Here is a 143,000-nt window from a genome sequence, read left to right as displayed (position 1 = left end):
TTTTTTTTCAGTGACTTTTCCTTTGGTTAAATTGTAACTGCAGCTTTTCCAACTTTTATTTTGACTAAGCCTTTGTCAAAAGTTTGTGCTTATTCATGAAAAAATCAGTCACAACAAATATAAATGGATATGAGTTTAATGGCAATTTGTGTGATATATTTGAAGGGCAGAATTATTAAAACTCACTTGACATACTACAATGTGATACAACGATGTATTATATGATGAATTTTCATTAAGAAAATGACATAAATATGTATAAATACTTTTAGCACTTTATGAAGGATCTTTATACACTGAAGTATCGAACATTTAGCACATGGAGATGGCATAAATAAAGAAAGGGCATAAGGAACTCCTTCTGGCTTTTAAATTGTCTAGCAGATATGAGGATAGAGTTGCTTCTTGAAATGTCTTAGTACATAAGCAATTCCTCTTAAAAATAAATAATTTTTTTTTTGTTCCTGTGTAGAGTGGACAAAGACAGCAAAGCAGCAGCAGTACTTATGTTCAGGTAAGTGAACTTAAAAAGGACTAGAAATATTCCTGTAGACTTCACTAAAACAGGGTCAGCACAACATGGAATTCAATTATTTCCTACATCTTTAAATGTATTTCACAGGATGCAGATATTTCTATTTCTCTGATTTTTTTTGTTCATAAAATTGTCATCTGGTATTGGTGTTCAATTATTTTTGTTTGAAATGCTTATAAATTTATTTCCATGTATGATTGCTTGAAGTGGTATTCCACTCAATGTGTCCTCTAAAAGGTGCGTAAAAGTCACGACACTGAGAGGAAGTGATTCTAGGCTTGGTATCACACCATAAATACCATACTGGTAGATTCAGACCCTGTGTATATTAAACCTCAAATTGCCAAAGTTGTGAAGGATAGTTGCTTATCCACATCAAGAACAATGCAAAAGCATAACTGCAGACCTATGTGCAGGATCTTTCAGCCTTTCTTAAAGCCATGTAGATAAAGCTACTTGTGCGTGAATTTAGCAAATACTAACATAATGATAACATAAAATTTTGGCGATTAACACATGAAAATAGTCATAGTATTAACTCAAGTGTGAAAGCTCTTCAGAATTCCTCCTCGTTGGGGAGCGGGGTGGGGGACAGGCAAATGTCCATCAATGTTCTCTGTACGTGCAACCAGGAAACTGTTTCCCAAGGGTAGGTATGACTTCTAGGAATCAAGGCCACAGGGAGGGCAGTATTCAACATCACAAATATTCAACATGCACAAGTTTGGAAGTCTGCTTCTGGCTTTGATTCATAGATTTTGCTGAGAGTAGGACAATCTGCTGCGCAGATGCTAGCATACTGCTCTGTCTCCTTTGGCTCAAGAAGAGCCTTTTTGGGAAACCCTTGTGCAGCTGTATTTCCATAAATATTATGCCCTTTTTAGAAGCTTCTTTGTCAAGGTGGTAATTACCTTCCCTTTTTTAAAGGGTGTCCGAGGCAGCCAGTCCTATGGCCAGGTGAGATTTTCTTGCTGAAATGTGTTGAGTTTTCTGTAGGAGCCTGCCTTGTAAATGGACTTTGGGGTTTGGTTGGGTGTTTTTCCTTCTTGGTGTTGCTGAGCAGTCCTTGATTTTGGTTCGTACCACTGAATTACTGTGAAGGAAAAAGAACATAACAGAGAGGAACTTCTAGTGGAAATGTTTTGGGTTTTTTTCTGTTGCAGCTGTGCTAGGACTATGGCTTTGTTTACAAATGAGTTCTCTCCTTTCTTACAGGGCTACCAGCCTCAAGGTAGCAGTTCCTATAGCCAGGTAAGCATCAGTCAGTCACCAGTCAGAATACAGCATTTGGAAAGTGGAGTGCCATGGCACTGCAAAAGCACTTAGCTGTCACTCAGAATTTAAAGGACGTTTTCCCTAAAAGTGTGTGTTCTCACACTCAAAATTTATCCATGTGCTACTTGCTGATCTGGAATCCCAGCATGTGAAACCATCGCACTCAGCATCATTGTGAGAGCCAGGAGGAAGTCTGGGCTCTTTGTGCTACCTGTATAGCTTTAGGATGCAGTTGCTTGCTTTTGTTAACGCAGGCTGGATCCCTTACAAAAGGGAAGTAACCCAATGGTGTCCTTGTCTTAGGGTCGGCCGAGCTACTCGGGCAGCATTAGTTCCTACGGCCAGGTAAGCAAACGGGATATTCTGTAGGAAGCTCCTCGCTGTTCTGTCTGTGACCAGCATGACTGGCAGATTTTGGAGAGTGATATTTCCTTTGGAGGTCTGCTTCTGGCTTTGATTCATGGCTTTTGCTGAGAGTAGGACAATCTGCTGCACAGATGTTAGCATACTGCTCTGCCTCCTTTGGCTCAAGAAGAGCCTTTTTGGGAAACCCTTGTGCAGCTGTATTTCCATAAACATTATGCCCTTTTTAGAAGCTTCTTTGTCAAGGTGGTAATTACCTTCCCTTTTTTAAAGGGTGCCCGAGGCAGCCAGTCCTATGGCCAGGTGAGATTTTCTTGCTGAAATGTGTTGAGTTTTCTGTAGGAGCCTGCCTTGTAAATGGACTTTGGGGTTTGGTTGGGTGTTTTTCCTTCTTGGTGTTGCTGAGCAGTCCTTGATTTTGGTTCGTACCACTGAATTACTGTGAAGGAAAAAGAACATAACAGAGAGGAACTTCTAGTGGAAATGTTTTGGGTTTTTTTCTGTTGCAGCTGTGCTAGGACTATGGCTTTGTTTACAAATGAGTTCTCTCCTTTCTTACAGGGCTACCAGCCTCAAGGTAGCAGTTCCTATAGCCAGGTCAGCATCAGTCTGTATGCATTATTTGAGACAGTGGAGTGCCATGGCACTGCAAAATGTAACAGATTTTAAAATTACTTTCTTTTTTTCAATTTATATTGAGTTTTTTAAAAAAATACAAACCAAAAAACCCCAAATCACACACCAAAAAAGCCACCAACCTCCTGAATTAATTTCAAAACTTCTGTTGTGAAAATGACAGTTGTTTTTAATGGTTTTCTGCAGGAAGCAGGGGTTCCTGTTGCTATCTGATCTTTTCCATGGGTATGGAACTTTAAAATTTATGTTAGGAAAGTCTGTTTTGTGCTGTTCCTGTTATTGTGGATTTACACGGTATAGGCAAATTTATAGTCAGTTCTTTGCTGTCTCATTTGGTCTCGGTACAGAGAAACAGTGATGAGGAGCTACGGAACATTGGGTCGGTTCCTCAGCTGCCGGAAGATTTGGTCTTAGAGTCTGCAGCTGATGAATGTTTACCTCCCTTTACAGTTTTTAGGTGAATTAAAGCAGCCCTAAGATAGCTATGAATTGTGTCAGGATCTTTATGTTGGATAGCCAAATAGCCAAGTTAGTTCAAATCCTTTTTGGTAATCCATGTCTTTGTAACTCTGACAGCTGTGGCGCAAGTCTGCATGCACATGAAACATCTGCTCTTTTTTGACATATATCAAAGGCAGATTGCATCAGCAGCTTATAGTTACCCATAGTAACTTTATATCACTGAAAGTTTTTCAAAAGACACTGGCATCCTTGACTAATTCATTTGACCCGCTACTTTCAATTGCGTTATTTTGTTTCCATTGTATGAATCTATATTTTTCCTAGGATTCTTTTTCTTAATTTTTTAAAATTATGTTTCACTTTTTCCCCTCAGAAGCGAATTATGCAACTGGGGCCCATCAAAAATACAAATATAGGAAATTAGTATTCATCTACCATTAGCCATCTAAGTCCAGTGTCTGAGAAACAGCAGGCAAAAGAACCATAGTAAGAAAATGTTGTATCCTCATAAGACTAGAGTCCTGTTTGAGACAGATTTAAAACTACTCTGTGATTGTTGTTTGATAAATACAGTGTGATCAGATATTCATCCAGAGTAAGAAATATCAAAATAATTCTAGTTAAACATCAGAGTCTGTATATTCTCTGTCTCATTCCGGGTTTTTTTCCCTACAAAGAGACAAATGTGAGAGAGGCATCTGCTTCACAAATACAATAATTGTGAATCAATAATTCCTTTCTTACAGGGCTACCAGCCTCAAGGTGGCAGTTCCTATAGCCAGGTAAGCATCAGTCAGTCACCAGTCAGAATACAGCATTTGGAAAGTGGAGTGCCATGGCACTGCAAAAGCACTTAGCTGTCACTCAGAATTTAAAGGACGTTTTCCCTAAAAGTGTGTGTTCTCACACTCAAAATTTATCCATGTGCTACTTGCTGATCTGGAATCCCAGCATGTGAAACCATCGCACTCAGCATCATTGTGAGAGCCAGGAGGAAGTCTGGGCTCTTTGTGCTACCTGCATAGCTTTAGGATGCAGTTGCTTGCTTTTGTTAACGCAGGCTGGATCCCTTACAAAAGGGAAGTAACCCAATGGTGTCCTTGTCTTAGGGTCGGCCGAGCTACTCGGGCAGCATTAGTTCCTACGGCCAGGTAAGCAAACGGGATATTCTGTAGGAAGCTCCTCGCTGTTCTGTCTGTGACCAGCATGACTGGCAGATTTTGGAGAGTGATATTTCCTTTGGAGGTCTGCTTCTGGCTTTGATTCATGGCTTTTGCTGAGAGTAGGACAATCTGCTGCACAGATGTTAGCGTACTGCTCTGCCTCCTTTGGCTCAAGAAGAGCCTTTTTGGGAAACCCTTGTGCAGCTGTATTTCCATAAACATTATGCCCTTTTTAGAAGCTTCTTTGTCAAGGTGGTAATTACCTTCCCTTTTTTAAAGGGTGCCCGAGGCAGCCAGTCCTATGGCCAGGTGAGATTTTCTTGCTGAAATGCATTGAGTTTTTTGTAGGAGCCTGCCTTGTAAATGGACTTTGGGGTTTGGTTGGGTGTTTTTCCTTCTTGGTGTTGCTGAGCGGTCCTTGATTTTGGTTCGTACCACTGAATTACTGTGAAGGAAAAAGAACATAACAGAGAGGAACTTCTAGTGGAAATGTTTTGGGTTTTTTTCTGTTGCAGCTGTGCTAGGACTATGGCTTTGTTTACAAATGAGTTCTCTCCTTTCTTACAGGGCTACCAGCCTCAAGGTGGCAGTTCCTATAGCCAGGTCAGCATCAGTCTGTATGCATTATTTGAGACAGTGGAGTGCCATGGCACTGCAAAATGTAACAGATTTTAAAATTACTTTCTTTTTTTCAATTTATATTGAGTTTTTTAAAAAAATACAAACCAAAAAACCCCAAATCACACACCAAAAAAGCCACCAACCTCCTGAATTAATTTCAAAACTTCTGTTGTGAAAATGACAGTTGTTTTTAACGGTTTTCTGCAGGAAGCAGGGGTTCCTGTTGCTATCTGATCTTTTCCATGGGTATGGAACTTTAAAATTTATGTTAGGAAAGTCTGTTTTGTGCTGTTCCTGTTATTGTGGATTTACACGGTATAGGCAAATTTATAGTCAGTTCTTTGCTGTCTCATTTGGTCTCGGTACAGAGAAACAGTGATGAGGAGCTACGGAACATTGGGTCGGTTCCTCAGCTGCCGGAAGATTTGGTCTTAGAGTCTGCAGCTGATGAATGTTTACCTCCCTTTACAGTTTTTAGGTGAATTAAAGCAGCCCTAAGATAGCTATGAATTGTGTCAGGATCTTTATGTCGGATAGCCAAATAGCCAAGTTAGTTCAAATCCTTTTTGGTAATCCATGTCTTTGTAACTCTGACAGCTGTGGCGCAAGTCTGCATGCACATGAAACATCTGCTCTTTTTTGACATATATCAAAGGCAGATTGCATCAGCAGCTTATAGTTACCCATAGTAACTTTATATCACTGAAAGTTTTTCAAAAGACACTGGCATCCTTGACTAATTCATTTGACCCGCTACTTTCAATTGCGTTATTTTGTTTCCATTGTATGAATCTATATTTTTCCTAGGATTCTTTTTCTTAATTTTTTAAAATTATGTTTCACTTTTTCCCCTCAGAAGCGAATTATGCAACTGGGGCCCATCAAAAATACAAATATAGGAAATTAGTATTCATCTACCATTAGCCATCTAAGTCCAGTGTCTGAGAAACAGCAGGCAAAAGAACCATAGTAAGAAAATGTTGTATCCTCATAAGACTAGAGTCCTGTTTGAGACAGATTTAAAACTACTCTGTGATTGTTGTTTGATAAATACAGTGTGATCAGATATTCATCCAGAGTAAGAAATATCAAAATAATTCTAGTTAAACATCAGAGTCTGTATATTCTCTGTCTCATTCCGGGTTTTTTTCCCTACAAAGAGACAAATGTGAGAGAGGCATCTGCTTCACAAATACAATAATTGTGAATCAATAATTCCTTTCTTACAGGGCTACCAGCCTCAAGGTGGCAGTTCCTATAGCCAGGTAAGCATCAGTCAGTCACCAGTCAGAATACAGCATTTGGAAAGTGGAGTGCCATGGCACTGCAAAAGCACTTAGCTGTCACTCAGAATTTAAAGGACGTTTTCCCTAAAAGTGTGTGTTCTCACACTCAAAATTTATCCATGTGCTACTTGCTGATCTGGAATCCCAGCATGTGAAACCATCGCACTCAGCATCATTGTGAGAGCCAGGAGGAAGTCTGGGCTCTTTGTGCTACCTGCATAGCTTTAGGATGCAGTTGCTTGCTTTTGTTAACGCAGGCTGGATCCCTTACAAAAGGGAAGTAACCCAATGGTGTCCTTGTCTTAGGGTCGGCCGAGCTACTCGGGCAGCATTAGTTCCTACGGCCAGGTAAGCAAACGGGATATTCTGTAGGAAGCTCCTCGCTGTTCTGTCTGTGACCAGCATGACTGGCAGATTTTGGAGAGTGATATTTCCTTTGGAGGTCTGCTTCTGGCTTTGATTCATGGCTTTTGCTGAGAGTAGGACAATCTGCTGCACAGATGTTAGCGTACTGCTCTGCCTCCTTTGGCTCAAGAAGAGCCTTTTTGGGAAACCCTTGTGCAGCTGTATTTCCATAAACATTATGCCCTTTTTAGAAGCTTCTTTGTCAAGGTGGTAATTACCTTCCCTTTTTTAAAGGGTGCCCGAGGCAGCCAGTCCTATGGCCAGGTGAGATTTTCTTGCTGAAATGCATTGAGTTTTTTGTAGGAGCCTGCCTTGTAAATGGACTTTGGGGTTTGGTTGGGTATTTTTCCTTCTTGGTGTTGCTGAGCAGTCCTTGATTTTGGTTCGTACCACTGAATTACTGTGAAGGAAAAAGAACATAACAGAGAGGAACTTCTAGTGGAAATGTTTTGGGTTTTTTTTCTGTTGCAGCTGTGCTAGGACTATGGCTTTGTTTACAAATGAGTTCTCTCCTTTCTTACAGGACTACCAGCCTCAAGGTAGCAGTTCCTATAGCCAGGTAAGCATCATTCTGTATACAACATGTATTTGATGTTCCCATATATGTATGGAGAATTCTGTGGTTTGGTTTTTGAAATAATATAGTAAGTTGTTATTAGAAGTAAAAGTTGCGAACTTTTTTCATATGGGTCCTGGAACAATAGGCTCCTTGAAGCAACTCTTTCCCACGTGGAAATGAGTTCATGTAGCTATCAGCTCTTTGATGCACTATAACATTCAATATATACAATACTTTATAAGAAAATTCAGAGTAGGATGTAACTGGTGTCTACCTTTTAAACAGTCTGGCAGCTAAAGCCCTTTAAAATTTATTTCTGTATTTGAAATGGAGAAAAAGAATATTTGGATTACTGAGCTGCTGTATCTTTTCCCCAGCAGGGTGGATCTGCTTCAGGTAGCAGCAGTGGTTGTGGACAAGTAAGTCCTCTTTGTTCAAACTATTTGAAAACTAGACCCAGCTTTCTTTGTAGTAGTAACATATTTTTCAAGAAGTTATGTAATGTTCATTAGTTGGAATCTTTTGTTTTCATTGTTACATGGAATTATCTAGCAAAGAGATCAAGAAAGGCTAATATTGTTAGTCATTGTAACCAAAATGAAGTGGCTTCTCCTATGTAGCATTACATGCAGAAGACAGACAAGTAGTGATTCATCTGTCTACTCAGTAAACATAAAATCTTTGCTTGGCAATGATTTTTGGGTGTTACTCCGTTTAGTTCCTATAGAAAGCAATAGGATCAGAGAGTGGGTCCTGTGGAATAAGAATTGGATTAGTAGTTTTCATGCTGGTTTGATTTCAACTTGTGTATGCCTACAATGGTGTTAAGATGCTGTCCTCCATGCTGAGATCCTACGTGAAAGGATCTGTGGATGAGGCCATGACAGCAAACCTATGCTCAAATAAATATATTAGGGAAAGCAACAAGAATGAAAGTGAACTATAAATACACAATTTTTAGCAGAAGTATTTAGCAGAAATATTAGGATTGGTATGAGTGAAGTATGAGTGGAAAAGCATGTGAAAACATCATCAGAAGCAGCACAAGGACACTGTTAACAGCAGTGAAAGTGATAAACACTGAAGAATGTGTTACTTCCACCAAAGCGGTGTCACAGGTTGACTTAGCAGCAGAAGACCTGTGCTTTAATTACGGGAGTGTGACAGCCAGGGTAGAATTCATTGTGTGTGCTGTTTCTCATCCTGTTATCCCAACAGGAAGACTGGTTGTAGCCAAAATATACCCAAAACAGGGAAATAAAAGACACTGGGCAGCAGCCTTCACTAAGATCTATGATGGGTGAATCTAGCAAGATTCTGAGGTAGATGATCACACAACAGTAACTGTTGATTCCTAAAAGGACTGTCCAAAAAAAAAAAAAAGGCATTTCATTTTTACCAGTTCATCTTTACCAGTCAAGAGGAGCTAGGATGAGACAGAGAGATATCAATTGCCAGCCTACCTTGCTTTCCATGTGGCACACAAGTAGTCCTGCTTTGATCATCTGTGTGCATGTGTCTTGGTGCTTGTGAGTTTGTGGGTATGGGAGTGACAGAAGGTAAAGCCACAGACTTAAAGGGTTAAATAAAATTAAACTCACCCTCTGTAAAGTTTTATCTTGAGTTTTGTTACGTTAATTCTCACGTAAGAAATTTTAAGAAAGCTAATTACTTTGCAAGAGAATGAAAATTTCAGCATTTACCTTTTGGTTTGTTTGTTTTAACAGGGTGTTTCATATGACAGCAATCCCTGCCACCAGGTAAATGACCTTCCTCCTCTGATTTTAAGATGCATCCAAAATTAGTTTTGCCACTAACTCAATTAGTACCAACTTCAGATTCACGTAATGCAAATCCATTTAATCTTACCAATTATGAGATTAGAACTCGCTTTTTTCCTATACACAGGAGCATCACAGGGGCTTGGGGTCTTTTTTTCCCCCTTTTTCCTAGTATCATGTCTGTGAAATGTCTAGCTCTATAGGATCTTAAGGCCAGAGTCTGGAACGAGCAAGTCAGCTGCAGAGCTGCTCAACTGGCTCTACTTAAATCAGGGCTGGAGGTGGATTTTCCCATCAGAAGTTAGAAAATATTTTAGGACTGCCACTTGGGGTTCCAGAAAGAGACTGCCTTAACAATCATTTGATTTATGCAGTGACGTATAAATAGCTACATGTGTATTTGTTACAAGTTTCAGTGTTGGAACTCTAATAACCACTATCCTGAAAGATGCCTGTGGATGTTTAAAGAAACAATCTCTGTAAATGTTAAAAATGAGTAAGAAAACAGCAATAGATTATCTCTTTTTATTTGTCATACTTCTCTTGATTCTTACTGATTTTTCACAAGAAATTGAAAAATTGTATAGATTCATTGTATTAACAAATACCATGTTTTAGCAATATAAATATTTATTAGATTTATAAATATACAAACAGCATAGATGTTGATACATCATTATAATGGGGTATAGTATATGCAATATGCTGTAGGTAATATATTATTGTAACTTTGAAAGAATAATATATTATATCGGTATACAATTGTTTTATAATAGCTTTTCAAGTTTGGTTTGGGGTTTTTTTTTAATAAAGAGGAGCTATTTCTTTCTAAGACTAAAGAAAACACTTAAAATTTGTTCTAAAAGGTGCTAGAACATTGAAAGATAATACTTTTAATTTAATTTTCCTTTGTCACTCCTGAATGAAGTCTCAGCCCTATTTTAGTGAATGGCAAATATCCCACTTCAATAGCTCAGGATTTCACTGTTGTTGTTATGCACTTTTGACGCTAATACTTCTACAAATGTCTCTTCCGATTTCACCTGGAGGAGTTACATTCCTCTTCTAAGGAGGGCATGTTGAAACATACTGAGTGTTCTATTTCTTTTCCTCAAGACCACACTGTACCTCACAGCTGTCTCTGTAATAATACTATCAGAGGAATTTTTCATTTGATTTATATAAATTAGGTTTTCTACTGGAGAAAATAAAAATACATTCTCAAGAGACTGTTCAGAGTGAAACTCATCTGTGTACTAGGCATTACTTAAAGATAAATGGTTGTGGTTCCTTGACTTGTCTCATCTATTATTTACCTTTGCACTGTTGGCAATCTATATTACTATGTTAGAAATCATATCTATATCATATATCTGCCTCTGCTCCTTACTCTTTATTATTATCCATTGGTAAAAACTTTTAAAGCAGTTCTAATCCAGAGTATAGTTTTCTTGCTCGTGAGGGTATAGGCTCTTGCAGAGTCTCCCCAGCTCCAGGCTGTAACGCATTTTCTTCAGACATACTTTTTATCAGTGCTGAAATTCTGCTTACATAGAAAGAACTCAGCAACCTAATAAAACTAGCTTTGTGGATTCTGATCAAATTCAGCTCTCCAGCATTTTAACTGTTGCTGGTTTGTTTTCACAGGGTGGATCATACTCCTCACAAAACTATGGTGGTAGCCGAGTAAGTACTAGATTATTATTTCCTCCTACTGAGGTTTTACTTCACACCGGTTCCATGATGGTTGATCAATATCTGATCTGCAATATTGTAATATTAATTCTAATATTTTGTTGTTAGCAGGGTGGATCATCATCCTCACAATATTATGGTGGCAACCAGGTAGGTAGACCTTGATTTTCTCCTAGTAAGAATTTTTATCATATCTGATAAGTTATCTAGATATCTGGAAAGTTGTATTTCTTCAAAGCAATCCCAGGCAGTTGTTTATTCCAGCTTTACAGCCCCCGAACAAAATCGCAGTTTCCTCTGAAGTAGGGTTTATGTTTTTTTGGTTTATAGGATGGATCCTTCTCACAAAACTATGGTGGTGGCCAAGTAAGTAATGCTCTATTTCCCTACTTGTAGATAACTTCATACAAGCTTTGGCCTCTGCTCAAAACAGGGTTTTCTATATCCTAATTTTCTCTGATTTTGGTTTGTTTGTTTTAAAGGGTGGATCATCATCCTCCTCAGATGGCTATTATGATAGTCAGGTAACTAGTTCTTTCTTTATCCTAGTTATATATTATTTCATGCTAATCTTTGTAGTTCCTGAATCATCTTTCTCAAAGATGTAATAAAACATAATCATTTGTGTAGTCTTTTTGTTTTGAATTGGTTTTGGGTTTTTTTCTTTACTGAAGAATAGGACATTCCCTGTAAGTAACTATTGCAGCCATGTATTTGGATTCTTATTTTCCTTAAAAAGATCTTTCTTTAATTCAGCTTTTTCTTTGCACGAGCCTCAATTCTGTCTTGCAGAGTACAACATCAAAGTGTATTTTTAACAATCCATTTTGTGAGGAAATAACTAGTATCTGATGTCCTTCTAGGATTCACAAGCTTCCTCAGATGATAATCCCAATGCTTGCGACGATGTGAGTATGCTTTCTCTAATATATTTTAATCACAACATTTTTCATATAGATGGGAAAATACTGCACTGCTAGATGCAGTCTTGTGAGCAGAGTGATCCAGAAAGAATGTTGAGTTCCCACACTAATAGCTGTTTCAGCAACTGCATGTTTCCTTAAGAAAATTGTCATGTCAGTGTTTACAGACAAGTTCTGTGATTTTTAAATGCATTTAACTTGATGAAATGAAATATGGACAAAAAGATTTCAGTGGCTTTGCAGTAACAGAAGATTTTTGCCTAAAATCTAAGGATACATTTTGCAGTATTTAAAAAAAAAAAAAAAAAAAAAAAAGAAAATCCCATAGACAAGCTTTAAATATGTACAATGAAAGAAAGGAGAGATACAGTAGCAGATATTCCACTGTTTTTCATATTACATTTCTACCAATCTAAAGTTGCTATTAAAATGTTTTTAAGACTGGAATGGTAGGATTTCAAACTAATTTAGGCAAGACTGTAGAGGATGTGAGCAAGAAATTATTTTTATTATATCTGTATGCAGTATCAGAAACAATCAGGTTTCTGTGTAAGTTTACTGTATTTAAATAATTCTTAAAGAAGGAAATAATTTATTCTTTTCCAGAATGACACTACCTATAGTGCCAATGGTCAGGTAAGTGTGGTTTTTTTCTTTTGCAGTATTCAAATTTTTATGAGTAATGATAGTGTTAGTAACTGAACACTTCTACATTAGACCTATGGGCCACTAATTGTAGTGTCTGATTGCTTTATAATACCCTTCAAAAGGTTAATTAAAGAATGAGGTATTAGATGTTCTATTTCTCTGTACTCAGTCCCTTCTAGCCTCCGTTCTCAAGGCTGCTGCACAATGATTTAAAACTGCACAATACTTCTAAGAATATACACTAACACAGTCTTTTTTTGTAGTATATGCACTTTGACTGTATAGTTATTTGGGAATTAACTATCTGTGTACATGAGGCATGTAGCCACCTCAAACTTTTTCCACTTGGTCTAATCTAAACTCTCATCTATGCTAGTATTGTAAAGTAACATTTATCCCTGGTAATACTCTCTCTGCAAAGAATTTCCATCTGTCCTATAAGCAGAAACTGTGATTAACATGGACAGATCATGACCAAGCAAATATACTGTTGTGTAAATTAATGACATTTTTCCGTACTTCTTTCTGTTCATGGAAAAGCTTTTTCCATTTTTTACAGTCTCCTTTTGTTTTACTGCCATCTAGAGTAACCTTCTGTCATCAGCTACTTGCCTTTTCTTTAGTTGTCAGCCATAATACTTTACTGCTTCATTATTTTCCATATTTTTTTCCTCTCCAGTACTTTAGTACTGCACCAAACATGTATACTAGGAAGTAAGGAGGCCTTCTGAAAACAACTTTAGGTTTTGCTTGTATTTATCTTGAATGCATTGCATTAGGTTTAATGCAAAAGGTCCTGCAAAAAATAAATTAAAAAAAAAAAAAAATCCTTCAGCAGCAAGCCCTCATCGCTTTAAGAGTCTCATTAATTCCTCTGTTGTTCATAAAAGATGCTATTATTACTTTGTTTATCCCAATCCAGTGTGTATTGCTGGACTTCATTGTAAAAGAGTTTGCTTCTAAACATTCTCACAAGGAAGCATGGGGTATGTTAAAAAAAATAATAAAATTAACTATACAGATTGTTCTCTAAACCCCAGTGATTGAGCTGAAGGAGAATCCACTAGGTAGGAACCTCTGATAAAGGATTGATAAAGTGAAAACAGACAAAGAATATTCTTTTAAGGCTCTTACTGATAATAAAATGATAGCTCTGGATATTTTCCTGTCCTGAAATATGCCACCATAGACAAGTTTAGGCAGTTTTTTGCTGAAGGTGTTCTGTGTGGAGGCCTGCGTCTATAAAGTAATACCTGGCTTCTGGTTCCTTTACAGAGTTCTGGTTGTGCAAACAAGAAAGTTGTCGTTGCCAGAGTAAGTAACCTTTTTGCTTTTCTTTTTTTTTTTTTTTTAACTGCTTCTAGGATTTTTGCCCTAACCATTTCTAATTTGCCCCAATTACGCCTATTGTTTCCCTAATTATGTTTTTTCTAATTAATATTCTCCTATTTAAGGAAAATGTAAAATAAAATAACTTGGCTATTTGCTCTTTGGGTGAATTTACTTTAAAGGAAACATATATATATGAAAAAATAAATGAAAATCCTGCTACGAGGTATAGGGCAGCTCAAATTCCTGTTTCAGGAAGCACATACAGAGTTGGTACAAGCTAACATTAAAATGAAATGAGTATCATACAAACAGAGGATGGGTAAAATTTTAACTGAAGTAAGATAGAATGATGAAGTAAGAAAGAATAATGTTTGATAATTTATTGTGCTCAGCATATTGTGGAGATATGGGTATGTGTATTGTGTAGCTTCAAGTCAGACTCAACAGTAGCCTATAGAAATGATGTGCAAATAACCTTTTATTTTATAATAAGGCATTCCTACTCAATGTAGGCACTAAGGGGTCTGGAGTTGTTATAAATAAATAATATGGGAAAAAAAGGCCTGTCACTGATCATGGAGTTTTCATCTCCTAATAGTAAATGTTTTGATTTTTACAGGATACATCACATGTTTTGAGCAGAAGAGACTATGATGTACAGGTAAACCATTCTTGTAACTTTTTCTGAACTACTGCTGGTGTTACAGCTCCTTGGTGTATTACCTACAAGAAGAAGAAGAAGGGTCTAGTTTCCACAACAGACTATTCTGTTTACAGTTAGGTAGTTCTTTCCCAACAGAACAATGTATTTTATTTTTTTTATCCTTATGGAAAAATGAGTTATTTCTTGTTTCCTCACAGAATGAGTCTTCTACTTCAAATAGCAGCCACACTAACCTCCAGGTAATAATATAACGTCTACTGCATGATCTCACTGCAAGGAGCTTTCTGATAAATTATATTTCATTTCTGAAAATCGGGTTCCACTAATGTATTTGTATGGAAGGATGTTATTTTGATTTGACATTATTTTCCCTATAATGTCATAATTTTGCACAGTTGTAAATAATGATAATGAGACCAGGATATATACTGTCTCCTCTGCTCTTTCACTCCACTAAGCAGGTAAGCATTGCAGGTGTTTCTTTACATAACATTTTGTAAAAGTTGTTTGCAAAACACAGAAGAAACAGTTTTGGAATCTTTTTTTTAGAAACAGTCCTGCTCTAGTGATGGTAATGGCCAGATATATAGTTCTGTTTCATTTAGAATTTGGTAACAAAGCACATCTTAGTGATTATGTACATCTGTTACAAAAGCAGGTCCAACTTTCGTAGTCTGTAGACTTATGTACTGCTGCAGCAGTGTGTATGTCATAGAATCATGTGAAATTTAACTGATCCAGGGTGGCACCTGATTCTATTTTTCTCAATATTTTGTACTCTATTGGTACTCATCAGCTTCCCAGACGTCTAGAATCCTGCTATGCCCAGCATAATGTAGATGTTAACACTAGCATAGTCTCTGTCTCGGAGAGCTTGAAGTCTAATTCAATAGTACAGTCAGACCTCTGAGCTCCAGAGAGTAGCAGTGTTCTTAGTTAGTTTTTCTGATACCCATTCCCTGTGTATTGTATCCAGTCACTAATTAAGTTTCATCTACATTTATGTTTTCACAATGATTCGTACAGAGTTCTGAACAGATAAGGTTTGTTGGTGCCGGGAAGTAGTACAAAGAGTTTGTCACCTTGCTTGTCACTACATAATTTTATACCTGTTAGATTCTGATAAAATTCTTCTATAAAAAATAATTGTTTTCTTCACAGGGTGGATCATTTATCGCAACTGGTAGCGGATCAAGTAGCCAGGTCAGGATTTTCTCTAATTTTATCCAATCTTGTCCGTATAGCTTCCTGGCTATTAAACTAATTAAATTCAGGACTTGGAGTTTAAGTCCAGTGGTTTTGTGTGCGGGATTGGTGATGTTATATATTAAATTGTAAATGAAGTGACCCTGTTCAGATAAATTTAATCTGAAATGGCTCTCTGAAATCACTTCTTAAGATTGTTTCAATTTCACACACAGTTTATTGGTGAGAGCACAATGGTGATTCTCTGTACTCTTGACTACCCAGATAATTCTCTCTTGATGAGGCATCTGTCATTGAGACATAGCATTGAGAGATGTAGTATCAGTCTAACTTCCAAAGTAAACATTAAATGTATAGAGCTATGCTGTCCCCTCATTTGTTCTAGGTCACAGCAACTCTGTAGTCCCACAGTCTTTCTTCCCCTAAACAGTTTCACATCTGAAATAAGATTTTACTTTAAACTTCCACAAAGCAATAATTGTTTCTTCTTCCTCTTTTTAATTTATAGGGTGGTTGCATTTGTCCTGATGGAAGCAGTGGTACTAGACAGGTAATTGTTCTTCTGAGTTTATACTGCCATCTACATAATGGAGCATTTTGAATTAATCACCTAGTGTTACCAGAGTGTCCATGCTTACTAAACTTTATTGATAATTTCCTTAGTATGGATAGAATTACATGCAATGAAATGGAAGAATGAGTCCCACTTTAACTGTATAATTGCCATTTGACCACTAACTTTCTATAACTGTGCTTGGTAATCCAGATGCTCTGTCAGTTGACTGTTATGTGCTAATTATTCATTACTTTCAAAAACCAGAGTCAATATGCATGCCCTGTAGTAAGCACAGAATTTAATTGCATCCAGCTTAGGTTCCTTGTCCTTCCTACTGGTGCAATAAAATATTGTGACTGAAATGTCAAAATCTGATAAATATTTCAAAATATAATCTCGTAAATTAATATTTAAACTATTCTTTCCCATAAATAGAATCGCTGCAATTTCATGATCATTGGCACCGGATAAACTTTTCTCTTAGGCAATGCCTCTGTGTCAGGAAACAAACCAAGGAATGTGGTTACATGACTAATTTTACTAGGCTTCTGGCTTGGTAAACTTGGATTTTAAAGTCACCTATCTTCTACCTGAGAACTTATTTTTGAAGCTTTTACTGAAGCTGTATTTACACAAACCCGCTTGAGTGGTGTAATATTTTTCTAGTTTTAAATTTCAGCAGGAATCACATTGTGGAATATTATTTCTATTAAAAAGCATGCTATGTAAACAAACTAATTGTATGAAGAAATTACTGCTTTCTGAACTTAACTGTCATTAACTTTAACATATAGCAATAGTCATTTTGGTCAGGTAAAATACCACCTCTTTCATATAATTGAGGCCAAGCAGTAATAATGACCTACATGTTTTAAAATACAGACTAGTCTATTAAAATAACTAATATTGAAATTTCATTGAGGAAAAACTTTGTCATGTGATTGTAATGCTATATAAGCAAATCCATTTACAAGGAAAAAGGTGGACGTCTTTATGCATTTTTTCATTCTAATAGGGCCTTTTTCTTTGTATGCTTAAATTGGTGCAAAAAGAGGCTTAGCTCTCAATGGCAAGCCACCACAGCTTGGCTGGGCACAGGAGAGTGTATTTAGTTACTATCAAACAATAATTGTGAACATGAAAAAAATAAGACATCTAAACTGGACACATTGGAAAACCAGCTCTCAGTGCAGATGTGTCCACTTTGATACACAAGAGATTTGTATTTCAGTTTGTGATAGTATCAGCTGATAGAATTAATTTATGATAAACTAGGTAGTGATAGTCTTTCTTGATCTTTGTCTTCACCCAACAGTAAAGTTCAGTGATTTTGCAAAGGAATAGACTGAATTAAAAAACAGAAATATTTTCATTTTCTGTCCAGGGTCAATCTCTATATATGGCAGTAGCAGTGCCTAAGATTAGTGTGTAAACATTGGCCATCATAGGCAGGTTCGTTCATTCTTATTAAAAAAGCAAGGTATAGGTAGATGTATATGTATAAATAAAACAGCATTCATAAATCTTACATAAAAGAGACAGTCATCTACTTCTTTGAAGATTCTTCAGCCTAGGAGGAAAAGTCCTGCAAAAAGCCTTCTTCTAAACTTAAAAGCTATGAGTTACTTGAAGGTCTTTTCAAACCTGGAAAAGATTATAAATTGAGTCAAAACTACACATATTTAAACCATCTTGTTTCAAAGCAAATAATGGGTTTCCTGATGCAGATCCCCAAATTCCTCACACTGTAATTATTCCACTTTTTCTCTAAGCTTCATCTAAAGACAAGAGGTCAGTCTACAAATAGTATCTGAGGAAGCAGTGGCAGTAATAATGGATGTTATGTACTGGTAAATAGTATTCTCCTTTAAGTAGTGACCTGAAAAATCTGCTCTCCTAAACCCTATTAACACTTTGGAAATTCAGTATTCTGGCAATTTTTAAAAACACGACCAGGGTCATGATCATCTATAACAATATAAAGTCTGCCAGGTATGGCATAGGATTCTGTGATTAGAAATAGTAAAATGAAAAATTATTATTTCTTTCAGGTCTTTTAACCTGAAATGTACCTGCTAAAGGTTTCCCTATCTCTAACAAAAGTAACCAGTGTTGTCTTTTAATGGTTGAATTAATATCCTTTTTGAAAGCTCTATTTTGAAAGAATAGAAATTCAGAAATGGAATCCCTTAAATGTCTGTTTGCAAGACAATAGCTAGTCTGTGTTTTCATTTCAGGGAGCCCCAGGTTCTTCACACAGCACATATTCTGGTAACCAGGTAAACGTTCAGCTAAAATGCCCTATTCAGAAGTTCCATCTAAAACTTTCCCTGAAGGAGTAGCCAAATATAAACCAGTAACACATTCTGTCTTCTGCACAGGGAGGGCCTTCCTTCTATCCCGGAGGATCCTATGGACAGGTAGTTGTTCTTCATCCCGTACCAGGATGACATAGACTCCCATCATCCTGGTTCCTAGACTCCTGATACTGTGGATGCTATGACATGCTATAGTTACAGACCTGACAGTTGTCTCTTAGAGTAGAAAACTGAAATTAACCCTGATGTAACCTAGTGGTGTGAGGTTTGACAGAGAACAATACTGAATGGTACCTGCAGTTTCCTTGCAGAATTCAAATTTCAGCAGGCTAAGAAAATTGCCACCAGAAGACTTCTTCCACTTTAACAACATTAGTCTTGATTTTAATTTAGGTACATAAAAGTTAACTCAAAACTGGAAGAAAGGGTGTAAAGTGAGAACTTTAAAGAGTTGTCTTGTGTGTAAGGAAATAGCTGGTCTCTGTTTTCCTTTCAGGACGGCCCAGGTTCTTCCCACAGCTCTTACTCCGGCAACCAGGTAAGAATTCCAGTCAATGTGCCTACACAGCAGCAGTCTAAAAGTCTTTCTTGAGATAGCATTTTAACTACAAAACAGTAAATTGTTGTGTTTTCTGTACAGGGAGGGTCTTCTTTCTATCCTGGTGGATCTAACGGACAGGTAAGTGTTCTTACTTGTTTGTAAAGATAGGAGAGACTTCTGTTATCTTCATTCCTCTACTGCACTTGAAAGAAGGAAAGCTTTTTCTTGAGGGAACCAAAATAATAAACTTTTTATGTTTTCTGTACAGGGAGGCTCTTCTGTTTATGACAGCAGCAATGAATCCTATGGTCAGGTAAATACTCATTTCTTTTTTCTTTTTTTTTCTATTTTTTCTTTGTATAAAGGGTACTGAGGGCTGATACCCTGGCTTATATATACAGCAATGTTGTGTATTTTGGCTCTCGCTATGTTTTAATGAAGGTGTTTTTTGTGGAATGAATTTGCATATGCTTTTAAATAAGTAGCCTGAAAATTTATAGGGGAGTAAAAGGTGCGGTGCCTCCAACCATTAAAGCTTATTCTCCTCAACCATGCTAGCTTTGAATTATCTGCAAGATGAAGGTCTCTTCAAAAGTGGAAATAGAATTTGAGTTAAAATACGTTAAATTCATGTTTTACAGGGACATAACTATGAGTTGCTCAGTAGCCATTCTGATAACTAAGTAAATATTCAATTTTTTTATATCTCCCTAGAAGGGAATCCCTACAGTAAGTGTCAAATTAAAAAAAAAAATAAATCTGTTTGCAATGTGAAAATTACTTGTTTTCTGAACAGGGTGGATCTTCCACATATAGTGGTGCTGGATCTTATGGTCAGGTAATTATTGTTTGTCTCGTACATCAAAAGCTTAAGCTTGCTGTGTTTGTTCTTATGTTTACTGGGTTCTATATTTCAGTTATTTTTAAGCAATGACCATGAAAATGCCATTTTACCTTTTGTTTCTCTTTTATTTACCCCCTTACAACTCCAAATGTTTCCATAACAGAGGGAAGGTGATGCACTATATACACTATCCTCCTAACTGTGCAATTGTGACTATTCAATGCTTTAACTACTTTGTTGTTTATGCATTAGCTCATTCAAAACAAAAATATTTTGTGCATTTACTTTACACGCCTTGCTTATGCAGAAGCTGTTGAAAGTCTAGGGGAATGCACATGCTATGCTTGAAGTCTGTATTTATTGATGTGAATCTCATTCTGAGATCATTCTGTAGGGACCATCTTATGTTTTCTTTAGCAAGACATTTTAACCAGCCAAAGTCATATAAAATTATTTATTAAAAATAGTAAGACATATAATCCAGATAGAGCTTTCATAGAAAATTTTGTTGTGTTGCTACTTCTAGTGCAGGATCTAGAAAGAAAGCATAGATAATGGGAATTATGAATTTAAAGAATGGTTAATTTTGCAAATCATCTTTATAAAAATGCATGTTTACAAGGAAGGGTTTTTTAACCTCTTGTGCTTAAGCAACACGTAAAGTTATGTATTTTTTCATTTCTTGCACGTTCCCTGGTTTAGGTAAAATTGGAGATTCTAAGTGGCTCATTATTTTTGTTCTTCTATTTTATATTCTCCACAAGTAAGATCACATCAGAATCAATTTTATAGGAAAATAAATGATTTTCCATTATTTTACAGGATTCACCTTCCATAGGAGGTGATGAAACTGATGACAGTGTAAGCATTTTTTCTGAAGTATATCAATATCAGAATTTACTACCTTTTAAAGTATCTAGGTGCTTACAAGCACCTCTACCTTATCTCATCATCTTGTCTTTAAGAGCTCCTTCACAGTACATTCTAATCATCTATGTTGTTTAGTAATTTTCTGCAATAGGTTCTTTGAAATGATATTGTTTCTATAGATAAAGGAAAATGTAGATTTAAATTATGTCACATTATTGTGCTGTGGTATAAGGACTTGGCAAATTAAAATTGTAGTTACAACAGTTCTGACTTGTAACAATCATACATTTTTTTAAATTGGTTATTGGAAGTAGCATTTACAAAGGAAGCTCTTTTCCTTTATTTCACAATTTGCTTCAAAACTCAATATTTGTATACACTCGTGGTATACAAAACAACCAGACACATCTTACTTCCAGCAATTTAATTTGGCTATTTTTTCACTGAATTAATTTAGCTAATTTAACTACAAGAACATTACTATCAATATTGTCAGATCAGCCATTCTTGTTCTTGAGGGTTATTTTTTCTGATTTATTTCCTTAAGAGTATATTCCATATATGTTTCCTATTCTGGTCACTAATAACAATTCCCACAAAAACTTAATTGCTCTTAAAATACAGATTTATTTTAAAATTCAACTCTTCCTTGGTTTTTTTTTGAGAAAACACATTGTATTTGACCCTTAATCATTATCTCATTCTTTTTCTACAAACTTCCCTTATCGACACTGCACAGGCTAGTTCCCTCTCTTTCCATCTCCAATTCACGCTACACTTCATTTATGTTTTTTACAATGCCAGGCATATAAGATTCAAGTTCCTTCATCTATATATTGCATAGGAATGGTCTGTTTTCATGTAGTGTTGTAAGAACTGCTTGCTTTTCTGTTTAAGAACATGCCTTTACTCCTGACTAAAGTACATTTCCTATTAATTTTGGCGAAGCTGTTTATAAAACTTTCCAAATATAATGTCTCGTTTTCTTGGCGTCTTGAGTAATTGATTGTACTTTAACTGGATTTCTAATAAGTCTGTTTTCCAGTGTCCTGGTTAGTAGGAAATTGTTCCCCACAATTTTTTATAAATTCAGCTGTGTGCTTCAGCCACAAGTATAGTGTGTCATTAGTTTCCTTGCAGTTTCTGTATCAAAATCTTCTTGTGGATATTCAGCAAAGTTAAAATATGATTTTAGCCCCCAGGACCTCTGAAAGAAACTAAGGTATAACAACATTGGTGTGTACCACTGAGGTCTTACAAGAACCAAGACAGATTTTAAAGTGCTGATATTTTCCCCTATTGCATTCTAAGAGGAAATAACATAGATTGAGATGTGAACTCATTCCTTTATTACACTATATCAGGATTCAGCTTCCCAGATAAAGAAATGCAGAGAAAGAATTTGAAAGAACACTGCTTATCCTACAGCTTAATCTTCCCAACAAGTCACACAAACAAGCAGTAGGTTTTTTTGCCTTCCACCCTTGCTTAGAAAAAAAAAAAAAAATTGCCATGCAATAACTAGATTCTAATATTTTTTAGGATTCCACCTCGCCATCTGGCAGCCAGCAGAGTGAACGGGTAAGCGCTGCTTCCTTACGTGTTGCCAGGGTGTCTGCCCCAGTGCTTGGCAACTGCTAGCCACCTGAATTACATCTTGTGTGGTGTGGCAGCTTCCGGTGTAGGATAGAAAATCCTTGAGCACAGAGGGAATGCGGATATGGCTAAAGTGTTAAAGTACTGATAGAAATCCCAACTGTTGCTGAGGTGTGTTCTTGAACCTCAAACTCACATTACAAACATGGTACCACAGTTTACTTGTTCAGGTTCCTGCCCGTTTTCCCTCATTGCCCGACTGCAAGAGGCTTCAATACCATGATTTGTTTAGCATTTATTCTAAGTGAAACCCTTTGCTTTGTTGCGCTGCATGAATTTCTTATGAGGGCTTCTATTTTCCTGTCATTTTTACATGGCACCTATTTTATTTATTCTAATGAGGATTAAATGACAGAGAAATTATTTTGTTGGAAAAATAAGAACTATTTAATCGTTGTATCCAAAAGAATCTCTTTCACCAAAAGAGCAATAATCAACAGGCATAAAGGGGCATGTGCTGTTTTATACAGAAAGACCTTTTTTTTGTTGTTCTTGAGCAATCCATGAGAGAAAATTAAGGAATGAGGAGAAGCAAGAAGGGAGTGATCAGCTTCCATCCTGATCTTTCCATACTACAAAAGAAAGGAAGTTTTTGGTTTTTTCATGTAATTTTAATACATTTTCCAGGATTTTTATTCCCCAGGAGGCAGCCAGTCAGGTGGACATGTAAGCATCTATTTTATTCATTATTTGCAGTTACCTTCCAAAATAGCTATTCTATTTAAAAATTATCCTGATGAGTAAATTATACCAAACTATTTATCTCCTAGAATTTCTCATATCTGGCATCATATCTTATGAAACTAAATGGCAAAAGTTTTTAAAAAAAAAAAAAATTAAAAAAATTAAAAATGTGTGTATGACTATTCAACAACATAAGTCTTGTTTTGCAGAAGATATTTTAAACAAAAATAAATTGGATCTACTTTTTGCAGGGATCATCTTCTCAAGGTGGTGGCTACTCCAGTGGACAGGTAAATACTAACTCTCTGTATTTTTGACCTGAAGTATATGTTATACAAAAGCTTGAGTCCTCATATTGTATTACAGCAATTTTTTTATCTGGGAGCAAGTTTCATTTGGTACTCAAACACCTTTTTCTTATATATCTCTATGTAAAAGTCCAAGTGTAAGCAGAGTGGTCAAAATACAATTTGTGTATTAACTGATGTTCTAACACTAGGAAACAAATGAAGTAATAAATATTTGGTATTAATTTATATTTTAAAAATATAAATCAAGTTATTTTTATTTTTTCAGGACTCATCTTCATCTGGAAGCAGCCAGTATGGTGGGCAGGTGGGAAATTTTTCTTCAGTGTTGGTATTTTGTTGTTTTTTTCCCCCTAACGTACATATTTCAACAAAATATTACCAGATTGGTAATACCTAAGTTTCCAGACTACTGGGGGTCTGTGTGTGTGTTTATCCTCATTAATCTTTCTATAGATAAAATTTTAACCAGCTAGATCTTTTCAAACATAGTTTAGAGAGTAAAAGACAATATTTTGTAATCAAATATACTGTCGAACTTAAAGAAAATATTTTAAATGAAAATTTAACTTTTACAGGGTTCAGCTTCTTCAGGAGGCAGCCAGTCTGGTGGACAGGTATGCTCTTCTTTCTCCACACCATTCAGTTGTGCTAGTGTCAGGCAGTCAGGGTTTACTTTGTGTATCTTCCCTTCACAAGAACTGTTATCCTTCACCTGTGTCCTTTTTGCCCAAAGCCTCAGCAACATGTTATTTTCTGTGCCATTCAGACATCCCGCAGGCCAGAGTAGCCAGTAGTAACTGTCTGAATGGCAGCTGTATTTGAGCTTCTGTGCCTACTTTGGTGCCAAACATTTTTTTTTTCTTCTTACACATTTTGTGCAGATTGAATGTGGAAAGTGGCACACTGAATGGTGAACCCCTGGCCACATCTCAGTTTGTTTTATCAGAGTAGAAAACACCTGTTTTCTGTAACATTTGTAGTATGAAAGAGTACTGCATGTATTCCAGGTGCTCTGGCTTATCTAGAAAAAAAATTTGCTTTCTGTAGTACTACTCAGAATTTTTTACTTTTCCTTTTGGTGAGTAAGGTTTTTTTAAGGTAAAGATCGTAGATAACAAATTTGAAGATAACAAAATTAGAAGTTTTTTGCCCCATCAGAGCAATAAGTGTAGGAACAGTTGCATAGGATGAAGAGAACAAAAAATAGATTAATTTCTATAAATTGGGCACTTGGACCATTATGAATGTAACTTTATGGCTTGCATACCCAGGATGGTAGAAGAAGTAAACTGAGTTGTGACTAGAGTCCCTTTCAGTCCTGTGCTCTTGATATCTTAAATATTTTCTGCATTCTTTACAGGGTGGATGTGATTGTTCTGGGGGAAGTTCTGTAAGTGTTATTTGTTCATTATACCTTTTCTTTTACTAAATTATGTAACTGGAAAATTATCTGTGGTCCTTTTTATTTCTAACTTATTTATTTGAATGTACTCTTAATTTTATATTCATTGTTCCTTTGGTGACTTACATATTACTGACGTGGTAGGAGTTATTTCTCATTATGCCAAGATGAAGAATTCGGAATCATAGAATCATTTAGGTTGGAAAAGACCTTTAAGACCATCAAGTCCAACTGTTAACCTAGCACTGCCAAGTCCACCACTAAACCATGTCCCTAAGCACCCCACCTACACATCTTTTAAATACCTCCAGGGATGGTGACTCCACCACTTCCCTGGGCAGCCTGTTCCAATGTTTGACAACCCTTTCAGTGAAGAAGTTTTTCTTCATATCCAATCTAAACCTCTCCTGGTGCAACTTCTTGTCCTATCACTTGTTACTTGGGAGAAGACACTGACCCCCAACCTTGCTGCAACCTCCTTTCAGGTACTTGTAGACAGCAATAAGATCTCCCCTCAGCCTCCTTTTCTCCAGGCTAAACAACCAGAGTTCCCTCAGCCATTCCTCATGAGACTTGTGCTCTAGACCTTTCACCAGCTTTATTGCTCTTTGGACACGCTCCAGCACCTCAATGTCTTTCTTGTAGTGAGGGGCCCAAAACTGAAGACATTATTTGATGTGCGGCCTCACCAGAGGCATGTACGGGGGGGACAATCACTTCCCTAGTCCTGCTGGCCACACTGTTTCTGATACAAGCCAGGAGCCGCCAAAGTTTGCAGCAAGTTGTATTCTCTGAGCAGTGACTTTCAGTTACCATATAGTATTTACAGAGATGTGTATCTCAAAAAATATTTTTAAAAAATTGATTCCATTAATTAGCAGAAATAATTGACAAAAGATCTATTATGAAGGGAAGCTAAAATAATATCAAGTCTACAGAATTACCAACCATGAAAATTTGTCTCAGAAACCGATGTCTACCAAATTAAAGAGAAAAAAAAACAAAAACCCTACACCACAAACAAACTTACCCACTTCTCACTTGTGCTTTTAAGTCCATATGAAAATATTTAAAGACTGTGAAACAGAGTAATACATGCTTTCTGAAGCAAATCATATATGGTAAATCAACATGTAGTATATGCAGGACATTCCTGCACCTTGGGTAGCGTTCTTATTTTCTAGGCAATGAGTCATGGGTAGATACAAAATTATACTTTGTGATTTATAGACTTCTAGGCCAAAAAAGACTGTTTGCTATCTTGGCAAATTATGAAAAGTGAAATGCAAGTGTAATTTAATTTCAGACTGTGATGTTCTTCCTTTAAAATACCATAGAACAGGCATTTTAAGGTTTTGTTTCATTTTTAATTTATGATCAAAGACAAAGGCTTTTTTATTTTTTTTTTCTTCCCCCCCCCCCCCCCCAGGGTGGAGCCCCTACCTTAGTCAGAAGCGATTCCTCTGCAAATGTAAGCATGTTCATCAGCTTTTAAGTGTGCCCTGTTTGTTTTGTCAATATAATGGCTAGAGAGGTTAAAAGGAGTTAGTACCTAACAGAAGTCACACACTCGTTAAAATAACCTACCTTATTTACAATTAAAAATACACACAGGACACTCACGCAGCACTCACAGTTTCTCTTTCCATTTGAAATAGTACTCATTCAAAGAGAAGTCTTCGAATGAAAAATGTTGTTTGGCACAAATGTAGGTACCTAACAATATAAATATTTACTTCAGGAGTCAGTTCCATTGGCTTCCTTGGAATTATGTCAAAATATCCCCTAAGGACATGGATTTATTAATTTGTATACCTCTTAAATCATTTACTGCAAGAAAGGTTAGTATTCATAGATCAGTAATTTAATGATGCTAGCCCTCTCATATGGATAAAAACACTTTTGCAGGAGAGACCTGTTTACAGCATTCCCAAGTCCCATTCTGTTCATCACGTGTTAGAAAGTCATGACATGTATGTCACTGGAGCTCTGTATGTGCTGCACTGAAGGTAGAAAAAACATTTGTATCTTTTTGTATCTAGCACAGAACTCTGTGGCATTGTTACCAGACTGCTAACTCATATGAAGCTGGCGTGAATACAGCTACATAAATGTACAATACAAAAATTAATATTACATAATAAATAGGGCCGGTCTTGTGCTCCCTTGTAAGAAGGAGGAATGTGTATATATCTACAGTCAGGAAAATATTCTTACCCACCTGTGTTCTACATCCTTCATATCATTGATGTTGTAATCTGTTTCCTCTGAAACTTCCAATTTGGACTAATTTGTTTTTTACTGACTTGGCTGTCTCTGGACAGCAGTTTGGAATCTGGGATTGTGTATAAAGATTGATGGAACGTAGTGGTGGTGTCTACATCAACAAGTACTGCAAACTGCTAGAGTGAAACAATCGGTGCTGATGAACTGATGGCCACACTATACACGTTTCAGGAAGAGTTTGCTCTGGTCTGGTCCCATGGACCAAAAGTCCATTTACTACCTGAATGTATTACATGTGCCCATAGAGAGCATTCTACAGTTTGAAAGGCATCCAATTAATTCACTCCTAGACCACTCCATGATGCAAAACAAACTCCAGACAGCAAGTACTATCAGGAGTTTTGTCTCAAAGGCACACTCCTGATCTGTACTTTAATGCGTAGATGCACCCAGTACCTCAGCATGAGAATGGCTTTTGCATACTGAATGTAGATCTTGGTTCTCCTACACCTATATGTTGCAGTCTACCTCAGAACAATATCTTCTTTACAGGGCAATTCAAAGTCATTTTACACAGTTAAGATTCCTTATGAAGGACATAAGGAGACACCCATTCCGGTGGACAGATGCACACTAAACTTTAGATGTATTAACGAAGTAGGGAAGGCTAGATTTTACATTTTGAGTAGATTTTAAACCCAAGCAAAAAACTGTAAAATAGAAATTTACATCATGCTGTCCTTCAAGATGTTTTGCTTTCATATAGTTCTGTTAGAGAAAAATAACTGGTTCTGTTTTTCCTTTTTCCATTTTTTCTTTTTCCCCAGGGCTCATCATCTTCTGGAGGCAGCCAATACAGCAGCCAGGTAAGCATTCACTCCAAAAGGACAGCCAGCTTGCCAGTTCTGAAAGTGACCGTTATTCGCAAACTCAATTAAATTCTGTTTTGATATTGGAACTATGTTTAAAGAGCAAAAACTCGTTAAATGAAATTCAAGTTTGATATGTCCTAAAATTTCTACACGTGGCTTTTCTAGCAAATAGTGCCCTTGTTTTTGTGAAACTAATGTAATGAACCTCACATAAAAAAATAGGTATTCCCCCAAGTTAGCTTGTAAGGCTCGAACTCTAGTTATTAAAGCATACCGAATGTCCTGCTCGCTGGCCTTTATTCTTACCTTGCTCTCTTGCTCCTATTGTCATGTTTTGATTTAAGGAACTCCTACAGTAAGTAATTCACTTATTTGGTATTCTTTACAGGATTCATATTCCTCTGGAGCTAACCAGTATGGTGGATATGTAAGTTCTTACTTTTAAGTATTTTATATGATATATTTGTTTTACCATTATTTGACTCTTATCAAGTAAAGGGTTATCCAGATACCTATCTCAGTATTTCAAGAAACTTTATAGTGATCTATTCTCTGTAGTAATATTCTGAATTCAAGGAAGACAAAAATATAGAGTTTATTCTGGGAAGATTAAAGAGTCAAATAACAAAATATAGATGTCTGCTGCTCATGTCTATGAATTAGATATTCAGAAATAACTGATTTTCAATATTTTTCCAGGGGCCATCTTCTTATGGAGGCAGCCATTATGGTGGACAAGTAAGCACTAATAGTCCCCACTTTTGTAGTTTTGACCTATGTAATCTTGTAGTTTATTCATTGTGTACCCGGCTGTCTACCTTAGCTTTATTTATCTTAGTCTAAAATCTCAGTAAATCTTTCTCTGTAGCAATCTGGTGCTACTGTGATTAAACAAAACATTTTCAGATTAAGACCATTATTTAAAACTAAGAAGAAATAGAATGTGAAATACATGGTTGATTCAACTGGCTCCTGAAATTTGCAGGACTATAGGTCATGTCTTTCTGAAATAAATTAGGATTTCCTGAAGCTGACCCAAATTTTTAAAAGCCTCATGAAATGATTCTATGAAATGAGTGTAAAGAAGTTTCGTTTTCCTTTTTTGTTGATATTCAGGGTTCATCTTCCTCAGGAGGCAGCCAGTATGGTGGACAGGTGAGAATTCTTCTACTTTATCGAAGAGACTTGGTAGTTCTCTGTGTAAAAGAACATTTTAAGGAGATTGATATATTTCCCCCCCCCCCCCCCCCCCCGTTTTATTTAATTTGTTGCTAGGTATATAGTAGTTATAAATGTATGTGGTACAAAGCCACAGGAGAGTTTTTAGGAGATGTAATTTCTGATGCATCATGGTAAATGCAAATGAGCCTCACTCCTTTTTGCACAGTCTGGTTCAGTACTCTCACAGTTTTGCACTGAAAGAAATTAGGTATCTCTCCTTCATATGCAGTATGGTTTAAAGGAGTACTATGACATGGATATGGAGGATCACAGAATGGTAGGGGCTGGAAGGGACTTCTGGAGATCATCTAGGCCAACCCCCCTGGCTAAAGCAGGATCACCTAGAGCTGGTTGCACAGGATCATGTCCAGGAGGGTTTTGAATATCTCCAGAGAAAGGAGACTCTACATCTTCTCTGGGCAGCCTGTTCCAGTGCTCGTTCACCCTCAAAATAAAGTTTTTCCTTATATTGAGATGGAATTCCCTGTGTTCCAGTTTGTGTCCAAATTTAATTTTTTTTTTTTTCCAGGGTTCACCTTCTTCAGGAGGCAGTCAGTATGGAGGACAGGTGAGAATCTCTTCCTGTGTAGTCCTATCACCCAACTTCTACATCAAAACTTGGTACTTTTATATTGACTGAAAAAAAAATATTTCAAGTAAACTCTGTTAATCTGGTAACAGATGATCAGGTATCTAAATACATATCATCTGAAACAATACAAAAGTTATGAAGTGCCAGTACTTCTGTTGTATCACAGTAAATACAGTTCTGGCCTTGTTCTACCCTCTGACCTGCCCTCCTTATTCTGAATCCATTTCCCTTCTGTTGCTGTCGTGGTTTCTTAGCTCTAACAGTAAGGAGTGGCTGGAAGCAGATTGCATTCCTCCTCTACCTATGGAATACCTCACTTCTTTCAGCAAAATGCAATATCAGAGTTGATACTAGAGAAGCAGTATGCCTCAGGAGGGGAACAGGGGAGAAGTTCTGGAGTTGTTAAGAGGTGTTCTGTGCTGTTGTGAAATGCAAGATGATGGATAGAGTTTAGTGCTGTCTAGTGGTATAGCCTTTAATATGGAGTGAAATCCCCAACAAACTCATCCTTGACATCTGAAAACATTTATTGTCAGATTTATTGCAGAGGGAATTAGAGGAGAAAGAGATTTTCAGTCCAAATAGTGTCTCCCAAAAGTAGGTATATAACCTTAATAGCTCATGATCAGTATTATGGAAGATTTTTATGTTACAGACTGACCCTAATTTGCATAGAACACATAAAGGGATAGGTCGAGTGTTTATCTTTCTGTAATCTTTCATTGTACAATAGAGAAAATAGTCTTTCTTTCAAAAACCCTTAAAGAAGATTTTTGATAGAGAAATAATTGGAACCTTTGCTTCAGGGTCCATCTTTCTCAGGTGGCAGCCATTATGGAGGACAGGTGAGAATTGTTTTTCTATGTATGGGTTGTTTTTTTCCATTGTTCACCTTTTTCACAAAACAGAAAAAGAGAGAAGCAGAATATAAAGGGGTGGCTTACAGCAAGAACAGTGTTTAGGTAGAACAGATGAATATATGACCTTCTGCTGCGTCAGCCCACTCAGGAAAGTAAAAAATAGGAGGCTGCCCTAGGCACACAATCCAGTACAGCAGCACTACTCACACTTGCCTGAAGCTGACTTTGATTGAAACTTTACTGTTCTGTTTAAACAGTAACCACTGTAAAGGGCAATAGATTTCAGTATGGTTATAAAGAAGTGTTCGCATTCCTGTGACACTTGAATCCATGGAAGAAAAATAAAAGTGTGTCTTTCTGTGACAGGTCATAAATTAAAGAATGTGCAACAAATATAAATGCTTTCTCATTTCTTTAGGGTATAGCTTCTTCAGGAAGCAGCCAGTATAGTGGACAGGTAAAACTTCTGCTTTTATAGTATTTGCAGTTTTGGTACAGAGTTCATTAGGAAAACTGACCGTATATTTTGCAAAAAAGGAACATTCTAAGAAAGAATAGCTTTAAGCCAAACTAAGCGAGGATTGCAAAGTATGGGTCAGTGATATGTCAGATCATGATATGAGTGAATGGTATGGGGGCCAGTGTGACTGCATGGAAATGCTTCTTTAAACAGATTGTTCTAAGCCGCCCATTTTTGTTATGTTTAAACAAGTGAGTCTGTTACTCCATAACACAGAAATAATTAGTTATTCATTTTTTTCCAGGGCTTTTCAGGAGGCAGCCAGTCTGGTGGACAGGTATGCTCTTCTTTCTCCACACCATTCAGTTGTGCTAGTGTCAGGCAGTCAGGGTTTACTTTGTGTATCTTCCCTTCACAAGAACTGTTATCCTTCACCTGTGTCCTTTTTGCCCAAAGCCTCAGCAACATGTTATTTTCTGTGTCATTCAGACATCCCGCAGGCCAGAGTAGCCAGTAGTAACTGTCTGAATGGCAGCTGTATTTGAGCTTCTGTGCCTACTTTGGTGCCAAACATTTTTTTTTTTCTTCTTACACATTTTGTGCAGATTGAATGTGGAAAGTGGCACACTGAATGGTGAACCCCTGGCCACATCTCGGTTTGTTTTATCAGAGCAGACAACACCTAGTAGGCCTCCACTGGAAGTCATATTTAGTTTTTTCTGTAATATCTGTAGCAATAAAGAGTACTGCATGTATTCCTGGTTCTCTGGCCTCCTTAGGAGAAAAAAAAAATTCTGTACTACTACTCAGAATTTTTTTTACTCATCCTATCAGTGAGTAAGGCTTTTACTGTAAGTTTTAAATGAGAAATTAGAAGACTGTATTTAAAATGTTGTCTGTAAGTGCACAGCTAGCCTGAAAGGACAGTGGAGGGAGAAATAAACTACTTTTAGATGGATCTTGGTGAGTCTATAAGCAGGATTTTATAGCCTGTTTTCTTGCAGTAGCAGAGTGTGAGTTTGATTTACTAACTTAGAGACCTCTTCCAGTCATAGACTCAGGAAAATAAGTTTGGTTGTGTTTTATACAGGGTGGATGTGTGTGCCCCGGTGGAAGTTCAGTAAGTATTTGTCTTTGTATATTTTTTCATAGTATGTACATACTGGAAAGTTCCCAAGAAACTACATTTCTTGAAATAATCCTATCTGTGAATTTATATGTATGATGAAAGGGTTTTTTTCACATTGTGCTAAAATGAGAAACTTTGAACCTGTTAAAGACAAAAATATTAAGTGACTTGCAACTGTAGTATCGTATTCAAAACAGCTACCCCAATGCATTTCTATTTTCAAACAAATATATGGGAAATAAATTGCACTTTCCCCATTCTGGATTAAACAAGTAGTAATGTCCTTCAGTAACTGTATTAAAGGAAGACTAGTCCTAACTCTGTAAAATACCCAGATGTGAAAAACTGCTTCAAAGCATTTGATTTCTTTCTTTTGCTTCGTAAGAGAGGGCTGGGACTTTTCTAAGAATATATTTCTCAAATATTTCATAGTATATCTGCTGAGTTTTGGACGTGTGTGTAACAATGTTGCTCTTATCACGGTTATTAACAGTATAATTGAACTAATGAAACCTAAATCTAAAATCTTGGCCCCAAATGCTTCTAAGTGGGAGCAGACCAATGCATTTAAAAAACTTAAAGCTATCTCCATTTTCCTAATTAGTATATTCCCTATACTTTTGTAAATACTTAAAAAAAAATCAGAAACCCCACTGTTTTGCTGAAATTACGGTAATTTTACTTTTGAGGGAGGATTCAGTTATCTGTTGTCTCAGTATAGTCAAAACTGTTTAGATAACTACTTCTCTTTTTGAGATTATGCAATCAAGCAAAACCAAATGGCCTTAAGTATACCACTCATGCTATATATGCCACTTCTGAGAATCAGAAGTGCTGAAAACAATATATAAATTATCAGTTTACTTCTTTTTGCAAGCACATAATCTGAAGGAATAAGGATGAATCAAAACTAAATCCTTTACTTGTTTAATCCACCAAATAGAAAGGTATCCTAGTAATAGTGTAAATGACTTGATCATTGCAATAGGTCAATATGTTCTCTTATTTTTCCTCTATATGACATTGAATTTAATACAGAGTAAACATTGCTATTTTGGTTTAATACAGGGCTCTTTTGGAGGAAACGGCTACTATGGTGGACAGGTAGGCAATTTTCTTTAACATTTACACAAATTAGTTCCTCAGGAATAAACATAGCTCAGTTGCCATATTTGCCCAGAAGCCATTAAATATTGGGTTCAGTTTAGTCATAGAGATAGGGACAATAATTCCAGAGAGTGCATGTGGCTTTTATGGAATCACTCTTGAAATTTCAGTTATATCTTTCTATATACTAGAGCCAAGATTTTACTTTGTACATTACCTCAAAAAAATACTGAAGAATAATTCACGAGGTTCATCTGATTGTAGAAACTGTATAAACTGCTAATATGATGTGTGGATACTGCATTAATAACTGTGTGAAGTTTTTCAAGTTAATCAGTGTCACAACTATTGTTTAGATTAGGTCCAGGTTTTTTGATGCCAGGTGGTATTTAAAAAAATTATTTACAGAAGTTTCACATTCTTTTTACAGGGTTCTTCGTATTCTGGAAGCAGTCAGTATGGTGGACAGGCAAGCAACTTTTCTTTCTTTTCAAAATCTTCTTCCTACTTGCTATTTATTAAATGAAAAATATAATGCAGTGCACGTACTGCCGGTCAGTTTTTCAGTCATTTTACTCTCAATAAATACCTGAAAACAGGGACCGTTTCTCAGTAACTGAAATGGAGTAGCATGAATAAACTTCAATTTAAAGAAACTGCATAGATCATAATTTCAATTGTTTTACCTCCAAATGCCTCTTATCTCAAGTGATAATTTTAATTAACCATTTTTGTTTCAGTTTCACATTGCTATGACACCAGTTCAAAATCTATTTTCTGTGTTACTTCTCAATTATATTGAAATTACTTTTTTTAGCATTTGTTTAATTACCTGAAAATTTGATACAAAATATACCAATATTTTTATATTTAAAAATATAAATTCTGGCATGTTACCCATAATACTACTACTTTCCTCATCTTCAGCTGCAATTCAAGTCTCTTACCATAAGCAGCTCCCTATGTATCTTTTGTAGATGCAGTAGTTTGTCACTGATCAAGAAATCTTACTCGCCTAAATAATTAACAGATGTAATGGATGACTGTCTAATGAGAATTTGGAACATATTTTTCATTAGTATTACTCTGTTTGCAATGTTTCACTCTTCATTTGAGTTCAGTATGACTCTATTAAGAAGATCATTTCTTGTAGTATGGAGAGGATTTTTAAAAGCTGCAAAACAAATTTTTCCAAATTACTTATTTGGAATAATAAGGATGCTCTTACAATAATACACATCATGCTCTCTGAACACAGTTGACCTAACAGAAAATCACAAATAAGTAGGTTGGGTTTTTGTTTTGTTTGTTTGTTTTGTTGTTTTTTTAACTTGAACAGAGGCATACTTAAAGACACTTTCTCTGACATAAATACACAGAAATAATAGTCTTAGCAGGTGGTTTGTGACTGTTTGCCAAATTTACTACTTTCAACTGTTAAGGAACTTAGCAGAATGGAGTCAGGAGTCTATCACTGTATCTTTCTAGATTAATCTACTTTCCAGATTCCTACTGAGATAATCTGTCAAAAGGTCCTTCTGTGATGTTTCATTCTGCCCAGGGGAAAAAAAAAAAAAAAAGTAACTGCTGTTATTTTGCCAATGCTTAAGCTCTTACGTTTCCTATGATTTTTTTTTTTTTAATAGGGATCTTCTCCCTCAGGAAGCAGCCAGTACGGTGGGCAGGTGAGTATATTCTCTTCCCATCCCATCACTCCTAACTCTTTCCCTGTACTGTTTGGATCAGGTCAGTTATTTGATGCTGAAAGATACATTCATTTGGCCATTTTACTAAGCTTAAATAGATGAGGAAATATAAATTAAATCTGTTTCAGCAAGCTGAATAAAAAAACCGGTTACAATGAATTACTGCTTTGTGTAAAACTATAATCACTATGCTGTATTTTGTAACACTGCTTTCTTGATTCAGAATAACAAATTGCCCTTGTTTTGGTGTACAGTAGATAGCTTACGTTTTAGGTACCCCAGGTTCTTTTTGTTTAAACAACATCCAAATAAGTTCATTTGAAGTACTGCACAAATTGTCTCGAGACAGCAATAGAAGATTTTTTTCATTCAATTAATAGATGTTTGACTTCTTACAGGGCTCATATCCTTCTGGAGGCAGACAACATGGTAAACCAGTAAGTAAAAGAATTCAAATTTATCTTTTTTCTTATAAACCCGTTAAGAAAAATTATATCCAGTCAGTTATGGACTAAACATTTTTCTGAGAATTACTTAAATATGCAAAGTGTCACATGATTTACTTATCTGGGATAATCTCAATAAATGCAAACGCAATATTTATTTTCACGCAGTTCAATAGTTTTGAGCCAGCATTTTACGCTGTAACTGAATTTCTAGTCATCTGATTCTAGTAATCACAGAATGAGATTACAGAATCCCTTTTGGGTTTTGGTTGTTTTGTGAGTTGGGTTTTTTGTGGTTTGGTTGTTGTTGTTGGTTTTGTTTGTAAGGGACTTCTGAACAGTTATTTCTGTTTAAATTCCCAGTAATCATACACTTTGTGCTCAGGGCTCACATTTTCATTTATTTTATATGCATTTGTCTGAAGTATTTCTGTCTTGCTTTGAAGAAAATTCTTTTTCTTTTTGAAGGAAATAATAGTTGATGTTTGACTATGCATATATTCATCTTCTCCCATTTCAGATCACTTTTTTTTTTTTGCTATGTAATTTAGACCTTGCTTTTGTTGTCATTCAATGGCAGGAGATATAAATAAGCACACACAATGTTTTAGCTTTTCTCTTATAGAAAACAAGATGCATCCACCTGCTATTAAAAAGTGGGCACAAATGTTACATGTTCTTATACCTGACTCATAAAAGTGAGACATTTTGTGTGCCATATTTGATGGCGTTTCTTAGTCAATGCTTGTAAGATATCCTCTTGGCAATGCCATTCAAATAAGCAGAGCAACTTTGCCAGAAAACTGAATAAGACTCTTGTAGAACATCTTCATTTTTCAGTATCCACGGGTATTTTCAGTTACTTTCTTTAATAGAGCCTTCTTCAAGTAGGGCTGTAAAGGACTCTAACATTTGCTTTCCCCTTCCCCCCCCTAAATCTAACTGTAGTCTGATCTATGTGAATTAATGTTTAGTTGGACCTTATTTTTTTCCTTTCTATATATTAAACACATCATAACTACAAAACGGCTCTTTTTTCTTGAGAACTTTGAATTAAATACTCTAGTACATCATTCAAAAGAATACTTGTAACAGAAAGATGTTAAATATTTGTATTTCAGATAAGCTTTTCTCCAGGATTTTTGGATGACTGGACACAAGACAGTGTTCATTCTCCTCTGGTCCTTTATTCCAAATAGCAAGAATGTAGTGAAGTACAAATAGGCTTAGAGTTGAAAACGGGTATCTTTTTTCAGGGTTCATCTTCCTCAGGAGGCAGTCATCAAGGAAAACCAGTAAGGATATTATTCTTTCAGTATACCACAACTAAGGTAGAAATGTGAATATTGGTATTTAAAATAGGTAACAATAATGATGCTGAAATTTAAAATTGTTATAACAGTAAGTGTCTGAGAAAACTGACCAATAAAAATAGGAATATTCTGTTGAAACTTGAGCCTTAGGATGAGGCAGCATTCATTCCTCTTATAGCAAAGTTTTTCATATATTCTGTTACTTATAGGAACATGCTTGGAACATTCTATTAAGAATTATGTATTTAAATAAGGATAAATGTTTCAGTTTCAAACTTTGTAGTTCAGTCAATAATATATTGCTTTGAAAATCCTCTGAAACTTGTCATGGAATAAAGAGGACATAGCTATGCTTACTTGAGACCATCCAGTTAAAATAGGGAAAAAAAGAGCAAGGAAAATGGTAAAATCAAAGTCAGTATCAAAACTACTACTATCTAGGGCATTTTCAAGACTGCTATGTGCTCTTTGGACACAATTCACGAGGAGTCTCATACATCAGAAATAAATGATTTATAATTATTTCACAGGGCTTCTCTTCCTCAGGAAGCACTTATTCTGGGAAACCGGTAAGGATACTTTCATCACAGCATTTTCATCTTCTTTTCTTAGTAAACAAAGAACCTGGGTGGTGGATAGGATAGAGCAATTTCGGGATAATTTGGTCTGAAGAGAACATTCTGTATTAATTACATTTACATTAGAGCATATTTAAAGAAACTGCTGTGGAAAATACTGCCTCAGCCTGGGAAAGCTATTTCAATACCAGTTACATTTTAAATCTGAATCTGTTTTGCTTCACATTCCAGTTGTGGCCTTGTTACTTTTTGCTGCCCTCTATTTTTAAATGCCTGTTCTCCTGTGTAGATGGTTATAGACTCTGGGTAGTTAATCCTTCACTTTTTTTTTTTTTTTTAAGCTAGATTGAGTTTTTCACTGGTTTTGGACTTTCTCTCCCCTTCCCCCTCAATACTCATCAATTTTTAATATCCCCTTTCAATTATAGGGATGGAAAACTCTGTATGGAATAGGATAATGAAATGAGACAAAAATAGGCTTTTTGGCTTTTCACCAATTTTAGCTGAAATTTTCATATGTAAGATGAGATAAGAGTGTGTAACTAAAACTATTTACGCAAAGCTGTTTTCCTCTTGAACAACTTAAAACTATGCTGTGGTAGGTTAAGCTATTAAAATTTTGTCGATCACAGGCAAAACTGTGTTCTAAACCATTGAGTGGGAACACTTCTAGACTTGTTTGTTTGTTTGTTTTCAGAATTCATCTTCCTCAGGTGGCAGTCAAGTGGTAAGCACTTTTACTCTTTGTAGTTTCTACTGGTTTCTTCCTATATGTATTGTAGAAATCTGAGAGTGTTGTTTATACTGTGAGGTATCTGTCAGATTTCCTGTATCAATAAATGTTTGAGAATACATGTGCAACATAATAAATGGCAGTATTATCAACAAAAATGAGTAAAAGTGGAACCACGTAAATGCTTTATACTTTTGATCCTGCCTATCACTTGAAAACTGAACACGTGTTGATTTATGTGTACTATAGATGTGCGCATGATCTCTTAACATCAGAGGTGTCTACATAATAGAAGGGGGCTAATAGGAAAAGATTTCTCTGAAACTTTCTATGCTTTTATAATAGTAATAAATAGAATTATTTTGAATTGGGTTTATCAAATTGCTTTTTTTTTTTTTTTTTTTATAGAGCTCTGCTGGGAAACACTCCACTCCCCCAATCCTGCTGCTATTCAGTGTTTTGAGTGCCTTTGCTCTCTCTGCTGCTACATCAAAATGGTCTATATGAACTTCTGAAGAGTCGCTTGGCACCCTAGACATGGAGTATATTCAGTAACATTAGATTAATTACTTGATGTAAGAAAAAAAATACCCTTAAGTCAAATTGGCAGATGCTGCTTGGCTGTTACGTTGTATGTCTAGCTAGTATGTCATGCCTCTTATTAGTTTACCTTTGGGTTTAGTCATTAGTAGATATCATTAGTTTTGTCAGTGTTTTAGGCATCATTTTAAGAGAGCATATTGTACCCTACCTACATGAGTTATTCTTATTTCCAGTGGGGAATGCAGTGAACACCTCCCTGAAATCTGATAGGTGCGATTAAATACTTAGAAAAGATTTGGTTATTAGCCAAAGCAAAGGAGGTCAAACAAATCGCTGTATATGCAAACTGAGCACCGTGCCTGGTCATCATCACATACAATAATGCTAACGTAAATATCTGATAGGCAGTCCTCCATAGGACAGTAGAAAAGATGCTAAAATAACTTCAGAGTATTGTTTTTAGCCTATTGTAATCAAATGCAAGTTAAATGTGCAGGTTGCAAAGCAAGCGAAATCCTCCATGGGACTGAAATTTTTGGAGGTTAATTAGAGTTTATGCATCAGCAAAGCCATACAGCTCAGATCAAAGAAATAGTGAACTCTGTTCAAACTGATCACAAATACCTAGAGTTCAGTAGAGAAGTGTATTGAGGCAATGCACCCCAGATTAGGCTGATAGTCTAAAAGCTACTGGAAAACAATGCATTTTCCCTTGGGAAGGAATGGAAATTTAATTAAGTTCATAAAACTGATATTATCTTGGCTCCTTTTCTCAAGTATTTAGTCTAACCTGTGATACCTGATATATCTGCAAATTTAATTTCAAGAATGATGCTGACATCTGCAAGCAGGTACAGTAAATGCGGTCACAGAAAGACCACGGCCCATTTTTGAGCTCAGGAGCGGTTCCTCATCTCGCAGCAAACTTTTGGAGCTGCCAGAGCCACTGTCTGTGTAGTGACCATTGCTCTGGCGCCACGTTAGTAGTGCTGTGTCTGTTGTACTGTACTGCTGCTCCCACAGCTCCTGCCTCAGTGGTAGCCGTGGGCTAAGCTCGTTTGGTGTTAACAAAGTGCATTCTCCTAACGCATACTTCTAATTAATGTCTTATTGAACTCGTGCCTAGTATTAAAATTACATTTATTTAGTAGTATGCTTGTCTCCCTATGGTTTACAACTGTAATTAATGAAATTACTTCCATTCAAGTTCTGCTACCAACTTCAGTGGGGCCAGGATTTCACCCAGTTTTGTCTCTCGTGTGATATGCTGCACAGGACACGCTATCCTTTGCCAACCATCACTATATCAACCTAAGTATCTGAAGCTGTGATTGAAGCATAAAGGAGTTTTACCTAAATATGATCTTCAAAATTTGGTGGACAATTTGTTTTTGGAATATGCAGTAAGGTTCTCTTTGAGAGGTCCGTATCTTAATTTTAACCTGCCTTGCACGTCTTTAATAAATTTATCATGGATTTCATACAAACCGCTCGTGTCGTGCCCTGCAGCACTACCCCTACTGAACGACTCCTTTCAGTCCCGTGACGGCAGAGCCTTCGCTGGGCGGCGGCTGCGTCTGGTGGCGCCGGCCCCGCGCACCGCCCCCCAATGGCCGCTGAGGCGGCCCCAGGGCGGGAGGCGGCGGCACGGGCTTGAAACGGGACCCCGCCTCAGCCGCAAGTATTCGCCTCACAGCCCTCTGGGCCCCTCCTGCCCTGCGCCGCTGCTCCTCATGCAGCGGCTCCGGCACCATAGCCGCTGCTAACCCCTGCCCGTTTCCGCCAGACAAGAACCCGTTCCGGCCGCTCCCAGACCTGCGGGCTATCGCTTCGCTGCCCACGGCGGCGGCTCCCGGGCCCGTGACGGGCGGGTCGCGCTGCTTGCCGCGGCCCTGGGAACGGAGCGGGCGGGGCTACGGCTGCAGCCGGAGCTTTTGCGGGACGGGACCGCGGCACCCGGAAACACCGGGTGGCTGGTGAGAGCTGAGCCGGCAGTGAGGGGCGAGCTGGGCCGTCAGCCGGGTGCTGCAGGTGGGAGGCCTGGGCTGGAACCGGGGGGAGCAAAGCCCGGGTGAGGCTGCCCTGGAGGGAGCGGTGCAAGGGTTTTGGATGAGGGAAGAAGCCTGAGGAGGCCTTTGGTGTGGGAGGGGGAGACGTTTGGGGTTGGTGGATGGGGTGGGAAGCAGGTCTGTGGGAGCAGGCAGGGGAGGGAAAGAGCTGAGAGAAATGTCTGTAAATGGAACGGTCTGGGGAAGAGAGAGGGAGGGGAGGGGTGAAGGTGAAGTTACTGTGAAGCAGCTATCTGTGAAGTTGGGAAGGGATACAGATCTGGTCAGCAGCTGTGCCTTTGCTAAGGTTGTGGCTCACTTGCTGGGTTTCTTCTCGGTGTAGGTGCAGCTGGTGCTCTGCTGAGAAGGTGCTCACTATGCTTCATGTGGTGCTGTATGCGAAGTTCACAGAAACACACCCTTTATAAATATGTTCATGGCATCACAATTTCATACTGGGTTTTTGAGATGAGAAATGTTCTAGCAGTACAAAGCTTATGGGTTAAGTCAGAAAGCTAGAAGATGTAGAGATAACAAACATAATAAGAAAATACATATTATGGAATAGACTGGAAGGTAAAAGATAAACACCAAAAGGACTCCACGTTGTTTCATTTTATTGAATCCTGTAAACAGTATTTTAAATGAGAGTGAGGATACCAGAGAAAGTATTTTTAAGGAATGATTGGGTGGAGAAGACTGAGACTGCTTTCTGCACTGGAGAGTTGTGTTATCTGGGATATAAAGAACATATACAACTAACCATTCTAAAACCGAGTACCGTAGTGGCAAGCTAATCTGCCACAGTGGCCTCTGCATAGGAGGATTGTGATCTAAGGCAATCCATGCTTTTCAAACAATGTACGTGCAGTCTGACAAAATGGGGTTTAGAATGAACATTAGGTGATGGACTGCTTCTCCCAGAATCTGTAGGGCTGCCTTTCTCTGTAGGCACTAGACTTGACTCATCTGAACTGTTTGTGGACTGAGTTGAGCCTGACCTGTTCACCTCTTCTCTGTTAAGTTAGTACACAGGACCTGCTCCACAAAAACTGTCTCCGTATAGACAGTTTGGTAGAGTAGACTCTAGCTCTGTGATGCATGCTTTTTTTCTATAAAAGAGTAAGCAACGTCGAATTTCTTTTGAGGCTGCAGACTGAGTTTGAGGGAGGTGATAGTTGTGGCAAAACTGATTTACAATAACCTTTCTTTAGAAACCATAGCTCATGTTTCCCTTGTACATTGTTAGGCATTGTGAGAACTTGTGATTGAAAATTACAGTTCTGGGAGATAAATATCCATTGGTTTGGGATGTGTGATGTCCTGGTTTGTAGAAGTAGGATGCGTAGCAAAAGTACTGGTTTTGGGAAAGACTATGGTGGTAGTAAGTACAAAATTGTTTTATTTAGAGTAACGTATTGTTAGAGTGACTCTATGTCTTTAACAGTTGTACAGGCTGCCTGCACAGCCAAATTCCTTATGCTAGTTATGCTGCTGTTCTCAATAACAAGAAAAAGGCAGGGATCATCTGGACCAGGTACCTAGTGAAATAAAATCACATATGTTTGTTTAAAAGAGTTCTAGATTTGGCAGCATTAACTGAGGGTAATACATTCTTGATCTTTGGGACAGGCTTACTAGATAATCCTCCCTTATTATTCTTGAATTGCTATCTGGGCTTATTCGTCACTAGTTACTTTAGTTCATACTCAGATGCATGCTGCTTGCACAGGCTCAGTGCCTTCATTGGAACTTGGGAGGCCTGGATCACATCAATAGAGGGTATCTCTAGAGCAGAGGAGAGATTCTTAAGATTTGTACCTCTTAGGGTCTAGCATAATAATGTAACGTGGTTAGGAGTTCAGGATTTTCCCATTGCCTTTTGAACCTTCTCGTCTTATATTCATGCCCCTTCAGTACACTGTTCAGCTGTCTAATTTTATTTGTAAATACTAGCTTTCTGTAATAAGTGTCTACAGATACATTTTCACTGTCATATCTGGTTTGTGTTACTCTACTCAAACTAGGTCACTTTGGCTGAGGGTGGGTGCATTGCCTTGAGCACCCGGACTTGATTAGTAATTCAGAAATAGCATAAGTGTAAGCTGTAGCTGAATCCTGTCTGTATTCAGTGTTCAGTCTTTCAGAACCTTAAATCAAGCTCTTTTATTGGCTTGATACATCTGCAGGAGTTGCATTCGGGCAGTGCTTCAGTTCATGGCGTTGCATTCCTGTATGCTTGAGAGGGGATGGGCATTTCAACTAGAACTGAGTGTGACTGCTAGGATCTCTCTATACTGTGATCTATACAATGAACACAGTGTATGTACAGTTGGAAAAAGAGAGGCAGTTAAGGCAGGTCGTATCAAATTTCTATGCTGGCAGGCAGAGTTTGGCTTAATGACTGTTATGTCAATATAAAACTATTGCACTACTGTGCACATAGTTGAAGTCTTCATCTCACAAGAAATGTAACTGGTGTTAGATTTAGCTCAATGAGGGCCTGAATTTTCTGAACACTGAATATTTATACTTGATATGTGATTTTTTTTTTTTAATATACATCAATGAAAGAAATCTTATCTTTGGATTCTTAGGTTTGGTGTAAAGGATAAAGGAGGCAGACTTAAAAGAGTATTTAGCTACAAATTTCACATTTAAGATTCACAATGGCCAATTTTTCCTGTCTGATACATAGATTAGAATGGTGATATTTTTTCCCCCACAAAAGAAAAAAAAACCCAAACAACAAAATACCTTTGTGACATCATCAAAAAACTCGGCTATGTTAAGTTCCCTTTCTGCTGGGTTTTCTGTCCACCTGTAAGAAAACCTTACCTGAGTCCTAAGCAATTTATAGCATTGTCTGAAATTAGACATTAGTTAATATGCAATTGCATTCCATTTGTTAGACTTAGCAATGAAGGAATTTCTTGATTGATAGGCCAGTGAATCACTGATATGGCCTCTGCTATCCTTGGGAAAAGCCTAGATTTTGGGAGCAAAGTTGAGAAGAAATCATTGATTGATCTTTAGCAGTTACAATTCAACATGTAACTGGGCTGCACATAAATGTACTTGCCAGTGCTAAAAAGTATCTGCATGATTTTAAAAAAGCTAGTTGTGGGTAGGGAACTAGATGACGTTGCAGGAGCAAGATCCATCGGTGTTCTACTGTGTCATGCTTGATAATCCAGTCACGAATGCAGTGATGTTTTAATTTTTTTTCACCATTTAAGATTTATCTTTTTTTTTTTTTAATGTATATGGAGAAATTGGAAATACTGCCTGGAGGAAACCTTCATGTGAAAAAAAAAAAAAATTGTTTCTCAGTTTCTGCTAGAAAAGTAAGGAAAAAACTTGCTAGAGGATTTGCTTTTAATAACACTTCTGAAGAAGAATACAAGCTCTAAGAAAAACATAGCTTATTTTTTCCATAGTGTACTTAATATGCATTATAATGTATTCATCAAGAAGAATAACAAACTGAAAAACAAAAGAAAAAGCAAGGGAAGTTTTAAAATAATGAAGTGATTTGCAGTGATTTAGTTGAAAAGTGCTGTGTATTTGGGAAGGAACATCTGACAAGTATAGATAGCTTTTGTGAAGGAACAGAAAAGAAACCTGTGTCAAGTATGAGGAAGATGGAAAATAGTGATATCTTAAAGTGAGAAATACAAGGTTTAAGATTATTAGAAATGTTTATAACGTTATGGTTTATTAAAAAAATTACAGACATGGAAGATTACCTATTTGGGAGGGTGGGGGGAGAAAGAAATGCGTTATTGAATGACAGTGGTCCAAATTTGTCAGTTAAAGTATTTATATGTATGTAAAATCTTGTTCATAACCCAGTTCAGCAGCACTTAGTAGATTTGGAAAGTCTATACACCCTCAGTGCCATCTGGGATATTTGTCATAGAAGCATAGAATGGTTTGGGTTAGAAGGGACCTTTAAAGATCATCTAGTTCCAACCCCCCTGCCATGGGCAGGGACACCCTCCACTAGACCACGTTGCCCAAAGCCCCATCCAACCTGGCCTTGAACACTTCCAGGGAGGGGGCATCCACAACCTCTCTGGGAAACTTGTTCCAGTGTCTTGCTAACCTCATCATGAAAAATTTCTTCCTTATATCCAATTGAAATCTACCCTCTTTCAATTTAAAACTGTTGCTCCTTGTCCTGACACTATAGGCCCTGGTAAAAAGTCTCTGTCTTTCTTAAAAGTCCCCTTTATATATTGGAAGGTTGCAGTAAGGTCTCCCTGGAGCCTTTTCTTCTTCAGTTTGAACAACCCCAACTCTCTCAGTCTTTTTTCACAGATGAGGTGCTCTGTTGCCCTCTGATCATTTTTGTGGCCCTCCTCGGGACCTGCTTTAACAGGGTCTTTAACAGTCTTCCTTGTGCTGGGGGCCCCAGGTCTGCATGTGGTACTTCAGGTGGGGTCTCACGAGAGGACGGCGTGGGGGGGCGGGGAGAATCACCTCCCTCAACCTGCTAGACACATTTCTTTTGATGCAGCCCAGGATACAGTTGGCTTTCGGGGCTGCAAGCACACATTGCCGATTCCTGCCCAATGTTTCATCCACGAGTACCCCCAAGTCCGCCTCTGCAGGGCTGCTCTCAATCCATTCATCCCCCCAGTCTGCATTGATGTTAGGGATTGTCCCAGCCCACATCCAGGACTTTGCACTTGGCCTTGTTGATCTTCATGAGGTTCCTTCCCTCCATTTATTTCTATGCTATTTGTTGTATTAGATAATACTTTTGGTAAAAAGAAGGCTACACCGAGTCCCATAGAAAGAAAATTTACGGAGTAGAATTTTCCTCTAAGGAATGTAGTTGTTTGATGGAAAGTAGCATGTTAGTTGTGTGTTATCCAACACAGGGTTCAAGAGCAACGCACCTGCAAAAGTGTAGAAGGAAGTCTTATAAAAATAGGTTCTTCAGGTTCTGAGAGCTAGCTCTTGCTCCACCTTCCAATTGTGCTTTTCCTCGCTGTTGCCAGCTTGTTATGTTTGTATAGGTGTAGCACCAGCACTGGGCTCGCCTTTCATTTGAGAAATATGAGAACACAATCCTGTTTCTTTAATCTGCTATCTTGATTTCAAAGCAAATGCTCAGGAAGTGTGTCCATACCTGTTTCACTGGAATGAAAGTGTGTACTTTACTTTCCATTCTGTTTTTCCTTCTGTAAGGCAGACTCAATCAGTGTTTATTTTCTGGCAGATCCCAGACACAGAACTTGGTGTACTGGAACACAAAACTTAAACTTTGCCCTTTGCAGTTTTAGGAGACTGATTGTCTGCATCTTTTTGGCTTTGTATTTTAACTAATGTGTAAGTGCCTTTTGGTTATGCAGTCTTAAACTCATTGATTGTAAAATGGAATAAGAACTACCAATAGCAATAACTCCTGTAACTTGCCTTTTTACTCTAAAAGACAGTCTGCAGTGAAAACATTTCACAACTAGTCTGGAAGGAATGTAATTCATGTAATGCCATCACTGTGAAGATTGGAAGCATAATAGTAGTTAGTAATTTATTTTTCTTAAAATTTAACTTTCCTAGTGACAAAGTAGGGAGGAGTGAAATAGTTACCAGTAGAAGTTATTTTCATGTCAAATCTTTTGGAAAATGGGTAGAAAATAATACAAACATCAACTCTCTAGCCTGTTGAAAAGGCTTCATTTCAGCATTTTCTGTTACTCTGTATATGGTTGTTTTCGATACAGTGCATCCCTAGGCTATCACCTAGGAAGGCCTTTGCTTTTGTGCCTACATAGAATCCTGTGCTCTGCTAGTGAGGTGCAAATTGCAGGATGGAGCCTAAACCAGAGGTACATTTTACCTGTTCTCTGTCATGAATTCGTCTCATTTTGTCTGTATGGACTTGTTCTAAAGATGTGTCAGTGGTAAGTGGTAAATGGATCTTGATTTATAGACATCATGACCATAGGTACCTTGAAACTATTTTAAGTGACTTTTTAATTGTGTCTTACGGTGAGAGATGCTAAGTACCTGCAAGTCATTGCCTGTAATATAGCCTGTCACATCTGTTACCTGGTAGTTAAAATACAAAGTAATTGCATGCATGGCTTTTACTGTGGATTGCTTGGTCATGTGACAGAGAGCAAGTTGTTATTTTAATCTGTGAATTTAACCTGCTTTTTTGTTACGTTACTTATTGGAATTCATCGTTAATTGCTTTTTTTTGTTAGCTACTTCTTGAGATGGTGTTGGGTGCTTGGGGGTTTTTTTGATGCTGATTTTTTTTTTCAAATTTTCTCTAATATCCTCTTGAAGTTTTGGAAATTTTAAGGAAAATAAAATTTAATGCATATAATAAAAAGTGAGCCAGCAGCAGTGACTAGAAGAAAAACATTCTTAGTAATTCAGGCTGAGTTAATGAAATATAATGCAGAATACTGGATAGTTTGGGATACTGAAAAATCTTTCAATGCAATTGACGTGGAAGAAATGCACAGTCAACTGAATGAAACCTGGATCATTTGTGCATTTTTTATTTATAAAATAATATGTGAAAATGTAGGGCACCCCAACCTTAAAATTTCAATGAGTCTGAAACATGCTAATCAACTAGATTCCTGATGTTAGGCAAAGTTGAGTCTTAACAGTTCTGTGCTCACTTAATATATTCGTATCAGCATGGTGTGAAGTTTTGGGAGTGCCTGGATCTGTGGAGTTGTCCCTGCTCTTTTGTTCTTGCACTGGAATATGTATCAAGACAGTCTCTAATCTCTGAGTTTAACTAAAGAGTCTTTAAAATAAATTAATCACATTTCCTTCTAGACTTCTCTTTTTTTAGTGTTTTAGATACCTCAAACTAAGTAATTTTGTCAGATTTTGAAACCTCCTACAAACTCAAGAAAAGGATAAATTCATAAACTAATCCTTAATTTTGCACAAGATTCTGTTACTGTAGATATTCAGCAGCTGAGAAGCTGAAAAGTTTATACCATCAGATCTTTAAAAGACAAAATATTAACATTAAGAAAAGTCCTGTAATCTTCTTGTTGCTCATGTAATAAAACCTGATTGATATTAGTGAGTTTTGTTCAGAATGAATAGAGAAAAAAAAAGTAATATGTTTACTGTTCATTGAGTCAAATTGATTATGTTTCTTTTGGCCTAATGTATTTCATCTGCAAATATTAGAATTTAGCAGTATTTTAGGAGGGAAGGTATAGGGACAATATAACAATAAAATGTAAAATATGAAATTCTAGTCTGTGGTGGAGAAATTATTAAAGGACATGAAAATCTGCAAGTCAGGGATTTATTCATTTTGTTTGAATGAATATTATGAAATGGAAATATGGAATTTTCCACTTCAAAAAAAATCTGCTTCCTTTGCACAGGTATTTTTCAGACTTTGCACAGTATGATACTTTGAGCTGAAGCTATTACTTCCTGCATAGATTATTTGGTTTTCTGAGTCTATAAAATCTTTCCTGGATCGTCTTCCTTTATACTTTTAAGGAGAACAACTCTTCACATAGTATCCATCTGCATTTTATCCATTTGTGTACTGAAGTCAAATGTTACATGGCTGTAAATATCAGCTTAGCTTACTGCACATGGACTTCCCATATAGACCTGCCTTTAACCTCTTCCCCTGCCTTCCGTATATCTGACTGTAGGGTGTGTGTACATGGTATACTGAATAAACTACACAGAAGTGCTTTACTTTTTTTTTTTTTTTACCAAGACAAATAAAAGAAAAGAATAATGACCCTAATCACTGAGTTAACAGATGTGACAGGCTACGTTACAGTCAATGAGTTGCAGGTACGTAGCACCTCTCACTGTAAGATACAGTTCAAAAGTCACTGAGTTAATGTCCAGTCTGTCAAGTAGCAAACCCAAATCTGATTTTTGGAACAGATGCATCCTACAGAGTACTGAGTAGTCCAAAACCCAGTGAGAAATCTAAGCCTGGTTGTAACACTGTACAGGAAATGCATTAGGGACTTCATTTCCTTATAGGTTTAAGACAATCAAAGTGTGTGCTGTTACTGAAGGCAATAGTTCATTACTGAAGACAATAATTCACTGCAACAATCTGTTGCAGTGAGGGTAGTAGGAGCTCACGGCTAGAAGAGATCAATTACACCTTTGGAAGTCTGCTGTGAAACTGCAGTTAAAGGCAGTTCAACTGTTTGAAGTTCAGTATTTGGCTTCTTTTCTGGATCCAGTCCCCAGTTTGCACAGAGTTCTATGAACTGATATGCAGCTCTTTTAAAAGAAAAGAAGAGGGATCAAGAGAGCTGATAAGATACTATGTATGCTCAATAGAGGGTGGATATTTTATTAGTATACGTCAGTTTCAGGACTCTGTAGTTCCTGCACTGTGAACCGATTATTTGTAAGTAGAGCATGAAACCTCACACTTCTCTACAAGCCTGTCTTGCTTACCACTGATGGGGCAACTTTTAGCAAATATCTGTATTTCAGCTATCACACTAGACACTTAAAGTTCATTTTGTGTGAGTTTTGGAAACTGAAACTGCTTTAGTGAATTATGGTCAAGAAATGTTTTCTGCTACTGGCTCCTTTTTGAGACACGTTGTCTGGGGAAAGTTATCTTTTTTATCATGATTACTAATGAAGACAAGACTGTAGTTCAAGATAATATTGTGGTATGTATTCCTTATGGCTTTGCTGATGGGCTTATTAACCGTTTTGCTTGTTGGTATGTTTTCATGCTGAATGCTTTGATATTTGCTCATAAACAAGGTATTAGTGATTTAAAATTACATTTTAAGCTACTTAGTAAATAGATGGCTGTATTTCAGCAAGAAAATCAGGTGAACATTATTTTTTTGATATTGTGATCTATTTTGAAGGTTAAGGAATTGATCTCTGAGAATTTTGAACGTTTGTAAAACCCTTTATCATTTCACAGGCTCACAGAATGCAGAAATTTCGGTCCAAGTTCAGGAGAGATGTGTGTTTCCCATTATCTGTATTTTGTTCAGAAGCATTTTGAAAACTGAAAACCAAAAAGTTTAAAAACTTATTTATCTGTAAGTGTGCTTTCATGAAATTTAGTGCGGTTCATCTTAACCATATATTGCTCTTCATGTTTCCAGATTGTCAGGTGTCAATACTAAAACATGAGGTAGATAGAAAAGGTGGAAGAAATTGTTTGTGCAAGTTGTCTCACATAAATGCACATTTTGCAATGTTAGTTTTCTCTAGTAGCATAGGTAGACCTTTTGATGAAGTTCAGTTCTGTATTTTCTCTCAGTGGATTTTTTTGGGTTTTTTTGTTTTTCCTTTTTCACCCCCTGTCTTCTCCATACTGCTGGTGTTTCTCCAGAGAGTATGATCTCTGCCCTTGCATGTCCCCTCTTCATCCCTTCATGGGAACTCTTCTGTTTCTCCTCCTTGTTCTCAGCTATAGCAAATCTATTCTGTCATGGTTTAGCCCCAGCCAGCAGCTGAGCACCACATGGCTGCTCGCTCACCCCCCCAGGTGGGATGGGGAGGAGAATCAGAAGAAAAAGGTAAAACTCGTGAGTTGAGATAAGGACAGTTTACTAGGACAGCAAAGGAAGAGGAAAACAACAACAGTACTTAGAAAAGAATATAGAAAGCAGGTGATACACAATGCAATTTCCTTACCGCACCAAAACCTGATGCCCAGCTTGTCCCTGAGCAGCGACCCCTCCTCCCCAGCCAGCCCCCTTTATATATTGAGCATGACATCATACGGTAAGGAATACCACTTTGGGAAGTTTGGGTCAGCTGTCCTGGCTGTGTCCCCTCCCAGCTTCTTGTGAAAATTAAGTATATCCCAGCCAAAAACCAGGACATTATCCACCTCTTATTCTATACCATCTACATCATGTCCAGATCCTACACTTTCCCTGTCTTTGAGATATATATAGATACAGATATAGATATATATACACACATGCAGTTATCATTTCCTTAGTCTATGGGCCATCCCTCTAAAATGTCCATTGAATTCATTTAGTCCTTGACTTTGGGCTCCATCTGTCATAACAGCCTTTCAGGGCGGGAGAGATGGTGTGTGCTGTTGGATTGTTACACGCTGCATTCGGAGCTCACGGCTGGTGTGTCTGGCACAGTCCATGCTCATGGTCTGCCAGTTGAAGATATCAATTTTGAGGAAGTTGCTGGGTGCCGGTAGCTGAAGCCAGTTCTAGTTCCATCATTGCTGCACTTTGCTCAGTTTCATCAAAGTTCATCTTCATTAATTTGAGCAATTCTTACTGTGATACCACTAATACGGCATATAGCAATTGTAGTAGTTATGACATACAATGGCAGGGTTATTTAGCAATTATCATCATACAATTTAATTTATTTACTATTCTCAGACAAAATCAAATCCCCTTGAGTTATACATTAGACTTCTGCATCCTTCTGCATCGCCCACTGAGTGCACCTAGGTCCTTGAGCAAAAGCAATCCCACGGATGGGTTTTCCTTTGCCTGAAGCAAGGGTAACCCCAACAGTCTTCCCCAACATATTCTTCATGTGCACTACAGGGACTTTATCCCTTTCTATAGTATGTGGAAGTTTTGACTGGGCAGGGCCAGCTCAGCTGGTAGCCTCCCTAGTGTTAACTAACCAGGTGGCCTTTGCTACATGTGTATCCTAATATTTGAGGGTCCCACCACCCATTGCTCTCAGAGGAGTCTTTAACAGTCCATTGTATCATTCGATTTTCCCAGAGGCTGGTGCATGGCAGGGGATGTGATACACCCACTCAATGCCATGCTCTTTGGCCCAGGTGTCCATGCGGTTGTTTTGGAAAGGAGTCCCATTGTCTGACTCAGTTCTTTCTGGGGTGCCATGTCATCACAAGACTTGTTTTTCAAGGCCCAGGATAGTGTTCCAGGTGGTGGCATAGAGCATGGGATATATTTCCAGCCATCTGGTGTTTGCTTCTACCATTGTAAGTACATGTTGCTTGCCTTGGCGGATTTGTGGGACTGTGGTATAATCAATCTGCCAGGCCTCCTCATATTTATATTTCAGCCATTGTTCTCCATACCACTGAGGCTTTTACTGCTTGGCTTGCTTGATTGCAACACATTTCACGTTCATGGATAACCTGCACAATAATGTCTGTGGTCATGAGCCCATCTATATGTTGCATCTCTTCCTTGATGGCCTGAGGTGTCATGGGCCCACCAAGCAGTCCATGACCACTTCCAGAACTCCTGGGTGACTGGGGTTTCCTATTCAAGCCCACTGTATGATCAGTGCTGCCCACTTACTCCACTTAGCATCAGTTGTATGATGTGTAGAGGGGACTGTCCCTATGAACATCCAGCCCACCAGCAGTCAGGGCACCAGGAGGAGCTATGCTTTAGTACCAACCACCTCTGAAGCAGCTAAAACACCTTCATATGCTGCCAATATCTCTTATTCAGTTGGAGTGTAACGGGCCTCGGATCCTCTGTATCCCCGACTCCAAAACCCCAGAGGTCAACCTCGAGTCTGGTGCTTTCTGCCAGAAACTCCAGGCAGGGCCATTCTCCCTGGCTGCAGCATAGAGCATATTTTTTACATCTTGTCCTGCCTGGGCTGGCCCAAAGGCCAGCACATGGACTGTTTCCTGTTTAATTTGTTCAAAGGCTTGCATTGCTCAGGGCCTCCAGGTCACCTGATAGGATTTACAATTTGGAATAATGTAATTTGGAATATGTATCCTCCAAAAACCCACAACACCTAAGAAAGGTCGTGTTTCCCTTTGGCTAGTCAGCAGAGACATATCTGCTCTTTTGTTGATCACATCCTTTGGGATCTGATGCCACCCATTGTGCCATTTTATTTCTACAGACTGGATCTCCTGTGGAGGTCCCTTGACCTTACTTCGTTTTATGGTGAAACCGGCTTTCAGAAAGATTTGAACAGAAGCAACAGCTTCAGTTTCAGCTAGAAATATTCAGAGGTACCAGCACATCCTTCAGCAGTGTGTACAAAACTAGATAGTTAATGAGTCAAAACTTGTGTGCCTGTAGGCGTAAAACATGCATAGGGACAGCTCTGACATGTGCTTCCAGTAAGTACTGGTTATGCTGTCTCTGGACTTCTAAAAGTGAGAACTGCATTCGTTGTCTTGACTTGTTACTGTTTTTCTTTTACTTGAAAACAGATTTGTTAACTTTTAATTACTGATTTGGTTTTACTTTGGCATCATAAAGCACTGCTCTGTTTTTTGAATATGTGGACAGTGAAGGCAGTAGTAGTTATTTTTTTATAGAAAGCATTAATTTCTGTACATTTGGAAATTCTTCATACTTAATATGAAGAATAGCAGAAAATTATATAATATTCTGAATAGCAGTGATGCATTGTTAAGTTTCCCTGTAACTTATTGTGCTTGCAAAATGATAATTGCTTTCTGTTAGTCTCCTGTAGTACATTAATGCTTTATTTGGTGACAAAGGGTAAAGAAAACCACATCAGCTTGGTGAAAGTTCATGGCAGAGGTGAGGATGATACAGCTTTACTAATTTAAGGTTTGTGGTAGTCAGTGCAGTATGAGAAAGTAGGTGCACCTAGTCATCTATATTCAACTAATTTTTTCTGAGCAGGATAATCAGCAGGTCAGGTTTAGTGCTGTCTCCCCTGCAGCTCCTCCATCCCACGTCTTCCTATCCAACCCTGCTGTCCCACAACTCTCCTTTTCCTTCAGTGCCAGGCATACCTCTCATTTTCATTTAAAGTAGCCCAACCCTTGACCTGTCTTATGCTGGCACTGTGTCATCTGGCGAGGCAGAGACTGCAACCTGAAAAACTTTTGAGGTGGAAGAATGAGAAGATCTTTTCGTTCTGGGAATAGCTCATTGCAGCAGAGGTACTGGGCATCCTGCAGTGCCACAGCGTGGGGCTTTTTCACTTTGAAAATACCTTCTGAGCCTTCACCTACATAAAGAAATCCATGATTGATTTAACTTGGGAGATCTCTTTTGTGAAAACAGTTATTGGAAAGCTAATTGTCAGTTAGTAGTCCTTCTTTTGCTTTATTATTATTACAGATAAGAAATATTTCCTTTATTAGTTATCACTTCTCCTAATATTCTCATATACTTCCCCTTTGGTAATCATGTGTTTGAAAAACATTTTTAAAGTGTCAATCTCCTTTATCTTTTTAAATATCAGATTAGGTTTGTTGTTTTTCTTTGGCTGAACTCTCTGGATAACTTTTTTAATATGCTGATTCCTAAGGGAAACATCTATCTGCAATATTACCTTTTAAGCCTGGGTTTGTTTGTGTTTTTTTCTGTTTCAGGAAGAAAAAAGTGAAAAAATGTCTACCAATTTAAAATATCTTTCCTTGGGCATCCTAGTTTTTCAGACCACAAGTTTAGTCTTGACGATGCGTTATTCTCGGACGCTGAAAGAAGAAGGACCTCGTTACTTATCCTCTACTGCAGTAGTTATTGCTGAACTTCTGAAGATTTTGGCCTGTGTTCTATTGGTCTACAAAGACAGCAGTATGTGTCAAATTTTGCACCAAGTAATTTTCCTAATCAATATGCTGTATTGCAGTGGCAACTGCAAAGCAGCCATGTGAGTACAGGCATACAACAAAGCATTTCCCTTCTCGCGTAAGAAATAGTCTTGGAAGGATACTAATCATACTTCACTCCTTGACACGCGATACAAGATATTATATATATTTGCTGAAGAGCATTCTCTCTAAAGCATGTGAATACTGAGGAGTGCAAGAATAAATTTTCTACTAACAGCTTGAAACTGGTGTTTGCTCAGACATTTTAAGAAATTAATATGTAAAAGTAGGAAAAAAATTAAAAGTTTTAGGTGTGTCCAAAATGTGAATGATAATTTAGAAGCCTATAATAAACAGCAGAGCAGAAGGAAGGAAGCAATTTCATTACTACAGGAAGAAGCACAGTTTTAAGCTCAAAAAAAGTATATCCAGATTTACTCTAGTTCTTATTTTGGACATTTTATATTGAATTCATTTGGTTCCTATTTGATCTCCAGCAGCTTAAAAATATCATTGTATATGCATAAATATTGATGACTCTGTAGGCTCCTAAATGTGCACCTTTTAGGTGACACTCTTTAATGTATCATCTTCAAATATTGATATGGTTTCACTAAGTTTTACTTAAAGTATTTTGAATAATTGTTCTAGTTCTGATATTCCAGGCTGTATGAAGACATTTTGCAACCTTTTTTTCTTACATATATGAGGCTTATGAAAGTTAAACATACATAGTATTTTGAAGTCTTAATACCTATAAAAAAGGGGCAACAATCTTTAAGAAGAGAATATTGCTATCTCTTTTTTTTCTTTTTTTTTTCTTTTCTTTCTCTCTCCTTTTAGTGAATGTCTATTTCTTTTATTGTTTTTTCGGTAGAGTGCAATTTACGGACTCTCAACAGAGTGCTACATGATGAAATCCTTAACAAACCCATGGAAACTCTTAAACTTGCTATTCCTGCAGGAATTTATACTCTTCAGAATAACTTGCTGTATGTAGCATTGTCAAACCTAGATGCAGCCACGTACCAGGTATTGCACATTTGGATTTCTCTGTAAGTTTCAAAAAAACCCCATGAATTATGTGGTAATAACTGTTTCTGGGTCCTTCTAGGTTACATATCAACTGAAAATTCTTACCACAGCATTGTTTTCTGTGTCCATGTTGAGCAAGAAATTGGGTCTATACCAGTGGCTTTCATTAGTAATATTGATGACAGGAGTGGCATTTGTGCAGGTAAATATTAACAGGTAGTTTGTGTTTATTTAATGTGTTTATTCAAGGAACATGGATTTCTGTACTGATTATACAGATTTCCGATTCTACCAGCTGCACATGAGCACCAGAGCATGGTCAGGAGCTACAAATCACAACTGGCTAGGGCTAGAGGACACCCGCAATGGTTCAAAGACAGAAGATAACATCTCTTTTGTGTCCCAGTGCTCTACTGTAGAATCTGACAGGGCCTTTGGAGCAACTTACAAATAACAGTGATAGCAGTATTTATTAGCACACTTCTTCAGACATTAGGGATTCACAGATCATCTGTGCCAGCACATCCTGCTGCTCACCTTGTGATACAGTTTCAGGATGGCAAATTTACTTGAACTTTTTCAAGAGGCAAACTTGGCCTCTGTTCTACATACTGCAGGTACAGTGTGTAGTTTTCAAAGGGCAGGATCATGGGATAAAAGACTATTCTAAGAATTTCTAGCAGATTTTAGCATATCCTAGAAATTTTTATTTTAAAACCTAAGGATTTGAAAAAAAAAATCTGAAGATTAAATTTAATGGAATTTTCAAATTTAATAATTAAAAGTGATAACAAAACATTCTGATAGTAAGTAACAGACTCTTCAGTATGGTTTTGTCTATAACATTGTATTTTATTCTGTAAGCGTTAGATTTATTGCAGGTTTTAGCTTCATAAATTTCAGCTTGTTTTAATCGTCTGCGTAATCACTGAAGGCGGCACATGCAAAAGACAACTCATCCCATCCTAAAGAGTGCTGGTGTAAGTGGTTTTGTAATTGTGCTGATATCTGTAAGGTAACTGTCAGGTGGCAAAAGTTGCTGACTCTGAATGACCATGATAAGTCATGCTGGGATTCAGGAACAGTTCCGGTTTATAAATCATAAATCCTGGACCTGTTTAAATTGACGGATATTCTCCCAGTTCAGGCACAATTTTACTCCTTACAAATATGTAGAAAGAAAAATTATGGCTTTGCAGCCCTTTAAAATTATTTATGCTGCAAAATATGAAACTTTGCAAGCATGTGAATGTATTTAGTAACTGCTACTGTTGCTAGAAAACAAATTTGCATTTTATAGATGCTCATGACTTGATTTTATCAGTGAATTTTGTGTAACTGTTTTTACATCCAGTGGCCTTCAGACTCTCAAGCAACAGCTGCTAAGGAACATTCAACAGGATCTCAGCTTGTAGGCCTGATCGCAGTTCTTATAGCATGCTTTTCTAGTGGATTTGCTGGGGTTTATTTTGAGAAAATTTTAAAGGAAACTAAACAGTCTGTGTGGATCAGAAACATTCAGCTTGGTAAGTTTACTTTTAGTCATCTCTTAGAGATACCACATTCTGAAGAATTAAGATAAATGTGCAAAATATATATATAAAAATAAAAAATATCACTAACATTTTAGTATTCTGCATAAATGTACTTTTAAAACCAAGAGTATAAACCCTGCTAGATAGAATTCTAGCAGTTGCTTTCTGATCTCAACCTAGTTCTTGATTTAACTTGCTCATAGAATGTCTGTAAGTTTGTACAGAATCTGTCGGTTGAATTTGTATTTAAAATTTTCTAAAGAATGTTATCTTATGCAGGATTCTGTATATCCTCTGTGTTTAAAATTTATTGTCTTTTGGACTAATTCATAAGACTTTTACTTTTTTTTAGAGAATATAGGAACATTAAAACAAAATATGTTTCTAAATCAACATTTTGAGATGTTTTAAAATTAACATTTTCTTTCTCTTGTGTCTGAGTAGACAGTTTTTCTAGGTTGGCATTTTTAATACCAAAAACTGCTTTGTGAATAAAGTTGAAGTAATGAATTATTATTTCAGTACAAAGGTCAGTTTGTTTTAGTTGTTTGTACAATCACTGGAGAGAGGCATATGCAAAGGACAGTTCATCTTAACTATTTTAATGCCTTTACCTATTGTGCCCCAATCAGTAAGAGAATACCTTCTATTTCCAAAGTAGTTCAGGGTCTTCTAGACCCTAGATATTAATGGCAGCAGAGTTGATCCATTTTCTTAAATGAGTTTTCCCTCTCCTCAAAGCAATCTTGTCCAGTTTATAGGGTTAGAAATATGACATCAGCAATATCTTCCATTTGCAATAGGAACAAGACTTGTTGTTGGAGTTGCCTGCCTTTCTCTAATGGAATCCCTCTAGTCTTCACCTGTAGGCAATAATTACTTATTGGATATTTGAATAAATGCTTTCAGCAGAATTTGAACTTTCCAGCGCCTTAGTGCGGACTCGTGATGAAATCCACCGTAGTGTAGAATTAAGTCATGAGGATGATTTAGTGGATCAGGGCTGTGTACCGAGTCTGGTAGAATGTAATGAAGTACCATAAAAGCAGGAAATGGTGTGTTTTGGGTTTTTTTGTGATGATGGTTTTCCTACAGGAAAGATGGGGAGGGACTGTTTATCAGAGTGTAGTAACAGGACAAGGGGTAATGGGTTTAAGCTGAAAGAGGGTCGATTTAGATTAGATGTTAGAAAGAAATTCTTTACCATTAGAGTGGTGAGGCACTGGAACAGGTTGCCCAGAGAGGTTGTGGATGCCCCCTCCCTGGAAGTGTTCAAGGCCAGGTTGGATGAGGCTTTGGGCAACGTGGTCTAGTGGAGGGTGTCCCTGCCCACAGCAGGGGGGTTGGAACTAGATGATCTTTAAGGTCCCTTCCAACCCAAACCATTCTATGATTCTGTGGTTTTTTTCTAATTAGAGAGTTGGTCAAAAACTGGTATGGTCAAACATGTTTGAATACAAGCAATATGTTTTCCTTTATTTTCCTGTTGCTGTGTTTTAATTATAAATGGTTTCAGTGAAAAATGCAGAACTGCATTTTCATTATATTTTAGTGTTTTTACATGCCCATAATGCTTTGAAACTTGAGGATAGAGAAGGCAATCAAAACTTTTACTTACTATCTGCTAGTATTTATTGAAATTGTGTATATTAAAACTAAGTTTTCTTGAACAGGGTGTAGGGGATACCTCATGAAAGGTTATGTTAGGGAATTTTGGAGGCAGAGAAGGGTGGGTAGCTGGGGCATCATCCAGGATTTAAGGTAAGATTGGTGCTCTGAATGGAACTACAATGTAAAATCCATCGCCAGGAAAAGCTGATTATTATTACTCTCCATTTCCATGCTAAAAGCACTTTGCTGGGCAGCAATACAGATAACTGAAACACTTTCCAATTCAACATTCATAATTGTTGAAAAATCAATGATCTCTTTTAACACGTTCTTCAGATTTTTCTACAGCGCACAAAAGTATGTATGAAAACTAATGAGTTCACTAGTTTGATAGTCGGCCTGGTCATATACTGAATGTTCCAATAATTGCTTTGTGAAAACAATGAGATCAGAATAGACTGCATCTAAACACAAACTGTTCAAGGTAATAAATAACTAGGACTGTGATATATGAAGACATAAACATCTGTGATAATAGTGAGAATCAAATCATCTGCATTTTTTATTTGTTTTTTCATCAGTGAGCTTAATTTGCCTCAATACAAAAATCAGCAGAATATGTTTACTGTTAAAGTTTTCTTCAGTTCAAAAATTAAATTAATTTCATCATATTTCATAGAGGATTTCCTGATACAGCTTTTAGAAAATATTTAAAACATGAAATCACAATTTCAAAAATACATTAGTGTATCCTTTCTGCAAGTGCAATATAATTACCTGCTTAAGACATGGTATCATTCAGGAGGAAGTTGGTCATAAGCAAGAGCTTTGAAATAGAACTTTTCTTAAAGCACAAACAACAAAACCCGTATTTCCAACTTGGTTTTCATTTTCATATCCATAGATAACTATTAGAACTGTAGAAAATATTGGAAAATATATTTGAATCATTTTTGAAAAATTGTCCTTATTCCATTTTTAATGCACACCAGTATCATATTAGGGATGTATGAATAGTTGATTTTATTTTTTTTAGCAGATCAATTGGAAAATAGAAGTAATTGGTTTAATCTGAATGAAACTTAAATTTTTTATTATGTCTACAAAAAGAATTATTTCTTGTCTAACAGAAGGTTTTATTTTGTTCAAAACAATGCTACCTTTTTCAGATACAAAGAAATGCGATGAAAATAGAGGTCAGCTTTTCACAGAAATGAAATGGAAAAAAAATTCCCCCTTTCCTGCTCAGGACTAGAGCCTGCATTAGGCACAGAGGAGGTGCTTGCATTACTTCCATGCCTGAGAGGATTAGGAAAAGTTTCCCATCTGATAGAACAACACTATACTCACCAAATTACAAACTTTTTAATCTCATCTCAATTTCTTCTTTTGACATTAAGTCTCTATTAGTAAACGTTAATTGTGCTTTGAGGCTGATTCAGGAGAATCCCACTTCCAAGATCCTTGTCTGAATTGGCAAACTGCTAAGTCCTGCTCTTGCTATGTCAGTGACCATCTCCTCCACTGAAAGTTTTCCCTGTTTTTCTCTCCAGGTTATAGTGTGACTTCAGCCTTCAGTCACGACTAGTTTCAGGAAAACTGAAATTGTGTTTAAATGAATTTTGCTATATGCCATAAACAAAAATCACCCCATTCCAGTAGAAAGCAATGGAAGATAAGTATATAAGAATGTCCTAATGGAAACAATCAAAACTTATTAGAAGTGTGGAAAATAACTTTTAAAAGACAATATCTGTCTGAACACTGATTGCATTTGAATGTGGTGGTATTGCAAGTGGCAGTCGTATTTTAAAATCAGATAGGTTCTTTAAGGTCCCTTCCAACCCAAACTATTCAATGATTCTGTGGTATGTGAGCAGTCCTTGAGGACAAGGAACCTATTTCCATGTTTTACACTTGATTTTAAATCAATCTTGTACTTTCAGGATTTTTTGGTAGCATATTTGGACTGATGGGTGTATACATTTATGATGGAGAACAACTATCAAAGAATGGATTTTTTCAAGGATACAATAAACTTACTTGGATAGTTGTTGTTCTACAGGTGAGATATCGCATGTTTCTGCAAAGGCACTTGGGATTTACTCTTCCATAAAAGACTGTGGAAGCTAGCGGGTGTTGTTGTGGCTACTGAGAATTCTATAGTTAAAAGTCTAATCTATCACTATTAGAATAAACCTCTAAATAAAAAACTGGAAAATATATAGCAAGTATATGAACAACATATTGTGCAATATGAAAGCATGCAAGCACTAATTATCTTGCAGTGTTTTAAATGTGTGTGTATATATATGCCCTTCCTCCTGTGGCTAAAAATGTATAGTACAAGCATTTCCACTAATGTAGTGATGGTAATACGATCAACAATTTCTTTAATGGGAAAAGCAGAACTCCAATATTTATCTTCAACAGTGCCTATCCATAACATAAAATAAACGTAATGCTCCTAAACATAGACAAAAGCTTTTCCTAAAGCGAGCACACATTAAAATAGAGGCTCTCAGTGGAATTATCACGTTGCAAATCTAAACTTCAATATATTTTTCAGGCACTTGGAGGGCTGGTGATTGCTGCTGTTATAAAATATGCAGACAATATTTTAAAGGGATTTGCAACTTCTCTCTCTATTATACTGTCAACATTGATCTCTTATTTCTGGCTGCAAGATTTTGTCCCTACAAGGTAAGAATTAGTTTCCATGTATGCTGAAAAAAAAATACGGTTGAAAACTTAATGCTTACCAGATATAACTGCAAAAACAAATAAAAACACTTCAAGCTACACTTTGAGAATGTTTAGATACAACTTGCACATAAAAGTTTCATTTTATAACATACTATAACTAATACTTAATTTTTTCAGTGTAGTTGGCAAGTTTACTGTAAGATACAGCTACCCACAGGTCAGGAATAATTGAATCTCAAATCTTGGCTTTTGACAAACCACTCTCTTGCAGGCTGTATGTTTTAGTTCTCTATCCCTTTCTCTTCTTTTCCTCCCTACTTGTTCTCCCTCAGTGTTTGACTCCTACTTTGCATTTATGCTGAAGCCAGTCAGTCCCCTCTAGTTTCAGCACTTGCCTTGCACTGCCTTTGGCGCTTCTCTTTGAACCAGGCTCCCCCCCTGCCGGCTGTATCCAGTAAGATCTCACAAAGAGGTTGCCTGGCTATTGTTTCCTCTTAGTCCTCTAAGTGGACATATCTTCCACAAGTCATCTTATTGCAAGATGAGTTATGGCTGAGCAACAATAATGAGGATAAACTTTTTATACTGGTTTTCACCTAATCTCAAAACAGTCTCTGAAAGAGATAATTGCAATCATACACGTGGAAGTTACACTACAGCAATTAGTTGCCCAAGGACACCTAGAAGCCCAAAAGCAGAGTTTTTTTCTAAAGACAATACCATATTCATTAGTGAAAACACTTCACCAAGAAAGAAAAATGCTTGCTTCTAGGCCAAATACATTGTGTCCTGACATTTTGTGAATCGGATCTCAGTAGCTCTCTGCACTGCAGGTTTTGTACGTGGGTGGGTTCTGGAATAGTGCTTGTCTTGGCAGTGCATGTTAATATATGGAGTGTAGAAGTAATATTGCAACTTTCAGATGTATTAATAGGATCTTGCTTTTAATTGACCTACACTCCTCCATATGTTACGCATACTCATAGTGTAAAAATATTTTGAATAATATTTACAACTTCTATATCTGATATAAAGAAACGTCTTTTTATCTAAAAGTAGTATTTACAATATCAGCAGGAGTTTGCTTAACCAGTCAAAAAAGGAAGTAGAACAACTATTTAGGCTTAAAAAGTGGAAGACATTGAACTTAAATTATAAGTAGCCTGTATTGGTCCTATTAAAATAAATGTAGAAGGTGGTTTAAGAATTTATGTCTGCTCAAATGGAAAATTAATAAGTAACTTACTAGCTTCTGCAAACATGGTGAAAATGGAAACAGCGGTAAATAATTAAATAAGATGACGCCAACTAGCAGCATGTAGAGAACTTGAAGCCATCTCATTTATTAAAACTTGATTAACCTGAGTTAATCAAACTTAATCTTGCTTATGCCAACTGAATTTATTTGAACTGCAACTGAGTAACTCTTTCTCTCTCTTCAGCAAACATTTTTTTGGGGGTAATAGATGTAAAGTACTTAAGTGCTTGAATGTGTTGCAATGGATCGTGTCCAGAAATAGGCTGTATTCTCTAAAGGATTATCACATCATGCACCACAGAGTTTTTTTTAGCATTTGGTTCAGAAGATCAAGTTGTCAACATTGTCGTGTCTTTATGACTAGGTTCTTTTCTAAAATTTGTACTGATTGTCTGTTGGCTTTGGATATTTTGTTTCAGACTTATAACTATCAAAACAACTTGAAAGGCCCATGTGTCACAGTACAAAAGATGCCTTTATTATCTTTTTCTTACATAAATCTTTAAGTATCTGCCAAAAATTAGATTATATTGACTTGCAAACTGGTTTTTGGGCAGCAGTAATTTGTTTTGACATAAGCTTTGGACTTCAAAGCAAACAACATGATTCAACTCCAACAACACGATGTATGTAAGATGTTAAAAATGTCTGGGTAACCACGGTAGTTGCACTTCTTTAGCTTCTGCTTGCATTTTGCACAGAGCTTTAGGCAAAAGAAAAAAAGAGAACATTAGTCTGATAACTTTTGACAATTGTTCCATGAAACTATAATTTTAATTTTCAGAATGTGTCAGTATAATAACACATTGTGGGTGTAAGTTTCTTATTTCAACTTCTTCCTGCATCCTTCTATAATAAATGTATGCAAATATTTTGTTCCTTATAAATTGGAAAAATATATCTTTCTGCGTTCCTACAGGAAAAATGTCCTTTTTTTGATTGTATTACATAAAATTGCATCAACTAAAATGAGCTAACTTTTTTTTTTCATCCCTGTTCTATTCAGTGTCTTTTTCTTCGGAGCCGTCCTTGTAATAGCAGCTACTTTCCTATATGGTTATGATCCCAAACCTGCAGGAAATCCCATTAAGGCATAGCAGACTTCCTCACCAACCTGCTTCTCGAGATCATGCACTGGGGGCCTTGCTAACAATGGCATGCGGAAAGTGTCATTGTGCATTGCAAGGAAAGGATTACTACCCTGAATGTATTGAAGAAATATGAATAGTTTTGAACAGCCAGAGGGGTTAAAGGTGGATAATGATACTGTCTGTAACTGATGGGGAAAAAAAAAAATGGCAGGGGAATGCCCAGTGCAACTTGCTAATAAAAACTTGAAAGGAACAGGTTTCCAAGAAACTGCAATTAAGAATGTTTACAGCCTTGACTGGGATTGCATCAAAAGAATTTACTGTATTGACTGCTGCAGAAATATGTCCTATGCACTCTTTGAAAGAGCACACAACAACATTGTCAGATTCTATGTTTTTGCAATTTGACTATATTTAATCTTAATAGATATGTTTTTAAATTTGTCTATTTACATGAAATCAGCTGAATACACATCGTAGTTCTAAATTGATGATTTTAATTAGGTATTCCTTATTAAAACTGTGAAGATTGAAGAAAGATGCTTTCACAATATCAAATATTTTTATATTTTTAGAAGGCAGATTTAATAACAGGAATCTGTTATTAAATTATAATATTATAATTCTGTTGCTTATATAAAACTCTTTTAAGAATATTAACATTCTCATCTAAGTACACAAAGGGAGAAATTCAGAATGAAAGATGGAAGTCTGCGTTGATACTCTAGCCTTCATCAGGATAGCCTGTAGTGTTCCAACAGATGCCATAACTCTGTGAACACAGGCCAGAGGTTACTGCACTAGCCTGCTACTAAGAGTAGGGTTATGATGGGGCACTTGCTCAGATGTAATGTTCATTCTTTTTTTTATTGATTATAAATCAACTTTTTGGTAAATCTTTAAAGTAGTTTTTATGCTTTAAATATCCTCTGGGGGTTTTTTTAACCTCAAATTAAAAAACAAAAGCCCATAATATACATTTTAAATGCGTTATTGTTGTCTGTAACAGCTGCAGCTGGAGCTATTATGGTGTATCATCTGTATACTGTACTGTATTTTATTACAGACGTGTTTTTTAAACAAGTGTTGTTTACTCATGAACTCTCCAAGACTTTTTCAGTACATTTCTCTGTAATGGCTTAATTAGAGATTTTTATTTTTATTATTATTAATATTGTTTTGTTTGGGGAGTCCTTGAGCCAGCGGACCAAAATGGGTTCTCTGGAGCTATTCAGTCTAGTAGTGGAATTACTTTAATAGGAAACAAAATGAAAAAGTAATTAATTGTGCAATAGGTAAATATAAAAGCATGCTTTTCTTCTGTTTTAAACCAAAAAAACTTCACAGAGAAACCTAGATGCAATTAGAACTTAGATCAATTAGACCGTTATCAATGCTTCACTTGTTGAAGTGTTTGCATGTAGCCAGAAACACACACACACACACAAAATAAATGCCAGAACTAATAAACAAAAAAGCTGTCTTAAAAATCACTTGTTTTCAGGATTCACAATGGATATTAATGTAGAGTGACTTCTTATCCACATTACACTTGTTGAAGGTATATATTATATAAAAACATATCAGTAGTCCCTTACCTGTAGAATGGCAAGGGGTAAAAATTTATGGTTTCCATTTTTTCCCCCCTTCATGCTCTTTCTCACTTCTGTCTTCTGCTAATGAAGACGTTGTGAAGGGAGAGGTGTTTTAAAATGTTTACCAAAGTACCTCATTCTCTTTTCCACATTTTAGTGGTGGATTGACAAGGAGATTCTGTCAGAGTGCTCTGAGATTTTTTTTTATGAAGTATTGTAAATGGGAAAGGAAAAATTCCACTTACATCAGCCAAGTAAAAATAGTGTTTTCCTTCTGTTGGCAATGACGTGGATTATCAACTTCTTGTTTGTTTATCGTATCAGAGCAAGACGTTAAAGAAATGTCAGAGTTATGCCAAGGGCTTCTAGGCTTTGTGAATGGTGAATCTGTCCTAGCATGCTGTAATTGCAGGAGATCTGCTACTCAGTAGTTAAAGTGTATCTCATATTACCCTAAACTGGCATTTATGTCAATATTAAACCTTTTACCTATAACACGCAATGTGGCAAAATCTTTGAAAAATTACATTTAGTCATTCCACCACTGAAATACAACATGAGGTGAGATGTGTGTGTGGAACAGTGGCTCACAGCATTGCTTAGTGTAGAGTGGGAAGTTCATGACTCTGAAATGATCTGCGAAGTGCTGGTAGTAATATCTGAATTGGAGTTTGGCCTACACAACAATACTTTTAATTTCATGAATCACAGTAGTGGAAATGTTCAGGTAATATAATTGATTACTTCCTTGAGCAATTTCTCCAAGAAATATAAGCAGCAGGTTGAGAACACAATAGCCAGTTTCACAGGAAGGGACCAAACAGGCCAAATAACCACCACATTGCTGGAATTCCGTTGCATATAACCCAGTTTTAATAGTTCAGGTACATCTGTCAATATTTGTCAGTAAGCATCAGTTGAAAGGAAAGAACAGGAACATGTGCTCTTTGCTTTTGAACAGGATGGCATACAGCTTTGGAAAACAATATATCTGCTGTACTAAGGAACAGTAACTCCTGTCCATAGATCAGTGACTCTTCCATGCTTTCAACTGACAGCTCCATTAAATTTTCCAGTGGAGGGATAGATCTCTTCATACACTTGCTGCTGTAAAGGAAATGGGAGTTTGCATTTGTAGCTGCCTTCCCTTAGCATGCTGAGGAAGGATTCTTGTCTGAGGCCCTCCAAGTTGAAAAGCATTATTCTAGGCAGAGGGAAGACAGCATATGTTTCTTGAGAACAGAAGGGATGTGAGGAGGGTTTACTGATTTCTGTAACCTTTGCAATCGGAGAGCATATGCACATTTTTGCATTGGGATACTTTTGTGTCTGGATTTTAAAATTTGACAAAAGGAAAAAAAAAAAAGAGGCAGTTTTAAGTCTATAACTCATTAACTAACCAAAGAAGCATAGCTAGCACAGAGCATTGGGAAGCAGGGGTAGCGTGCTTTGAGTTTGCCCTAAAAGCAGTCTGTAGGAGTCTAACTTTCCAAAAATAAACATGTCTTTCTGAAATATTTTTCTGACTTTTAGACAACAGATTTGTTAGTTGTATATTTAGGAGGCTAACCTATACTTAGCAAATTTTATTTAAATATTTATAAAATTATAGCTAGGTATTTATTTGCAATAACTTGAATTGTGTGATTTATTTTTTTTAAGACTTGCATAATGGGAGTGCTAGTATTTATTGAATACTTGGATATTTGGTAGTTTTATTTGAGAATCTCTGGGATACATGATAAATGGTAAAATAACAATAAACTTAGAACTATCTTTAAAATAGATCAGCATTTCAGTGGTGAAAAATCTTGAGTGTAATAAAGCAAGATGAACTTTTTGTTAAACTTCGTATTTCTGTGCTATCCGCAAGTGCCCAATAATCTTTTTTCTCAAAGAATTCAGATAATTTTATAGTTCTATTCAACTTCTTTGTTTTAAACAAACTATAAGAAAACTTCCATTTTTCTTTGCTTTAATAATGGGTAGATGAATGTTCTAGATCCGGCTTCTAGAAGGTAACACCTTGGGGGCTTTACTGTAACTTTTTAGAAACTATTGTTTTATTTTTCTTCAAAAAAAAAAATCTTGTTTTGGTAGCATATGTTTGCGTTTCAGTTAATGATACAGTCCTCAGATTTTTAGGAGTACATAATTGTTTTGTGTCCCTAACTTATTTTTATGGCTGTAATTCAAAAGACTGTAATGGATTTTATCAAGTTGTTTTACAATTGATAAATGAAGCATTGCAGTTCTTCTGGTTTTTGTTGTCAGTAACTTTCGTATTTTAATATATTTCCTTATCGTCCGTGCATGTACTGTTGTATTTAAGCAATCAACATTTTCCAAATTTGAAGTTGTTGCTCATTTTCTTCCTGGTGTGACAGTGTTTCTTGCTGGATATTGTGAATGAGGAAAATTATTCATTGTTTTCTTCTCTGAAATCCATGTTTTGTAACAATGAGATATTAAAAAACATTAAGGGGGTTTTTTGTGTGTGTTAGGTAATGTTTATCTATAACATGGTATTATACCACGATAGTGTATCATTACCTATGGTGTTCAGATATTGTAAGAAAGTCCAAGAAGTGTTTCATTGCCTTTGCTTTCATTGTTCTGTTCATTTTTAATGCTGATTATTTTCCACAGGAAGTTACTAAAGAGTTCTGCTCTTTCCAGGTAAGCTGATTATACGGTTTTATATATCTAGAATGAAGATATTTTTCTCAAAAAATTGCAGGGGAAAATGCAACAAAATAAGTGGGATTAATTAGATGATATCTTCTGCTCTAGTTACTGTTAATCCAAATTTCTGTTTAGTTGAATTTATAACTTTTTCTAATTATTTCCCACGAGGCAAATTTATAACTCTTTGTAGAAGCAAAAAAAAAAAAAAAAAAAAATCTATCCTGAGGTGCCGTTCAGTGCTCATTCTTGAATGTCTGCTGCACATTTGCATCCAAGAGTAGACATGACGTTTTTAACTCTTACCTTCAACCTTCCATTATCGTTCTGACTGTAATTAGCCATATTCATTTCATTAGCAATTTATAGCTCAGTAAGAATTGCTTATATGCTAAGCATATGTTTATATTTGCTGCCATGAGTAACACTTTTTTAGATTTTTAAAAGTTTATTGTCAATATATTTTAAAATATAAGAGCCCAAATATAAATCATATATTCAAACATTGTAGCAAAATTTTTAAGGTAGTCTTAGGATTTTTTTATATGTTGATGTTGATATTTGGGTGTGATTACACTGAATACAGTTCTAATATATGGTGTTTCCAGGCAGTTTGGAAACAGGTTGTTTTTTTGGTATAACACTGCTGAACCATGGAATGCATCTTACATGACCTAATACAGTCTTTTTTAATCCATATCGAGGTAAAATACTGTACTGTTTTTCTCCTATGTGTGTAGATAATGTCACTATAGTAATAAACTGGTTAAAATTAAGCACTGGCTTTATTAAGAATATGATATAAAATGGTTTGAGAGCTTTGTAAATGGAGAGGCTTGCATTATGCATATTTTAGCAGAAATAAAACAATGTTTTAATTAACATTTATTATTTCAGAATATAATTTTTGGCATAACTTTCTATAAACTCTAGAAGGCTATTGTAAGATGTTTGTTAATGGTATCTTTTAACATGTAGCTTACTGAATTTTGCCAGAAATTTAATTTTGACTGGGATGCTTCTTTCTGACTACTGTATCATGACTTCTTGTGAATCGCATTCGAGCAGTGTTCTTGTGACTGTCTCTGCGCTTTCTGGTCTGAAAACCCTGATCTCCTTGTTCAGGACTGTGGTTCCTGAAGCTGGTGGTGGTAGGGAATGTCTGGGTATCAAGTACCAAGTTATAGTACCAAGGTTTAAGGATTGTAAAGGTTTTAAAAGATTGCAAAACACTGTAATCCTTTGTCGAAGAGTTTTGCCACAAGTTACCAGGAGACAGCTGGTGATTCAGTAGCTATTTTTTTTCTTCCCTGTTTTAAATATTTAGTGGAAAGTACTATACAATATACCCTCTAGTATACAACGCAATGCATTGATTCGTGTTACGATTTAGAAGCTGAGGTTTTGTATAGCTATAATTTACAATATATCAAAGACCTGAACAGTGTTCACAAATACATTGCAATAGATGCTGAACAACATGTTTCCTTGTCCTTTCCATAGATAGATATAATAAAACAAGGTCATTTCACCAGCTATGCACCAGTGATTTCCAGGACTCTTCATTTCTGTCAGTTCCTTTTGGCAATTCCTCTCTGATCTTAGTGATCATATGCAGTATAATTTAAACTCAGATTTTTAGGCCATTAGGTGACAGAAATGAATTCCTGATCAACTAACCAAAGGAGCATAGCTGGTACAGGGTACTGGAATGCAGGGGACAGTTCTTCACGTTTGGCCTACAAGCAGTCTGTAGGAACCTTAACTGAAACCATCGAAACCGTCATCCATCTGTGCTTTAGAATCAGAGATGACAAGTACTCTGTACATTTTCATTCCGCTTAGAAAAAGATGGTAATATCTTCTACAGCTAGTGGGTGCTATTATGCATTTACTTTGTATAGTAGGTTGAGCACTACAGGTGTTTAGATATAACAGACAATTTTTGTTACTCTTCTTCAGGAGATTGTTTGTCAGGAATTTGTCTCAGTTAAATAATGACAGAGCGGATTATGTCAGGACTTATGTAGGTAAGTGGAGTTTAATACTTAAAAACGTGTAGCTGGCTGAAATTCATGACAGCAAAAGCAAGTTATATTTATCTAAAGTTTATTCTAAATTTAGAAATTCTTACTTGAATCTTCTACTCAGCCTACGTGAGCAAACTTGATATTTAAGATGCATTTATTTTGGGATAATGGCATCAATAAGAGGAGTGGTTCTAATATAAAGGTGTGGATGGAAAAATAGCTGTTTTATCAGCCTGGTTACAAAATGTCTTTGCTGAGATGCAATTGTAACTTTTTTACCCGAGATTCTTACATGTTATGTATGTGTCTGTGTGACTTTCCCACCAACAGCACTCTCTCCAAGGAGCAGACTTGAAACAATGTCAAAATTTTAAGACACTCCCCCCCCCCCTTTTCAAATGAAAGCTATGAGAACAGAATTGTCACAAACTTGGCATAACTTATTAAGACTTGTAACAAATGACTAATAATAGCAATGGCTGCAAACATCCTTTTTCCCCTGTGGGTTGCCCCGTAGTTCCTACTTGCCTTTGTCTCACTGTGAGACCAGAGTAGATCCATTGGCCTGAGTAGGGCTGTGCCTCAATTCTAAATTCCTTAAAAGCTGCATTATGATGAGATAAAAGGGTGCTTGGTCTTAAGGCTAATAGTTAACTTAAGCCCAGATGATCTGCAGTGGTGCATGATTGTTAACATAGTGGTGTCTGTACTGCAAGGGAGCTAGAGTACAGCTCTGTATGTTAGGTGGAGGTGCAGCATAGCAGCCGCTGTTGGTATGGACAGACATGATGTTAATGTGCGGCTGAGGTTTTGGGGTAAAGAGGGATGTTACAGGAGCTGGGGAGATAGGGATATGCAGCAAGAGGGCTGGAGGATGGAGGACTGAGTGAAGAGGAATATAGAGAAAAGACTGGTATGTGGCTATGGCCATGGAGAGTTGTGTCTGAGACTGTGAATGTAACAGTACTGGATGTGGTCAGATGTTCTGTTTAGTGCTGCCAAACATCAGCAGTGAAGGAATTTAAACTATAAGCCACATAATAATTAATAGTGCACGTTTCTAAAAGATTTTCTCCACCAACGGGCATCGTGCCTTGGGAAAGCTGATCCCTGTTACAATATTACATGCAGACAGTGGTAAGTCAGAACCTGAAATGGCCTGCCCATTTAAAGTTGTTAAAGCTTTCATAAGCTAGATTTAAAACTCGAGAGTAAGAAAGCAGGATGTCTCCAAGTTGGATTTTTAAGATGGATTATATCTGTGGTTATGTACTTTGGCTCTGGAAATGTATTTTGACGTCCAACAGGTATATCCGGTAAGAACTGACTTGTTTTGCTCCTTTTTTGCTGGCCCCTCAGCCAGCGCGGGGAGGGAGGAAAGGGCGGGAAACAGTGCTTTGGGTTCGGTCGGGAGAGGGCGGCCACAGGCTCGGAGGATTGGTGCTCGCCGAGGTATATGAGAAGCTGGGGCTTCTGAGGCCGCGATAATGTATTTTAAAATGCCAGTGTTGTCTGGATAGGGGAAAAAAGTCAAGCGTCTCCAGCAGTACGGGTGGGGGATCGGTGTTTCGAAAAATGGAGACTGCTGAGGGAGAGAGGTAGCACAGAACCACGGAGCACTCCGTCTTCCTTCGGCGCTCCGCTCGGACAGGCCCGCCGGGCCAGGTACCGCCGCCCCGAGCCCTCTGCCAGGCTCTACCTCCGCACGGCTTCTGGCAGCGGTCTCGTTTGTTTTTTGTTTTTGTTTTTGTTTTTTTTTAAATGTGTTTATTTTTTCCGACCATTAATTTTTTGAACGGCACCAGGGAGAGACCCCGCCTGGGCTGGGCGGGGCCCGAGGCACAGGCCTCGGGGGGAAGGGCGGGCGGCTGGGGGCGTCCCGCGCGGCGCGTCCTGTGCACGTGATCGGCGGCCGGCCAATGGAGCGATCGCGTGATCCGCGGCGGCGGCTGCGCCTGGGGGTGGCTGCCCAAGATGGCGCCGGGTGCGTGAGGGGTGGCGGCGGCCGCGCGGGGAGGGGAGGCGAAGCGAAGGCCCGGCTGCTGGGGAGGCTCCGCTGCTGCCCCCGCTCCCCCCCCGGGGCTGTAGGATGGTAAAATGACCCAGGGGGGGAAGAAGAAGAAACGCGCCGTGAACCGCAGTATCATGCTGGCCAAGAAAATCATCATTAAGGATGGCGGGACGGTGAGGCCGGGCGCGGCGGCTGTGGGAGGGGCGGCTGTGGGGCGAGCTGGCGGCGGAGCCCCAGGCCCCGCGGCGATGTGGAGGGCCGGCAGCGGTGGGGCAGGGGGCCGAGGCAGGTGCGGCCGGGCCCGGTCCGGCGCGGGGGACGGGGAGGGGAGCGGTGGGCTCGCGGGCCTCGGGCAGCCGTGGCTGGCGGCGTGCGAGCGGGCCGTGCTCCGGCGGCGGCGCCGGGCTGAGCTCTGTGGCGAGGTTTCGGTTTCTTTTATGCTGCGGGTCGCTGCAGCCCCGATAGCTTCGTCCCGGCATCCCGGGCTGGTTTCCATGAGGCAGCTGCCCGAGAAACACCTGTAAGGGTGTCACGCTAGTCCAGGTCTTCGTAAATGCTCGTTCTCGGTTTGTGCCGATTTTTAGGGCTCAGGATGCAAAACAGTGTCGTGTCAGGAGTTAGACATAGGTAACTGCAGATCGCTTACGTTTGTCTGAGATCATGCGGTATGTGTCTAAACGTAACTTGACATTGAAAATTATTTAAATGACTCCTCGCGGAAGGAAGAGCTGCTAGGAAGCCAGCTGTATGCTCGGGAGCAGCAGTTGGCTGCATAATAGGCAGGGATGGTGCGGGCTGGCAGTTGCTATTGCAAAGGAAAGCAGGAAGCACCGAGGGTGGTTAGGATGCAGTGTGGTGGGCTTTGGGATCACCGTCTGGGATGGGCTATGCCCGCACGGTGAATGGATCGCCACCACAGCAGCCTTCTGTCCTCTCTGTTTCTATCGTCGGAGAAAGAATCGGCCAGCGAGCGGCACAGACACTCATATCAGAGAAGTCACTTAAAGGGTGCCTGGAAGAAGGGTTTTGCAGTTCCCTCCCACTGTCTTGTTTCCTCTTAAATATATGAATTTTAAAAAGAAAGGAAGCTGTTAAGTGTTTTGGCTGCTGGAGCTTGGGTTTGGGGTTTTTTTAATTGATGAGTAGCATTACTTCCAATGTATCATTGCCGCTGGACTTTTTCCACTGTGTAACATTGTGTAGCTTTGATGTGCACTCTTCTAAATACAGTATCATTCTTTCAAATAAAGAGACATCTTGACAGACTAAATTGCTGGTGGTCCTTAAGGTTTTTTTTGAGCAATAATGGAGAAGAGGGAGGTGTCAGTCACTATAGTTGTTTATCACACTGGTGACCAACTGTCTGGATTACTTAGTGGTAAGAAGCAAAACTAATTCCACTGATGGATGTTGATGTTTTCCAGGATGTGTTTTCCTGCTCTTTGTAGCGATAGAAATGTGTGAGATTACCTTGTACAAATAGAAGCATAAATAGTGTAGAATGAATAACAGAAGCAGAGTGAATGTTATTGCTCATGGGACATAGTGCTTCAGAATTTCTCTCTGGAGTAATCATTGGTTAAAATAAAGTATACTTCCAAGTGTCTCCTCTCTTGGCAAAATAAAGTTACAGTTGCAAGATAAAGGAAAAGACAGTGTAATAACTGTATTCAGTGGTACTTACAGTGCTGCAGTCAGTGTCTCCCACTAGTTTCAAAAGCAGAGTGCAAACTTGCATGAGTTCTGTATGATTTTCAGTTGTTTTTAAAACAGTGGGAAAATGGACTATAAACATTAGTTGAAGGTATGTAGATTGTTGCTAGATAACAAAAACACTAGTTTGTGATATTTTCTGCCTTCAAATAAATATTTTGAGAATTTATTTGTTTTAAATACATTTTTAAAGCTAGACAGTCTGGTATAGTAGAGTATTCTTTATAATAGCAAAAATTTTATGCTTGGATTATTTTTTTTAATGTTTGCTGGAACGTTTAATTAGCCTTCTGCGCTCAGTCGCTTTAGTTTCTTTGCTTACCCAGCATGCTATGTGACATTATGAGAAACAGGTAAATGAAAATGGCTCACATCTTGAATGTCTCCAACTGGCAAACCAGTAATTAATCAAGCATCTAAGTGTACAGTTTCCAGCCTGATTGGTTTATTTTGAAACTATTTGACATCAAAGATGACTGTGACTTTTGTGACAGCAAGAATATACAGCTGTTTAATGAGGCAGTGTCACAGGCAAAAAGAGTTTATTGATGGGGAGCTTCGGTCAATTTAATTTATTGTCACTTCTAATCACTGATTCTGATGCAGAAAGAAAAGAACAAGCAAAAGGGAGAAACCACCCATTGCCTCTGCAAAGCCTCTCCTCCCATTGTGGGTTACGCTGGGTCCCCTTGTCCAGGCAACAGGTGGTGCAGGAAGTTGGGTTGGTGCATGGTGGTATTTTTGTGGTGTTCGCTTTGTAGCTTAGTAGCTGTATCACAGAAAAAAATGTGTAATGGTGTGTGTACTTAAGTGTATGTTATCAGATTCACTGAAGGAGAGGCAGTAGCACCAGCAAAGTGGTTTCAACGCTATTCTTCATTTTGCCTTCCTTTACAATCAATTGGAATTAATCTTATGTAAGATTATGTATTTTTGAAGTACTCATGAAATTAATTAGGAGGTGCACACCTGAGCAATGCCGGAGAGAATTAGACCTTAGTACCTTATTTGGTGTCTCTTCCTTTCCAGCAGAGGAGCAGCAGCTATGATCTTGTATCTGATGCCTTTGTTGCTTTGACAGTTATTCTGTTGTCATCAGATGCATGTTCTTAGGGTTGCCAGGGATATACAGTTTTTATCACTGGCACAACTGATGGTACAAAGTGTTTGGTTAAAGACATTTCCTCTCTAACTAGAGAAAGGGGCATTCTTAGAGCACTGTTTTGTGCCAAACATAAATACGCTCTGCTCTGGCTACATGGTTGCAGAGAAGGGTTGCTGTTACTCTGGAACATCTCAGTTCCAGGTTGTTCATACAAAGGCTCTATATTTTATCTCCAGGTGCAAGGACTTCTGATTTGATTGCACTTAGGTTATTACATTACACTATGCTAGGTTAGTGAGTTTGTAAAGCACAGTGGGGACAGGTTTTTAGAGTAAGACAGGGCTGAATGCCCAACACCTGTGCTGTACGTGTTGGGGTGGGGAGGGTATGTCAGACCAGCATTTAAGTCTTGTGGACTGAATGCACATAATATATCTTAATGCACTGCAATGTAACCACTTATTAATTTCCTCCCCTCTTTCTTCTACCTCGGGAGTATATTTGCTACTTCATGGTTGCAACCATCTTTAAAAATAGCTATGGAGGTGATGATCTAAATGTGACTAAATTACTTCTTTTTTATAGATAAGAACAAATAACAGTACCTACGATAAGTGAGCATTAGCAACAAGAAAGCAAGGAAGCTTAACCCTAGCGATCTAAATGTCACTTCTGTTTGTTTCTGCCAATGTAATGGAAGCATCTGATCACGTTGCTTACAGCTGGATGACATGGCTGGATGACATGGCAGAGGGCAGCAGTCACCTGCTTGTGTGCCTCTCAAATTGCCAACAGTTTAGCTGTGCAGGACGGCCACTGGCTTCATTCTGCTGTTCTGGTTTGTGCGTGTGATCTCTGAGTAGCTGCCCAGAACTGGACAAGGGCAGCACAGACGCAGATGGCTGTTGAGCTTGCGTTTGCTGTTGTGAACAGAACGGAGGCACTTTTGACCCCTGGTGCTTGGAGGGACTGGGATGGTTCATGACTCCTACCTCACTGTCTGTAATACCTTGGGGGGTCACGAGCCAGTAACTTGACAGGAATTTGGGGACTAAGAATGAACCTGATTTTCTGTATCAGACTGAGACAAACAGCTGAGATTGTTACTTATGGTTCGTGCAGAGCTGGATAAATTTTTAGCCCAAAACTAAAATAAGAGTTGTGGGTGGAAAGGGAAAAGAATTGTGGGAAGTGAAGATAATTATAACCACTTTCTGTACCTATAAAGACTGTTAATTTACCTCCTTAAGAGAATGGGATGTAAAAATAGCAGAGATACCTGTATGGTATGATATCTATATTTACTGAAGAGGGCTTGAGAGAGACAAAATAGCACAGTGCTAAGGTACTTCTGTAGCTCACCTTTTACATATTGATACAGTTACTTCTGAAAATGATGATCTTTTCTAGCAATAAAGGTGAATGGCCAGTGTGGTTTTCTGTATTTATTTCGTACAGTTGTTCAAAAGGCTTATTTTTATTTTGGTATTGGAAATATTGGAATCTGGAAAGAAAAGCTAGGTGTGACTTGCATAAATCTTGTAATAAGAGTCTAGTATTACCTAGCTGAAACTTAAAATTGTGTAGTGTTTGCGGTTGGAAGGCACCTCTGAACAACTCTAATCCAACTGCCCACTCTCTTCCCCCAAATGGGGTCAACTTGGAGCATTTTGCTCAGGGCTGTGTCCAGTCAGGTTTAGGGGAAGGAGATTCCATAGCCTCGTGGGGCAGCCTGTTTCCAGGGGTCTATTTTGTGCGAGGTTGAAGTAGAATTTCCTGTATTTCAGGGTGTGCTCTCAGTCCTGTCGCTGAATGCCTCTGACAAGAGTCTGGCTGTGTCATCTTTACTCCCTCCTATCAGATATTTATACATGTTGATAAGATCCCCCTCAGCCACCTTGAGAAGCAGCTCAGGACTTCAGCCTGCGTGTGTTTGCTCAGTATAAGTGCTAGGTCTAATCAAATCAGTGCCACTCTGTCAGTAACTCACCTTCACACAAAGCAGGGAAAGCAGACGTTCAGGCAGCACTTCTAAGCTTAAAGAATGCAAGATTTCTGATGAGTTATTCATACTACCTTCATATGGAAATAATTAGTGCACTGTTTCCTCAATTTGCAAATGATGAACTGTGGCATGTTGTTTGGCAGGGTAGCATTTACAGAGTGTATGAGATGAGCAGGTTGTCCTATCCGTGCTCTTTTTGTTCTCCACAAAAGCTACTTCTGATTATACTAAATCACCGAAGAATTTAAAGTTCCTCATTTTACATCTTTTATCCAGATCTCTTCCTGCATTGAAGCATGTTGTAGCTAAGAAGCTTGCTCTCAGTATTTGGGAAGTGATCAGTGCTGTTCCTGAGATTCACTTCTGGCGTTCGTTATTTCAGTTTTTCTTTCCTGATCTCAAGCTATCAAAGTTTTGTACGTAGCCATGGTGCCTTTTAGTAACAGAAGTACTATAAAACTTTTTGATAGACCAGGTAATTAGACTTTGGGATAGCTGAGTGTGAACACTACCATGTTTTGAAATGATGAAAACTTGTTTTCCATGTAGCATTGTGTGGGCTTAAGCATTTTTCTCAAGGAAAAGGAACTAATTATCTGAAGAAGAGTCTGTTTGCACTTTCAGTAGCATCCTTGTTTCCCAGACTGGCAGTATAAGTGGGTTATTTTTTAATTTGAGATGGGAGCACACTTTGTATTCTGTGGAGGATTAAGACACTTCAGGACGTTGACAGCAAAGGCTTAAAAAAGGAATTTCAGTCAGTACTAGTTAGCTTGAGTAACTGTATTCCCATGTTCTGAGTCCTGTTTCGTTTTTTAGTCCATTTATAGTGTTCATTTCTCATGACTGTAATAGATTGCTGGATGTTTTAATCACCTGTTTTTTCGCTTGTTTTAGCCTCAAGGAATAGGTTCACCTAGTGTCTACCATGCTGTTATAGTGATCTTCTTGGAGTTTTTTGCTTGGGGACTCTTGACAGCACCAACTCTGGTGGTAAGTGATACGTTTAAGTTTTTTCTCACTGTGCGGGAGATGGGCCAATTACTGCAAAGGCACTGATCATCTTCTGAATTAAATGAAAATTATATATCATTGAGCTGCTCTGTTGTGCAAGTGAAAAGTTTTGTGTTTTTACATGGAATCAGGAATTTAAAATTATTTCATTAAAGCAATGTAATGATGCAGTATAGCTGTTTATGTGCAAGTCCGCTAACACTCAAGCTTACATGTAAATATTTTCTGACTTGAAAGCAGTGAAACAGTACTGAATGAAATTATCTTTCCTGTCAAGATGTTACAAAAAGTTTGCACATTACAAATGTAAGGACAAAAATACACTTGAAATTTGGTAAGATTGTGCAAGTGTGTGTGTGTGTAGGGAGGGAGATCTTTGCTGACCTGGCTGTGCTTTAAATGGAAGCTTCAGAGCGCAGACGCTGTTACACCAGTCAACACTTCCCTATGATTAGCAAGACAGTCATACCAATGTGTTTGTACCAAATTATTTTCTGATGTAGTTGGTTGCTTTCCATTCGGATTGAATCTCTGAGAGTGACACATGCTTACAAATTAAAAGGAGCGAAGGCTTAAAGATCTCCAAGCAAACTCCACCTAAAAGGCAGTCTTGGTGTGGCTGTGTAAGCTGATGTTAACTATGAGCAGTCTCTTGGCTATGAACTGCACGTCAATCACTGAATGGAATCCATCTCATGTCACACAAGTCAGCCAGAGGTGTGCCCATTTTAACCTGCAGATCTAGGCTCTGGTCACCGAACTGAGAGGCACTTCAGAATGATGTCATCTCTCCTCTCTCTTCCCAGCCCCCTGCAGATGACACAGTAACGTGGAGTCTGGTCTGATCATTTTCTAGGTTCTCTGTGGCCTATTTAGATTTCAGACACTGAAGTTAGATGACGTTAATTCTTCCCAAAGTTCTGAGAGAACTGAGGCCTCTATCAAGTAAAGCTAAAATCTCAAAGTACCTTCCATGTGAATTAAAGATTAAATAGATTATTTGTGCTGTGTCTTTTTTTTTCTGTCTCTATATTCTGTGAAAATATAAAACTACTGTGGGTGTGCCACTGTAGAAGTTGGATGCATCATGAGCAATATTTATAGTTAATATTGTGTATATGACAGTGTTCATATTTCTTCTCCAGGTTTTGCATGAAACCTTCCCCAAACATACATTTCTAATGAATGGGCTAATTCAAGGAGTAAAGGTAAGGTGACAAAAGCAAATCACAAGTACAACTTAAGCTGAATGGTGGGAGTAGAGATGTGACTGCCAATTGAGAGACACATTCAAGAGGTTTTTCAATATCGCTTTTATGTTATAAATAAATCAGGGGAGTAAACTTTTGCTAAATAGCAAACACGCATCATTTTACTTTTAGTAAGATATTGTTTGATATGTACCTGCTGTTTGAGTTCAGCAAATAAAAAGGTAGTTGACTAATCCCAAGTGACACACATGGTGTTAAAATTTGAGAATTTCTTAGTTGGAGCTCATTGCTCCAGTAGGATATTCTCAATTACTTACATTTATGTGAATTCTAAATATATATAGAACTGTAAAACAGCAAGTATGACTGGATCATCTGCATTTGGAGTTTTGTGTAGCTTTGAGGTAATAAATCTCAAATTGTATGTAACCAGACATGGGGTAGAAGATCAGTAACGCTTGCTCATATTGCCTTTGAGGCGTTGCACTGTAGTTGTCAACTTTCGTAAAGACAGAGCCCAGCCTGCTATCAGGTTGTGGTGTGGTTGACTGTCACAATTCTAACCGCTTAGTTCTAACTTAAGACATTTTGTTTCGTTTAGGGCTTATTATCGTTCCTCAGTGCCCCGCTCATAGGTGCCCTGTCTGATGTGTGGGGACGGAAGTCCTTCTTGCTGCTAACAGTATTTTTCACCTGTGCACCAATACCACTAATGAAGATCAGCCCATGGTTAGTAAATTCTTTCACATTAGATTTGCTATTTTCTTGTCAAGGTTGCTATACACTGCTCATGTTTGTAGCCTTGTTGATAAAATACTGTTTGTGCTCTGTGGAAGGTTGAGACTTTTGTGTTACTTCAGTGCAAAGTTGGGAGAACAGAGTCAAACTGAGGTAGCTGCCATGAGGCCAAATGCCTCAGTCAGAATTTTAAGAGCTGCTGGTTTTGAGTGCTGTGCTGTAGGCCCCACTTCTACTTCAGCACATTTGCAAAAGACACTGGAATGCCATCCACTGAACTGTGCAGGTCTTTATTGTGGCCATATTCCTCAAATACTAGCCAACTATGCAGAAACTAAAACCTTACCTAATGCATGAAGTAACCATTTGTAACCTAAAATGTTGCTGCAATTTTATACTTTTGTTTCTCAAGTTGTAAAATCCACCTGCTTTCACCCCGTGTGCAAGTTAGTAAGCTCTTAACTGGCACGTACATTCCCTAGGTAGCGTGTGAGTCAGAACTCTCAGTGTTGTCAGACTACCCGCGTGCTGTACCTGAGGGTGTCGCTGAAATAACACAGACTGCACTGACGCAGGGCAGAGCCAGCTGTTCAGGTAGCTCTGTGAGCCTTTTCAGTTTTCTCTCCAGTCACACAGATTCTTCATGGATTCTTCATCCTTTTTCTGGGAAGTAGCTTGTTTCTAAGTGTAGATGAATGTTTCAGGTGACACAAGTGCTAGTGTCTATAGCATAAAGATAAGGCTAATGTCGAGCTCTCTCAATGACCAGATTCTCAAAATACTGAAGTTCCTGAATTGCTTTGGGTCATAGGCATCCAGTCGAAGTTAGTTTAGCACCTCATTTCCTAGAAGTACTTGATCACAGCAGCTTTTTGTAGATGTTACAAGATTATGCTGTTTCATTTTGTACTCGCTGCATTAAGGAGGAATTACACAGCTGTATCGAGACACGTTCACGTTGGCTTTATCCAAGTTTATCTTAATATTTGTCAGGAAAATTTGGACAAGATGATTTATTGTTGACTGTACTTGGATTGTAAATAGAGACTTTTTGTTTTTATTTAGCTGTTCTAATTTTTTTATAATGTTCTTAGGTGGTACTTCGCTGTTATCTCTGTCTCTGGAGTTTTTGCAGTGACGTTTTCTGTGGTTTTTGCATATGTAGCAGACATAACCCAAGAACATGAAAGAAGCATGGCCTATGGTTTGGTATGTATTTTGGGGGCTCTGTTCCTGTGGTACTCAGTACTAAACACTTCAGGTAAAGCTTTTCAAAATTGTCTTTTTGTTTCTTCTCTGGCAAGTTGATTTTAGTTTGGAGTAAGGTTTTTCTGTTTTCTGTTGTTCTTGTCATCCAGTCCTGTATCTCCTCTTGAATATTCTGCTTCTACCTTCAACAAAATACAACCGTGTTAAAAGCTGCCTTTCAGATGTCTGTCTTAACAGTGTTAATGGTGTTGTTTGAGGTGCTTTAGTTATTCCTCCATTGGTTCTCACACTAGCACTACTCTGTCATCTTTTCAAAAATCTAACCTTTTGTTCCTGGCTAATTTTGGAATTGCCATTGTGTGATATCTTGACTACTCCTGCTTGTGTCTCCTGGCACACTGTTGCGCTTCGGTTCAGAACAGACTTAGCTGAGTAACCTGTCGTCTTAAGTTCTTACAGCTCGCCTCCATTTTTCCATTATCTCCCGATAACTTGTTGGATCTCTGGAGCCTTCCCAGCCTGGTGTATTATGGATTAGCAGGATTATTTGTTGCGTTCAGGTTACAGAATCCATTACCATATTCAGCAGGAAGAGCCAAAAACCGGATATGAAACTAAATGGTTTCTCTCTGCCTGTACACATCAGGGATTGAGATATGCTGAGAAAGTTCCTTCAGTTTTAAAGTTAGCATCTTTCACAACAAGGCCAGCTGGTAAATGGAAAACTGCTTTCTGAAGATCCATTGTACTCAGTTGGATTAACCAGCATATTAAATTTAATATGACCTTGATACAGGCATATTGATACATATTTTCTTATTAACAGGCAGGTGTATTTCACCAATATGAAGATTAAATACTGCTCATCACTTCCCAGAGATATCAGCAGACTGCAGTTAACGAAACTTAATTATGTCAGCATATGCAAGAGCGCCTCACATTGCTGTCCACTTATCAAAACAAAAATTGTTTTTCTTGAAAAAATTTGGCTGAAATACCTAGCTGCTACCATAGTCACAGGAAAAAGGTTACTTTTAATCACTACCCAATTAAAATGGTTAGGCTTCTGAACATGTGGAAAAGTGGGTAATACTACTGTTGACTGAAATACTGGAAAATCTTACCAGCTGTTATTTGCTGTAGGTTTCAGCAACTTTTGCGGCAAGTTTAGTGACCAGCCCTGCTATTGGTGCCTACCTTGGTCGAGTCTACGGAGACAGCTTGGTTGTGGTCCTGGCTACAGCAATAGCCTTGTTGGACATCTGTTTTATTCTTGTTGCTGTACCAGAATCGCTGCCAGAGAAGATGAGGCCAGCATCCTGGGGAGCACCCATTTCATGGGAACAGGCTGACCCTTTTGCAGTAAGCTATTTAAATATGGAATATTTTGGTATTCATAAACATTGAGCTTTTGAGACAGGGAAGAGACTGAATTTAGTACGTTTCAAGCTTGAAAAACAAAGCCTGTATTTTTTCAAGTTTAACTTTGAATTTCTGCTAATACTTTTCCCAACCGTCTTGCTAAACACACAGGGAATGTTTTGGCAGTACCACGTCACAGCTTCATTACTGACATGCCTTTCAGGTTCTTGCTAGGTATGCTTTTCTGAATGTGAAGATGAAATGTTTATAATACTTTTTTTCTTGCTGTAGTCACTGAAGAAAGTCGGCCAGGACTCAATTGTGCTGCTGATCTGCATAACAGTCTTTCTTTCCTACCTCCCAGAGGCAGGTCAATATTCCAGCTTCTTCCTATACCTCCGACAGGTAACTTCATGTTTTGCTATGGATTTGAACAAAAGTAAATTTATAGGAAAGTTTTCAGTATTGCTGAATACATACATAAAGTATAGATAACTAGTATAATTTAAAAGCTTCCACCAGCTGATTTTAAGTCCTCTTGCTTTTCTGTTTTTGTCTCTTTTTAGAGAGGCAAAAAGAGAGGAGAGGGATGAATGTTAAAACAATTTCTTGTATTTTGTAATTATTTGCATTATTCTTGGACTATGAGGTTCATTGTGTTAAACTGGAGGGTTTTTATGTTTTGAGGGAAGCATTTATCTATTTTCTATTTTATACCCCCTTATTTTTATATACTTGTTTGTTATAATAGAGAGAGAAAAAAACCCCAACCAACTTTTTTTTCTGCATTAGGGAGGAGTTGAATACTACTGGTCTTCTGTATTGTGTTCCCCCACTGATATTTGTGACATCATGATAAGTGATTTATGGTTAATAATCAAATTGTCTTTTTTTAATATAGATAATGGGATTTTCATCTGAAAGTGTTGCAGCATTTATAGCAGTCCTTGGGATTCTTTCCATTATTGCACAGGTGAGTTACTGCTGTGTAGTTCACTGGCGGGGTAACTTTGGAAAGAGCTGAGCACTGTGGAGAACTTCCATAATGCTGTGGTTCCAGAAACATGACTCGCCTTTTTGTAGGTGTTTTTCTAAGTCTCTACCAATTGATTAACACTCCAACCGAGATGAACAGGAGCTTGCCAGCCAGAGTTTGGTTCATTCATATCCAAAGTGTACTGCGTTGGGAAAACTATGTCCTTTGTGCACCGAAGAAGGGGTGGCAGTTTGTTCATATTACTTGCTAAAGGATTGCTATTTTTTTGGTAGAGGCTCCTGAATACTTGGCAAATGCTGCTTTTGGAGAATTTTACTTGGCTTTTTAAAATTAACTTATTTACCTGCATGTATTTAATGTTTAGAATAAAATGTTATTTGTCTTTGATTATTTTTTTTTCTTTACTTCCCCCCCCCGTCAGACAATAGTTTTAAGTTTACTTATGCGGTCCATTGGAAATAAAAATACCATCTTGCTGGGCCTAGGATTTCAAATACTACAACTTGCGTGGTACGGCTTTGGATCAGAACCATGGTATGTACGTTTCATTTTAATACCTGAATGATACGGTATTTTTCTGCTTTTTATCCTTTATCCAAGGGAGACAGGTAAGCGCATGTATATATATATATACAGGCATACATACATACATATATACGCTCCAATCACAGATCATCATCCATGCAGAGCAGTTACTTTGAATCTGTATTTATTTCTTGCAGGATGATGTGGGCAGCTGGCGCTGTTGCAGCCATGTCCAGTATTACTTTCCCAGCTGTAAGCGCACTGGTTTCACGAACTGCTGATGCTGACCAACAGGGTAGGTTTTGTCCTCATACTTTGAATTCTAGTCAAAGAATACTGTGAAGACAGACATATCAGGCTGTCCTCACAGTGCCTCAATCTTGGCACAGAGTAGCCCGTACACTTGAGCACAGGTCACAGAACGTTAAAATCCAAGTTACTTGGAAGTTGTAAGATGTGTGGATCGCATCCTTCTGGCACAGAGGGAAAACATTCAACAGCAAAATATTTAGCCAACTTAATATGCTGTTTATTTGCCTCACTTGGGACAGAAGAAGTTTGCCTAGTTGTCTAGGTTGCATGCAGTGCTTTCTCTCCTGTGTTAGACAGTGATAGCAAGGGTATTGTGTATATATACTGGTGTCTGAATGAGCATAGCATGGGAAGTGCTACCCTGTGCCTAAAGGGAGAGGCAAAAAAACCCTTGCATATACTCTAATAATTGTTCTGTGTGCCTTGGTTACTACTACCCATAGTGCAACACCATTTAGAGAAGCTTTCCTGCTTCCATCAGTTTGAAGGTGACACAAATAAAGTCTTACTGATCTGTTCATAATCCATTAAAAAGTTAATTGTCTATGTATAAATCCAGCTAGATAACAATGTGTGTTACTTTTCCCAGGTGTTGTTCAAGGGATGATAACAGGAATCCGAGGACTGTGTAATGGTTTGGGACCAGCACTTTATGGCTTTATATTCTATATATTTCACGTTGAACTGAATGAACTCCCCATGCCTGAATCACCGTCAGGAGGTAGTGTGGTCACGCAATACCATTTACAACAGGTATGCTTCTTTTTACCTAGTCATTCAAAAAAAAAAAAAAAGAAATTAGGAAGGGATCATGTGCCTACCAGTTCTTGAGTATGATGCTGTATTATATTTTGTTATGCTAACTGTAAATGAAGCATGTGAAAAAAAAAAAAAAAGTTCTTGTGTCACTCTGGAGAGGGTTGTTGATCTGTTTGGTTTAACTAGAGGGTAGGGCTTAGTTTAATTTTCAATAGATACAACTGATGACCCTTGTAAAGAGAACAGATGGAGGGAAGGATGGACTAATCACTGCAGCATCCCATTCTTGTTTTCCCAACACTGTATTTACCTTTCACATGTTGTATGGGTTTGTTTTGTTGTCCCTTAGTCTTTTAAGTAAGCTCTCTGTATTTTTTTCAGTTCGCAATAGATAGTAACTTGTTGAGGAAGCTTGCAGTAGAGAAGGAAGTTGGCAGGCATTAAGAAGATCCCTGTCTTAGGATGTAACAGTCTTTCCACATTTCTTTTAAAAGATGGCTCCACACTGTTATTCCTGTGGTGTGTGATTAGCAAGTGTAGTCTGTTAACACATGTCTGAAGGGTTATTAATACTTTGTGGTGTTATTGTTGTTTGCAGAATTCTATAATTCCCGGACCCCCGTTCTTATTTGGAGCGTGCTCTGTGCTGTTGGCACTACTTGTTGCCTTGTTTATTCCTGAACACACGAACCTAAATGTCCGGTCCGGCAACTGGAAGAAACACTGTGGCAGCCATGGCCACCCCCACAGCCCACAAGCTCCTGGTGAAGCTAAAGAACCATTACTGCAAGATACAAATGTATGACAAAAATCCAGGAAGATGGCTTAGACTTTTTTTTTTTCCCATCGGCGGTTTGGGATACACATTCCAATTCCATCAAAAAATGTCATTTCTTAAGGTAATCTTAAGAACTAGCTTTCTGCATGAAATTTGTACAATTAAAAAAAAAATTTCTCCAAAGATGTTGCCATTGAATTAATAATTTGTTTTTAAAAACAATTCCGTACTTGTCTCTTGCCAAGAAGTACCATTACTATTAACTTTACACTCTAGTTGAGAGACAAAAAAGAAGAGTTGAGGCATGAGCATGTGTCCGGTTTCCTTAAGGTGGTGAGCTTTAATTCTAGTCATGCTGAGTCTCAATGAGACATACTAGCATCCATGTGGACCCATTCATTTTAATGTTGTAAAATTGTGGGTCAGATGATTCAAAGCCTTAATGTAAATGTACTCAAGTAGGGAGAAGGTGAATTGGTATCATTTTAAAAGTCATATGGCGGGTTTGTTTGTTTTTTTTTTTAGTTTGTACTAATATAAAAATCACATGAGCACGCTTGCTGAACAGTAAAAGTTATTTTTTATGTAAGTGCATTTACTCTTTCTATTTTTGAATAAACGGTATATCAAACACTTGTTTAACTATTAAGTGGGTGTTTTGAGCCTACAAACTTTAATATTGGCTCTCAAACTCTGCTTTCCTAAGTACCGTTTATTATACCACTATATTTCTGATGTTTGCGTAATCATAAAGGACCTCAAAACTTGAATACACAGACTGAAATATAAGCTGATAGCCTTGAATATGTCCGTGTGCTATATAGTGGCCTTTGAGGACTGTCACAATAACCCTTTTGCATTACAGAGCTAATGTTTTAGTCCTAAATTTTCAGGACCCTTAGTACAGAAGAGAGCTTTATACAATTACTGATGTGAATTTCTCTAAAAGTGTATATTTTTGTGTCCAGTTGTATTATTTAAGTGTTCCTTTGTATAAATTTGTGTATAAAAAGTATTGTATAGGTTTAAAATGTTTTCATCTTGTGGTTATTGCTTAATGCTTTTTTACCTTTGAACATTCACCATGGTTGACCAAGAGCAGGAAAAAAAAATGTAAATATATTGTTAATAAAGTTGAATATTTTAATGAATTTTTAAATAATTGTTAATGTCTCTTAAACCCTTGATGGAAGGTCTATATAGAGTGCGTGTTATACCTCAGCAGGTGGGAAAAGAAGCAGGCTGGAGTACAGACCCAGCACTGTGCTCTATCTGTTAGATAAGGCTGCCTTGAGCATGTTGATGCTCTCCCTTCTGCCCAGCAGCACAGGCTGGCTGCAGCTGGCTGCTCATTTCCTTGTGGATCTACTGGAACCGGATTAGGACAGATACAAGCTCCAAGACACAGGTCAGTAACAGTCACCCTCCAGTACACTGCAGTTCCTGCCTCCCCTGTGTTGTGACACTGTTAGTCTTACCAGGGCCACTGCAGTTTTGCTTTGTTTTAGATTTGAATAGGACTGGGGGATCTGGAAAACCACCATGTTATACTTACCAGCTTTCTTTTTGATAGCAGCTTCTATATATACACTTCAAGAAAAATAGACCAAATTCACATTCATTTACACCTATTAAAACTTAATTAGAAATAGCAGCATAAGCACAGACCTTAAAGGGGGTGGCTGTCATCTGGGGACCGCAGGTGCATCATGGTGCTGGTCCAGTAGCACTGCCTGGCCTGAGGACAGGCAGCTGGGAAGAAACCTCTAGAAAAAGGTAAGGTGAATAACACAGGACTGTTCTGGCCCTTGGTTGTTTAGTACCCTTAAAGCATTACTCAGAGGTTTTTGATAAAATCCATTTAATATTTCCATTGAAACTTACACATGACAAAACAAGTGAATATAGATTTACATGGTGCTGATTTAGAAACAAATATACACATTTTGCACTGCAAAACAAACCACTTAAATATACAATCCTCTGGATGCACTTACATAACTACAGTAAAAGGTATGAAATATCTTTTAACAACCAAAGTAATTAAAAAGTGTATTTTGCATGTTACAAATACTTGTGTGCCAGTTCTTTATTGGAATGGCACAGAATGAAGTTGTTACATGGTTCTAGCATTCAAGCTTGAGTGTTATGAGTATCTTAAATTTCTGTACAGTCTTGCAGTTGTGAAGTATAATTAGTAAAAATAAAGTAGCTTTTAGATGTTGTGATACTTTCAATAGTTAACTGTTCAGCTACTTCACCTCGTAATGTTTTATGCATGGTGGCTTGTAGAATATAATACTGTCAGATTAACAGAAAAGTCAGGGTAACCAAGAGTGAGAATTTTAAAATATAATTTTATACCTTCAGTGAAATAATTTAGCATTGTTAACATTAAATATATTTGTAAGTCTAAATGCAATCCAAATAAGCTAGTTCCAAAATTAAGCAAGTTTTTAAAATTAAAACTGTAAGGGAGGACTAGTGAGGCAGTCATGCTAATTTATGAGTTTGTTATTAAAATTGACAGCATCACCCTGTTCTCCAGCACTTTCTATTTCCATCATCCTTTCTCTGAAAGGAGTCAAGAAGAGTATTTGCAAAGAAACATTCTCTTTCTGGGAATGCTAGAGAGTATGTTTCATCTGTTAAGAGAGCCACACTCGTCAGTTCCTGCAACAAAGAAGTCCATGCGCTGCAGCAGGTTTTTAGGAAGACTACAGGGTCTCCAATATACTAAGAGGAAAATTCCACACAGCCCCAGTGACTTAACGGCAGCCGTGCTCCCACTAAGGCTGAGGCTGCCTAAAGCTTTGTCTTTTTGTTAGGCTCAAGTATCCTGAAAGTCATTTAAGTCAGTCAAGAAACCGTTCTCAAAGAAAACAGATTAAAAATTACAAAGTTATTTCAGTTCACATTGATACTTTACATTTTTACAGGACATCCAAAAATCCTCCAGATGAGGACTCTTACTTTAAGAATCCTGTCTACTATCCAGGAAAATAAGCTGAGGTTGGTGTTACTGCAGCTTTTGGTGACGGCTGGGCTTTTGTAGATAAGTACGGTTTCAGATACTCTGTAGTACAGCAGAAACAAGATATGGTTCTATGAACAGTAACAATTAATATAATCCTTTTAAATAAGGTCTTGTTTTACTATTTCCAGACATACCTGAGTTGAGTGTATTTTGACTAAGCCCTTGTAAAGGAATGCTGTCATCTTTTTTCTTGAAATACTTTGATTCCAGCCCCAAATTATCACCACTAGAAAGAAAAAGATTAATTATTAAACCAGATGTAGTTAGTTAGTAGCATATTAACAGCAAGTGTGAATACAGACTCATCCAGAAGAGTCTTAACGGGAACTGCTGCCTTCCTATGAACTTTATTATTTAAAGTTAAACCATCAATAAGTAGGTTAAGAACAGTCTGGAACTAATTTTTTGTCTGCCCTCCTCACCTGATAGCCTTAGCTCTGTCACCAGGAGGGACAGTGAGCTTTTGTTCCTTGGGCCCCACTGCTGAAAGCAGGGCTCTTCCTTTGTTATCTACAAACCATGGTTAGTGACCAAGTAAGTTTGCCACACCTTAAAACTCATTAACATGTTGATGGAGAAAGGCAGATCACAAAACTAGCTTGGTACTGGAAATGTTTTGCTCAGTTCCAGACAAATGGCTTTATAAAAATAATAATAAAGACCCAAACCACTACAATAGATGATACTGACTTCTCCTTATTTGCTGGATGACCAGTTGCAGCCACTGTCTGAACATCTGAACATCGATTCACTTTAGAAAGCTGGCTGTTGAACTGAATCTGCAGAAAACACAAGAGTTGCAGGTTAAAGAGCTACTCTGGGTATGATGGTGCACCAGTAAGCGTATTCGGAGAGTGAACTTTTGGGGGATTAATGTTTCTATACCTTGCATAGCACTTCTGTGCAGCAAAGCATGCAAGAATAAGCAACTGAAACCCAAGCATTACTACTATTAGTCACTAATAGCTAATGTTCGAGACAGGCAGTTTAAGAGTACTAGGATATACAGTCAATATTTACACATATTTCAGAACTATTCAAAACATTAAGCTTTGATTATTTTATGCTATCACATTCTTAGCCAAACAGACAAGTCAGAATGCCTGCCTTTGGTACTAGACACTGTGAATTGATGTTTTTGTTGTGCATTGGTTCCAGAAGGTTCTGAAAGGCGTACAGAGGAGAAAGGGGATGGCTGATTCCTGAGCTGGGGAAGGATGGGCGGTCAGGCTGCAAGAGAAATAGAGTACATCATAAAGGAGAAAAACAATTCCTGATGTAATTGTTTGTAGAGATTCAAAATTCCAGAATTAACAACCAACCACAATTACAAAGCTAATGCTCATCTGTGTCTTCCTGATGGGAATAAAACATCCCTTTTCCAAGATTCACGTCCTTAAGGAAAACTTGTAACTTTTAAAAAGTTAGATGAGTTAAGCACTCTTAGCTAATAAGAAGCTCATAATAAGCTACACACTGGAACTGATTAATATACTAAATGTATCTAGCTATAAATCAGAGACCTCTTTGCATGATTATGCCCTTTCACTACTAAATAAGCAGCTCATCAATTGCTAAGTGACAACAGATATCTGTACACACAGGTACAACAAAGAATAAGAACCAATAAGCTCTGGTATTTAACAGAGATAATAGGTAATGTTTCTTACCCCTTATTTTCATGTTTCTAAATATCACTAATAACATTCAAACAGTACATTTTCAACCTATACAAAGATAATTAGTATCTAAGTTAAGGTTAACACAAAAATGCCTTTTTTTTTCCTTCACTCTGCATTTCATCTTTTCTAACCTAATTTTGCATTGGTTTGTGTATTTCAATAAATAAGAGCTTTGAAAATTCTCACTCAGCAGGCCAGGGCATCAAGTAGCACCTAACAGGGTATTATGTTATTAAAAAACCCCACTAAATTAAGGAAATGATGACTACATCATAACCACATTATTTATAGTTGTATCTTACCATGCCATGAGGTGAAACAGCAGCCCTAACACCACCATGTGTACTGGCAGAAGTCTCTAGCTTCTTTGCCATCTGAATTTCATTCAGCTGTTTGTTTAACCATGTGATTACTGAAGAGAGAAGAAAAAGGTCAGGCTCACTTCCTGCCTCTTGCAAGCTGTTTAAAAAAGCAAGTAACCCTTCCTCAAAAAAAAAAGTGACAGCTTGGTGGGCTCTTTCCCCTCCTTAAGCATCACTAGAAGCCCTAGTCTCACAAAAAGCCTTTTTGTTCACACTTCCTCCACCCCAACATGCCATTCTGTTCCTTCCTCTAGAGTTAGCCCCCACATGCACACCACCCCAGCGACCACAAGTGCCAACTGCAGAGGAAGTCATCTCAACTTTAGGTTGTTGCATACCCACTACAGACAGAAGCTGATTGTCCATAAACAACAATAATCGCAGCTCTTTGCAAAAAAGAACACAGGTAAAGCAAAACAGTTGCTTCCATTCATTTTCAGGAGCATCTAGATCACTCCCTTGTTTTTACAGAGTGAGAAATGAAATTGTATAAGCCTACCATTTTCATTGGTTTTCAGTAACTGCTTGCTTTCTTCTAGTTTTTGTACTGTAGTTTCCAGCTGTTCCTGTAGCTTGCAAACCTGCAATATTCCCATAATAATACCATCAGGAGCTACTACAAACTGGAGGAAAAAAATGTAATATAAATAAATAAAAAGGCTCTATGAAGTTGTTCTAAAATTAAAGTAGTTCAAACTCAATTTTTTATAAAAGCAGTATGATAATTCTTTTAAAATAAGGCCTCTACTCTTAGTTAGGGTTTCGACAAGTTAACAGTCAGAAACCTTTCTGACCTTAACTTTTTCTATGATTAAATAATGCAAGTACTCCAAGCAGGGGAATATACTTAATAGAAAAAAGTTCACTCTCTTCCTGCTCTTGCCTCTTTCACCAACTTTCACATGAATATATCCTCTGAAGCATGTCTATTCATCAATCATATTGCTTTGTACTCAAATAACGCAATTATAGTCTTCTTCCATATGGATGGACAGCAAATCAGTTTAATATGAAAAGAAAATTAAAAGCTGCTTACACATTTAAATAAACGTGCTAACTAAATAAAAGAGTATATTCTATTCCACAGAAAGATTTAAGACCTTACTGCTGTAAATAACTAAGTTAAATCCCACAAAACCCAACACACTACATACAATAGCATTTACAGGACAGAGGGTGACCCTATTACAATACCTCCTGCTCTTTCATTCGAAGAGATTGTCCTGTCTCCTGCAATTCTCTCTGCTCTTTTTGAAGTCTCTCTTCTTTTTCTGCCAATAGTTTTTCTTGTTGAATTGTTACTGTATTTTTCAATTTTAATTTACTCATTAGAGTTTTCAAATCTCCTTGTAACTTCTTGATAATTTCATTAGCCTATTAAAAAAAAAAAAAATGAGATAGTCTCAAAATAAAGAAACACCTAAAAGCAAGGAAGACATTTCATAAGGATAATGACACATTCGAACAAACCTTAAGAAGTTCAGCTGACAGCGACTTAATTGTTGTCTCTAGTTTTTCAATATGACTTTGTTTTTTCTCTGTACTCTCTTCCAGTATCACCTTTAAAAGAATATTAAAAATATTATAAAAGATATGTGATAGACATAGTGTATGATTTCAAGAACCTCAATAATTCTTTGAGAACTAATCCTTACCAAAACTTCAGTCCTTGCTTTTCAAATCACATAGCATCAATTCATCCATTTTTTCATTTATAAAAAGTGCCACAATATTAAAACAGTGGTGACCTTTGTAAAACTGAATCCAGTATACTTTCGATGCCATAATTTAGAATCTTTAGCTACATTTGAAAGCTTACTTGCTGTATTCATAAAAATGGTAGTAGAGACTACAATTAAGAAGGTTCTACAAAGCTTTACAGAAAATTATTTTTGAAGGAACCTTTTGTTCTTGTGTCGCTTCTAATACTTCTTTTGTTCTAATAACTAGCTGATCTTTATCTTTGATCTCTTGTTCCAGAACAGCAACCCGCGTCTGCAGCTGATTAATGAGTTTCTCTTTTTCATGACATTCAGCATCCAGAGTCGTGTTCTCCCGACGCAGTGACAGCACCTCCTGCTTTGCTCTTTGACATTCCTAGAATGGTGGGAAGGAATAATTTCATTTTAATTTTTTTTAAGAAAACCCATAATAGCAATTTAAACAGATATATCTAAATAGCAAGCATAATGTGGAACAAAGAGGAGCTGAACAAACTTAATATGCTATATTTTCTATTACATGCATAGGCAGGCAGTGTTAATGCTCTAAAATAGTTTGGTTACGGAAATTAATAACCCATACATCTTCTATTCCAGAAAGCTTTGCTTTCAGTTCTCTGACTGTGGAGTCTCCTTTGTATCTCCTTTCTGTTAGATCTTTATTGATGACCTCGAGTTCTGAGAGTCTGTTCTGCAACTGTTGAATACTTTTCTGATGCAAATTTTCTAATTCCTTTTTCTGTTGTTCCTGCTGTTGTTGGTACTGAGCTTGTGCCTATGAGAAGCAAAGAAACTAAGCAGTTATTCAACAAATCTGAAAATTAAGCCAAGAAACTATACACATATAAGAATATTGCTAATTCTTTTCCGTTGTCATACCTGAAGAGCTCTTTCCTTTTCACTTGTCAGCTCCTGTGTGTGTTTGTTTGTTAGAGCTGTAGTGTATGATGTCCATTCATTTTTCAGTTTGTCTAGTTCTCGGCTCCTGTCTGACAAGCTCTGTTTGATAAAGCATGTAGAGCTTTAAAAATTTAAGCACTTCAGTCGATACTGAATGATTCTTTACTGTTACTTCTTAAAAAGGACATGGAATTATTAAGAAAAGTCTAAATTTCAGCACCAGATGCCCAAATACCTGTTCATTCTCTAAGTAAGGCACCAAGAAACTAAAGAGCACCTTTCTGACACTGTGGATAAAATAATCTTAATTTCCAATTGTATTTTCTTCCAACCACTATCTAAGAGTGAAAAAACAGTCTGCTGACATTCCCTACCCCTGTAACATTAAGTGGTCTAGTAGGGAGGGAAGTTTTTCAGCAGCGTCTTTTCCTCTTTTTTTATTTGTAATTCTGCATTCCAATTCAGCAAACACATTCCAGTAACTCCAACTGAAACTGCAAAGATAGGGTAAACAAGTATTCCGTTCCAAAAAAGCTCCATAATCAGTTTTAATGGAATGTTTCTGTTTCACGATAGTCAAAAAAGTCACCTTGATAATTCCAGAATTTGACCCAAATCATCCTTTTGAAACACAAATGTGAAGTCACTACTGAGCTGGCTGCAAAAATCAAAAAGTAGTAGAATAACACGAAGTCCAAGACTTCAGATGTATTTATCACCGTTTCACAATTTTTCCAAACATAAGGATTTCCATCCATTTACAGAATATGTAGAGTATATTTATCTTCACACTACCATATATTTAGTATATAATTTGTGTGTGTGTGTATATAGACATAACTCTGTACAAAATAAAGTTAAATTCTGGGTTAGTACTGTAAGAACTGAATTTTATTCCTTAGCTGCATGCTTTACTCATTCTTAAGAAAAGCTACATAGACCTCTTTTCTTCTTTTCACTCACTCCCAGGTCAATTATCTTGGCTAGGCAGTGGCTAACCAACCAGCCCACAAGAAGGTACATTTCCCACAGATTAAAAAAAGTGGAACTTATGACAGGAAAGGTAAAAATTTGCATTACCTGTTGAGTGTAGCTCAGTTGCCTAGTAAGATCCTCTTCAGTTTTTCTAAGCTTTTCTTCCAACACCATTTTGTCTTCCTATGGACAAATTGACAAGAAGTCAAATCCTTAGCTCCCAAAATACAAGTAGTATTTAGCTTCCATTTTATCAGCGTACCCTGCCTAAGCAACCACACACCTATTATATTTGTGGAAAATTCATCTTATTAAATAAACTTCATACTGAGTAAGACATAATTAATAAATTTAAAACAAAAGGCCTTAGCTCCCATGGTAAAAACCCTGAATTAAATTCTTAACAAGTTTCTCTATGAAAATAGTACCTTATCATAAAGACTTGTTTACAAAGGACTTGCATGAACAACAAATCAACTGAAATACTGTAACTTGGTAGTATTAAAATGGCTTATTAGGTGGCTATAAACATAACACAACAGTAGGAGAGACACCAATCCCAGGCTACGAAACTGAAACAGACAACAGTCCAACTATGAGACCATTAATTTGTCATTAAATAAAACCTAGCATGCTACCAACTGCATAAACATTACAATTTTAATTTGCTGTTTGTAACTACTAGCGCTTTGAAGTCCATAAAGCCTTATAATTCTATACACACATGTGCTTTCCCAAACCCAACTGCAGAACAAAGACTAAAAGTTTACATCACTTTACTTTTGCAGTTGATCTGGCAACTAGCACAAGACACTGAAGCATTCAGAAGCATTCAACAGCTGCACACTACATGCACTGCATGTGTAAAATACCTGATTTTCTGCCAGTTCAAATTATAGCGCTTGGTCGAATATACACATAATACTTTCATTGCTACAGTGATGGTAACAATGTAGTTTTATAACATGCACCCAAATAACTGCACGCAATTAAATATATGAACAAAAATAAACCAGAGCATACAGTTTGGTACACACTTTTGAAGTATTAAGACTGAAAAAATGCTTAAGTACACACAGCATCAAGGCTTAGTTGCAGCTATGACAAGCCTTCATTTTACCTTAAGGCATTTCAAACAGCTGGCTAAAAACTTCTTTATTTCTGCATCATTTCCTGGTAGGAATTTTAGAGAAAGATGGGTAAGATGTTTAAAAGGGTTGGTCTCCACTACATTTAAAGAGACAGGTGTGTGATCTAGAACAGATGCTGAAGAAACTAATTGCAGCAAAAACCTAGGGAAAACAAAAATAACCAAATGTTTAGCATATTTCTTTTCCCGAAATGACCTGTAGATCCTACAAGCTATTTTCAAATAAAATACATTTTTATATGTGCAATAAAAGGCTACCCAGTTTTTGTTTGAAAGAGAACTATGAAATTCAATTCCTATGTTGTAGTTAATACTACAAATATCAACTAAAATCCACCTTATAATAAGTGTACAAAACTAATCAGTTTGTTTACTTGTAAAAATTTCAGAAGCCCTTCTAAGACTTAGGAGTCCAAAACCAAGTAAGGCCTTTGTAACCAAGTTCAGACTCCTGACTTTTAGGTATCCTATAACCTAGTAAAATTCATAGCCACAGTACATCAAGAAACAGCCTCACTACTGGAGTGGAGCTAGGTACTCTGGATAGGGCTTTCCTCAGTACCCACACAAACAAAAATGAGCTATGAAAAGGCCACTACAGGGAAGGGTGGCTCTCAGGTCTCCCCCCTCACATATTAATATCTGAAGTGAAAGGAAAAAAAAAAATCTTGTTATAGTGCCTTATAACTTTGTCTTCTCTTGTGAAACAGAATGATTTACACCTCAGTCCATCAAATTCACACTAACTTTCTACCATTAAACTGTTAAAAAAGGAAAAAAAAAATTAAAAAGGACCAGTGCACCAGTGCTGCATCCTTCCACTTCTGCTGGTTTGTGAAGCTTGCCAGCTTCAAATCAGATGGGGAGACTATTACTAGACATCAATTCCACTGCTCTATCCTCCTAAGACTTATGTTTTGTCAGCAACATTCAGTGACCAATACCCTGATGCATCCAGGGGAAGGTTAAATTATTCTTGTTCTACTGACTCTTCTCAGTCAGAGCAGCTGACAAGTATTTTAAGACCTCAACAAACGCGCGCACACACACTCTCACTAACGCAGCACTCACTTACTACCTACCTTGGGATATCTTTGTTCTGTTCCTGAATGCATTGCTGAAGCAGATCTATAAATTTTTGTGGGAAAGCAGAGAAGTCTACCAAGAGACCTTGCTGCGATTTTAAACTATATAAATAGATTGGAAAAGAAATATTAACAATATATAGAAGTGTAATTTATTTTCTACAAAATATTTCATTTACACTAATAGAAAGAACTAATTCTGATCATATCATTAAAGTTTGCTAGCATATTATTTTCAGTCCTGAACACAGTAGAAATGTGATCACATCTTGGATAATAATTACCAGAGAATATTTTATTTCAAGAGTTCTTGCAAATGGGCTGCACTAAAAAAAACATAAGTTATTGTGGCAGAACAAACATGCTCCTTTGCATAGATTTCTTCCTTACAGCACAGCAAGGTTATTGAATAGGTGCACATGGAAGAAGCAAAGGACAATGAGGGGAGACTCAACCATTATCAAGACTTTATCTGCCTACTTGTTTATTTAAATTGCGCACCTTCGCCATAGACATAGTAAACTCAGAAACAGACATTCAACACTGTATGCACAAAGCCATACCTGTATAACAAAACATTTCTGCACATCTGTTTACAAATACTATTTCACTTTTGCCTTTTGATCCACACACTGATCACATCTCTTTAAAAACCAAAACCACAAGCCACCAACAAAAAACAAGAAAAAAAAATCCCAAACAAAGCAGAAAACTCAACTGTTCATGCCTCGTGCCCAAACTGGATTATCAAATTCTGAGCAAGTAAAGTGAGACCCAACAGTACAATCAGTATGCAAGAAACCCACAAGACAAAGGCTCAGGTCTGTGAATCCATGTCCATGCAAACAGACCTTCCTCTCGCAGTTATTTTTTGAAATAGTTCACACATCTACAGTAGCCTATAAGAAGTAGTTACGATAAACAGAAGATGCAAGTAATAATATAAACTGTACACATAAACTGTGTACAGCTATGCAGGGAACTTAACATCAGGATTTTGTCATTCATCTATATAATCTTGGGCCAATAACTCTCCTGTTTCACCAACTGGTCCAAGAGAACAATACTACCAAAATACTGACAAAATTCCACAGGTGAAAAATGCCAAAATGTAAATTCCAAGATAGACCATTCTAAGCTTAAAAAAAAAAGTTAAGAAAATTCCTTCATTCTTTTTTGCCATTTAGATATGTTTCACAGAGAAGACATTATAATTTCACTTACCTTTGAAAATCTTCCTCAGATATGACAAGGTTATAAAGGAAAAAAGGGTCAGTATCATCAGTCAATCGAACAGCTAAATCCTGAAGAGACAGATATTTAAATATGATTTAAAATACTATAAACCACCCTGTAGGATTGTTTAAACATTGTAAACCAATATTACAAACCGTATTTAATGCTTTTACTGTTTCACCAAAAATAAGATAGAATTGTGGCAACTAATTCAGGAGGAAAACATTAACATTTAACACAACTTTAAATATTACAGTGGGAAAAACAGGAATACTATTTCTCACAAAAGTAAACCAAGTAAAAATCTTCAACTTTGAGCAGCCAAGGTTTCAAAATTCAATGTGCCTTCTTCATTTTACAGAAAGAAAACTATTTGCCATTTCTCTCTATCATGAAATAGAGGGTAGCACTAGCAGTCCACTGTAATGGGTCGCAAACACATCATTCCCTTAACTGGAAGTTTTTCAGAACATACTTCACCTAAAAGTTTAAGAAACCACCTTCTGAAGAGTTTATATATTTTAATACAGAGTACAGAGCTTCACAAAGCAAACATAAAACCCATACAGCTGAAGTCCAGTCAGCTTGTAAGGAAAATTGCAGCATTATGCTGCTTAGCTTTTAAAAATAAACTCATGTGCTCTCTGGAGGTCTACACAGTGTTTTAGAAAAACTGCCTTCTCTTTAGTCTTTTGCTACAAGGCTAGGGTTATGCAAAACACCTGGTGCATTAAGCCCAGGCACCTGTTCCCTATAACGAGGCTCAAACCTGTGTGTAGAATATAATATTCCCCAGCAGAGGAAAGAAAGGAAGTAGAAATGTGACAGCTCTCCCAACATAACTGAAGTGTGACCCACAACACAGGTACATATAAGAACTGAAACAAGTTTCAGTAATTCAAATACCAGTAACACTAACAAAACTCTGAGCTGGAGATGTATAAACAAACTTAGGGACTTACACCTGCAGCTGGCTTATGTTACAACTAATGCCACCCCAAACCAACTAGGGTAGGTTGCTGAGTAGTGTAAGAATGCCTGCTTGGTTTGATGTCCCATTATCTGATCCAAGCATTTGAAATTATCTTTTTAGACTGATCACTCGCTGACGTACCCAACTGGATATCCAGGCTCCAGCTTGGTACACAGTTCTTAACTGAACTGACTGCTTCTTCATGCTTGTCACAGCAGAGTCTTACCAAAAAATGCTGTATTGTTTTACAAGCAAATCTTTTCTCAATAACACTATAACCAACTAATAACTGATCTTAACATCACGGTAGGTGGATGTACAGTTTAAGTGACAAATTAGACATACAACAAAAAAGATTTTATAACCTCCAGTAGTAATCTCATTGCTATTTTTCCTAAGAAGATTTTTTCTTACTGCAAATTTAGTACATTACTTCCTTCCTACCCCCACTGGATGAATTCCAAATGGTCAAAGACTAACACACTTATCAATAAGAAGCAAAATGTTACATCCATGTACAAGCTGTCATTTTTGCCAGTTAAGATGAGGACTTTGCAAAGACAACTGCTGCTCTGCATTCTTAAATAAGCATTGAGTATATTTAAAGCGAGACTGCTCTTAAGCTCTAACTCAAGTTCCTCTAAGGGTCTCCAAATACTTTTAATTTGCAAGTTTACCAAGACCCATGAACAGCCAAACTAAAATAGAGCACTAGAAAGGCTAGGAAAAACACACCATACCAAACCAATTAACTTACTCAAGAAATTATATAAAAAATAAAATAAGGTCAAGTGACAAACATACTAAAATCCTACTTTGTTTTTCCTTTATCTATTTATCCTCTTATACAATGAAATTCAGATAATATCTAATGAATGACACAAACATAACTAATCCACAAACCTTTTTATGAACAGGATTAGAAATTGACAGTAGCTCAATATTGACTCGAACACTTAATCTCCTGTGTACAAAAAAGATGAAACTTAGTAACAAATCAAGAAAACATTCTCCAAATAACAGGTGTTTGAAGCGACATTACAGGAATCAGACCATATTTAGAAAAAAAATAGGCAGAAATATCGAGAAAGTTCCCATTGATGACTACTAGTAAGATATCTGAAAGCCCCATAGTTTCAGTTATCATTACAGCTCCTCAGTAAGCTCAGGTTTTTTTGTTGCTTGTTATCCACCAAACTTTAAATAACAAGGCAGAAGTTTTAAAACTTTGTCCAGATACTAGAACCCTTGGAAAAGCCTGCTGAAACTTATTAACAATCGCTGAAACTTTTGATAACCATTTATACAGTGCTACCTTGTCTTCATTTACTTCTTGTTGAGTAATCCAAGAAGTTACTTGCATTACAAAACACACCCACAGACATCAGCCTTTCTGTGCCATCTAATACAGGCAAGCCAGAGTAGCCCTAACACCTGCACACACTGAATAATCCAGATAAGAGCTATATTACTGAAATCCACTATATTTTAAAAAGACATTTTAGATAAGATATTCCTGGGTTTTCCCAAACACCAGTGCTAAGCCATGCACACACGCACACGGCTGCGCCCAAATCGACTTATCCCTCGGCACAAACCGATCGGGACGGACGCGTGGGCTCGCCCACGCCGCAGAGGCGGTAACGAGGGAGCTGAAATGATGCAGGAGGCCGCGGTAAGGCCAGCTTCAGGCTGCGAGGAGGAGCAGGAGGAAGAGGAGGCGGGCCTGCCCGCAGAGCAACCGCTGCGGCCTGGGAGACGCGCAAACACCGGCTCGGCCAGCCAGGCCTGCAGCGCAGCAAGGGCCCGTGCAGGGCCGAGGCAGAAATCCCAGCCCTCATGTCGCCTGCTGGGGAGACGCGTTTGTCCCCGCACCCTTAAAGCGTTTCTGTAAAGCCACTACGTGTTTTCTCCACTACCAGTACCCCCTCCGCCCTCTCTCCTCGGCAAGGCACCCACAGCAGCCACTCCAGTCCTCACTGACTCCCTCCAGCCTTGCTGCGACCAAGTCCCCTTCCCTCTAACCCAGAGGATCCCCCCACAAGCAGCCTCAAAGCAAAAACAAGTCTGCTCAGCTCACCACCCGCAATACACGCAGGGCCTCGCCTCTCACCCAGCAGCTGTTAGGGCACAGGGCAGGAAGAAAAGAAGAGGAAAGAGCCTGTTGCTCGGCAGACCTTCTCCCAAAAGATGCAATAAAGCTTCCACGCAAACTGGTGAAGAAACCAAGCCAGCCCCTCACCTCTCCTCGCAACCCTGGCACCTCACTTGCACACACACCGACCGGTTGAACATACTCTCCGCCGCCATCTTGCGCTTCGAGTTTGGCGCCGGGCTCCCGCGGAGGAGGAGCCTCAAGATGGAGGCGAGGCAATGGCCGCAGGGGGTGCTGGGACGGCAATGGCGGCGCTGCAGCCGGAGCAGGGCCGTGACTGCCTGGTCCCAAGGCGATGTGCCTACTTTGTGGAGAGAAAGAAGCGTTTCTGCAAGATGATCCCCGCTCCTGGGAGGCGCTTTTGCGGAGAGCATGGGCAGCAGGAGGTACCGGGCCTTGCCGGGCAAGCAGCAGGCCCCCTCTCTGGCGCGGGTAGATGGGCTCCTGGGGCCAGAGGGGCCCCGGCGGCACCCCGGGGGTCTGGGGTAGCACGTCCGCCTGAGCCGGCCCCGCAGTACGGGCAGGAGAGGCAGTGCCTGTACCTTCCTTTGAGCCCTGTATGTGCTAAGGCCATCGGTTCACCCTAGCAGTATCACTGCCATTATGTTATAGGTTTATTCTTTTAGGATCCATTTAAGTATTAAATTCTTGTCCTAGTTTCTCCATTCTGGTTAAGCCACCTACCTCAGAATAGATGTTTTATGAAACTTGGGTGTCTCTCAACAGCTTTTCTATAACAGGAACACTGAATGCATGCTGAAGTGTTGTCTAAAACTTTTCTTTTATAACCAGGAAGAAAATGACAGAAAACGAATTCCATGTCCTCTTGATCCAAAACAGTAAGTATACGTAAATGCTTTTCCTGTTCTTTGTCAGAGTTTACATGATAAATGCTGTTACTTACTTCTCTTTCCATTTGGATTTTAGCACTGTATATGAAGACCAACTACAAAAACATTTAAAAAAATGTAATTCAAGAGAGAAGCCAAAGCCAGTAAGTGCAGAGTAAATTCAGCACTACTTCCTCTCAGATTTAAGACCCTAAACATTACAGCTCTGCAGAGAATTTATTGTGCTGACAGCAGCTGTGAACTGGAGGACAGCAGTCTTAGCAAGTCCTACAGTAAGGACAGTGGTGGGAGCTGAATAAGTACTTGCTGAAATGGAATTCACGTTCCACTCTCCTCATCTTCTATGTCTTATCTCACTGTAGTTCAGTATTCTTCAGTTCTCTTAGTTACAAATGAAATTGCTGAATTCGCTTTTCTCAGAGATGTTCCCTAAAAGCAGTCTCTCATGGTGCCATTCCTTTTAGAGGCTTGGCGAAAGCTTGTCCTCAGAAGCAAAACTAGCAGGGAGGCTCTAGGCGTTTCCTACCTCTGGCAGCCTGCTGCCCTGGCCAACTGCCTGCTTCACTCCAGCTAGCAGTGAATCACAGACAGCTGGGCTGACAGTTGCAGCCAGTGCCTGGGGAAGGAATAGGACGTATGTCTCAACAGCTGTTTGAAGAAAACAGAAGATGGTTTCTTTATTGTCTGGTTTTTTGCCTTATCAGTATCGCACCTTTCGTACTACCTGGGAAACCTTAAAATGGTGTGTGGAATCAGTCTAGTAAGCATTGACAGCTGAACTCTTATGAACACGTTCAATCTTGTCAAAATGTGTCAGAACAGTCATTTCTGCTGGGGATTCAGGATCAGACTATAGGCAAAAGAATTACTTGGAATATCTTCTGTTGCAGTGGATTCCTATTACTATGTACCTTATGATAAAAACACTGAAGAATTTAGCTTTTTTGCTTCCTAGTAATTAACAGAATCAGATTTCTTTTCTTTTGATGTTTTTAAAGGTCTACTTTGTTCAAGATATTAATGCAGGTTTCAAAGACGTAGCAGAAATACCAGAAAAACAAGTGAGTACAGTTATTTGTTCTAAAGCTCAGTCCCTACATAACGTTGCAATTTATTATATGACTAAAGAACTAGAAAAAATAAAAAGGTCTTGTATTTATGGGTGGCACTTTTTTTCCTTAAAAAGGTACCTATCTCTTCTCTATCCAGAGAAGAGCTGGAGGACTTAATTATCAAGTTGAAAAAAGCAAGTAATGGTGAGCTTACTTAATACTGAAAATAAGATGTTTTAAGTTGAATTGGTTAAATATTTCATTTTTTTGTTGTTGTTAGATATCTGTGAAAATCTGAGACGTATGGCACTAAACACATCTGAAGTTAATTATCATCAAGATGTAGGCAATCCTCCAATAGCTAAATTTTACTCAGAAGAATACACTTGACTGAGAGAATGATAAAATGCTGATCTTTTGTTCATAAAGCTAATTTCCCTTTTGTGTTTTTTGTTTCCCACTCACATATCACCACAGATAACAATACAGCTCTATTAGAAACATATAGTGATAGATTTATGCTCCCAACAGACTATTTTGTTAGTGCTACAAATTGAGCTCATGTCTGACTATTGTAACATATATTACAAAACCAGAAACTCTTGAAACTGGAAACCTACACCTAAAAGGTTTGCTTTTGCATGCAGGCCTGGAACTTCACCTTAAGGAACAAATACTGTCCCACAAGGCTTTACAAGAAGCCTTAAATGACCCAAAGAATGGGGAATCTGCTTTCAAACACTTGAAACAACAGGTATGGTCACTGCTTTACTAATAGCTATAGATGTTTTTATATATGTGGAATACTGCTGCTGTAAATGTGAGTGACTGTGCATGCATAATGCTAGTCACCTCATATAGAGGAAATCTGACACGCTCTATAACTCTCTGCTCTTCAAATAACAGCATATATATAAGCTTTGAATGGCTTCTTTGTTAAGCGTTAGTAACAAAAGTTTATTAGGATACTGAAATAAATTACAAATTTTGTGGTGGTGTTCTGAATTTTTAATTATTTAATATTAACTCATAATAAATCTAAGCTACAAAATGTAAAAACCAGGGCAATTTGCTAAGAAGCAAAAGGAATGTTTTACTTTTTCTGTAAGAGCTGGTCCTAGATTTCCTGGTTGTGTAACAACAGATGCATAAAAAGAATTGGAGAGCCTGAGTTTACCTTCTGCCTTTTTAACCTATACTGAACAGCAAGAATTTTAAGAGAGATGGATTGCATACTGTAGCAAAATAGAAGGTTTTGGGAAGAAAAATTAAAAAGTGAGAAATGACTGTTTTCTGTACCTTCTTCCTGTGCTCTACTTTCCTATGTATTACAAAATGTGTAACTGCAGCAGAGAGGGCAGGCTCTGCAGGCACTGATGCTTCACAGAAAATCTAGTACAGTACCCATATTTTGGATGACTACTTCGAGAATCAGCAGAGAACAACATTGTAATGTGTACCTGATCCCAAAAATCAATTCCAAAAACAACTGGGTGGAGTTCTGTGAGCAGTGGCAGAAGGGCAGGGTTTAGACAGAATTTATAATCCCTTTCCTTTGTACACACAAGATCTTTTCCCTAATCCCTCATGGACGGGAAGACTTTTCCAAGTCTTCTGCAGTTTGGTGAAGTAATCATTTTTCTATCAGGCATCACAATACACAGTGTACATATTTGCTTGGTTCATAAATAATCTTTTGATGTTTGTAGGCTTCTATTTTAGGTAACATGGAAAAATTACATTTACTTGGTCCGGGAAGATGTTTTGTTGAGTTTGGAGCTGGGCGAGGAAAGCTGTCTCATTGGGTTGATGTTGCCTTACAGAATGTTGAAAACGTTCAGTTTTTGCTTGTGGAAAGGGCAACTACACGATTCAAGGTAAGAGAGGATATTGTCACATTAGCAGAGTGTAATTTTTAAACTGTTGTCGTTGAAGCTGTTAGTATTTGCTTTTTATCTTCAAAAATAACATAAAGCCTCTGAAATGTTAGAAGTTTTGGAAGTGTGATTGCCTACATTCTATACTTTGCCAATAGAAATTTATTAGAAAAAAATCCTGGTGTCTAATGTTGGAAATGTGCAGACGTGGGACTTGACAGGAAAAGTCTGGCATTAATACCTGGAGCAAAATCATAATTATTAGTGGCCAGCCCTACTTAATGATATTGTTCTGTTTACACAGGTGGATGGAAAACATAAAAGGAGAGATTCTATATTTGAAAGGCTTCAAGTTGATATTCAACACTTATGTTTAAGTAAGTTCCTTCTTGGCTTGCGTAATTCTGAAATAGAGGCTTAATTGTACATTTTTGAATACTGGAGTTCAAGTCAATGTGTATGTAGCATGCTTAAAGGTACTTGGTTTTGAAGATTATTCTCAGTGGTTGCTTCAACGCGTTAATGCTGTGTGTATATACATATACACACACACACACATATTAAATGGGGATTTAACATTTTCTGCTTTTTATACACTTACAGGACATCATTATAGGTGAGAAATACCAAAACAAAAACATTTTGAAGGTTTTTTAGAACTTGCAGGATTAAGCTCCTTTGCTGTGTTTGGTTTAGGTGTGCAGAATGAAGCAAGTCATGCATATCATTGATATGCTATGAGTATCAATACTATAGAATTTGTGGGAATACTTGTCATCAGGAGATGCATTAATGTCGCATTTACATTTCATAGGCAGTATAGAAAGGCTAAAATGGTTAAATAGATAAATGTAACTATCGTAGTAAAAATACAAAATCCTATATTTCTAATACTTCGTTTTAATAAAAGGCAAAATATTTATATTAATATTTATCTGGAACTAATCTCTGGGCCACAGATAATTCTATTAAGAAAAATAAGTCCAGTGTTCTCTGGTAATCATTTTACTGCTATATTGAAATGTTGCTGTTCAGAACAAAAATAGTATTGCTTCATAATAGCATTAAAATACATTCTTTGCCTTAGGACAAGGTTGAGCTGCTTAGAAAAAGAGTATGTTTCTCAGCCACAGTACCTGATTCTCTCTTTTTTGTTTTGGTGGTTTGTTTTTTTTCCTTGTTTTTTGTTGTGGGGGTTTTTGTGGGGTTTTTTTTTTTTAGAAAAAGAAATTTTCCTTTTAATAGCTTATAACTGTATGTACAGATAGACTGTCTTTTTAGTAGTGGTAAACATTTATTTCTCTTTTTAAAGTGTGCTAAAATTATATTATCCAGAAAAAAGCGTTGCCCCAACTATAATAGAGGTTCTGGGGTTGTTGTGGATTGTGTGTGTTTTTCTTCTTTTTTTTCCTTTCCCTCCAGAGAAGGTACCTATTTTGGAGAAGAAAAAACTACCAGTGGTAGGAATTGGGAAGCATTTGTGTGGTGCTGCAACAGGTATGAATTATGTATGTGTTAACTGCAGAAGGTTAGGATACTAACTCTTACAATCTGGATGGAATGATCTTCCGAACTGTCCTGTTAAACTTTTCTTGCCTTCTAACCTTTTGTTGGTGAATGCAGCAATTATGTTCTAAATACCTATTAACTTCAGTGGAATAGTAAATGTATAATAGATGCAAGGCTACTTGAGACAGATGTAAAACTTTTCTTGTTTTCTATAGAATAGAACAAAAAATAGTGTGTGGTAGCGAGGGTCATGTATGTGTAAACTGGTGAAAATATCTTTTCTTAACACCATCACCTCTACTCTGAAATACTTTTCTTTCTAAATTTGTATTGGCTGGCTGAATATGTATTCCAAGCAAACAAATAAGAAGAACGTGTTTCTGTCCTGATGATTTTCAACTAATACTTTTTTTTCTATGTTATGTCTACTAAGTAGAGAAAGACATCTCAAATATGACACCTACACAGGTACTGTTACAAAGATGACAGTTAAGCATTTAAGAAGTACATGTACATATTAAATAGCTTGTGCCCTAAATGTCAAACTTTTAGAGCAAATACTTGTTTTACAGGGAGGAGATCCTCCTACAGTGTGCCAGTTTGTTAACCAAAGTATTTCAAATTCACTTGTGTGGAACAAATACTCAAGAGGATAAGCCCTTAGTAGCTCCAGAGATCTCGTAATATTCATTTAACATTTAGGGTTTCATGTTTTCAAAGCATGCATGTAATTTTTAGTTATCCTTAAACTTGCTTTTTGGCTTAGTTTGTGATGTACATTTTGATTCTTTGTGGGAAGTGCATTCCCAACCATGATGGAGCCAGTATAAATAAAGGCATTGTGTTCATCACAATTTTTTTTTTTTGAGATGTATCTGTTTTTTCCCAGATCTTGCTTTGAGATGCTTGGTTGAAAGTTATACAACTTGCTGTGATGGAGAAAATGAAGAGCCTGCACTAAAACGTTCTAGGACTGATAAGACAGAGGTGGCTTCAAACAATTCTGCTGATAATGAAGGCACCAAAGACGACTGTAAACCTGTAGCTGGAATTGTTATTGCACTGTGCTGCCATCACAAATGTGACTGGACACATTATGTAGGCAAAGACTTCTTTAAATCAGTAGGACTTGGACTAGTAGAATTTAATTATTTTCAGAGAATGAGTAGCTGGGCCACTTGTGGCATGCAAGAAACCACAACCAAAGCCTCTACAAGTGAAGAAAGTGAGGATCAAACTAATGACACAGAAGAACATGAGCAAACCTTCAGCAAAACAGAGAGTGGTTCTGATACTGTACAAGGGTATGTAAATTTTTTCTAGCAAATGGACTCCTGCAGAGTACTGCAAAATTATGTACAGTGGTATGTGACATTGTTTTGAGTCCTCAAAATGACTCATCAAACATTTTAATTACTAAATTTATAGAAATATGCTACTTTAAAAATACAGTTTTCATGGACATATGTTTCAAAATATGTAAACAGTCATGCTTGCCTGAATTGAAATGAACTTACAGTGATTTCAATAGTTTAACTTCTAATGTTAATTAACAAAACTATTCTGACGCATGTTGTTTGTTCTTTTCTTCCTTTTCATGAAACTAGGATACTTACTGTTGAAGAACGAAAGGAGATAGGTTGCCTCTGTAAACTACTGATTGATCATGGACGGGTTGAATATTTACAACAACGAGGATACAAGGCTGCACTACAGTATTATACAGAGTCTGCTGTGTCCTTGGAGAATGTCCTCTTGACAGCTGTTCCAAGTCCATCTTTGATACCAGAGCCAACTAAATAACAGGAGATAGATTTGGAATTGGTAGGAGAAAAAACCCTATAAAACATATCTGGATTTTTTAAAAAGCTAATTAATTGCTTGTGGAAAAAAACCCTGGTTTAGTCTTTCCTATACTCAGGAAAAGGTCTTATATTTCCCAGTTTCACTGAGAATTACAAATATGCAAACCAGTTCTCATCAGTGGAAAAATAAAATCCCTAAGAATATCTGAAACCTGTTGTATGCCTCTTTGTTAGGAAGTATACTTGATATTTTCTTCCATTCATGGTTACATTCTTTATTCATCAGCATTTATGATAGGAGAAGGACCAGAAGTACAACTTTCCAGATTTCCTGAAAGACAATAGGTTACAATAAGAGAAATCAACATACTTTATTTTCACTTTGAAGTTCAGGATAGCTTTGTATTTCCTCTTAAATTATTTAACTAGGCCTAGGTACTTTGATCAGCCCATGCTGCTAGGGGAATCTGTTAAGGAAGAAAATTTAATTGTAAACTGTCATGTTCATAGATTTTTGCTAATTTGAGAAAGCTGCCTTGGCATTCTAAATCAAGAAGAGCAGTTCAGTCATCCATTTTTTAAGCCTTCATGATATTCATTCTATATATCAGAGAGAACATTTTATATCTGCAATGAATGAAGTTCTCTCTGCAAGTAACAGCTGCCACCTGCACATCTGTTCAAAAGTGCTTATTTTGGTCTCTTATTACAACCTTTAAGCTATTACCTTTGAAACTAACAGCATTTTTTTTTTGTCATAGTCATTTAGAAATGGGATGAAATTGTGGGGGGATTTTGCTTAGGTGACTGGATTTTCTGTCAGGGAAATCAAGTTGTGAGAAACGTCTGTTTATCACGTGTTGATACTTCATTGCTAAAAAATGGTGTGTGTTGGGAACATAGGCGTCTCTCCCTTACATCCTTCTTTGGTAGTCCCCATCTGGACAACGTCCAAAATTAGGGAAAGTTGAGCTTCATGAGACAACCAGTGCTGGAAGACCCACATTATGTAAGCTCTCATTAAATTGCAAATACAAAAGACAGTCATCAACTTCCAGTTATCCAGGCTGTAGGTAACTCAGGCACGTTTATTCCAATGTTCCATGATTCCAGTATGTTCCTACTGGAACATATGCTGTTCATGTGAAGACCTACTGTGCCAACTCCTGATACAAGTGCCCCTGCCCTCAGTAAAAATCTGTTCACAGATTTTTGGAAAATGTTACTCATTTATTAAGAAGGTTATTTATGTTTTATTTGTATACGTACCCTAGCTTTCTTTTATTCAGTGTATCCTCCCCTTTCTGGCTGTATTGCAGAGGGATTAAAACCAATAAAAAAGCCATACCTGTTTTCTTGAGTGACTCCTGGATATACATGTGCATGAATTCAATGCCAAACATTTCCTGTTGCTCCTCCTCTTCTGTATTCTCACATGGAGGGAGTGTTACCTCTAACTCCAGTGGGTTGTCTCTGAAGTTGACAAATCTGACAGTTCACCAGAAAAGGTTACTCTTGCAATAGGTTTTGTCCAGAGAGAACAACTCTCTTGAAACTGAATTAAGATTCCTCAAGTAGTATTTTGAGCAAAATAAATATTTTCTTATACTAAACCTACCACTATATTAGTAGTGTTAAGTAAACTAAGCTAAGAAGATGCCTTACAATAACAGCTGATTGTGTTGGGAGAAACCATTGCAGTCCTCATCATTTTGTCTTCAGATTTTTACCACATCATCAGCCTTACTGAGCTTCCACAAAGAGATGAGTGGATGAGAACAAGAGCGCAAATGCCTGCATCCTTGCAACTTTGCAAGGCAACAGCTCACTCTATCTCCCTCTGTTCTTGGTCCAGCCCTAGGCCTATGCTTGTATACATTTGCTTAAGGAGGTGCTGTTTCTTGCAAAATATCTGAAAACAGGAATTGTCTTACTGGGCTAGATGTGATTTATTTAGACTAGCATTCCTTCTCTAAAATGGCCAGCATCCAGTAATTCAAATGAAAAAGCAGACAACAGGAAAGTTTCTGTCACCATATACAAAATAATATTTCCAATTCTACCAATTAAAAACATACATTCGTTGTTTTGTACTTTTCAAATCAAGTACAGGAGAGTTTCATTCATATCCTTTTACCTAATCCTATTTGTTTAATTCTGAATGCTTCACTTCCCAGTGCCAAAGTTCTACTTTTTGTCATTTTTATGCTTGTCACATTTTTCCTCCTAGCTCTTAGCTTTAGAGAGTGATATAAAAGGCCAATTAGAAGTGGGCATTTGGACCTTTCAAAAATAAGAAAGTGTGTTATAGTCTCCTTTTTCATGTGGGACCGTAACTGTCATAGCTTACTTCTTTAAATAAGTTGTGCTACACAAAGCTTTCTTGACCAGATCCTCAACTGTCGTGAATCTGTGTAATTATGCTGATTTATGTGGTATTGTGTCCACCTGTACAATTGTGGGCATGCCTTTTTTTTTTTCCCCCACTTCCTTAGTATCACTCTATGATATACAACTCAAGGGAGGCTTTAAAATGTATCTGCTAGTATTTTTATTGGTATTTCTGTTGCTTTTTCTTACCTCAGATTTGTCATGTCCTTCATACAAGCTGGAATATCCTTAAGTTTGTTGTTGCTAAGAACAAGAGTACTAAGATTTTTCATATTACCAATGGTTTCTGGCAAAGAGCTTATCTCATTCCTTTGGAGCCATAAAGTGTGGAGATTTCCCATTCTGTAAAATAGGTATTTGTGCAATCAATCAAGATTTAGAAAATTAATCTTATCAATCATTAATATAAAGTAATTGATTCATTTTACAGCCACATAAAGGACTCATATAAAGAATACAACAACTGTCAAAGAAAACCCCATATCCAAGATAATCACCTAACCTCTAGTCAAAAATGTCATTGGCAAGAAATATTTAACTTGATACTGAATTTATTTTTCAGTGAATGGATTATTCCAGCTCATCCAAAATATCACATTAGGGGTGATAAATCTAAAGTTTGCAGTGAGGTTAACATTAAAATAATCTTTTGAAGTAAGATTTAATAATTAGAATTTCAATGCAATGGAATTGAGACTAAGATGTGAACTTTGAGCTTTATTTACCTGTCAATTGCATCAGGAAGCTCCTGGAGTTTATTTCCCCCCATATCTAGCCATTCTAGATTTGGCATGTTGAGAAGAGCTGAAGGGATGGTAGTAAACTGATTCATGCACAAATCTATGTGTGAAAGCTTCTTTAAATCACTGAGCTGAAAAGAAAGGGAAATTTAATGCAAGTTTGTATAGCTGTTGCATTACAGCAGTGCTGTAATAACACTGATTGAAAAAAAGAAACTATTTAAAGACATTACAACACATTTTGGAGTTAGTAAACACAGCAAGGTTTCTGAGTTACATTAACTGATACTACCTAACAACTACAGTTCTCACCTGGAAGGTAGGTAGGTTTGAAACTGATCAGGCAGAAGAACTTTATCTCCCACCTGGTAGTGAATGCCCTAACTGCTGAGAAGCTGAATGCTGTGACTACAACACAGATAGACCCCAAGCCTTGAGATGAAGAGGAATTTTAAAGAAACCATTGTCCTTAGTATTTCATACTCAGTGGTGTTTCTCCATGCAATATGCCATTTTTCTTTAGTCAACATTTTTATTTTTATGGATCAAATTGCATGGACTGTATTTTAGAGTGAAGTCTACTACTATGGCAAGACATTCTAAAAATTAAACACAGCATCATTCAGTATTGCAACACCTAAGTCTTTTGGTGCATCATGCCTTCAGGTGCTTTTACAATGTTCAAGTGATGTAAAGATGTTTTATTGCAAATCTGGTCCAACTGTCTAAGCACTGAATGGAACTCAAGTACATATAACCAAAGCTTCATGGTTGATCACATCACCATAGTCTCAATAGGACAGAACTATGTATTTGCTATGAGCTGTTAATTTAAAAGCTATCACTCTGCATTACACCATGTAACCTGTATCCACATAGATTTTGTAAATTCTGGATGCTGATTAATAATGTATATTTTCGTTCGAAGATTTGTTGTTAGTTATTACTCTTTGGACTCACTCAGTTTTGCAAGGCACCAATTGCTGTCAACTATTGCCACTACTGTTTTTTAAAATAAATTAAAACAAGTAACAGCTACATACTTATCATCTCTAAGAAACTAATACTTAGAGACACAGGTCTCTTTCACATTTGGGTCAGTCCAAATTAAAGCTCAATAGTAGGTGAGCAGTTGTTTTTAGTCTCTCTTAATTGCTTTCAACATCTCAGAACAACATTCATTCAAGTCTTTGTGCATAGACAGTTGTGTAAATCACACAAACAGCTCTGGTAAAGATGCTTAGAGTTGTGTCCTGGCATATGGTATGAATTGGTATTCTCAACCCTGAAAGGGAACTTGTCTGTGCTAAGGTGTAGGATCCTCAGTGGGGTAAATCAGTGAAGACCTTCAGCCTAAACAAATTAACATCAAGTGTATCACTGTCCTACACGCTCTACCAAGTCATTTATCTGGACAAAATAAAGATTGGCTCCTTCAGCTACTCAGGTATATGTATGTCCTTCTCATGTGGCTTCAGTTTGACTAGTCATATAAATACTGCTCACATATGTGTTTCTGCGGAGTAGTTGTGAAATCAGAATATCAAAGCAATTCTGAAGACATGGAGTGCAATGTTTACTGATAATTGGGTTTGGATAAATTCAAAATATGCATTAATCAAAACTAAACAAAATGAAACAGCCTGTCAAAACCTGAAGAGGAAGATCACAGATACTCCTGTTGACAGCCAGTTCCAATCTTTCCAGACTGACGCAGTTACTTATTTCCATAGGAACAGACTTTATTCTATTGTAACTGAGAAGCAGCTCTTGGAGGCTAGTCAGCTGGCCTGTGGAGAGCACAAATGAGAAATGATAAATGTTTGCATTCATTCTATTTGAAATACAATATTACTTGGTTTGTGTTATCTTTATACTGTTATACAAGTGTTCTGTGTTCTCACTAAAAAAAAAAAAATATTTACTGAAATTTGAATAATAGGACTTCAGGACTCTAGTACAGAGCTGCACTGTAGTTGAATACTACAAAAAAACCCCCAAAACCTCAAAAATCCCCAACTTGTGAACAGAGGATACTCATGCTGTGGACTCAGAACACGAAGCCTGTTTTTCAGTATCACTTTCCTAGCTGCATTCTGATGTCTAGTATCTGCTGTGCTTACAAGCTTTTTTCTCATGGGGAGCTTTCATAAAGATATGTCTCCTCCATCTGGCCATTTTTTTTTTTTGTAATTTATAGGGAATCCATGGTTTTAAGATCTCTATCTCACTATCAGATTTAAATTATCTGTTTTACAGCTACCCAATAGGACAGGCAAAGTGCACAAAATGGCATGTCTATGTAAGATTAATTTTCTTAGAAAAGCAGCTTAAAATAAAAGAAAGCACAGCTCACCAATTTCTTTAGGTATACTTTCAATTGAGTTCCGGGATAGATCCAGAACAAGAAGATTGCGAAATCTTCCAATGAACTGAGGAATTTTCTGCAAACTAGTTCTATGAAGCTGCCATTCCTGGAGATGAACTAGTTTCAATAAGCACGAAGGTAGTGTCTGAGACAAGAAATATGAACCAGAAGAAATTAAGCTTAGTATACAACAAGAATACAGGCTTAGGTAGAAGTTTTATTTGAAATGGTAATAGTCTTGTAATTAAAAAAAAAAAAGAAAAAAAGAAATCTTTGCTTCTTCTCAAGCTATACTGTAACATCCCAAAATGAACACCATCAGTGTGGGTCATTCTGACCACAGATTTAACTTTCCACTTTTTGCTCCCAGGATTTAGATATCTGCAGCACTGTCAATGCTTGAAAAGCCTGAGGCTTGCTTTTGGTTGGTTGGGTTTTTTTTAAACAAAGCCAATATAACTGAAGATGAAACTGCTCTAAATAGCTTTTTGCATTTAAATGGTGATCTAAATTGTATTTCCTATTCTGTTAGGAAAAACAGTGAGTAGCTGAGAGCAGAAGAGGCAAAGGATAGAAGAACTACAATGTCTGTATGCTACGAGTTCTGAACAAGGATCACCAGCCTATGGCCCACCAGACTATTGCTGGGTGTGGCTGTCACTCTCTCACTGGCCTCAACATGGTCTAATTCTCATCACTTCAGAGGAACTGGCATCTGCATTTCTGTGTGGCTCAGAACAGACTGTTAGCTTCCACCCTGTTGTTGATTCTACAGTTAGCCACTTCCCCCCCATGAATTAGAAACAAGAATAATAGTATTCTGGGAACCTACTGGCTCATTTTCACTCTTAGAAAGAAAGTAAACAGTAAGAAATATTTTCATGCACCTAAACACCGAGGGTTTTCACCTTGATACATTTCACTAGTTCTAGTGTGTTAATGTTAAATGAGGATTTACAAAATTAAACTCATAATTTGCAGTGTAAAAAAATTTCTAATGCAGAAAAGCCTCTTGGGCTATACTTCCGCAGAGCAATTAAAATTCGAGACTAAAAAAATCAGCTTGGTTTTACACTCTCACAACAGCGTGTCTCACTTCATTGTTAGCAATGTGCACAGTGAGCATTTCATAGATTAAAAATAGTACAACTGTGAATATAAAGTTGCAAATAGTAGTTTTCTAATGCATCAGTCATTCAACCCAAGCAATAATCATTCCTATCAACACTACCTTCCATTCTTCTTCCTCTATCCTTAAAATTGCTCTTCCTTCTTCATTAATAACTTTTTCTTTGAGCTTTGCTAAAGCAGCTCTCTCCTCCCAGACAAGTAGTAGCCTACAAGGGAAAGAAGATCTGTCAGTGCTGCAACAATGAATATGGGCAATAATTACTATCTGCTCTATTTTCTGGAACAAAGAAACAGTAGCTTTTTTGGATGTCAAACAACATTTACTATATCTGGATGCTAAATATACTATAAATTTGAGGGAAGACAAGAAGTAATGTTTGGCTGAGGTAGTTCTATTTTACAGTTCTTCAAATTTACAGTCAGAGGAAGACATAACTTCATTCATTTTCATCATGTTTCAGCAGGGCAACAGAATATAAAGTTCCAACAGAATTAAGTTCCAAAGCCATTAATTTTGCAGCAGTCCTCTAAAAAGAAAGCCTTCATTTCTACCAAATATAAGTGCAATCAAACAAGGTCAATCAGCTAGGGATTCTTTTAGCTTGATTTCCAAAGGGGACTTAAACAAGAACTATGAAAATTAGGCTAATTCTCTTTCTTTCTGCTTGTATTTTCCATTAGTAAATTTTGAATTTGTTACTCCATTTCAAACACATCTGACAAATTAGGAAGAGTTCCAAAAATACAATGCTAAATTTCTTCACATTTCATGAAATTGCTGGCCAGACAGAAGACCAAGCAACCCTGTTAATGCCTCCATTGAGAAGAAAGCATAACAAATTAAATCTCCGCTGGTTAGAATATCCACTTAGAAGATAATTTTAATATCTGAATTTAGGGGATTTAGTATATAAGCTAATATTTTTAGCACAGAACACAATTCTTGGTTTCACCTGACAATATTGCTAGATTGTAACAGGTGGGAATTCTGCTGGAGTAATGACTAAAGACTTTGACTCTAGATGAGTTTCAGAAGACTATAATTGGTCTTATCAAAAGTAACATGTGGTGTAGCTTTTCACATAAAGATCTACAATCTACCTACCTTCCTGCAGACCTCTGTCTGAATTCCTTTTCTTTCTGTAATTCTTCATTTATCTTGTGTATTCTCACTTCCCAAAGTGCCTTCACAGCAGTGAATGTTCCAACGCAAACTGCAGTTTCAGTCATGATCCTTACATGTTCAGATTCAGTCACAAGAATCTGACTGAATTTCAGGCTCAATGCATCAGCGCATGTATCAGCTACCGGATGGGGACAGTGATGTGAAAACTAAAATACTGCAATACCCACTTGATTATATTATTAAATTTAGGTAATGTAGACAACTGACAGAATTTTACCAACTGCTTTATCTTTATGAAAATAAATAATTGCACCTAGTTACATTTTCTTATAATACGAAATGGTATTCTTGCAATGTCTCTGCATTCTTAGTCAGTGAACAACGGCTTCTCTCAGTTCCTTCCAATGGTAGGCGGAGTACTGACCATAATTACTCAATGCAGATAGGAGCATTCGTTCCCTTCCCAGGAAGAAATTAAGCTGTTATCTGGAATTTAAGGCAGTTAAATCCTGGTAGCTGCATCCTGGCAGCCACCTGGTATAAATACTTGTAATTAAAGGAGTTTTGCACTTTAGAGAAACTCAACTGTTGCTGGAAATAAATTAGTACACTTTATTTGTATTCAGTTTCTTCATAGTTTAACTCATTATAATATATTTTATAGTTAGTAATGCATTACCTTTAAGAAAAGGTTTTTTAAATTCTTCAGATCTCTCTCTGAATCTTCTTGTAGCCCTGCTGAGTAAGGGGATCCACATTAAAAAAAAAAAAAAAATCAGCCTAAAGTTTTGAAGTCATCTATTCCTTAGTGAGATAATTAATATATATTTTCCTGAAGAGCAGCAAAGTGGGATACTCAGTCATCATAATCAGTGCATCCCTCTAAAAAGCATTCTTACTGCCATTATTGTAGCAATTTGGGAAAGAGGTTTTTTTGAAATAAACTGGAGCCAAGATATTGATATTCAGATAAGCTTGGAGGGCTAAACTTCATGCCAACAGCAACGTACTCCTAACACTGATGACCTGAATGCTCTCTTTCAAACTTTATACTAACACTTGCAGGGACAAGTCAGAAAAATGCCTTACATATCCATTCAAACGAAAAAAGTGAGGATAACTTTCTTCCAAACAAGCAGGTATATAACAATAAAAGTGGAATTTCAGGTCTTTTGATACATATATTTCCCTAAAATAATTGCTGCAGGTCTGTCTTTTAGAACAATCTTTTCTGTCTTATTTATTCCATTATAATTTTGTGTGGCATGGATAAGACACAATTGCTTAGTGAACATTTTTGTGTTCAAACTGTCAATCATTCTATTTTATGTTTACCATGTCTTTGCTAACACTGTTATTTGTAAAGCCTGATTATATTGAAATAACTTAATTAAAAACATATAGGCAAATAATAAGAAATATAAATATGCCAGCACAAAAATCAAATTATAATGCTTAAATAAAGAAGAATCTGGTCTAATACATTAATATTAAGGATTCTTAACTGTTCCGTTTGTTAAGGAAAAAATGGCAGGATTTGACAGGTGACACAAATGGCAACCACAGTGTGGCACAATACAGTCTGGCATTTGGGTTCCTAAAGAGGGATTGATTTTTTTCCTCTAAAGAGAGGATTTCCCTCTTTCCCTCACCCACATGAAGGTGATCACATTTAGTAGTTTGAAGGATTAACTTCTCTTTCAGTGGTTCTCATAGTACCTTTCCCATTCCTCATCCCAATATGCAACAGTAATGACCAAGACATTGTATGAGGTTTTCTGCTCTGATTAGTCGTTACAATTTAAATTGCCTTATTTTTCAGGATTAAACTTCTACTAAGATTAAGTGATTTACCTCATCTATCATTTCTTGTTGTTTAGAGACATTTGTTGAACTATAAGCCTTTTTAGGTAGAAAACAAGAAATCTTTTTATATAAATTGTGCAAAAAAGAGACATTTGTTAATACCTGTACTACTAAAACCAGTGTCAGACAATACAGTTGAAGCAATAATTATTTTTAGTAAAGCTCACACTGGGCAACTCTCTTTTGCTGTGCAAAGCATATTATTCAATAAATATTGCTTTAGAGCCATGAAATATGAAAGGGGGCCTAAGTATATGACTTTGTTTTGAAGGAGATTTAATTATATAATAACAGGACTACCATCAAAAGCTTCTTGTTCTTAGATCTTATTTGTCAGGAAAATAAAAACCATAATCATCATGCTATCACAGTCAACAATTCAGAAGTGAATTCCGAAGCACGGCTGTAAAACAACTGCAAATTTACTCCCAGCTAATCAGATCTCCCAACAACTTCACCTCCAAGCATCTGAAAGAGTTTAACAACTTACCTCAATTATTTGGTATATTCAAGGATTTTCTGTAACTCATTGCTTTCTGAGTAAGAGCAGAGATAAATTATGAATCTTGTCTGTACTACCAAAACCATTTAGAACTCTCACCCAGACTCCAATGCAATGTCAGTCTAGTTCTAATTTTAACCTATGCTGAGAATAGAAGGTATCACATGAGGCACTTTGGCAAAACCCCCAAGCATTTACCATTCTTAATGTCTTCCCAGTTTGCTGAACGTGATTGGACTCCCATTAACAAAAGTTAGCAATTGTGAACAAAAAGAACAAAGGACTACTTGTTGTGCTCCACAATGAAAAATAAGCTAGTTTTGAATTCAGAATGACAATTACTTGCTTTAGTAATGCTTCTCTGGAAGATAACTGAGCTTCAAAGTGCTATTAAACAGCAACATTGACTAATTAGACTACAAAAAGTATTACATCACTAAGTCTTTTACTCATTACTTTCGCGCATGCTGAAGAATTCTCTTGTTGAAGAATTTTAGTACAAATTATCAAAGTCCAGACAGAAAAGTAATCTTTGTCAGGATATGCAGGGGTTATTACTCACCCCTTTTCATGCTTCTAATCATGAAACATTTTTAACATTCTATTTCTTTAAAGAGCCCTTGGAGAAGATAAAAGAACAACTCTGTCAGAATCTTTTTCTTTGACCAAATAGGAGGAGAGAGACAGCAATAATTACAGGTCACTGTTTGAGGCAGAAGTCATAGAACTAGGTAATTCTAACCAATTCTTGCACTGCATTCTAAAATGTGAGGATGAAGTTTTAAAAATATAGTTCATTTGGTTATAACCCCCTTTCAGTAGAAATAATTCTTCCTCATTATTAGCCTTAGATTCTAGCATTACCACATAGAACTTTATAACCAAAAAACCCTCTCCAGTCCATGACCAACTAAATACCTGAACACCAATACCTATTTAAAAAGACGCTAACTGCTTTCAATCTTCTAAGTTTGGTGGGTTTTGGTTTTTGTTGGTTTTTTGTTGTGGTTCTGGGGTTTTGTTGTTGGTTTTTTTTTTAATTTTGCAAAAGCAAAAATGATCCAACAGGTTCTTTGGCATAGGTATTTCTTCTTTTAGTTTTGGTATAGATTCAATCCTCACAGTGTTTTTTAATCAATGTTTTTCTTAATCTATAAAAGTCATAACGAAAACCTAACTACTTAATTTCCTACTCCTTAAAAGAGACAGATAATTAGAGCTAGGAAAATTAAATAACCTTCCCTTTTACTGCAGTTTTGAGAGTCAAAAGAAATTTCAGGCTCCTTATGTGAGCAAAATTATTCTGTCTCAAATATTTCAAAATCACTTCATTACTTTCTATCATACACTTAGATTTCCTCAATTTTTCTACATGGTCATCAAATTAAAAAAAAACCAAACTATTCAGACTAAGCCCTTACCATAACAATACACTTGTAGGAAAGTAGCCATTAGGCTGTGGTCTTTTGGTAGTCTTGAGTACACTAGGTTCTTTAAGATAAGAAGAAATAGAAGTTTGAGTCACCTGTACAGGATTGCCTGCATAAAATTCACAAACAAAACCAGGATTACTACAATTCTTTGTGGCTTTTTTTTTTTATTAGGAATAAATAAATCTGATAAAAATGAAATGTGATAAGCACGATATATTAGTCAAACTTTGCAAGAAATGACCTATATATAAAAGACCCTAATATCACAATAGAAATATAAATAGCACCATACACGTATGCTCCCATGCTCCCTCCCCTACATTACCAGCTTTCCTCTTGCTCAGTCTCAGCATCAAGGATAGCAGAGATTCTACCTCTGGTAGCTTGCATCTCACATCTTCGCAGCTAAATAACAATAGACAACTTTGGTCTACAATTCTGGAGAATGCTCCTGTAAAGGCAGTTTTTGATCTATCTAAAGAAAGGAGAAAATGTCCATTTTGTGCATCACAAATTAATTTTTAAGGCTGTGTAACTGTCTTTTCTTGTATCTGTTTGCAACTTATGTTTCTAGAAGGTATTTATATCCAACAGTTTTCTTCATATCTCCTGTTAAATAACCAGGGCAATCCTCACCATCTGTTTAAGTTTACCTTAAAGCCACGTAACTGTGGTCTGTTCTGAAGGCATTAACTTGAACCTATTTGTTATATGCCTTGTATCTGAGTTTAAAAAGTCCTTATCGCGCATAGTACTTTTTTTAATGTTAATTCTTTGTTGTATCTGATTAATCTGTCAAATTCTAGTATCTGAACATCAATAATATAAGGTGATGCAAGCTTTTAGAACACGTTTTGCTTACCATCAGGCTTACCTAATGACAGAATAATAAATGAGATCCTCCTTTTTTTTTTTCTTTTTTTTAAACAGACAGATGCTTTCTATAAGAAACAAAAATAACTGGAAAGTATTTAAGGACTGCAACTACTTCCAGCTTATAAAAACACAGGATATTCTAGAGATTACTAAGGCCCTGATAGTTATCAATAAATGTTATCAGTAAGCATCTGAATAAATATAGCCTCTTAATTTATAATTTGATAAAGAGTCCTTGTGCAAGTAATTGCCAGGAAAAAGCGGTCTAGCAAAAGACTTCAGAGGTTTACTTAGTTAAACAACAAAAAGCTCTCTGGACATCTTACAGCAGAAGCATAAAAGGCATTTTATTTGTTTAAGAATTTTGCATAACTTCTTTTGGGAATTTGGGTATTATTTGTTAAAATAAATTTATGTGTCCAACAAAGAAGAACTATGAGTATTTCCCTTCAAAACAGGTTAATCAGATTATAAATACTGCAGATGTAGATTAGTATCATTCAGTCACACCAGCCTCACAACCGTATGTATTAGAAAAGGCAAAATAAAGACATTTCATCACCATATTCAGAAACTGCGCCATGACCTATGAAGTTTGACAGTCTGCTGTAGAAGAAATTACAGCACTACTAATTAAAAGAAGTAACAACTAATTGATAGACTGATATCAGCTGTTGAGAACTTTTAACCACGTAAAATTATTATATAATGTGAGTAGCAAAGGGCACGTGCTAGCAGAGCCAGCTTTTATAATTATTCAGTCTAATCCACAAAGTTTAAAGGCATATTCTAGCCATCGTTTTCTTTATTTAAGGTCTAGGAGCATCAAAGCAGGGTTCTCCAAGTAAGATTTCCACAAGTTAGAAAACCGGGCCATTGTAGCTCCATCAATGATGCGGTGATCAGCTGACCAACTCACATTCATTATCTGTGCTTTAAATACTTCACCTTTTCCATTAAACCGAGGAAGAACCTAAAAATCAGAGAAAGAAAAAAAAAAAGAAATATTAAATACTTTCATTAACAAATCCGTATTTTTTTAATTGTTAATTTGTTAATCTATATTTAAACATTTTGCTAAATTAGACACCAGTAGTGCCATTCAAAAAACAAAGACCTTCCCATTATCGTTTGTGCTGTGGATTAGAATATATTGCAAACCTACATAATAAACAGTCATATCCTGTTTCCACCATTGTGGAACGTAGTGAAACCCCTTCTTGACTCAGAAGTTTCTTCCTGAATAGTTTATTGCACTGTTGTGCTCAAACTGATGGTTTCCTTAAAGCATCCCCTCGACAAAAGGTTCATAGGAAGAACATACAGAAAGTATTTTAAATTAATACTATTTTCATTTCCAGCATTGATCTCAAGTGTCTATATTAAAGAATTAAAGCCTGAAATTCAGAAAAGCCCATACAAAGTTCTGTATGGATTCAGCTATCTGGCTCATGAAATTAAACTTCATTATCAGAATATTTTTTTAGTCTCAAGATTTCTCCGTGATGATAGCAAAAATGCTATCGCCATGTTGCAAAACTTGTAAAAATATATTTACGTTGTTTCTTAATAACTAGAAGGGTAAACATAGATGGGAGTGAAATGTAACAGGATTCTAAAAAACAAATCTGAACCTTTGGCATAAGAGACTTCTATTTAAACATTTGGTGTCTGCACAGTCATTTAAGAACATCACAAAAACCTTTCAATCACAAGCTATGCAGTTTCTGTAACATAAAGAGGAAATGTTTATATAAGAAAAACAAAGGGAGACTCTGCATTTCATTTTCATTACAGGTGACCTTAGTTAGGTGGAGTTAAACACTCACATCACTGAGATAAAATTAATATACCTGTATCTTTCCAAGTGCTCCAATAGCTACTTCAGGAGGTAGTATCACTGGTTTGGTGTAAGTGCCACCAATCTAGAAAAGAAAAAGGTGTGGATATTAGTTAGCAAATATATTTTTTTTTAAAGCAGATTGCCTCTTGCATTAATTGCTACAGCTTTTGTTCATTGCATATTAAACCTTACTAAGGTATTCATTTCAGAAGCAGTTTTCAGATGTAAATTCTCATTTTTCCTGTACTTACTGTGCCAATATTTGAAAGGGTGAATGTTCCCCCAGTGAGGTCACTTGTTCCCAGTTGGCCTGCAGAACCCAAGGACTGTAGGCGATTTAATTCAGAAGCAATCTCAAACACACTACAGACTTGAACATTTTTCACATTTGGAACAATTAAACCTTGCTCTGTGTCCATAGCAACTCCAATGTTGTGCGAAGCCTGCAACAAGTTTCATTAACCAGATATTAACACAAGCAGTCAACATAAAATGTATTTTACATAAAAAAGCACTTGAATAATGTCTTCATTATCTATCTTTTTGACCTAGAAAAGGCTGTCTGTAGCAAGCAACTCCTTTGAGGGGAGAAGGGGACGTAAATTTTTAAATATTATCTTTCCACATCTGCAAAGTGCAAATTGATTTTGGCAATTTCACTTCCAGGAAACACAAAATCCTGGAATCAATTTTGTACTGAAAATATTTCACTTTATGATGATTTTATAGGTAACAAAACATGACTAACAAATTTTAAAGAGAGCACTAAAATTGGAAAAAAAAAAAAAGAGGAAAATGAGTTGCCTTTCTTTTGGTAGAAGGAATATGGAAGGATTCATCTGAGATTGATAAAACAGTAAAAAAAGGAGTTTGTACTGCAAGAAGCATGTATATGTCACTTAAGAAAATAGACACTTGCTGCCCAGAAGTATCAATCCAGCACCTTGTATGAAAATTAAATAGTTTTTATCAAAACTGAGTTTAAAAAATGACTTTAATACATAACGATTAAGTGTTGGAACAGTGGAACCACTGTGCCACTATTAAAAAAATACTGTATGAGATTTTAAATGTTCTCATTTTAAATGCTTGGCCCATCTTCAGGTGAAAAATAGGAAATCGCTATATTAATATGCATTTTTTGAGGCAAGCCTGAATAACAAAGTGACTCTCATGAAACAAGCTACTGAAATAAGATCAATAATAAATCAAATCCAATCTTAGAATCTGGACACAAAGTATTTTCCAGCATACCATAATTTTGGTTCTTACAATTAGCTCAGACATTCTGAAAAGCCCTTGTTAGCTATTAGTTTAGGTTTCCTGCTCACAGCTTTTATCAGTAGTTTACAAACCTTATATGTGACATTTTGACAGCTTTCATCCAAAGAAGCATTAAGAATGGGATACTGCAATAATCCCAGAGAGGCTGCCTGTTAAATATAAAAGAAAAAAAAAGATAGATACATACATAGATAGATTTTTATATTTTATAACCAGAGAGCTGCATGGAAAAGAAGTAACGGTGGGAAACAATTTAGATTAATAACAATATTGATCCTCAATGCAATCAAATTTGGCTTAAATCTCTCCTACACTTGTCTGTTGATATTCTGTCATTATTAGGATAGCAGAAGAAAAAGACAACTTACAAAAACCAAATATAGATCAGACAGGCATATAATTGAAGTTCAATCTGCATTTGTTATTTCTGTTCCACAATTCAAATCAAATACCCCAAGACAAAAGTTACGAGATTCAGCAGCAATGTCATTCTCAGCTCTCCACTTAGATGACAATTATTTCAAGGAATTAATATTCATTCTCCCTGAAGACAGTGAGCATAATCAGTGCTTACTTAGCACGCTCATTGAAATAGCATTACCAGAAGTTTCAGACTAAGTTATGCATCCAATGCTTAGTTTAGGCAGTGCATCAGCCTTCATTGATGAGACATACTCATTCACCTGAACAATAGAAGAGACACACTGATTCACCTAAGGGATTAATCACCAACAAAAATATAGTAACAATAATAATGATGCATTTCACATGAAGTTCATTTTAATGGAGCTGAAACTGAGAGTTTCCAAAATTTGTTTTGTGTAATTCAAACACCTACTGATGCTTAAACCCCATCATGAAAAATGCTTTATCTGCTCTATCCTTCCCCTTTAATATTTAAAAAAAATTCCATGATATTGTATAACCCTAACTACAATTCCAACAGTAAATTGGTAAGTGGTTCAATAAACAAGAAAAGTTGAGTCTGTTCTTGTGACCTGTAATTATTCAGATGATACAGAGGTGCTCCAAACTTACAACAATCATCGATAAGATTTTGGCAAAATCTGTGTAAGTACTCCATACAGTGCTTCTGCTGCACATCTCACCTTTATGAAGAAAGGCATAAAGGAAAGCTTAATTCCACGAATTTGTGCTAGAGGTTTCAGCTCTTCTCGCAACTGAACAAGCTGAGTCAAATCAATCTCATCACAATAACCAAAGTGGGGTATCTTCAGGGCTGCACTCATAGTCTTTACCATTGCCTTGTGAAAACCTGGAGAAACATTCACTGATTTCTTAAAGCAACAAAATGAACTTCTGGGAAGTTATAGTGAAATTTCAATTATTTGTTTCTATTAAACAAATTACATAACCTAAAAAAACCAAACCAAAACAAACCCCAACCACAAAACAAAAAAAAGGACAGGGTAAAGCTCACTTTAGGATCAACAGTTTTTCAGCACATGCAACTCAATTTTTACAATTGTAATATTTCAGATTATATTACTGCATATCTCTCCTATGTATGTATGTATTTGAAATCATAATACAGTAATCTGCACTACTCTTTCCAGCCTCTCCAAATAAACACTGCGTGAAAGGCAAGCAAAAACCTTTTATCTTACTCGTTTACTTAGGGTCTTTTGTTGCACTCTTCTCCGGGACAAGTGTGAATGCTGAAGTACACTATTATCAAGCACTGATAAACCCTTAAATTGACTGCACTTTGCCACTAATTGCATAATGATTCATACTGTGACAAATTCGCATGTGTTTTAGAATTCCTACCTGTTTCAGCATACATTTGAAGAAACACGGATTAAAAATGAGCAAGTGCAATTTGAAGCCCAACTCCATCCAATCAAAACATGAACAATTATTTCATAAAATAATAATTTCATGAAACAGAGCACATTTTCCTATTGCTCACTTGCATGACAATAACATGAAACACACTTCCATCAAAAGGAATCAACTGTTCACTGAGTAACATTTACTGGTAGCCTACTGTGAACACAGTCTCGAGATTTTATATTTCATGACTTACCTGTTATAGGTTCAGTTTTATCTTTTCCTGAAAACACAATAGGTCTAGAAACAGGTACAGGAACTTTACGTGCTTTGTCCTTTGGAGCAGCTGGTACAGTCTCTGATTTTGGCAAAGGTGGGATAATTTCAGCCTTTGGTGATGGAGGTAAAATAGCTCCTGTTTGTTTGGCCAAGTAATTGAGTATGTCTTCTTTAAGGATTCTGTTATCTTTCCCTGTTCCAACAACTTCACTCAATTTAATCTGAAAAGTACGTAACAAGCTCTGACACCTTTGTTTTACAGCAATATAAACATATCCTATATTGTCGGCTACAGTTAAAAATTATTCCAGTTACTGATCTAACCTACCTAGAGGGTTTTTTTCCCCTTTCTATGATTTATTAGGTATTCAACATTGTTCAAATCATCCAGAAGGCCCACTCGGTGACCAATCGCAAACTTTAAGGAGGAACTATGAATACTACTTACCTCTTAATTACCTCACAGGATCAATAGTGAAATATTAATTTGAGGAAAGCTATTTGTCACTTAATTTTCTCTACTTATTGTTTACTTTTCTCTACTTATTGTTTACTTTTCTCCTAGAAATGCAACACGAGCTTTCAAAAACAATGGAATATTCATAGATTCACAGAAAAAAGAATTTGAAAAGCGCTTAAATGATCACCTAGTACATCCTCAGCTCTAATACAAATCTGAAAAACAGAACGAGGTAGCAAAAGCTGAGATTCCATTTTTCCCTCCTCCTTCCTCCGTCCCAGGAATCTATTCTGGTACTTTATTATTTTTAGTCTAAAAAGGTTTTTTTAATCTCCAGCCCAAAGCATCCTAGCTGCATTTTAAGCCCAGTAATTCTTTTCCTATGCACCATAATCACCAGAAAGCACAATCCTCTTCATCCTTACAACAGTTTATACACATTTGAAATATATTTGAAAACAAGTAATTTCTCGCTGCACTTTCCTCTAGATCAATGTTCTCCTAGTCAGTCAAACTGCTATATAAAAAAATGGATAAAATGCAGCAGGACCTGATTCAGCAAACTTACATTGTTCTCCATGGCAAGACGACGAACTGCAGGGGTTGCTAATGTTTTGTGACCTTTTATCTCTTGGTGAGTGTGCTCTTCATGAGACATAGGAGGTGTTTCAACAACATCTTCCTCTGGGGCAAGACCTCCAAACAAAAGGAAAAATTTTAACTTTACTACATTATAAGCATTTGTTAAATTCCAACCTCAACCATTCTATGACTCTGTGACAGCTGAAATTTTTAACATTTACTTTGAGCTGCTGTGGATGGGAACACAGCATTCTAAAAGCTGCTGCTTAAGCTAAATTTTCAACAGGAAACACCTGACTTTTGAGACTCTAAATCCTAGTAAGATATCACAGCTTTTTCTACTTAATTTTCTTGACTTTATAAAGGGTAAAAATAATACAGTTTTAAGATTTTCAGGAGGAAAAAGTAAACTCCTGTCACTGATGGTTTTATGACAACAACCATAAAATATGCAAGAGAAAAAAACAGGCTTACAATACCTTTTGAAGCATCGATTTCAATGTCCACTAATGGTTTTCCAACATAAGCAATTTCATCTAAATTGTAATGGAGTTTTCTAATGATGCCATCATAACGACTAGTAATAGTAACGGAGGCTTTATCACTTTGTACTTCACAGATGCTATCAAACTGAGACACGCTATCGCCTTCTTTTATATACCTAAGAGAAAAGACACAGGCTAGTATAAAACATATTAAGTGCAAAAATCTATGCTGTGTATTCTTTTGATAAGTTCAGTTATGTACGTCCCCACAACATGAAAGTGCATTCCAGATAAGAAGACAAATTCTACATTTGCTATATACCTTTTGCCTGACTGGTCCAGAACTGTTTGTTGTGTGAAATGATGCAATGATTTAGAATATCATCACACATATATTTTTACTATTACTTTAGTAAAGCAGAGTTTTCTTGACAGATTATAAGCCATCTAAAAATAAGCCCAGCTTAGTCTGAACCTAAGGAAGTTCTTCGTTTCAAATTGCCAGGATCAGTATACGATCAATTTCAGAAAAAACCCTGAAAGCGGGAAACAGTCTCTTCTATGCAGAGAGGTATTTTCACCTATTTCTACAAAGAACAAAGCATTTCAACGCTCCCTCCCTTCACTGTACACTTTGATTTTGCTTAATCTGTTCATCATTGGGTTTTTATAAACAACTTCAATGTTCAAATCTTTTACTAAGTAAATAGAGAAGGGGTATAGGACAAAATTATGTGGATTCTCCAGACTAGTCACTTGTTTCTAAAGTTCAGCCTAAGTAAGTGTAATAAAAGATAGACCTCCTGCACTCTGAAAACATTAATCACTGAAGGAAAGCCTATATATAGGTGCAGTTAGGGCATCCCATTTCCTTCCACCTTTTGCACTCCCAAATAAACCAGATTGCAAATAAACAAAATGTAAAGCTCAGTATATATAAGGTTTTAAAATGTGGAAAATTAAACTTGAAAAACTTCATTAGTAACCCAGAAAACATATTCTCAGATAAATAATTGATAATACAGCTGTTAGACTACTTGCGGATTACTCAGTATATTTCTAAGAAAGTAGACCTTACCATTCTTTTACAGTCACCTCTGTAATCCCTTCTCCAATGTCAGAAAGCTTAAACTGGACAATTTGGCCACACGAAACTTAAAACAGACAATAAGGAAATACAGCATGTTTAATATTAAATATATCAGGTAGAAAAATCTGAATGCATAAAAAATACTCCACACACCAGTCATATACAAACTGCTAACATAACACTCATAAAATAGCAAAATAAAATAAATTATTTTATTATGAAAAAGATTACCAGCAGATGTTCTGAATAATCGTTGTTGATGACTAAACTTGAGGGTAGATTTGTCAAACACGCACACATATTTTGATTTTATAAAGCGAATGCTGCTGCACGATCTAACACGGTGAATGCAAACCTGGGGGAGAAAAGTCTCAAGTGTTAATATAACGGGCTGAGGAATGTAGAGCTCATTTAATATTCCTGATGCAACAGTAATACTGAAACAGTTTATTTCTAGTTTATATAAAAGAGGTTCTTATGGAAACACAATTACACTGAATACATACTGAATGTACAATAACCAATTATATTAGCACAAGCTTTGCCAGGTCTTTAACTTCTTTCACTAACACAACACATGGGGAGATCAAAGCCACAATAACATAACCAATTAACAAAAATCATGACAAGATCTGGTAAGAGATTCATACTGGCTATTGTTTCTCTAAGCAATTGGTTTAATCAGGACACACACACAAAAAGCATACATAGTATCAACTACATCAAGCCACCTGAAATATTCTTATCCAGAATGGATGCTGGAAGGGTACCCTAGACTGCAGGAAAAATCAGTGTATTTTTCTTTGTGAGTTCTTATTCCAATCAAAGGTTGATCAGAAGTACTAATTGGAAAGGATATTCACACCAGAGGGCACAGAGAGTTACCCTTTTATTTCTGTTAATATATAGGAAGCAGTAATCTTCATGTAAATATCATTTCACATCAACTTGAATGACTTTTTTTAAGAACTGGGCATGAGATGGTTTTCTTTGATGGTTACAATTATATTTATCCAGAAATCAACTTAAAGGGTCAATGGAATTTTCTGAAACATTCTTCAGACAAAACCTTATGCTTTAAAGCATCACGTAATCAGTCATGATTTTGGTCAAAAGCAAAGCCAGTAGCACTTGCATTGACATAAACAGGCATTTTATCATTAATCTCAACAGAAGTTAGTTCAGACCCTTTCTTATTTAGTAAAATTTCTTAAATCTAATGTAATTCTGGTGTTATGTTGTCTTAGAGTGCTGTAAAATTAATAAAAATAACAATTTATCTGTAGATACTATCTCTAATTTAGAGATATGAAAAAAATTCAGGTGCTACAATGTACCTCAAGTAGCTCAAAACTGTAAAATTTAGAAATTATCTTCTTAGAGGAGCCAGAAAACAGCACACCTGCATGGGAAAGTTAATTTTAACTTCTTTTTTAAAAAATCCTTTCAATAATTACAGAGTATATCAAACTTCCTCATTGCCTCCCCACTCCCAAACTCTTCAACTATTTGGTTTTATATTACACTTTAAGAGACTAGATTATTCAGAAAACTGTACAATTCTGAACTGACGATGTACACATTTTCTATATTATTTAATCCAGCACTGCAAGTTATATCTAATATCACCTTTCTTTTAGCAACAAGTATTTATACAATACAATGTATCATAAAGGACACAACAAAGTTATATTGAGTTATTTTTCAGCTGTCTGCTACTGAGATTCTATCTACTGATCTAGAATAAGTATTTTTCTAATTCAAATAACAAGCAAACAGTAAATCCTCATCATTAATCCTCCAAACAATTTTCCCTATTAAAAGAGGTAAAACGGTAATTTTAAGCTATGACAAATCTTATTTTATGAACACATTCAAAATTCTCTTTCAGTTACAAAACTGGTATATAATGTACATCTTCACAACCTATTTCTCCTATCTTTCATTATGTTTTCCTTCCCACTTGACTTCATGGTTACATTTTTTTGTCCAACAAGATCTTTTTGTCCAAACTTACAATAAAATTCTTTTCTCTTTATATGAAAAACATTTCCTTATATGGAAAACATTTAATATTTACCTGTGAAGATGATCACAAGGAGCACATCAAATGTCTGAACTATTTCTAGATGTGAAGTTTCATAATGCTTTCCATGTGCTTTTTACATTTGCTAACCAATGCAGGTAGTGAATTAGTAATGTCACTGCCAAAAAACCAGACTGGTTTTGTCACAGAAGAGTTTCAATGCTGTTTCAAATTATATTTGTACAAATAATTCAAAACTACTGCATTTTTTAAAAATGGAATCTTTTTGGTTTGCAGTCTTGCACATTGTCTACTAAAAAGCTGGTGTGCTAGTATGTTAAAGCAGTAATACGGTACCCAATATCTTCATAGAACAGTGTTCCTTTCTAACAAGGGGAAAAATTAAAATCCATAAAAGAGTCTGTGCTTATTAATTTCAGTATTTCATTACCATAATACTATTTTCTGTGTAATGCTGAAGAAGGAAATAAGAGAAGCATATAAAAGATAAAATTTGTTCTAATATCTATAGCATACCCATCTATGTATCTTGATGTCTGGAAAATATAGTAATACAAAACCAACAAGCACAGTACTAGCAGTTATGTTTATGTCACCACTATTACTCTATATGACAATTTAAAGGCAATAATGGCACAGTAAGATAACACCTTTCCTGTGCAAGTCTTCAAAGTGCAGAGTTACTGTGGGGAGAAGAAACTGAGGACCCACTCCAGTCTCACTGATACTAAGGACACATCAGCCACTGATATCTGGTTGACTACAACTTGTGGTTTGAATCAAGACAACATGGACGCTGTATGCTATTTGGGAGACAACGGCCTTGCCCTTGTTGTTTCCTTAAAAAGAAGCACATTGTGCTCTTCTAAATCAGCACTGATCCTAAAACTCTACTGCTGGCCTCAGAACAAAATGTTTTTATGCAGCCTGCAGGCAACAGATTACCTGATGAAGTAACACTGAATTTCAAAGTCAAACTGAACAGTTTGTGCTCAAAGACTTCACACTCAAGGATACAGGTCTATAGAACTCTTTTGACTTGCTGCCACATTGAGTCATTTTAATGAACATTTACTTACATTGGATTTGTTGTGCATGTATATTCTGTATCTCCAAGTATGTAGTCGCCTATATACTAAACCAACGTTCTTGGTAGCATGTTTCAGTCAGACATTACTCCTCACACCTAAATAACTGGCACCATGTCCCAGCATCCAGGTAACTGTTATCTCCCCACCACTTAACACAAAGACCCCCAGGCTCCTTTCTTTTCTTCTTCAAAACTTACAACCACCATTACTCTGTCCTTCTTCCCCTTGCTAGCCAGTGTTTGCAAAAGCATTGAGAATATTAAAATAAAGCCCTTTAATATTATAATAACTATATTATTTCTTGGATCTTATCACTGTTTCACAGTAGACGGTCACAAGAAGAATTAGTATCTAGCAAAATTGAAAATGTTCTTGCAGGAAACACGCAGTACAAATAGACAATTCTATAGTTCAGCATGCACATTTTCATCTCATCAGACTCTTCATCTGGATTTAAGAGTAGATGGTTTGGTTAGAAAGAAAACTAAAAGGAAGCTGCTATGTTCAATATTCTTAATTACTAAAACTACTTATAGATAGCCTAAAACTAGATAATTACAAAATTATCACTGAAAAAATTCCTTACTAGTATGCTTTCAAAAGGCAATCAATTATTAAGAGAAAAAATAATAATAGAACTGATCCTTTTTTTTTCTTCACTTGGACTCTCTTACAAAACGATGTTTCTTTTTCTGACATTCACTAAACAGCAGTGACAACTGGAAACCAACACTCTTCACTACAGCAGGAAGACTATAATACAAGGCAGAAGCAAGCATGAAGTATTCATGATGGTATCCACTTATGAGATTAAAAGTGTCCTAAGACAACCAAGTAGATTCACTTCTTGAAGTATGGTAAGGTATCTCAACTACTTAATTTACAAATATCAAGGCTCTTGGGATTCAAAGAAATATGTTTCCCCGTTCTATGTGTGTAACTACACCATCTCTGTGCAGATGTGGTATGCAAAGGGGGCTGATGCACGGGTGGAAGAGATGGCAGCGTAATGCATAGGCAGTGCAATGAATCAGATGACTAAGAAATAACAGAAGAGAAGGTCAGTGGCTTATTACAGGAGGCACACGTTTCTTTCCCAGGAAATATGGGCAAGTCGGAGGACGTTCAGGGGGCAGCAGTGTGGGGCAGAAGAAGCCTGTTCTGAGGGTTCCTGGGGAGCGAGGACACCCTGACCCCAAGGGAGCAGCGTGCGGGCTCCGCCGGCGCCGCGGCAGCACATGGCGTGCGGGCCCGGGCACTGTCGGCTGACATGGTGCGGGGGCACACGGTCACCTGTGCCGCCTCACCGTGGGGCAGGTGCGGAGCGGGCTGGGGCGCTGCCCGCCCGGAGGTGCGGCTGAGGCGGTCGGGCAGGCTGAAGGGAGGTGGGGAGAGTGGCTCAGGCACTGCTCGCCCGGAGGCGGGAGGGCTGAGGGGAGCCGACAAGCCCGCGAGCGTGTCATGTTTGCTCTGAGGGTCTGCCGCGCGGCTCTCGCTCGCTCCCGACTGGAAGTAACAGGGCTTCAGGATGCCGATGCCGCCGAGGCGGAGATGCCGCGCGTTGTCCACCCCCTCACCGGCTAACCGGGAGCGCCACCACCCGCAGGGTCCCCTGCTCCCCTTACCAGGCGCCCCGCAGCTCGACAGCTGCTCCTCAGAGCGGTCACGGCCGCCATCTTACTTCGGGAAGAGGCAGCCCCCACGCCCCGCACACCTCCCACCGACCAGCCAACCGGAGGGCAGCCACGCCAACCGCAGCCAACCAGGCGGCGGGCGGCCACCCTGGGCACGGGCCAGGGAGGGCGGCGGCGGAGGGGGCCGGGAGCGCGGGGCGGCAGCAGGAGTAGCCGGCTAGTCCTGGCCGCTGCCAGGCGAGCGCAGGCGGCGTCTCGGAGCCGTCACATGCCCATGGGAAGTAACAGGAGGGCGTCACCTGCCCCAGCGCCTCCTGAGGGTTCCCGTAGCAAAGCCGCTAGCGGCGGCGGTGGAAGGAGTGCGGTTTCCCCTGGCCGAAGTGAAGGGGAGCGCGAAGGGCCCGGCCTTTCCCCGTACACCTGTAATAAACTCTGAGTGTGACAGCCAGACCGACACGCGTACGTCTCCGTGCTTCTTTTAGCGATCCCGCTACAGGGGAAAACTACTCGTTTGAAAACATGACGGCAGGAGTCCGGCCGCTCTTCTCCGGCGGCACAGGGCGCTGCGGGACAGAGCGGTACCCGCGGGGCTGCCGTCCCAGCTGCCGCTTGGTCGCGGCCTGCAGGGTGCCGCGTTTGTCACCGCTCCGGCCTAGCGTGGCCCTTGGCCGTAGCCTCGGGACAAGGGAAAGGCATCGCCTCCTCCGGGACGCCAAGCCGCCGCAACTCTGCCCTGTGCCGGGACGTCGTCGTTAACGCGGGGAGAAGGAAGCTCTCCCCGCCCGCTACGCGGCCCCCCGGGCGCTGGGACCCGGTGGCTGCTCCTCACGCAGCGGAGCCGCCCTAGCCAACCCCCGCGGGCGGGCGGGGAGGTGGCTCCGCTCTGCGCCTGCTCCAGCGCCGCCGCCCGGCCCAGGCACCGGCACGTTGCGGCGCCGCCGCCACCGGAGCGCATCTTAGGCGTGCTTCCCTTGCCAAGCGTTCGCGGCCCCGGGGGGCTGCTTTGCCGCGGGCTCGCCGTCTGCAGGGCCCCCCCGGGATCCTGTCGGCACGGCAGGGGCCTCCGCGAGAGATCGCTCCGCTCACCGCCGGGCATGGACGCGGACAGGGTGGAGATAGACGGCGGGATCATGGAGGGGGTGAGCACCAGCGGCGCGCTGGCCTTGCCTTACCTCGGCCCAGGCAGCGGTGACGGGCGGGTGGGAAGTGCCGTAGCGCCTGGCGAACGCCGTTTCTCTGTGCAGGGCGGGCAGATCTTGCGAGTGTCCACGGCCCTGAGCTGCCTGCTGGGCCTGCCGCTGCGGGTGCGCCGGATTCGCGCCGGGAGGAGCCAGCCTGGCCTCAGGTAACGGCCCTTCCTTCCCACGTCCGCTCGCCCGGGATCTGTCCCGGTGCGCGGTGGTCTCCGGGCGCGTTCAGCGGGGTCACGTTACAGCGTTGTGAGGCCCTCCCGGGCCGGGGGCGTAGCCGTGCGAACGCCTTGCCTTGCCTTGCTTTTGTCTTCCAAGAACAAACCTCATGTATTTCCATTGCTTTTAGAGGGCCTTTTTATCAGAAAATCCTGCCTGTGGCTCACTTAATGGAAGGACTGAGTGCGGAGGAAAACCAAGGTGTGAAGGGGCAGTCCGCGGTCTCCCGGCGGGAGGGTTCGGAGCCCTCCGCCCGGCCCTCAGCGCAGTGCCCGGCCCCGCCGGCTGGCAGGGCAGGTGAAGGGCGCTGCCCCTGTCGCCACCTGTCAGGCACCACAGGCTTACAGAGCTCTCGAAAATATATTCAAACGTGCTAAGCAGACTGCACGGTATGAAACATGAAATACAGTTGAGGTCATGTAATGCCTCAGCAAAACATGATTCACCGAGCATATAGTGTTATGAACAGTTTGTTTCTGTCCTGTTTAAACAAATGGAAATGCGAGCACAGCAAGATGTAGCAAAACTGTTAGCTGTCTGGTGGCTCAGGCAACCAGTTACTGGCTTGGCTCCAGTTCAGCATTGCCATCGTTATCCCATTGCAGTTTTGTCCGAGCATTTATTACATCAGGACAAGTGAATGCTCCTGCATCTCATCTGTCTGTCTGGACTCATTCTTATGGAAAACACACCAGAATCCTGCAAATTCCAGAATGGCCTGAATGCTGCTGCTTTGGCTCCTGTGAACTCGGAAGTACTGTAGGAACCAGATCGAGTTTCTCATCCCTGTTTGAGCTGAAATTTGCAGTTGTATTTATTAGCTGATGTTTAGTAGTTCTTTTAATGTAACACAAGTATCTAGTCTACTTGCACTTATCTAACTTTGTACTGTCGCTCCAAGGCCTCAGCATCTGTCTGGATTGGAGATCATTCGAGATCTATGTGAGGGGAAGCTGGAAGGCGGAGAAATTGGCTCAACAGAAATAACCTTCACTCCTGGGAAGATCAAAGGTGGAGCCCACATAGCAGATACAAAAACAGCAGGGTATGTCTTTGTACAGGGATAATGACTGACCAGTAACTGCTCTTAACTGCTTTTGGTAACTTTAGAATTATGACAGAAGATGTTTTGGCAACTTTAAAATTAACCCAAAAGAGCGGGGAGAAAAAGAACGTTAATACATGGGTAATGAGCCAAAATCTGTACTGCCTGAGCCAGATACACGTGACCAAAGAACCTTTAGTGTAGGCAGGATATGTATGAATAAAGTACATGTGAGTGTAATAGTTTTAAAATTATAATTGATATATAAGTTGAACACTTGATTATTGTTAGGCAAAAAATAGCTGACCATGTTTTTAAAACTTTATCTGTTATTTTCTCCCATTAGTACATTACATATCACGTCAAATGCATCAAATTAGATAAGTATCTCAAGTCCATGACATCTGAATTAATCCTTACCATATAATAAAGTAAATTTTGAGTACAATATGGGATACTAGTCTTTTGGAATGGGGAACATCATCTATCCACGGTTCTTTGTGCCTGTGTTTCTTCTGTCCTATATTTCTGCATTGGGTCCTTTGTCTTGGAATCTGTTGCAAAGCCAAGTAAATGGGTTTAGCTATGGAAGGCTGGTGTAAACAGTTTGGACACATAAGCCAGGTTAGGCATAAATTAAAGTTTCCTTTAAGTTAAGAGAAATATTTTTCTGAGATGCAATAGTATAAACAACCAAGCTGACGCCTTTTACTTAACACATAAAGGTTTGAGTAAGCAACAATGCAGCAGAATTAGTAATTAATCACAAGCAAAAAAAATTAAATTGCTGCCTAAGCCTTTTCCGCTTTTATAATCTGCTAGCTAAATCTACAGTTTTCACAGTCCTATCACTGTACTACATTACTTTTATTTCAAACAGGAATATTAAAGACACAATTATTGTGAAACAAAAACCTTCATATTTAGCCTTGCTAAGGACATGAAATTTTAAATTTGTGGGTTTTAAGACTAATAAATTTACTTTATAGATAATGTTCAAAATCAAATACTTACATAAATGCTCTTGAAAGTCATTTGCCTTTGATGTGTAATGATTCTATGCAATTCTATGGATTATGACTGCATGACATTTGAGTATCTTATAATTGCTTTTAGGAGTGTGTGTCTACTGATGCAGGTAGCAATGCCTTGTGTGCTGTTTGCTGCTTCCCCATCAGAACTTCATTTAAAAGGTGGGACTAATGCTGAGATGGCTCCTCAGATAGACTACACAGTCATGGTAGGGAAAAATTTCTTCAGCTTGGTGCATCTTTCACACATATATATGCAATGTAACTGCTGTACTTCTGTTGCTCTTACTGCAAGTTTATTTGTAATTATGGAATTGGGCATGGGAATATAACACTATTAGTGTACTGTATGTAGAGAGCAATCAGTGTTTCATGGAATTCCCTGAAACAGCAACTAGTCTGTTTGCTTTTAATTACTAAAGAAATTTTTATTTAAAATGTATTCTTTATTCTACACGTGTCATTCAGAATGAAGTATGAGGAATGTCAAAGCAGCTGTATGGATGAGACTTTTTTTTAATAATGTAACTGAAATTTTTGTGTTGACCTTTTTTCTTTTTCTTTTTCTTTTTTTTTTTTTTTTGGAAGACTGCATAAGATAGTGAGAAATTATAAATGCAAAATAGATTCACAATGTAATTTTATATATACTTGTTTTTCAGGTTTTCAAGCCAATAGTTGAAAAGTTCAATTTCACATTTAATTGTGACATAAAAAAGAGGTGAGTTATGGAGACGTGGCAGAGGCAGGCCTTACTGAACTGGTGTATGAGCACAGAGGCGCACACACACACAAGGTGCCCTCAATCAAGCTAAGGGATGAATTTATAATACATGAACTAACCTGCATTAGCTTGCCCCCGTGTGTACTGTCACCATATGATGAATGGGGTATGGTTCTTTCCTGTCTTTTTTTCATTACTGAGTCTTCAGCTGCTGTTTAGTGTTTCCTAAGGGCTACCCCTGAGGGAAGCTTTTTCTGAGATGCCAGTTATGTTGGTGTTAGGTAGTTAATAAGATGTGTGTTATGAGGTGATACTGTTAGGGAACCTAATTCTATTATACAGATTTCTAAGGCACACATCAAGAAAATTCATATGTACAGTAACAGAGAACTTAAAAATGTATAATTAAATACATGAAGAGCTTTCTTGCTCTTTTCTTGGTTTCTTTATCATCTGATTACTGTTTCTAAATAGGGGCTACTATCCTCAGGGAGGTGGTGAAGTTGTAGTCCAGATGTCACCAGTCAAAGAGTTGAGCCCAATAAATTTAACAGAACGTGGCACAGTGACAAAGATACATGGAAGAGCATTTGTTGCAGGAGCACTGCCTATAAAAGTAAGTGCTGATAATAGCTCTGGTAGTATCCAACTTCATGTATCTGTATAAAATTGCATGTAATCTGCTTAACTTACCTCTATTTTTCCTGGATGCAGTCTTTCACATACAAACTAAGTAGCCTTATTAAATGGTTTCAATTATTCAGGCCATATAATAGAATTCTGGACATTTTAAAATGTGTATATTGCATAGCAATATGGTAGCAGCTAAAACAGGAAATGAGAAGAGTATGCTTGATACCCTTCAGGTGACTGTTCAAAAGTCTTTAGCATATATTGAGGGTATCACATCTGATTTACTTATTGCTCATATTTACGTGGATTATTTTAAATCTGAAATCATGGTTCATAGATTTATGGGTAAACTATGGTGCACTGTAATAGGCAGAGGTCAGACCACATCAAATTTTTCAACCATTGCTAAGGGTATTAGGCAGAACAAATTAAGAGTTGGTTTAGCCAAAGATAAAACAGAGAGAAATTTACTCTGTTGTACCCCCTTCTTTCTGTTATTCCTGTCCTGTCTGTGTTTACACAGAGAATGAGTGGTGGGATCTCCTTAATGCTCCTTCTCACACGCAGGCTAGGAATTAGTAGAGGAAGTGAGAGGAGAAACTGAGTTACTTTTGGAAGAGCTGAGAATTGCTGGTTTTGGTCTTAAAATCTCCAAACCTATGAATATTGGCTATGATTGGATCACAAGGATGGGATAAGCTTCATCTGCCCCCACCTGCCTGTGATTTAAAATTGTTGGTTTATATATTATGTCTTAATATATCCTGGAGATAATAATTGTGGGGTAGTTTATGGGGTTTTTTTAATACTATAATGTCTTGAGATAATCAAGACTAAAATCAAATCTTTCCCTATGAATGGAGAAAAGTTCTTTAATTTGTATTGATATTGAAGCTTCTACATACATCACTATAATTGTCATTTGTTCAGCATTTAATGTTATCTTAATTTTGTGTGAAAATTCTAGGAAGAGATGATGTTTAGTGCTTGTTTGTAGGGGGTTTATAACAATCCTTTGTTTTCCTAGTTAATAAAGTAGCCCCTTTATTCAGGGATTCACTATAATAATTAGAATTATGATGAAGAAGTATTGGTATAGTTACATAATTTCATTAATGTTTTTACCTCTTATCTTGTTAGCTGGCAAAAGACATGGCAGCAGCAGCAGTGAGATGCATCAGAAAAGAAATCAGAGATCTTTACATTAACATTCAGCCTGTTCGAGAACCTGATGATCAAGCCTTTGGGACTGGAAGTGGAATAATGTAAGATAAGCTGAAACTTTCTATTGATACCTGTAACCTTGCTGGTTGATTAGCTAGATCTTGACTAAATATCTGATAAATAAAGTATAAGGTGAGTGATTTTGTTCTTAATATTGATTCTGTTTTTTCTGTTCAGCGTTGTTGCAGAGACTTCAACGGGTTGTTTGTTAGCTGGGTCATCACTTGGCAAGAGAGGTAAGAGTTACATGAAGTATACCTCTTTTGGATTTAAGATAATGTACTATTAACAAATAGGAATCTGAAGTATAATCTATTCAAAGATCTGATGGTTTGAGTGTTGCATTTTTAAATGAATGTTGTTTAGTAATAAAGAACAGTAGAAATAAGCAGATTTTAAAGGTAGTAAATGGAATCTTACACTTTGTACTAAGCTGCATCTGCATAGTGACAAAATTTAGAAAATTATTAAACTCATCTTTTATCAGAATGGATTGTTGAGGATCACTGAGTTGAAAATGTTTCTGGACTTTAAGAACATACAGTCTTTGTGGTTTACCTGTGAAGTTTTTGTTCATCAGTGAATCTAGATGTGTATCGATATTAAAAGGAATAGAAGTGATTTTGGTTTTAAATGGTTTGAATAAAATGTTTCTCTGACTAAGTGGGGCTGCTTTCTTTCCACTTCTTAGTAAGTACGAACTATATGTCATCATAAGATGGGAGGGTTTGTTTAAGCAGACATTTGAGGCAAGAGCATGGAAATAAGGTGTAAAAAGTTGATTGTTTCTTGATTCTCTTTTTTTCCTTCTGTATTTTTCAAATGTTAAATAATAATTGGCAGCATCCTAATCTCCTGGATTTCTCTGTTAGGAAAGAATTCTGACAAGGTTGGCATTGAAGCAGCTGAGATACTGCTTAGGAATCTTAAACATGGTGGAACTGTGGATGATTCTCTGCAAGACCAAGTAAGGTTCCTGTATGTGTTTACATGAAGTTGAAGTAGAAAGAACATGCATGTATGTATCACTTGTAAATAATATAAATCTGAACAGCGGAAAGAATGAAATGTAGATTTCAAAGTTAGACTGTATCTCTCCAGGTAGGCGTGGCTTTACATAATTATTTGATAACTAGAAGTCTTAGGAGGTTTCCAGGTGCAGTCACAACATTACTAGGATTAGCAAATTACATACAGTTCTTTGGAACCACAGATGCTCCTGGCTTTGCACCAACACCCTTAAATTTTCCCTTCCTGTAAATCTTAGTAGGTATGGAAGAAAGAGGTAGGAATTTGCTTCTGTTTGGCACTGCATGTAGTGGAGTAAAAATAGCTCCCTGGTAACACATTAAGAATGATACTAGGTGAAGCTATTAGAGAACAGAATATCTAGGAGGTGCTCCTGTTTGTCTTGCTCACCTAATTTCATTTGAGAATGAAGCGCCTCCACTATCTTATTTTCAATAACGCAACTTGATAGGAATCTTGGGCTGTTATAGATGAGATGATGTTACCTCTTAGCTGTAAACACCTGGCCACACATTACTATTATGTAGTAAAATAGGAGGTATTTAGGTCTTGGACTTATCCTACTTTTTCCAAAGCATGCACAGTACAATTGGTGGAAATGTGCTATAGCTAGGTTCAGTGTGTATGGGAACTGCTTAGAGTTGTATCATGTTTTACAGAGTACTTGTCATGGTGATGTTAGTAAATCAAATCAGATTTTTTTAAATATCTGTTTGGCAAATATGTTGTCAGAAAGTGTTAGAATTAAAAAACCTCTTCCTGATTTTTTCTTTCCATAAAGGTAATCTATCAATTTGGAGTCTGACATGACTTTGGGGAATTTCGGTGTGCGAGGGTGGGAGAGAGCAAAGTTAAATGTAGTAACAGGAATTCAGTGGCAAACTCCAGCGTGGAAAAGTAGCAGCCCTTCTGTAATAGGCATTACAGTAATTTCCAAGCTTCTCGAGCCTTGGATCACTCTTAACACTCAGCATCATGAACTTCTATGAAACTGGACAGATCACATTTTTACATCTACAGACATTTTGATTGTTTTTCCTTCCTTTTTTTTTATCAATAAGTTCCTAGGATCTGAAGAGTTACTCAATAATTACCTCTCCTCTTTCAGCTCATCATTTTTATGGCGCTAGCAAAGGGGGTGTCTAGAGTGAAAAGTGGGCCAATTACACTTCATACTCAAACGGCTATACACTTTGCAGAGCAGCTAACAAAGGTGAGTCCAAAAGTTCAGGAAGTTTTACCTATCGGTTGAATTAGGCAGCGTACAGTTTAGCAGGCCTTGTGAACTGAACTTGATCATGGAGGACAAGCATTGATAAAACAATTGCTACAATATTTATATGGGAGTTCACCTGTAGAAAGTGAACATACTTAAGAGTTAAATGCCTTTAGAATGGTTAGATGCGTTTACCACCTTTATTTAAATGTTTTTCAATGAAATCAGTCAAAGCTGTAATATACATAGACACATGGCAGTATTGGGCATCAGATATTGAATATTTAAACTTATGTATGTTATAGCTTAATTAGTGATATACTTCTAATCCTGTTTTAGGCCAAATTTACTGTGACAAAATCGGAGGAGGAAGATCCCAGTGAAGACAGCTACATCATTGAGTGCCAAGGAATGGGGATGATAAACCCAAACCTATAGGGTTAAAAAAAAGAAAAGCAGCAAGCTGACAAAAGCAAAACTCAACATACCTCAGCGATGTATTGCATGTGAACAGGAGGAGCTTTCTGTCACATCTGAGTGATTTAACTTCAAGGATGATGTCGAGTTTTTCCTTGGTGTGCTGAGAATCTGTGGTGTGAAAAATGGAAACTTTTCTTTTTTTCTTTTTTTTTTTCGTTTTTTTTTCACTATTAGCAGCAAAATGAGTACAGACAGGACAGCAAATAGAATACACTGTATGTATCTGAGATCATCAATTAGAAGCTTTGAAAATTCAGGTTCACCAAAGTAGAAAATAACTATTCCAGTTTTGAATAAAATACTGATACGTTCTTTCCCCTTTACAAAATATAAGTTTTATTCTTTGGGAACCTTTATGTTATGAGGTATGTGGAATGAAGTGCACCATCAAATCTGTATCGCTGTTCTTCCTTATCCATTTTGCTTAAATTGTGCGTGAGGAAATAATAAAGCAATATCACCATATGAAAGCCTGGCATATGTATTTGCTGTTATTTCAGCAGGTTGTGTTATTGGGAGATGGATACAAGGTAACTCTTTTTCTCCAATACTGGGAATGGTCTGAAGGGGGCAGCAGCTACCTGCTGAAGTGCGTTTGTAGCACTGGCGTTGAAGACCACCTGTCTGAATTAGCGGTCTGTGCTGATAAAGATTTTCAGCATTTCCTTTTGAAGAACTCTGTATTTTTCAAAAAACAATTGAAAGAAAGCCCCCAAAGAGTTGTTGTCTCTGCTTAAGAAAACAAGCTCTTCTAAAGCACATTTGAATGCATCTTTACTTGTTTCCACAATTCAAAATATTAATTTACTTGACTAATTTAACTTCTAATGGAGAGATTCCTGTTCAAGGGATGGCTGGGTGTAATTTAATTCGACCTCCTGATCAAAGGACCACTAACTTAGAAGTTATATGGGATTGATTAGAGCCTTGTCCAGTCAGATTTTGAAAATTTTTGAAGATGGGGGTTCTACATTTTTTCTGGGCACCTTCACCACAAGCTAAACCACTCCCAGAACTGATATTTAACGTGAGCAGGCAAAAGGGTCAGGTTTTTCGTTTGTTTAGGTTTTGTGGGTGTTTGTTTGTTTGTTTCTTAAGCTGGGAGACTGCTTCTTAAATGGAAGTTACTTCTTGCTACAGGAAACATATTGGGAAGGTGAGCTTAGCAATATACCAGTTCTTCATTATTTCTTCAGAAGTAAATATGGCAGAAGAAAATGATATAGTCAGTTCTACCTTACTCAGATTATTTCTGGTAGGTGGGAAATACTCAGGTTGCTCTGGCAGCTGAGAACAAGAAAGCTTCAGTAAGCCCTAGAATGAAGATGATAAAACCAAAATTTTATTACAAGTAGTTATATATCCTTGCTGAAAATTAATACAGAAAAGCATATTGAATACAGTTTGTAACCTACATTGTTAAAGTATTCCTTTTTGTTA

General features: G+C 37.5%; 6 protein-coding genes and 3 long non-coding RNA genes across 22 annotated transcripts; 7 read left to right on the top strand and 2 right to left on the bottom strand.

Moving 5' to 3' along the window:
- The first annotated feature begins 30,858 nt into the window (after window positions 1-30,858).
- LOC129209738 (uncharacterized) lies at window positions 30,859-32,068 on the top strand. The gene is made up of 3 exons (XR_008578182.1): window positions 30,859-30,964; window positions 31,272-31,304; window positions 32,058-32,068. It is a non-coding gene; the product is annotated as an uncharacterized LOC129209738 (long non-coding RNA).
- A 3,236-nt stretch (window positions 32,069-35,304) lies between these two features.
- On the top strand, window positions 35,305-38,521 carry LOC129209737 (uncharacterized). Its single transcript, XR_008578181.1, has 5 exons — window positions 35,305-35,346; window positions 36,612-36,650; window positions 37,199-37,237; window positions 37,944-37,973; window positions 38,388-38,521. It is a non-coding gene; the product is annotated as an uncharacterized LOC129209737 (long non-coding RNA).
- Window positions 38,522-40,149: 1,628 nt separating this feature from the next.
- Window positions 40,150-64,429, top strand: SLC35A3 (solute carrier family 35 member A3). 9 transcript variants are annotated; one of them, XM_054833692.1, is made up of 9 exons: window positions 40,150-40,498; window positions 49,500-49,620; window positions 53,871-54,075; window positions 54,970-55,124; window positions 55,207-55,329; window positions 56,482-56,653; window positions 60,220-60,338; window positions 60,843-60,976; window positions 63,244-64,429. In XM_054833692.1, exons 3-9 carry the CDS (start codon window positions 53,889-53,891, stop codon window positions 63,332-63,334), a joined length of 981 nt encoding a protein of 326 aa, XP_054689667.1. In that variant the 5' UTR covers window positions 40,150-40,498; window positions 49,500-49,620; window positions 53,871-53,888; the 3' UTR covers window positions 63,335-64,429. The 9 variants fall into 9 exon arrangements, with proteins under 9 accessions (XP_054689667.1, XP_054689670.1, XP_054689665.1 ...); XM_054833695.1 differs by having other exon boundaries at window positions 40,150-40,553; window positions 53,929-54,075; XM_054833690.1 differs by having other exon boundaries at window positions 40,150-40,553.
- Window positions 64,430-71,565: 7,136 nt separating this feature from the next.
- MFSD14A (major facilitator superfamily domain containing 14A) lies at window positions 71,566-86,536 on the top strand. Its single transcript, XM_054833451.1, has 12 exons — window positions 71,566-71,822; window positions 77,370-77,465; window positions 78,632-78,694; window positions 79,299-79,426; window positions 80,530-80,644; window positions 81,788-82,006; window positions 82,298-82,411; window positions 82,908-82,979; window positions 83,425-83,537; window positions 83,726-83,823; window positions 84,430-84,593; window positions 85,198-86,536. The coding sequence occupies exons 1-12, from the start codon at window positions 71,736-71,738 to the stop codon at window positions 85,402-85,404; spliced, it is 1,476 nt and encodes a 491-aa protein (XP_054689426.1). The 5' UTR covers window positions 71,566-71,735; the 3' UTR covers window positions 85,405-86,536.
- Window positions 86,537-86,694: 158 nt separating this feature from the next.
- Window positions 86,695-92,756, top strand: LOC129209704 (uncharacterized). The gene is made up of 4 exons (XR_008578146.1): window positions 86,695-86,785; window positions 88,317-88,389; window positions 90,713-90,864; window positions 92,439-92,756. It is a non-coding gene; the product is annotated as an uncharacterized LOC129209704 (long non-coding RNA).
- On the bottom strand, window positions 86,779-101,036 carry SASS6 (SAS-6 centriolar assembly protein). Of its 2 annotated transcripts, XM_054834507.1 has the most exons (17): window positions 100,741-101,036; window positions 99,402-99,462; window positions 97,514-97,593; window positions 96,287-96,391; window positions 95,175-95,346; window positions 94,160-94,237; window positions 93,059-93,178; window positions 92,763-92,954; window positions 92,361-92,555; window positions 91,929-92,018; window positions 91,653-91,832; window positions 90,958-91,039; window positions 90,399-90,508; window positions 89,522-89,644; window positions 89,105-89,193; window positions 88,549-88,640; window positions 86,779-88,453 (listed from the first exon to the last, which is right to left on the bottom strand). In XM_054834507.1, the coding sequence occupies exons 1-17, from the start codon at window positions 101,025-101,027 to the stop codon at window positions 88,368-88,370; spliced, it is 2,142 nt and encodes a 713-aa protein (XP_054690482.1). In that variant the 5' UTR covers window positions 101,028-101,036; the 3' UTR covers window positions 86,779-88,367. The 2 variants fall into 2 exon arrangements, with proteins under 2 accessions (XP_054690482.1, XP_054690483.1); XM_054834508.1 differs by lacking the exon at window positions 96,287-96,391 and having other exon boundaries at window positions 95,175-95,227; window positions 100,741-100,818.
- Window positions 100,953-107,958, top strand: TRMT13 (tRNA methyltransferase 13 homolog). The gene is made up of 10 exons (XM_054834510.1): window positions 100,953-101,039; window positions 101,446-101,492; window positions 102,503-102,565; window positions 102,691-102,760; window positions 103,204-103,310; window positions 104,266-104,433; window positions 104,738-104,810; window positions 105,856-105,930; window positions 106,832-107,246; window positions 107,550-107,958. Exons 6-10 carry the CDS (start codon window positions 104,284-104,286, stop codon window positions 107,743-107,745), a joined length of 909 nt encoding a protein of 302 aa, XP_054690485.1. The 5' UTR covers window positions 100,953-101,039; window positions 101,446-101,492; window positions 102,503-102,565; window positions 102,691-102,760; window positions 103,204-103,310; window positions 104,266-104,283; the 3' UTR covers window positions 107,746-107,958.
- Window positions 107,767-133,433, bottom strand: LOC129209700 (lipoamide acyltransferase component of branched-chain alpha-keto acid dehydrogenase complex, mitochondrial-like). 5 transcript variants are annotated; one of them, XM_054834501.1, is made up of 23 exons: window positions 132,761-133,433; window positions 128,229-128,352; window positions 127,986-128,061; window positions 126,902-127,083; window positions 126,409-126,536; window positions 125,358-125,601; window positions 124,417-124,583; window positions 123,379-123,456; window positions 122,275-122,466; window positions 122,034-122,105; window positions 121,100-121,153; window positions 120,179-120,245; window positions 119,630-119,779; window positions 119,293-119,362; window positions 116,183-116,238; window positions 115,483-115,681; window positions 114,478-114,583; window positions 113,235-113,391; window positions 112,532-112,668; window positions 110,864-111,009; window positions 110,328-110,480; window positions 109,096-109,235; window positions 107,767-108,078 (listed from the first exon to the last, which is right to left on the bottom strand). In XM_054834501.1, the coding sequence occupies exons 1-23, from the start codon at window positions 132,809-132,811 to the stop codon at window positions 108,023-108,025; spliced, it is 2,805 nt and encodes a 934-aa protein (XP_054690476.1). In that variant the 5' UTR covers window positions 132,812-133,433; the 3' UTR covers window positions 107,767-108,022. The 5 variants fall into 5 exon arrangements, with proteins under 5 accessions (XP_054690476.1, XP_054690477.1, XP_054690478.1 ...); XM_054834502.1 differs by lacking the exons at window positions 119,293-119,362; window positions 120,179-120,245 and having other exon boundaries at window positions 107,769-108,078; window positions 116,183-116,241; window positions 119,630-119,709; XM_054834505.1 differs by lacking the exons at window positions 107,767-108,078; window positions 109,096-109,235; window positions 110,328-110,480; ... (7 more) ...; window positions 119,630-119,779; window positions 120,179-120,245 and adding exons at window positions 129,335-129,399; window positions 132,443-132,641 and having other exon boundaries at window positions 120,503-121,153.
- A 210-nt stretch (window positions 133,434-133,643) lies between these two features.
- On the top strand, window positions 133,644-142,038 carry RTCA (RNA 3'-terminal phosphate cyclase). The gene is made up of 11 exons (XM_054834509.1): window positions 133,644-133,908; window positions 134,014-134,114; window positions 135,080-135,223; window positions 136,340-136,463; window positions 136,917-136,975; window positions 137,453-137,594; window positions 138,752-138,876; window positions 139,013-139,071; window positions 139,708-139,802; window positions 140,973-141,077; window positions 141,420-142,038. Exons 1-11 carry the CDS (start codon window positions 133,864-133,866, stop codon window positions 141,516-141,518), a joined length of 1,098 nt encoding a protein of 365 aa, XP_054690484.1. The 5' UTR covers window positions 133,644-133,863; the 3' UTR covers window positions 141,519-142,038.
- The last annotated feature ends 962 nt before the right edge of the window (window positions 142,039-143,000 follow it).

The sequence above is a fragment of the Grus americana genome, chromosome 8 (genome assembly GCF_028858705.1).
Source record: "Grus americana isolate bGruAme1 chromosome 8, bGruAme1.mat, whole genome shotgun sequence".
In the NCBI taxonomy this organism is placed as follows: domain Eukaryota; kingdom Metazoa; phylum Chordata; class Aves; order Gruiformes; family Gruidae; genus Grus; species Grus americana.
Note: the sequence above shows the minus strand (reverse complement) of the source record. Positions and strands in the feature narration are given on the sequence as shown.

Coding starts and splice junctions, on each gene's coding strand:
- SASS6 (XM_054834507.1), bottom strand. CDS start 101,027: ATGCTCTCCGCAAAAGCGCCTCCCAGGAGCGGGGATCATCTTGCAGAA. Junction 91,040..91,652: donor TTCGAATGAAAGAGCAGGAG/GTATTGTAATAG, acceptor GGAATATTGCAG/GTTTGCAAGCTACAGGAACA. Junction 88,454..88,548: donor TCAAAATACACTCAACTCAG/GTATGTCTGGAA, acceptor GCTGTACTACAG/AGTATCTGAAACCGTACTTA.
- TRMT13 (XM_054834510.1), top strand. CDS start 104,284: ATGGAAAAATTACATTTACTTGGTCCGGGAAGATGTTTTGTTGAGTTT. Junction 104,811..105,855: donor TATTCAACACTTATGTTTAA/GTAAGTTCCTTC, acceptor CTTTCCCTCCAG/AGAAGGTACCTATTTTGGAG. Junction 107,247..107,549: donor GGTTCTGATACTGTACAAGG/GTATGTAAATTT, acceptor TCATGAAACTAG/GATACTTACTGTTGAAGAAC.
- RTCA (XM_054834509.1), top strand. CDS start 133,864: ATGGACGCGGACAGGGTGGAGATAGACGGCGGGATCATGGAGGGG. Junction 134,115..135,079: donor AGGAGCCAGCCTGGCCTCAG/GTAACGGCCCTT, acceptor TGTCGCTCCAAG/GCCTCAGCATCTGTCTGGAT. Junction 136,464..136,916: donor AGATAGACTACACAGTCATG/GTAGGGAAAAAT, acceptor CTTGTTTTTCAG/GTTTTCAAGCCAATAGTTGA.
- SLC35A3 (XM_054833687.1), top strand. CDS start 49,189: ATGATTACTAATGAAGACAAGACTGTAGTTCAAGATAATATTGTG. Junction 55,330..56,481: donor CAGGAGTGGCATTTGTGCAG/GTAAATATTAAC, acceptor TTTTACATCCAG/TGGCCTTCAGACTCTCAAGC. Junction 56,654..60,219: donor GATCAGAAACATTCAGCTTG/GTAAGTTTACTT, acceptor TTGTACTTTCAG/GATTTTTTGGTAGCATATTT.
- LOC129209700 (XM_054834501.1), bottom strand. CDS start 132,811: ATGGCGGCCGTGACCGCTCTGAGGAGCAGCTGTCGAGCTGCGGGGCGC. Junction 126,537..126,901: donor TGAAATCGATGCTTCAAAAG/GTATTGTAAGCC, acceptor TTTTGTTTGGAG/GTCTTGCCCCAGAGGAAGAT. Junction 122,467..123,378: donor GTCAAAATGTCACATATAAG/GTTTGTAAACTA, acceptor AACTTGTTGCAG/GCTTCGCACAACATTGGAGT.
- MFSD14A (XM_054833451.1), top strand. CDS start 71,736: ATGACCCAGGGGGGGAAGAAGAAGAAACGCGCCGTGAACCGCAGTATC. Junction 82,412..82,907: donor TCTTCCTATACCTCCGACAG/GTAACTTCATGT, acceptor TTTTTAATATAG/ATAATGGGATTTTCATCTGA. Junction 83,538..83,725: donor GGCTTTGGATCAGAACCATG/GTATGTACGTTT, acceptor TATTTCTTGCAG/GATGATGTGGGCAGCTGGCG.